Source organism: Gordionus sp. m RMFG-2023, chromosome 1 (assembly GCF_954871325.1).
Source record: "Gordionus sp. m RMFG-2023 chromosome 1, tfGorSpeb1-WG-v2, whole genome shotgun sequence".
NCBI lineage: Eukaryota > Metazoa > Nematomorpha > Gordioida > Chordodea > Parachordodidae > Gordionus > Gordionus sp. m RMFG-2023.
This window is the reverse complement of record NC_088775.1, coordinates 4,553,652-4,687,525: the sequence shown is the minus strand read 5'-3', so window position 1 is coordinate 4,687,525 and position 133,874 is coordinate 4,553,652. Positions and strand designations below refer to the sequence as shown.

General features: G+C 27.5%; 6 protein-coding genes and 1 long non-coding RNA gene across 9 annotated transcripts; 4 read left to right on the top strand and 3 right to left on the bottom strand.

Moving 5' to 3' along the window:
• The first annotated feature begins 19,075 nt into the window (after positions 1-19,075).
• Positions 19,076-20,340, top strand: LOC135930785 (trypsin 3A1-like). Its single transcript, XM_065467576.1, has 5 exons — positions 19,076-19,270; positions 19,347-19,438; positions 19,610-19,863; positions 19,998-20,140; positions 20,188-20,340. The coding sequence occupies exons 1-5, from the start codon at positions 19,076-19,078 to the stop codon at positions 20,338-20,340; spliced, it is 837 nt and encodes a 278-aa protein (XP_065323648.1).
• Positions 20,341-52,255: 31,915 nt separating this feature from the next.
• Positions 52,256-63,084, top strand: LOC135922879 (uncharacterized). Of its 2 annotated transcripts, none has more exons than XM_065457384.1 (4): positions 52,256-52,392; positions 58,864-59,305; positions 59,588-59,669; positions 60,213-63,084. In XM_065457384.1, exons 2-4 carry the CDS (start codon positions 59,063-59,065, stop codon positions 62,846-62,848), a joined length of 2,961 nt encoding a protein of 986 aa, XP_065313456.1. In that variant the 5' UTR covers positions 52,256-52,392; positions 58,864-59,062; the 3' UTR covers positions 62,849-63,084. The 2 variants fall into 2 exon arrangements, with proteins under 2 accessions (XP_065313456.1, XP_065313457.1); XM_065457385.1 differs by lacking the exon at positions 52,256-52,392 and adding an exon at positions 58,459-58,544.
• A 1,720-nt stretch (positions 63,085-64,804) lies between these two features.
• On the bottom strand, positions 64,805-74,556 carry LOC135922880 (B-cell receptor-associated protein 31-like). The gene is made up of 7 exons (XM_065457386.1): positions 74,416-74,556; positions 73,654-73,754; positions 72,612-72,759; positions 67,286-67,424; positions 66,577-66,670; positions 65,306-65,406; positions 64,805-65,041 (listed from the first exon to the last, which is right to left on the bottom strand). Exons 1-7 carry the CDS (start codon positions 74,505-74,507, stop codon positions 64,997-64,999), a joined length of 720 nt encoding a protein of 239 aa, XP_065313458.1. The 5' UTR covers positions 74,508-74,556; the 3' UTR covers positions 64,805-64,996.
• Positions 74,557-82,121: 7,565 nt separating this feature from the next.
• Positions 82,122-100,065, top strand: LOC135931199 (beta-alanine transporter-like). The gene is made up of 8 exons (XM_065468142.1): positions 82,122-82,219; positions 82,265-82,419; positions 82,602-82,770; positions 83,166-83,292; positions 86,095-86,375; positions 90,283-90,494; positions 92,550-92,731; positions 99,760-100,065. Exons 1-8 carry the CDS (start codon positions 82,122-82,124, stop codon positions 99,937-99,939), a joined length of 1,404 nt encoding a protein of 467 aa, XP_065324214.1. The 3' UTR covers positions 99,940-100,065.
• A 200-nt stretch (positions 100,066-100,265) lies between these two features.
• LOC135931993 (uncharacterized) lies at positions 100,266-121,629 on the bottom strand. The gene is made up of 10 exons (XM_065469319.1): positions 121,613-121,629; positions 121,514-121,569; positions 121,353-121,449; positions 116,094-116,198; positions 115,152-115,216; positions 104,716-104,818; positions 104,092-104,170; positions 103,741-103,914; positions 100,682-100,798; positions 100,266-100,589 (listed from the first exon to the last, which is right to left on the bottom strand). The coding sequence occupies exons 3-10, from the start codon at positions 121,383-121,385 to the stop codon at positions 100,384-100,386; spliced, it is 882 nt and encodes a 293-aa protein (XP_065325391.1). The 5' UTR covers positions 121,386-121,449; positions 121,514-121,569; positions 121,613-121,629; the 3' UTR covers positions 100,266-100,383.
• Positions 121,630-121,727: 98 nt separating this feature from the next.
• On the top strand, positions 121,728-122,520 carry LOC135922237 (uncharacterized). 2 transcript variants are annotated; one of them, XM_065456652.1, is made up of 5 exons: positions 121,728-121,863; positions 121,901-122,003; positions 122,046-122,129; positions 122,172-122,240; positions 122,289-122,520. In XM_065456652.1, the coding sequence occupies exons 1-5, from the start codon at positions 121,816-121,818 to the stop codon at positions 122,294-122,296; spliced, it is 312 nt and encodes a 103-aa protein (XP_065312724.1). In that variant the 5' UTR covers positions 121,728-121,815; the 3' UTR covers positions 122,297-122,520. The 2 variants fall into 2 exon arrangements, with proteins under 2 accessions (XP_065312724.1, XP_065312723.1); XM_065456651.1 differs by having other exon boundaries at positions 122,279-122,520.
• Positions 122,521-125,236: 2,716 nt separating this feature from the next.
• LOC135923381 (uncharacterized) lies at positions 125,237-125,767 on the bottom strand. Its single transcript, XR_010571203.1, has 3 exons — positions 125,652-125,767; positions 125,479-125,605; positions 125,237-125,348 (listed from the first exon to the last, which is right to left on the bottom strand). It is a non-coding gene; the product is annotated as an uncharacterized LOC135923381 (long non-coding RNA).
• Positions 125,768-133,874: the final 8,107 nt, after the last annotated feature.

The window sequence follows — 133,874 nt, the reverse complement described above, 5'->3', positions numbered from 1 at the left end:
TATTTTATAGCCTATCAATTATATTTTAAAAATATAAATAAAATGTTTTCATAATATCAAATTTATTCAAAATTAAAATTATCTAATTAAATGAAGTAGTATATGGCTGAAAATTTAGTCCCATAAATTAATAATATAAATAGAACAGATATATTATATAGAAAATATAACACCCGTATAATAAAATTTTTTAAAATCATAAATAAATTCCCGATAGATGGCGTGATAGATTTAAAATTTAGTTTTTGATTAAAAATAATGTGAATAATAGGAGCATAATTCTTTGCGCCGGATTACTTTATTTGGCACAAACTTATAACAAAATATATTATCATTTTGACTCCTTTCGTGTAAACTATAAACATAAAACTATCTCACTAGGAAATCTATAACGTTATTGAAACATTTTAATTAATATAGGGGTTAGTTGAACCATAGGACATGTCATACTTAAAATTAAGAATCTATTAAAAATTATCCTATTATAGATTTTAGTGGTGTAAATCCGCACAAATTATAATTTTTTATAAGACAAAAAGATTTGGTATCAATTTTGTAATTAATAGTTTATCTTTGATGGCTTATTTATGATTAAACTTGTATCTCACGAGAAAATCTATAAAGTTATCAAAACATTTTAATTAATATAGGGGCTAGTTGAACCATAGGATATGTTTTGCTTAAAATTAAGGATTTAGCGTATTACAACCTCATTCTATAATAGTTATATGTAGACTTTATAAAAATTATCAAAATAAATGTTTTAATTTATATTTTTTTTTATATCTATTTTATTGTATATTCATAATTTTATTAAGTTAACATTTTTGTCCATTATAAGGTGATAAATCTGATTAATATAGCGATTTTAAATGCCTTAATAAAATTAAATTATACAATTTAAATTTAATAAAATATTTATATTTAGAATTCTGCACAAATTTTTATTAGTTATACAGATGTCCGATTTATGTATTACATCATGTAGTCTAAATTTTGGGAATGATTGCTGAACCTGGGATTTTTTTGCGATTTTTGCCGGATATGGATTCACGCTAAATGCTTCCCTAGAAAATCTTCGAAAATGATGAAATATTGGGCAGGTTGTAAGAGATTTATATGCTTTTTATGTTATAAGATAAATCATGCTTTATACCAAAATTAATTAATATTAAGTAATATCAATTGCGCATTAAATGAGTTAAGATTATTGGAAGAAAAATATTTAAAAAAACAAAAGGTAAGGATGACACTATGTCATTTAAAATAATAGAAGCGTTTTAATCCCAAATTTTATGTTCAATACTCCCCGAGATTAGCTATCGGTGATGGTAACTGTTTCTATCGGTCTATTAGCTATTTATGGACAACGAAGATTAACATTATAAATAAATAAATTTATTATATAAATTCAAAATTTTATAATAATAATAAAGCCATAAATTGAAGAGCAAATTGTTTTCCTCCAATTATATAAAAATTTTACGTGATGTTTTAAATATAAATAGATTTCCCCAGCTCTTGTATCTTTATGCAACGAGCGCAGTTTTAAAACTACCATTCATGTCTTATTTCACCCCTACGTGTTGAAATGGGATATAGTCCATACACCAAAGTTATTGACGATTGATATTAATATTATGTAGACATGCATATACAGATAAATAATTTAGCTGCTCTTTTCCAAATCATTTTTTGGTATTTTCAAAAGAAGACATCATTATCCAAATTTGTATATATAGATTTAGAAAGTCCAGTAAAATCTCAATCTATAAAACTATCTCCTTCTAGAATACCTCATTCTTTAACACTTTCACATTCTCTACCTTCAGAACATATTATTTATAAACTGGAAAATGAAAACTACTCTCCATCTAGAGTATTTTTTATTTTCTAGAACACCTTCACCTTCTGGAGTATTTTGAAAATTTGAAACTAATATTATAAAATAATTTTGCATATTTTTTTTTTAGATATTTGATGTCTCACTTTCGTTTTTATTTCTGAATTACCTTATTTATTATATAAATATATGTAAGTCGGAGTTTATTCTAAAATAAATAACCGGAACTAGATTCATACAAAAACAATTGTCGGTCTGGCGAAAAAAATTATCCTAATTTAGCAATGATAAAAAAAAATAAAAAATAGGAAATTATAAGAAGTTTGGAATATGACATAGGTAACATTTGAACTGTAAACATTTTTTTAAAAATAATGAATTCGTTAGCTTTAATCGTTCATTAATAGGATTGCGAGGTAAAAATGATTAAATTGTGATAGGTTGTAATTGGGCAAACTAAATTGATTTTCCTATATTTTTAAAAAAATGATTAATATATTTTTAACTATTATCGATCCTCCTGGCTTTTAATTCATATTTTTTAAGATTAATTATGTGCAAGAAAGAGGCTTTCTTATACAAAAATTTATAATGAGTTTCTATTTATCTTAATTCTTTTTTATATTATATTTAATAAGATTTGTGGAAATATTGCTATTTCTAATTGTTTTAATGATTTTATGTATAATATTAATTGTCATAATGATGGTAACTTCAAATATTTTTCACTTTTATCTTTATATAAGTTAGTTTTAACTTCAAAAATAATGATGTAAACTTTAAATTTTTTATTTTATGAATATATATGTACCAAATAAATAAATCCAGAACAAAGAATTATGCTCCTATAATTCATATTATTTTTTATTTAAAAAACTAAAATTTAAATTTTTTACGCCATCTAACAGAAATTTATTTATAGATACTAATATTTTATTATGATGGTTGAATTTTTATTATTGAACTATTTTATATATATAAAAAAAGGTTAAATGTTTTATGGAAAAAGATTTTTTTTATATGATTGAATATTATTTTACAGTCAAATATATCATTGATAAATTAAATTGAATATATTATATATTATTAAATTGAAGCCTCTGCACAAAACAACATTTAAGTCATGTAGAGTCAAATATATATAAAATAAATTGAACATAATCTAATATGTTAAATTGACGCCTCATAACTTAGCATGTAACATGCATCAATTCTAAAAAAAAAAAATTTTTTTTTTTAAAAAAAGTTAAAATATAACACTATTTTGAATACAATATAATAGGAATTAGGGAAGTAAATCAATATAGTGGATATGGGAGTAGATTATAGAGGTGTAGGGAGATATATTGGGAAAGGGAATAAATGCATGATTACAATGTTGTTGTTTTCTTATTTTTGGAATACAATCAGATAAATACATTATAAAGGTGTAGGGATTATATATATTGGTAAATGAAATTATATATAATAGTAACATTAACAGGTACGAATGAATTATAAAATCTTGGTTAATACTTTTTTCTTTTTTTTAAAAACGGTAACACCGACAATTTATTTGTTAGTAATTTAGCATATAATGAGCAACTTTATCAAATATCTCTAATTTGATTTATGTCATCAATCCTTATAGTCTATATTGATCTCCCACATGACATTACTGATCCTTCAAATGACAGTCCCCACATGCCAATCTTGGTTTGTGCCCACTTTCACAAACACAGAGTTACCTATAATTAATTCTCTACGAATAATTCTTTTAAAATCAGGCCTAACATCACAGTCATTGTTCTCTAATAAACTCCATTTCCATCTCAATTCCCTACCGAATAATCTAGCTGCAGGTGACATTTTTGTTACCGAATGTGTCGTATTTTGATAATTTAATAACACATCTCATAACATAACCTAATCCCAACTCCCTAATTTATAAATCACATTATTTACTCTGAGTACAACTCTTTCAGCCATCCCATTAGAAGATGGGTAGTATGCAGGTGTAAATATATGTAATACCCTTTTTTTAAAGATTTTTTTTAAAAACATAAGATCTAAAAGCTGGTCCATTATCTGATACCAACTCCACTTTCCTTAGTCTTTAAGGGATATTAATTTCCTACATTTGTTGCAAGTTTTTCCGTATGCTGGACAATTAGTTATTTTAACCTTGCACTGGTTCTCTTTTTACGTATGTTTTATTGTCATTTAGATATTGCCTATTATCATTATTTGGTTTAATCGTTTATTATTATCATTAAACCATTTTAGTAGTATTGTTTATTTCTGTTCCATTGCTAAAGCCAATTCTATAACCTGCTTAAGCTTAACGGTTGGTCTTCATCTCTAGTATCTGGGTATCTTAAACGTAGTTTTTTATCTAGATGACATCTTTAGTCCAGCTATTGATTGCGAATTCTTTTTTCTATACTATCTTCGAATTCGCATCTTAGGGCTGGTTCCTTTATACTTTTTAAATAACTCAATACGGATTCTGTTGTCGCGCGACTTAATCTAATGAAATCAATTCTCGATGCCAAAACAGGTCCTTCATCTTTATAAAGTTGTTTTGCAATTTTGTATAGATCTGCCCATACCACATCATTAATTTTTTTGGGAAATACTAAATTTTTTTATATCGTTATTATATTTATTCCTCCATATGCTATGAATAATTTTTTCAAAGTGGCGTCAGTTCGTATATTTTTTAGGATAACGCATATTCCAAAATGAATAGAAATAATACTTTTATAAGTATTAACCTATAAAAAAAAATGTCATAATTCTATTATTTACTCCTTAAATGAAAAGGTAAAATATTATTACTTTATTAAAGATCAATAAAAATTTTATTTTTAATATTTAAGAAAAAAATTAGAAATCCCTATTAATACTCTAGAGGCTGAAGTCTTTGAAGGCTAAAAATTAGCCCTGTGAGCCTTATTTATTAGTTATTTTTTAAAATACCCCAGTGAAATAGGCTCTAAGTATAAATATTTATTTTTTTTTATGCAAAAAAATATTTTATTCAAGAAAGCATCTGTCAGCTATCTTATTACTCTTGAAAGTGGAAGCTTAGATAAATTGGTTAGAAATGTAAACCATGTAAGTCTTTATTAAAATGTTGATTTAAATTATTATTTAGTTTTATTCATTAACGATGAAAATTAAAATGAATTCTAACTAAATGAACCATTAACCTGAATACCTATTCAAAAAATATTAATAAGATATTCTAAGTAAATTACTTCTCCATATAAACATTTACTCCACCAAATTAAACTGTAAATAACAATGGAAATGCAAGATCTAGTGAATATCAAGTGATATATTTAAAAATTACTTAAAAAGAAGAGGACTAATAGCCTGCGATATTTTATCTGAAGATTATACAATATTAGATTTAAAATGACAGATAATTTTTTTTTGCTTTGGAATGAATTAATAAATTTTTTATTACTCAACAAGAATTTTACAAGATTTGTGTGATTGTTTATGATCGAAATTCATAAGCTCATTCATCTAGACAAACAAATCATTCAACTACTAACGTGGACTTAATAGAGAATTACTTGAAATTTTACCGGTTTTTCAATTTTTGGATATATTTTTGACTCAAATTAACGAACCATTTATGATTTTTAAAATAGCTCTATTTAATTTTACATATACCATTTTCAGGAAGTCCCATTGTGGATGTTAAATCCTGATTTTAAAAAGATAACTGCTTAGCTCAATTTTATTAATAATCAATTTAAAATATTAAATCTAAGTATGATTTTCATATAAAATCCTTAAGAATCCCAATGATAGCATTGGATACTTTAATATATTTTTCAGTTTCTTCCAAGTATATTAGAATTATTGTATATTTTTGCAACAACGCACAAATGAGAAGGCCTTTTCTTCCTTTCGAATACCCTATCTCAGAAGTGGAACGTCAGAAAATTATTCCATTATATCTAATTAGCTTACATTTAAATTTATTCCCCAATGCTGAGTTAATCATTAAATAATATTTAAAATAAATATTTTAATTAACTTAAATTATCATATAATGTTTTATCTTATATTTAATCTTGATTCCATACTGGCTTAGTATTTATTAACAATATTAGATGAATAATAGAATATTTTATTTAGGTTCAATCTATGCACAATGCACATTAAAAATTATAAATCACACATTAAATATTTAAAATCATAAATTAAATATTAAAAAATATTATTAAATAATAGAAACCATACATTTAATATACATTAAATATTAGAACCCATAAAAACATTACATTAAATATTAAAAAAATACATTAAATGTTAAAAACAATATATAAAATCTTAAAAAACATTTGATAAATTGTAAAATATAGCTGAATGCTAGGAAGTAAAGCCTGGAGGATGTTCCTAATGGTAGGATGACGGTATATCTATAATAAATATGCTTGCGAAAAACTCGATTAATTTTGTCACCCTGTCGGATAAAGGAGTGGCTAAGAAGACTGATATAATGTTAATTTTACAGGCGATCTCAACCCATTACAGATTTGCGGACATCAGAGGCATTGATGTTAGCCGCAATTAATATTTAAGCGAATTGTTGGAAGCTTGTGAAAATTCATTAATGACGCTGGTAGATCAATCTGCTTTGGGAAAGATGTGTAGCGGAGGAGATTTGACCTAGCTAGGCTTGCTCGATGACGTTGGCTTGTAACAGATGTGATTGACTAATTTGTTTGTCAGTCATATCTTGACTGCGGGTACTTGCAACTGTCTTTCTATACGTGGATTAGAGAGATCGTGTATTATTTTAACTCGATGGTGTCTATATCTAGTGAAGGGATCATCCAGATTTGACATATAATATCAATGCCGTCTCTATTTGGGCTTGGAGTCAGAGCCCTGCCGGACACACCATTTCTTTAACAAGACAAGACATTGAGAGGAGGATAGAGGAAATATTTATAGTTAGTGAATGCCTCGAAGATCTCATAATAGTCTTCTATACAACATTCTACCTCTTCTAAGAAAACTTTCTCTATAATTGAATGTAAGCTATCGTTGAGAGAATATTGTCCTGTTTAAGTTTTTGATATTCTTGTTGTCACATAACTCATATTTGGCTTGTCAATATCGTATTTGTTCCCATTTCCTTATTTGCTACGATTCCACTATGCAAGCTTCGAATACTAAATATGCCGTAGAAGGTTGACACAAGAGTTTTTCTTCTCAAGTTTAGATCATGCAACTATTTGGAAATCTATCAAGAGCATGAAATATATTGTTTTAAAAAAACATTATTTAATTTTTAGCTCGCAAAGATGAAGATAGTCTTAATTGATATAAATTGGAGCAATATTCTTTGGGACTATTGTCAGCTAGCCCAAAGAGTGCATTGTTGAAGATTAGTATTATGGCCTATGTTAGATTAGCTAAAGGCCAAATCTCAAAATATTAATTTAAAAAATTTATATTATATTAACATTCTTATATTATATTCAATGTTTATATATATTTATTGTGAATAAAAATTATATAAATTTGATTTATTTAATAATTTTGAATTAAATTTTATTTGGTTCCAAAAAAATTTGATGAAATTTGGCATATTATATAATCAAAAGTTTACACAATAGAATAGTTAAGCAAGTAAAATTATTATTTAACTCAGTAATAAGAAAGGTCGGTGTTAGTTATGCTTGATAGCCCTGATCCTGGATTTCCTTACTTTGATTATATTTATAAATTTATTGCATAGGAAAGATATTTTATACATTTGAATCACCAAATATTAATATTTACACTAATGATCTGCATCGGGCTTAATTTTTCAAGCCCGGCCCGGCCCAAATTTTTTTAAAAATGTTTTAGCCGACTCCGGCCCGAACCCGAAATTTTTTTAAAATATTTACCGGCCTGAATATATAAATATAGAAATTCATTTTTATAACTCAAAATAAAAGATATATGTTATGTGGCGTCTATTCTATAAACGAAATCAAATATTTTTTATTTTACACAAAAAATTCAATATATAATTGATAAATTTAGATATATTTAAAAAAATTTCCAAGCCCGGATTTTAAAAAATGTTAGACCAGCTCCAGTCAACCCAGCCCTTTGGGGCCAGGCGGGGTTCGAGCCGGGCCGGCCTACTTTAACAGATCTCTAATTTTCACTATACCATTTTTTGCTTTAAAAATCAAGTATTTCCAGATATTGTTGTTAATTTACCAGGGCCTATTTTCAATCTTAAAACTTTACTTTTGGGTTTTATCATTTTGATGAAAGTTTAAGACTAGAAAACATATTATTATTATTATTGCTAAATTTCTATTGATTTCCAGATACTTATGTTAATCTTCTACAGTCATTTTTGATTAAGACCTTGATTAAAATATTCTAAAATTTGGGTGAGTTTTGCTTTAACATTTTAGTGAAAGCTTCAAATTTTATTCAAATAAATATGATTACTATTTTTGACATTATTTTAAATAAATACTAAAATGACTGAATTAGTTGGGGGAAGCATCTATTTAAAGAATTAAGTTTAAAAATTTTAATAAATAATTTAGACGTTCTTATTGTTATAATTCTCATAATGTAAATAATTCCTCTTAAACAGATGTATTAACTTCGAAAAGAAAAAGAAAGAAAGAAAGAAAGAAAGAAAGAAAGAAAGAAAGAAAGAAAGAAAGAAAGAAAGAAAGAAAGAAAGAAAGAAAGAAAGAAAGAAAGAAAGAAAGAAAGAAAGAAAAGATTGAAAAACAAAATCCTTCATTTGATTATGGCAAATGTCTAATTTAATGTTAGGAGAATAAAAATTAGGGAAAAAAAATTAAGTAAAATTTTACAATAATTATATCTGAAGAATCCATATTACATTGGAACATATTTTTTTTTATTCGACTTATAAAACTTATCTAGTTATTCGTATTTTATTATAGAAATTAAATGGATATCGTAATTATGGTGTATTACAAGTAGAAAATTTCTTTTTCACTTAATAAGAGATTTTCATTTATTATTGATAAATTTTTATAAATAAAAAATACTTTAAATAAATTTGTTCTTATAAAAAACTTTGGTGTTAAAATGTATAAAAAATAAATTATATTAAAAAAACATAATTTTATAAATATTAATCAGTAAGGTGGCGCTTAATAATTGGATATGTTTTTTTAACATAATTATAATTTAGGTGGTGTCCAAAACTTATTTCCAAAATTTTTAAAACATTCAAAAGTTTAAAAATATATTTGGTTGGGCCATTATATTTATTTTACATTTTTATAAAATTCAAAAGGCTTGTATTATCACGTATAATTGGATAAAGTTATAAAAGTTTTTTTTTAAATAAATTATTTTTTGAATGCAAGGTTAAAAATAAGTACTAATGATTAATATTGCAAATAATCATTTTTACAAAATTGGATTTTCCATGTGAAAGGAGTTGGGTGGAAAAAATCTAATTTTATTTGACAAAACCTTGAACTAATCTGTTGAATAATGTAAATTAAACTATTAATTGTATTAACCTTTTAGTATTTTGTGTATTTGAATAAATGAGCTTTAACTTTACCTTTATTTTTATTATTTCTATATTCTCAGTAAAGATCTGCAAAAGTAAGTCAGGCACGCAAGCCGATCCTGATTCGGGCATATATATTTTTTAAGAAAATTCGGGCGGGGTCGGGTCGAGCCTTATAATATTTTTTAAATACATCTAAATTTATCAATTTTATGTTAAATTTTTAAATGTAAAATAAAAATATTTGATTTATTTATAGAAACTAGACGCCGTATAACATATATCGTTTATTTTGAGTAGGGGAGACTGGGGTTAGGTGAACCGATTTTTACAAAATTGTTTATAGCTCCTGGTTTTTTTTAGATAATATAAAAAACAATATATGATTGGATACCTAAAACTATACTCTATAAAGGTGCCTTATAAAAAAATTCTAGAAGATAATCATTTTTTTTAAATTTTATTTTTTGTAAAAGTCGTAAATTTGCCCAACAAGCCCCAATAGCGGGGTGAGGCAAACCACTTCAAGGGGCTTCCTAAACCAATGGTTTTTTAGGCTATAATAAATTGAAATGTATTTTTATTAATAATGATACATATACTATAATTTTATTCTTTTATTGTTAAAAATATCATAATACATATAAATTGAAGCTAATTATATATAAAAATTGAAACTTAATTTTGGTTAATTTAATACACATTTTGGACATATAAAAAATTTATCAAAATTAGCACATGTACCATGTGCCCATACGTGGCACATTCTGCACTGGTACCACTCTTCACCATTATGATGTTTGATATATTCCAGCTTACAACAAACACAAATATCTTTGTGAATAATTTTTTTCACTATTTTTCTCTTGTTAATATTTTCTTTTTCCATTATTTTCTTTTCTTTCTCAATTAATTTCTTTTTATAAGGAGATGATGTAAATATCTCTGCTCTCCTTTTAACTCTCTTGACTCTTTCCTTTTTGGGATGAGGCAAGGATATTGATAAATTGCACGATGGTCCAAGAATATTATCTAAATGAACATAAGACGTAGATGGAGTATCATTACATATATCTAAGTTTCTATTAGTATTTAAAATATCTTTTAATACCAAAGATACTGAGCTTGATTCTAATAATGGGCTTTTTGGAAGTTCACATATAGAATCTCCATAAACTGAGGCCACATAATCTTCTTTATTGAATATATCTGTATTCAGTGGATATATTCCACATGCTTTAAAACCATTTGATATATTGAGAGGTGATGCTGCTAAAGGCAAGACATCCTTAATAACTGATGGAATATCATAAAGATTTATTGACATAAATCCTAAATACCAGTCATGGCCAGCCATTGAATTGTCCTTCCAAGATTTAGGAAATTTTTTCTTCATATTTACTGCCATTTGGTAGGCTAATATTTTTATCTAAAAAACAATATAAAATAATGAAGAATAAACTATACCTTTTTAATTGAAAGGCCATAAAAAATTTGGCTAGATTGAATCAGATATTTAGTTATTCTCCCTCTTCTTCTTCTGTGAATATCCTCTTTTTATTATTTCGTCGTACACTAGTAAGTATGCCACTTTCTTGATATCTCTTATAATATCTCATAAAGTTTGATCTAGGAATAGCTAAAATAAAAATGTCAAGTAAAATATATAATTATTTAATTATAAGTTTAACATTTAAGAACATAAAATTTAAAAATGATAATCTCTTTACCATTACCATTTAGATTTTATTAGCATATTCTCTATTATTAAATATTGCTAAAATTTAATTTTAATGTTTAAGAATTACATAAATTTAATACAATAATACTATACTTCATCTAAATTGTAATCAATCTAAAATATAAGATCATTTATAAATTACATTTAATAAAAATATTTACATAATTTCTATTATTAAATATTGCTAAAAATTGATGTTATTGTTTAAGAATTACATAAAATTAATACAATAATACTATATTTCATCTAAATTGTAATCAATCTAAAATATAAGATCATTTATAAATATATATTAAAATGGATATATTAATAATTAAATATAAAAAAAATAAATATATAATATATATATAATCTATGAAGACATTAAAAAGGACTATAAAAAAAATATATATATTTAAAAAAAAGGGGGGTATATATCATCCAAGAGAAGAGTGAATACTTAAAAAATTAGACCGGCAAATTTCCAGGGAAATCTGCTGGCGAAGTTAAAATCCTTCATTGGGGTCCCCTGAGATCTGTCTCATTTTTTTTCCTATGATTTTGATGAAATTGAGGGCCTCGTTTCCAAACATGCCTGGGGTATTGGTAACGATAGGAATGAACAAAGTGTTGGCGAGGCCAGCGTATTTATTTTTTTTAAGGATTTCTGCCTTTTCGATAGCAGAAAATGAGAGGTTAGACTTGGCTGCAAAATCAAAGCAAGTGTAATCCCATGTTGGTGGAAGACCATTAGACCAGGGTATGAGAGAAATACCATCCGGGCGTATGGCGTATTCGTTTGAAAGACCCACTGGTTAGGGTAGATGGGATATTAACTTTTTGAGGGCGGCTAGTAAAATGTTATTGATAGATTTATGACGAGGTTGTCGTCCACGGGAGAACTTGCAGTGCAAGGGATGGTAAGCCTTCGATTTTACATAATTTCTATTATCAAATATTGCTAAAAATTGATTATATTGTTTAAAAATTACATAAAATTATTGTGATTATATCTTAAAAATAAGACAGATAATGTAGATAAATTTACCTGTAAGTTGGCTAGTCTTCCTTGTTGATTTACAATTTTCATATACCCTAATAGCCTAATTACAATTATAATATTAATTCATTAAATTTTTATATACTTCTAAATAATTATCAATATTAAATGATTCTCATATATTAATTTTTTTGGATTTATATTTTTGCACCATATCGAATAATGTAATAATTGCTAAAAAAAATTATTGAAATGGATTGACATGTATGGTTTAGCAAGCCCCGCTAGCTCTAAATTTACTAATCATGATTGAAATACTATATAGACATAATAAATATTCATAAAACTTTCCCAAATTATAGAAGAGTGTTTAAACTTTGCTATAAAATTTAATTTATATATAAATGAATATATATTTTAATAAAAATTAAAATTCTGTCATGTAAAAATCTTTACAAAATTTCATCAAAATTTTATTTCTTAAATAAAATTTTTAATAAATAAAATTTTTAATAATTAATCATTTCAAAAGTTTTTTTGTCTATAGATGTAAACTAATAAAATCTATATTAGGATAAAATTTTAACCTTCTAGTGTTTATAATTTTAAAATAATATTAAATGATTTGCCAAGCCCCACGGTTTACCTAACCCCAGTCTCCCCTAAATAGATCACTAATTCTTATTCTTATTTTTGTAAAACTTATTTTATATTTTATTTTGGAAAGAAGGCCTTTATGCTATATGTAGCTATTCAATTATATATATACCGATTATATTTTTTTTAGTAAGTAGAGATAATATTTTGGAAACAATATAATAAAAATTTTATTATATTTATCCCCCTACCATTTAGCACAATTAAATGATAACTAAATTATGGTGTAATATAAAATGGAAGAATTTCTTTTATTCAATAAAGATATTTTCATTATTATTAACTAGTGCTTCGTTACCTTCTTCTTGAAGTAACGAGTAACGGTAACAGTAACGCACAAAGTTACACGTTACTTTATATTTTTTCTTAAAAAATATCAACAAAAAGAAAATTATATTTTAAGTTTTATTTATTTTTTTATTTTTAATATTAATAATTTAAGCCGAGTTTTAATTCATATCAACCACTTTTTTATTTTAAATTCTCGTTGTTAAATTTTCTGTCGAAATTAATAATCAATCAAAATTCAAAGTAAATGTTAATAATAATATTATTATTCTTATAATTTATTTTAAGAATATTATGTCCACAGTACTTATTTCTTCGGATGAAGATGATTTAACTCTCCTTGGCCCCAATTTGATATATTTTAAACCAATAAAGATAAAAAAATTAATAGTACCAAGTCTACACTTTGTAAATGTAAATTATTTCCCAACGCAAATAACCTCAATATCCAGCAGTTCAAGCTTAATAAGCATAGGTAAAAAGATGAATTAATATATCATTATTTTAAACATTTACATTAATAATAGAATAATATTCTTTCATAATATTTTGAAAAGCCTAATCATGGAAATAAAATATAAGTAGGGCTGTGCCGATATTAAATATCGGATTGAATCGGCTCCGATATTTAACTTTTTGCGAAAATATCGGATAGGGCCGATACTCGTAAAGAACCCGATCCGGTTTCTTTTCTTTTTCTTTTTCTTTTTCTTGTTATTTTATATTATGTATATTTATTTTACATTATTATAATATTTTCTAAAAACAATGCAAATGCACAATACCCCATAGATTTTATTTATTTTTTTTAAATATACGTGATACGTGATATTAAGCGCACTACCCATAAAATGTCATATAATAGCAACGCTTGGTTCTCTCATAAGGGCCCATCTAACTGGGATAAAAGAATGGGAAATAATTAAATAAATAGGACCATCCACGTTTTTCGGGCAGGCCGCAGTTACCTGTGAGCGCAAGAGGCAAAGCCCCTTACTTAAACGCCCATGGGAAAATAAAAAGAGAGGTAAAAAGCCCATGCCCGATTAAATAAAAAATTTGATTATGGGAGGGATATATTGGCTATATTAATTTTACCATTAATTAGAATGTGAGCAAACCTAGAAATAAACATGATTAAATAAAATAGCTACCAGTACAAATACAAATACAGTACTATCACTTTCTTCTAAAAAATTTTGCACCGGATGTAATCCAATCTTTTTTTAAATATAGATTTATAGTATTTTAAAGTTTTTTTATAAAAATAGAAAGGAACACCCAAAGTTTTATATGGAAATATTTTACAAAAGACAAAGATAATTTTGCAAAATACGTTATCTGCAAAATCATATAGATAGTCCATATCGTAGAAGCTTATTGCCAGAAAATCTAGAGGCTCTCATATTTATTTTAAAAAATCTAAATATAATTTTATATATTAAATAGTACAATTTTATAATTCATACCATCATAAAATGGATATATTATCAAATATATGTTTTTTTAATTATAGTCTTAAGTAGAAATAAAGAAATTAAAATAATGTTGAAAATAATTATTTCTAACAAACAAGGATATCTTCTTTTCAGCCACCTCACCAATGGGGATGGGAATTTGCCTGTTCTCGCTATCATTTAAAGCTATTATAAAAATTTTCCCTACACACCCCTCTCCCCAAAAAATATGTAAAATACCGAGTTGTCAAAATAGCGCGATACTGTAGCACGCTATCTTTTTTGGTAGTGATAGCTAATAGAGTGTGATTTTCCCAATTATTAATTTATTTAGGGCGCTTCTTTATTTTATTTTAAAAATCAAATGAATATAACTATAAACATGAAAATTTAATTATAATTTTTCTGATTTATTTAATGACATATATAATAACTAAACTGACGATTCATTCATTAAATGTGTACATCAATGCAAATCGGCTGGAGACGCCATCTTAGTTACACTAATCATTGTTAAAATTTTAAACGAGAGCCTAATTTATTCCTATATCTGATGCAAACTTTATTAAAGAATTACCGGATCATCGATAAGGAAGCAAGTTATCAATTTAATAGTACTTTTTAACATGAGAATAAATACTATACGTGTTACCAAAATGGCGGGTCCAGCTGATTTGCTTTTAACGACACTTGAAAACGCATTTTAATGAATGAATCGTCAGTCTAGGTATTATATATGTCATTGGATCTATTATTAAATTTTGAAATTTATATTTTCAACCTAAATCAGCTGGTGTAAATTATTTAAAATGTCGTCGCAAATGGATTAGCCAAATTGATGTAAGTGAGTCAGACATTGATGCTATTAAGGAAATGGAAGGTATTCTGGAAGAAGAAAAAAATGATCTTGATGACAATAATACACATTTTCCATTTCCAAAATTTGAAAAATAAACAAAAGTTGGCTACAAATTTATTTGTTTAAAATGTAAAAAAAAAAATATATCCTCAAATAATTCTAGTATCCAACCTCAAAAATACCTAAGAGTTAATTTCTCATTTTTAAATTTTTAATCGTATTTATTGTATAAGAATGTTCATGCTAACAGTTTTAAAGAGGAAAAACATCGTAATAATTTTAGTATAGGGGAGACCACACCCAAAAAGACCAATTCAATTCAAGCTAAATTGATTAATAATATTGCACATGTCAATATATCTCAGATACTGGCTCATAAAGTCTTTGTCGATTTTATAATTGATACAGTTCAGTCCCTTGGTTGATAATCCATCATTTATCCTGATGATTTAAGCTCTATCCCCTGGTATAACAATTTTATGTCACCAGACACTAATGATTAAGATAGCAGACTTTGAAGATGCGATAATAGCAGAGTTATCAGAGATATCCTGTCTATTTATATTTATAAATTGATCTGATATTAATATTTTTCGAGCTTATTTGGGAATCACAGGCCATTGATCAGACCCTAAGGCTTCAAAAGAACACCTGTAGCATTCGCCCTCAGAAGGATAATGGAATGCCAGACATAATATGTACTTACAAATAAAATAAATGATTCATCCCAATTTTAAACTAAACTGGCCATATATCAATTCCGATGATGTTAAAGATCAACATGATAGTTTCATGGTAAAGCTGAATAGTCTTATGCCAAACAAAGATACCCCTGATAGTTTCATGGTAAAGCTGAATGGTCTTATGCCAAACAAAGATACCCCTAGACAACCACAAAAACGACTGTCATTGATAATTTTAAAAATACTCTAATGAGTAATTTTGATAATTTTTCTTATTTTTAGGATAGACAGAGCTCATCTATAATGGGTATTTATAAATTTTAAAAGGGGGTCTACTACTCCTTTCAAAATTTATAGACTTTAAAATACAAAAAAAGTATCAACTGTTGAAAATACAGGCAGGAAAATTAGAGCCAGAAAACATTTATTAAAATAGAAACTACTAGTGTCTATTAGTGAATGTTCTTTAGAAAAAAAATCACATAGAGAATAGAATAGCTATTAGAGATCAAGAAGAGAGAAAAATTTAGTTAGGCGAAACTTATATTTTCTGATCGTCGCTCTAGACTTGGGAATGATAGTATAGAAATGATTTTAATGCAACAAAATAAATAAAAAAATGAATATTACCAAAAATAGTTATTTTTATTACATAAATTATAGCTATTTTTACATATAAATTTTTTTTTATAATCAAAACTTATCATATTATAAATATTTATATATAACTGTTGATTTTTATGTATTATAATACTATTATAAGCAAAAAATAAGATAAATATATTTCACAAAAAGTAGCTAATAGCGGGCTACTTTTTTGACAAGTGATAGCGGTAGCGCGCTAACATATCATTTATAAGGAAAAATTTGAAAAAGTTTTTTTAATAAAAAAAAAGAGAAGTGAAAACCGAAAATTATTTTTATAAAAATCTAATATAGCCAAAGGCCTACAATAAGTTAACCTCATAGTATTCTTGTACTTTACATCCTTTCTTATTACCCCAACAATCATCCTCAGCATTCTCATCTCCATAGTTTGTAGACTTCTCTCGTCTGATTCTTTAATTGGCCATGTTTCCGAATTATATAGAATAGTTGGTTGTACTATGGAACTGCAAATTTTTCTCTTCAATTTGTGTGGGATTCTTTTGTCAAAGAGCACTCCAGATAAAGATCTCCACTTCAACCACCCTTGATTAATTTTACTCTTTATCTCTTTCTCTATCGTGCCGTTTGTTTGTATAGTGAAGCCCAAATATTTGCAGCTTTCAATTGCCCATATCTGCCATTCATTTATATCAATACTCTCTGTTTCTTCATCTCCTCCTATCACCATATACTCCGTCTTTATTTTTTTAAAAAATAAAAAAATGATCTGATTTAAAAAATAATTTGAAGAAAAAACTACCGATATAATTTTATGATTTTTGTTTTTCCATTTCGGGGTTTTCGACATTTATAATATTTTAACAATATTTAAAATTATTTCACTTTAAAGTCTATCATTACCAGAGACCTGCACGGCCCGGCCCGGATTTTTTTTCCATAAATTTTTTACGACCCGGCCGGCCCGGATATTTAAAAATAAAATTTTTTTAGGGCCTGGCTCGGAATTTCTTAAAATTATATTCGACCTGGTATATACAAAAAATTCACCCATTCGGTAGTATTATCATTTAAAAAAACGGCTCGTTTTGAGCCGATTTAAAAACGGCTAACTCAATATTTTCGCCAGAAAAATATTGAGTAAGCCTTGAAATTTTTAAACTATATATCTAGACCTTTGCTCCTTCTATGAACAAAATTTTGAGGTTTGAGTAATATTTTTCTGGATAAAATACTGTGTCGTTTAACAACACTATATTATATATTATATTTTTTTTTATTATTCTAAACAGATATTTAGTATATTACAAATTGATACTATAAAAAATTTGTGTAAATAATATTTTGAGAATATACTATATTAATTGTATTTATAAAAAAAAAACTGATTATATTTATAATAATGTATTTATTACCTATTATCCTTTGCGTATTTATTCCAAGGCAGGAAAACTATTAATTATATTATGTAATAGATACTATGAACGTTAGCTAGTGTTAACTTTCCACCCAACATTATATTAATCATAACTATATATAATCATTTTAACCATATCTAATTGACGAATATAATAATTCATGTTGTATGAATTTTTTTAAAAAAATTTTACGGCCCGGCCCGGGTATTTTTTAAAAAAAATTTTCAGGCCTGGCCCGGTTATCCGGTCCGGGCTTAGGGCCGGGCCTACAGGTCTCTGAAATATATTCTAAAAAAATTAAATCCCAAAGATATCCAAAATTATAAAATGTACAACACCCAATATGCCCTATTTTTCGATATTTAGAGGCCCATACAGCCTTTGTTTGGAGCTGGAGGGTTTAGATTTAATTTTATCTTAATTAAAATTTATACAACCAAAAATGTGTCTAATTGGGTCGTTAAAATTCGTATTTTTTTAATATGTGATCTAGTTTAAAATGAAAAATATATATTTAAAATCCATTAAAATTTTAATAATTCTAAATTATGGAGAAAGAACGATAATATACAACTATATTTAGATTTTACTATAAAATCGATCATTACCATTTAAATACCAACGAATAAAATTGGATACAATATTGCTAGTCTATTTCCAACTAATTTAAAAAAAAAATATTTATATGAAAGGTATATGTAATGATACACTATACGATGTTGGCATTATAACGATATCGATCTTTTAACAAGCCAATTTTATCAAGTCATGTTTGAACATATTGCTTTTACACATTTTTTGGGGCTAAATTTTTTGGCAAAAGTTATAATATCTAGAGTATATATATACACATTTGAACTTTAAAAAATTATTATAATATTTTAAATGTATCAAATTTACATCTTATTTTATTTGTCTATAAGAGTGACCCATTTCGCGAAATCTATAGATGAGAAATTTTCTGCAGGTATAAATGAATAATACTTTCAAATATTGGGGGAAACTTTTAATTTATAAAATATATGAAAGCTTCCCAAACCATAAGAATACCAAATCAATGTGATCCTATAAAGCCAACAACTCCAGCCAATGGACATTTCGAGCAAGAAGTCACGTGTGGCGTTACGAAACAAGTCCCCGCAGCTCCTGACTGTTCCAAAATAAGTCAATCTATATTTGGGGGACAGGAATCCAATCCTTTATCCTGGCCGTGGCAAGTTCGCTTAAGCTTATAGGAAGAAGAAAAAAACATTTAGAATTTATATATTTTTTTTTTTTAATTATTTAAAAAAGGTAGCTTTGACATATTATGGACAACCATTTTGTGGAGGGTCTCTAATTAATCGGGACACTGTATTGACCGCCGCACATTGCACTGTCAACATGTATTAAATTAAAAATCATAATCTTATAGATTCTATAAATTTATACCCAAATTATGAAGAGGGGGGAAAAAATGAGACTCAGATTGTATAACATTTAAATATTACTGTTTTTTTGTAATGAGAAATTCGTCGCAAATAATCAGTGGGCTAAAAATAAAATTTTTTAAAAAGATCTTCGGAAGACGTAGTTATATACCTCGGGAGTAATAATTTTAAAGATCCAAACATCGTAAAAATCCCTGCTAAATCTGTAATCAAGCATCCTAATTACTATGCTACGACTGTCAAAAACGATATTAGTATAATAAAATTAGAAAGGAAAGTGGATTACGGCGACGCGATCAAACCCATATGCTTACCCAGTGCCGAAGAGAGAGTCAAAGATGGATATGGCTGTTATGTAACTGGATGGGGAGATACGAAAAGTTTTCAAATTTTATTAGAATATGCTTCGATTAGTTACTAAATAGCCATATTTTTTTGGCTAAAATATTAATCGGGCCATTTGGAATTATATGTAAACATCATTCCTTCATTTAAATAAATAAATAAAATGTAGATTTATCTTTACCTATGTTTAATCGGCTGCGTGAGGTGTGTCTAAATGTAGTCAATAAAGCGAAGTGTCAAAATGTCATGGGGATCGTGGATGACAATATGATATGTGCTGGAGTATCTGACGGCAGAAAGGATTCGTGTCAAGTTAAAAAAAATTTCAATTATAAAATAACATTTTTGTTTATTTAAAGGGAGATTCGGGAGGTCCTATGGCTTGCAAAATTGGGACAAATTGGAAATTGACAGGAATTGTCAGCTGGGGAGTGGGTTGTGGGGAACCGGGATTTCCAGGCGTGTATACTGACGTTGGCAAGTTTTTGGAATGGATACAGTCTAACATTTGAATTTATCGTCTTATTATATTTAATTTTACTTTATGAATTATATTATATTTATTGATTAATAAATTGTATGATATTAGGAAACTTATAAAATTAAAATAATATATAGATTATGATACCCCTCATATTTGTGAAATATTTATTATTATTAGTAAAATGTATATCTTAGAAATTTGGAAATTTAAATATAGGAATAAATATCCCACATTCATTTTATTTTGCTGGATTAGCTCAGATTTTATTTTATTCATTTGTTGTATTATGTTACCTTGTCGGATAGGTGTATATATATATATTGGAAAATATTTTCGGCAAAATCAAATTTATTAAGATGCAAAAAACGATTTAAACAAAATGAGCGAGCATTTACATTTACCAAATTTAAATAGTTTATTTGAGAATTTTATTAAAATTTAAATAAACTAATTTTTACGGAAATTATCCTAAAAATTTTCGGGATTTTGTAAGATATTACGTCTTTGACTAAGGCGATATGCGTAATTAATTGTTGAGGCGATTTTATTATAACGTAATACATACTTCTTTCATTTCTAAGGAATTTTATAATCAACAACCTATAGAGCCTCCTTTGCCTTTATCACCATTTCATTTATTTATATTGACTTTTGACGTATCGTACTTTGAAAGGGTAGCAAAAAAGCAAAGGTCTTAATGATTGCAGACCCTCAGCAGTTTTAAGAATAAAATTGTTAAACCTTAATAAGGAAAGGATGGCGTAAGCTAAGATGGATATAATTATGATAATCACAGAAAGTTTTTAAAGAAATTGTTCGATCACATTGAATTAAAATCTTTGGATATGTTAGATATTCCTAATAGGTATAATTAATCAACCATTTTTTGGTGTTGTTAGTAAAAATATTAGTATTTATAATTTTTTAAAACCCGGCTCAAAAAATCGAAATTTTATTTGTCCCGAAAATCCCGACCCGATATAAAAATTATTTGTCCTTCCGGCCCCGAATTTTTTTTTTAAATATAAAAACATATTCTACAATTAAATATATAGCGCCTTTGTTTCTTTGCAAGAACAAAATATACCCATTTATTTACAAAATGTAATGATATCATATTTAAAAATTATAACCCCGGCCTATAAGAAATTTTTCGAAAAAATATTAGGCCCTATCCAATTCACCCAAAATTACTATTTTTTTAAAAAAAAATTTCAAAACTTTTGAATGTTTAAAAATTTTGAAACAAGTTTTGGACACGACATAAATTTAAAACGTATCAGGTCAATTCAGCGAAACTTTTATCGCGAATGTCGTTTATCGCGAAGGAATTTTATAGCGAAGGTAATATTGCGAAACCAATTCCGCGTAGGCTGGCGCGAAACATAGGGCCGGGCTTGATCTGGGTACAGGCCGAGCCGTGATTGCGGACCTTTAATTAGTATACTATTTACAGTTTCCAGGATGAAATTATAAACTTTTATTTTTTTATAATATTTCTATGCAGGATATGGGGTTTTGCATATGCAAACAATTTTATATACATAACACTAAAATTTGATCTCTAATTTTGTTGATTCAAAATTATCATTGTACTATAATCATGAAATGATAATATAAATTATCTGCTGATTTTGGATTTAGAGCTATTAAAGGTTGTCAATTATATGAAATATCTATTTTGACCTCCAATTTCGTTGTCTCAAAAATGTGCATATTAATGAATATGCACATTTTCAAGTTAGGTTAGAAGTTAAGGAGATATGATATCGAAATTAATTAATTTTACATTTATCCCACTAGTAACAAATGGTGATCTGCATCGGGCCTAATTTTTCAAGCCCGGTCCGGTCCGAAATTTGTTTTAAAAAGTTTTACCCGGCCCGAACCCGAAATTTATTTTGGAAAAATTTGCCGGCCAGGCCCGAATTTATTTAAATATAGAAATTAATTTTTAAAATTACTCAAAATAAACGCTATATGTTATATGGGGTCTAGTTTCTATAAATAAAATCAAATATTTTTATTTTAGATATTAAAAAAATTCAACATAAAATTGATAAATTTAGATATATATAAAAAAATATTAGGCCCGACCCAGTCCGAACCCAATATTTTTAAAAAATAGGGCCGGTCCGGGTTCAAGCCGGGTCCGGGTTTGGGCCGGGTACGGGTTTGGGCCGGGTACGAATTTGGGCCGGGTACGGGCTGGACCTAATTTTGCAGATCTCTAGTAGCAAACACCCTTTGGAGAACCAAACAAAACTATCTATCATGGTCAATTAGTTGCAATTGCTATATGTCAAAGATTGCATATCAAGCCATTCAGCGCCAAGATAATTAAAACTTTTATTATATTTTAGTTTAAGTTTGTTTTTTTTAGATTATAATGTTTTTTTTTAATCATGTTATTTTTTGAAATATATTAACATAACGGGCAGTTTAAAAGTAGAAAAAATACAAAAAAGTATAAAATGTTAAAAATTTAATTTTTTTTTATTATAAACCGCTTTGGGGGTAACATAGCAATATCGTCCTCTCTTCAGTCCACACTTGAAACACTTTATGAGTTGGCTGATTTATTTTCCCTACTCCCCTCCCATAAACCCTTTTTCTTCTTGAAAGATTTTTTCAATATTCCTCGTATCCTGTATGCGCTTCGTTCAACTCCCATCTTTAAATTCCCCATTCCTCTCGGAGTTTATGGAAATGGGAAAGTCCTAATCGAAAATTTTCTAAACCTTATATTCGATGAAAATGGATGGACAAGTCTATTTACCCACTAAGATAGTGGACTTGGTATCAGATCTCCATTCGATCTTGCCTTAACAGCTTTCATATCCAGTTGTCTTTTAACAAAAAACATTGAAAATAAATTCTCATTTGATAAAACCCGACTCTTCTTATAATGATGCTATAATCGAGTGGAAAGCACGAGTTATTGCTGATCACCCTCTTCCTGAAACGAATAAGCAGAAGGACTGGGATAGGCCTATTATTGCAAACTGCGATGAATCACTCCTTTCCAGAATGCAATTATCTGACCGTCCTTTATTCTCCTCACTGCTTAATGGTTTAGGCCATAAGTTTCTTGAAGCTATTCCCTCAGTCAATTTGCAATTACAACTGAACCAAAATGAGCTCACTCACGTGATTGGTATTCGTTTAAACTGCCTAATAACCCAACCCCACACATGCTCAGGATGCAGTTCAGCCGTTTTGGGTAATGGAAGACACAGCCTCCATTGCCGTTCGTGTAAAGGTCGTATCGTTAGACATAATATATGCAATTCGATCATCCTTAGAGCTTTACCCTCTATTCTTGAACCTTCCGGTCTTTTCAGATCTGATGAGAAACGGCCTGAGGGGATTTCTCATATTCCATGGAAGCGTGGTCAATTCTTGATCTGGGATTACTCGTGTATTGATCCACTTGCACCATCCAACCAAACCTTTAATATTCTTGAGAAAAAGGAGTCTCTTAAAATAACAAAATATTCTGAAATTTCTCAAGAATACATTATCATTCCCATCATTTCCACTACCCTTACAAATTTTGGGAAATGTTCTTTATCTCTTTTTTCAAGGAACTTGACTCTCACATACGACAACTCACGGGTGAACCTCGCGAAGGCTTCTTCTTAAGACAAAGACTCCCCATAGCGATACACAAGGCAAATTACATTTGCTTCATGAGCAGTTTCATCCCACAAGATGATTAGTTTTAACCTCAATACTTTTTGTGCCCCCCCCCTCTTTTTGTTATTTTTTCCCTTATTACTAATATATGTATTTGTTTATTATTATATATTATATTTATATATTAATTATTATAGTGTATAAATGTGAGTTAAAAAAAATTAGAATAAAATGTTCTATTCTATTTTAATATATTATCTAATGTAATTTTCTTTTTTATTATATTTATATAACTAAATAGTTTATTTCATTTTTTACTTTTATGAATTATAAATGACAAATTTTATAATCATTGTTTCATTAGAGTTAATTTTTTTTTTTTACAAAATCTCGTAATTTTTTAGTATATTTTATCACACAATATTTAAAATATTATAAAAGAAATTATTTCTGTTGTAATCAAATATTTAAAATAAAATACATAAAATGTATTAGTCCACGAGAGGGCGCAATATATTTTTAAAAAAATATATAAATCAAAATTAAAAAATATTTTTTTTTTTAACCTATTCATGTGCTGGGTTGCCAACGTAGCCTTCGGCCGGGAATGTAAATCGCTTAGTTTTCCCCTATTAATTCTTATAATTTGGAATCAATGACATGATAAAATCGATAAACTCATCTTGTACTCTATCTCTTCATGCTTGGTAATGATGGAATCTTAAGTGGTTCCCGCAGTGAAATTGACAATTGCAGTTAATGTAATTCACGAAAAGGGCACTGTCTTCGGACTCTCTCTTAACCCGAGTAAATCCGAATTCATCCAATTGAATTCGAAGGCTCCAAACACTCATAATTTCAAATTCACTGCTCTTGGTGAATTAACACATCTAGGTTCCCCTGTAGGAGGGCATGAGGCAATTGATATTTATTGAGAAGAAAAGAGAAGAGAAGAGATCTGTTCCAAGGTCATAATATTTATACATTTGTAAATCGAGTTATTTAAATCAAATTTTGATATTCTAAAATTGTCTTAATAAAAATATTTACTTCATTTAAAAATTCATTGGAGTAATATTTTAATATGATATTTTTAGCAATGGCGCCATAAAATTATTTGTCAATTTTAAACTGTTAAGATGAACAACGCTGCAGCATAATTTTGTAAATTTTTTTATTAAAAAAATTCTTCTTATTACAACTGCATATTAACAACATGTAGTAGATTTCCTACATGTGAAATCATTCCTAAATATACCTCCGACATTTTATTCTCAAAAAATTTTTCAAAATATTAGAACAGTTTTTATAATTTTTATTTAAGAAATATTTTTTTAAAGGTTTGTAAAATTTTAATTCTATCGATGGCGTCTCAACTGCTCAATTACCCCAACCACCCCAACCGCATCATAGCTCTGATTATAGTGCCCCGTATCGACTCGCCCCAAATCTCCAATATTCCTTGGGAAAAGGGGTCAATTCTTAATTTGGGACCATTTACTCGCAATCTTTATAGAAGAGAGCTTTTCTACACAATTCGTTTCCTAAATTAATTTTTTAGATCTTCGATCAATGCAAAAAACCTTTAAATATTACATTTTTCTTTAAATATTCCACATACATTTTTAATGTCCCACAATTCGTGCATCTTGCTACACCTACCCTTTGATTTTGGGATAGCTAATATAAGTTTGAGCTCACTGGTGATGAAGATAATAAACAATAATTTAAAAAAAAATTATTGCAATTTTCTTCCATTTTTTTTTGTTCTTTCTAGAATGTTCTAATTTATTTTATACATTATTTTGTTTATATGGTTATGATTTAAATCGAGCATTTTCGAGAAAAAGAAAAAGAAAAAAAAACATAAATTTTTGCATGGCCCGGCTCGGATTTTTTTTTCAAAAATTTTTTTCCGCCCGGCCCGGATTTTATATTTTCAGGCCCGGTCCCGGTTTTTAAAAAAATATATTATATTTATTTTCGATTTTTATAGCTAATAATGGCGATATCAAATATGACTGTCTTTGATTAATATATGTAAAATTGTTTTCGATTTGCAAGATACCATTTTGAAAATGCGTTGTTCGCGTTTTTGTTTATTACCAACTCGCCCAAGCATTTAGGTCACTTTTTTTTTTGGTTTTACGAATTCACAAAAAATAAAAAAATAATAATAATTAGTATTATTTATAACAATAATAATATTAATAATTTATCTAAATCTTTCTTCTTCCCCTTTACGCTATTTCAAATTTGGACTTTTTTTGGTATTTTATATAATAACACACACACACACACAAAAAAATAGATAATTTTTATAATATATTATTATATTTTTAAAATAAGTAAAATATAAAAATGTACAAAAGGCTAAATTTTTCTTTTGATGTTATGTGTCCTTTTTAGATTATTGGTTTTTTTTGGACTTTTTGCTTTTATTTTTCGTATAATAAAATATAAATATATTATATTTTTTTTAAAAAATATATAGAGATTTTAATTAAATTAAAAAATGTTTTAAAATAATCCAAATAATATTATTTATTGGTATTTTTTTTTCCTTTCTAACTTTTACTTACGGAAAGAGATTTGTATTTAAATGGAATTGTTACTTTGTAATTTAGGGATAGTCGTGTTATTTTTTTTTGCAAAATTAAAAATATTTACTTTTTTTTTGAAAAATGTAACGACAAAAGTAACTAGATATCTTTTTTGAATTACTTTTTAAAATTAAATATTTGAAACAGAAATTTGAATAACAAAATATTCGTTATCTTTACTTTAGGGCTCGTGACCAAAATACCGACAAATTAAATTCGCGAACTTTAAAAACTTTAAGGGAAATTTAAATAATAAGTTTTTTTTCTATTAGAAAACAAAAACATGTCCAAAATAAGTTTCCTGTAAATTTAGGGATAGTCATGTACCTTTTTTGAAGAATGTAACGACAAAAGTAACTATATTTTTGGGGGAATTGCTTCTTAAATATATATATGTGTTTAAAAAGTCAATTGTTTTTGAACTTTAAATATCCCTATGGCAATTAAACTGACAACCCACTGACTATAATATAATTTAAATATAAAATGTATTAAAAAAATCAATATTTAACCCAGACAAATATTACCTGAGTCTCACGATTTCACTAATATATGTCCCAACGTTTATGCCATCTATGCGAATAGCAGGCTTGCGTAAATATTTTCCTGGATAAAATGTTGAGTTGGCGGTTTTAAAAAAATCGACTCAAATCGATTCGCTTAACCTTTTCCCATCTCCCTGTTTGTGGGAAAAAATGTAAATGACGAGGGTTTTCTTTGTAATTATTTTTACGATAATCGAAATAATCGTAAGAGATTCTAGAGCCTAGTAGAGATTATAAAGAAAATAAAAATAAGTATACGTAATGTAAAAATGATTATGTATGATTTATAGCCCATCATAAATTATGTAACTTTAAGAAAATACAAAATACAACTCTATTTAATGTTCTCTAAAAAATTCGAAAAAATTTTTTTATTCGCTTCTTTTTTTTCCTAACTCTGTTCAAGGATATTTTCGATAATTTAGAAAAAAAAAGGATAGGCATGTAAAGTTAGTTCAATTTTTACTGCTTTTTTTTTTTAAAAAAAAAAGAAGTTGAATATCGATAGTCAAAAACTCCGGGGTAAGACTTGGCCAAATTTTTTAACGACACTTCCAAAGTGTAATTAAATTGTATCAATTTTAAACAGTTCATTCGCTTCTCATATTTTGTCCCTATTTCCCCCCTTAAAATTATTTTAATAAAGATAATAAACAACCCGAAATTATCGAATTTTGAAAACCGGGGTCTAAGAAGCTTTTTCGAACACCGAACCGGGTTCGAAAATGGGTGTACCGCTACAAGTCTCCGATAATATTTTTAAAAAAATGAACGGCCAAATGATAACATAAATATTGTCCAAAATTTAAGTCAGCGATACCGCCGAAGGAAAAAAAGTGACTATAAAACTTAACGTAATCTACCCTGTCAGAAACTTGAAAGTTATTATTTGAAATGCCTTTTTTTTGGAGGGGCAGTTAAAGTCCTACATTCCTAGAAATCTTGAATGAATGAAATCACCTTGTTAGGGTTTAATATTAGCCTTGTCATTATTATATCCAACTCTTTTAGTTAGAGTTTTAAGAGAGAGTTACAAGTATAACCACTCTTAGTTTTTTTTCTTAGAGTAGAATCACAATAATAATGATAAATATATTCCTCGAATATCATAAATTGGATCAGTAAAGGATTAATCCTCGGTGTGAAAAACGTTTAATTTTGGCGTTTACAAACGCCTTTTTCCTTCTTTTAAATCGTTCCTGTTGGGAGCGATTCTGAGTGTTGATCGTTATTCCATGAGTTCTTTTAAAAGCCGCTATATCGTGTAAACTTGAATTTTTTTTTTTAAATTTCACCAAATTTACCCAAGGGGGGTTGGAGAAAATAACACGTATGTGTATTGTATTATAAATATTATCAGTCACCTATGTTTTAAGTTAAGCTCATATCGGCAATCATTATTATTTAAGATGTGCAAAAAATAAATTTAGCAGGCATTTAAAATAGTGTCTTATCTTAGCTTATCCTTGTGTAGCTCAAAATCCCCCCCCCCCTCCTTTCCATTCTTATTAAGGGCCTGATTTTAATAAGCATAATTTATAACATAAAAAGATCTCAAAAAAAAATTTAAATAAGAAAATCATCTTCCATTTTCTGACAAAAATCAAAATATTATTATTCTAGCAAAAAAAAAAAATAGCTGTTCCAGTTTCTATGTCGCTATAAAAAAAAAATTTGCTAAAAATAACAACAAAAAAATTGAGAATTTCTTGAAACCGAATACTTATGGATCTTGATGTCGACGATTCCATGTGGGGCAGCCCAAGATGAAAAATATAAACAGGGAGTTTTACTAGAACGGCTAGGATGATAAGGGCCATTTTCCCTGAACTTCGACCTCTCTAATTATCAAAATATCTTTAATTCCGATCATGATGATAGCCTTGAAATTGAAGTTCAGGAGTTTTTTTTTAAAAAAATCGCTATCTTCTTAATTCTGAGAACAATGATTTTTATGACTTCAAGAAGGTACGATTATCATCTAGGGCATCACTCCAAGATTAATTTTTTCTTTTAAAATACCAAATTAGGCAACAACTATCGTAGCAGCATTTTGTCTTAATCTATTTTTTTGGGCGATAGGTTTCTAAATCGCAAAAATAACATAAACCACTAAAAAAAAATCGGAATATAGATTATACCTCCAATTTTCACGTGTTTGAGGCTACTTATTATCGTGCTCTATTATGGGTCGAATGACGTTTTGACATGGTGGGTGTTGATCTAGATGTACGACGTGGAGATCTAAGTTGAGAAGATATTGATATTCTTTCCATCTATTCATTATAAAAATAATATTTGAAATTACAATGGGGTAAGCGGAAAATAACTCCCCGGGGAAAAGAAACCCCCAATAATAATTCTTAGGAAATAAATTCTTAGAAAATAATTCTTTAAATATATTTATTTGAAGGGTTTTTATTATTCCATGGATATATAATATTTATATATGGATATATTTGTTTTTTCTTCCTATTTTATTAATATTGTAAAATTTTTAATATGGAATTATTTTCCTAGATATATCAATATTCTCAAAAGTCGTTCTTAATTTTTGAGAACAAAGATGATATTTCTTCCATATTTTTATAGCGATTTTTTTTAAAAAAAATATACAAGTAATATCATTTATTTTCTCGGCAATATGAGCGATATTCTCCAATATTTTTTAGCGTTATATGTTTTTTTAAGCGATTTAGAAAACCTAACCTTAAAATAAAAATTAGAGTAAGCCAAACAATTTGTTGCTTTGCTAGGAATAGTTGTTTAGAAGAAGAAAAAAAAAATCTTGGAGTGATACCCAGATTGAACAAGTTTTTTTTTACTCTTAGATGATATAATCGTACCCTTCTGAAAGTCATTATTTCAAAATCCCAGCCCAGGATTTAAGAAAGATTAAAAAAAAATTGGCCTTGCCTCCTGATTTTTGTTGGTAGAAATTACAAAAGTCACTTTCGAAATAATTATGGGGCTCGTAATTTTGCTAAATTGGTTCAAAAAAAGAAAATTTAGAAAAGGTGAGCCAGTAAAAAGTATATGATTTCCGAACATTTTTTATATTTATTATACCATTTTTTTTCTGACCATTTCGGTCCGTTCTGAACCGGACCTATATGCCCCTGATAATTATTAACGATTTATTAAAAGTTATATATATATATCAGAGACCTGCAGGCCCTTTTTTAAAAATATATCCGGGCCGGGCCTAAGATTGTTAAACCCGGGCCGGGCCTTAATATTTTTTATAAAAATTTTTACATTATGAGTTAATGGTTATAAGATTATATTATATTATAGTTATGATTAATATAATATTGGGTGATGGTTAACACACCTAACAAACCATAGATCGATCTAATTATTAATTTCCTGCAAATTTATTCAAAGTATTAATATATTTTTTTATAATTCATATCTAAATTTTTACAACATATTTTACCAAAACAATCAAATAAAGGAATATCTTAAATAAGCCCCAATATTCAAGTATTAATAATATATTTTTTATAATTCATATCTAAATTTTTAGAATATTTATTAAAACAATCAAATAAAGGAATATCATGGCACAAAATACGAATGATATAATTAATAAAATTTAAAATAATATTTATTCTTTTAGAAATACAAATAATAATTTAAAATCTGAAATATGGGCTAAATTTAACATCATCATAGATGAAAATAAAAAAAACATTGGCTACGTACAATGTAAGAATTGTTCAAGTATATTATCTTATAATTATAAACATGGTACATCACATCTAAAAAGACATAAATGTGATGGTTCCATGAAAATTAATAATTTTTTTTTACACCTGAACCAACCTATAAATGTAATATAAAATATTTAAAAATTACAAAATAAATTATATTAATATTGTGCAATTAGATTATATTTTCAAAATACTATTTATTATACATGCATTTTTTTAAATAGCGATTTATTTTTATTTTATAAATTAAATAGTAAATTAAATAGTAAATTAAATACAATATATTATATTCTCAAAATATTTTCCATTTTTATAAATTAAATATTAGTTTTATTTTTTTTAAATGCAATATAAAATATAATATATGCTCAAAATATTATTACCATTTTTATGAATATTAGTTTTATTTTTATAAATGCAATATAAAATATAGTATATGCTCAAAATATCCATTTTTATAAATAACAGTTTTATAATTTTTATAAATTCAATATAATATTCTCAAAATATTAGCTTTTTTCATGTATTTTTTAAATAATAAGCGATAATTCGCTGAAAAATATGGTAAAATACCTCATAGGTGAATTTTGTATATACCAGGTCGAATATAATTTTAAAAAATTTCGAGCCGGGCCTGAAATTTATAAATCCGGGCCGGGCCGGGCCGGGCCGGGCCGTAAAAATTTTTTTTTAATTTATCCGGGCCGGGCCTTAAATCTTTAAATCCGGGCCGGGCCGGGCCGGGCCCTGCAAATGGTGCCTCTGCAGGTCTCTGATATATATTATTATATTTTTTTATAAAGATAGAATTTTTTTTTTTTTACCATGGGAAATAAATCACTCAAAAATTAAAATTATATTTTTTTAAAAAAAAAATACCATTTCAAAAAATAATTGAAACGATTAAATTTTGATTATAAAAAGCATAAAATAATTGATGCAATAAATCTTTTTTTTTTCTAATAATCATTTTCATTTTTTTTATTTTTTTAAAAAAAAAAGTTAGTGATTTATTTTCATAAAATTTACCTTTCTTTGTAAGGTCATTGGTTGGGGGGTGAAATATGTATTTTGGATAAAAGTGATGGAGTTGAAATCTTTAAAGGGAGGTGAACCCAAATGACAGATGATAATACCTAGACTGACGATGCATTCATTTAAAAGTGTACATCAATGAAAAAAACAGCTGGGGACGCCATTTTGGTTACCCATACATGATCACTATTAAAAAATATCTAAACGAGTCCTATGTCTGACGCAGACTTTATTAAAGAATTGCCTGGTCATCGAGATAATATATCAATTTAATATTAGTTTTTAACATGAGAATAATTACTGCATGGGTTACCAAAATGGCGGATCCAGCTGATTAGCATTCAACGAGGCTTTCAAATGCATTATTATGTATGCATCCATCATCAGTCTAGGTATTATTATATGTTATTGAGTGAGTTATTGCCTAAAATTATTCAGGGCTTAAACCCCATGAATATCCCATGTCATTACAGGAATATACTTTATATACTGTAAAATTCAAAAAGACATGATTTTCTGGAATTGTGGCTGAGGAAAGCATCTACTCGATTTATAACTGATTCTTCATATGAACTAAAAGACTAATTCGAATCTTATTACTTTTAATTTGAAAAAATTATATTGATTGAATCATAACTATTAGTGAGAAGTATTTATTACAATGATTTCTTTTTTCTCCTAACTTTCTAAAGACTCACTGTAGACTAGTGTTGTTAAAATGGCTCATTTTGAGACGATACGACTAACTCAATACTTCATCCAGAAAAATATTAAGCACGCCAGAAGATTTTGCTCATAGAAGGAACAAAGGTTCTAGACATGTATTTATCGAAATCTCGAGGCTTAGAAAATATTTTTCTAAAAGAAAGAAAGAAAGAAATCTTATGGTTTAGACAATATTTTTCTGGCTAAAATATTAAGTTTGCCGTTTTTAAGAATAGGCTCAAAAAGAACCGTTTAACAACACTAAAGCGCAGACCTTGTTCGGGCTAAACTCGAAGCCGATAAATTTCATTGCGTAAGAATCATTACGACGTTCAAAAGTATCGAATACTATTGATTCATTGTCCGATTCATTTTTGCGTGGGCCTAGTTACCCTACCCTATTTTCCGCGACGGTAAATAAATAACCCTCAAATTTTGAATCAATTTTTTTTCCCCAAGTTAAGCGACGTGTACAAATTATACGCTAAGCGATGGCAATTTTATTAAAGCGGAGAGCTATGTGGTCGCGCGATTTTCGCGCTTACTATAAAGGAGGTGGCCTTATATTATATACCCGCCAAAATTTATTGTCGCAAACTTTTGCGAAGAGAGACTGATAAAAAAATTTAAGAGGCAATAAATAAAATATATATATGCACAAGATAAGTGAAAATATAAAAGAGAAATGATCCTATCTGGTAAGAGGAAAATAATTGCCCCGAAAAAAATAAATCCCCAATAATAATTCTTAGAAAATTTCTTAAAATTTTTAAACATTTTATTTGAGGATTATTTTTATTTCGTGGATATATTTATGAAAATTTTTTTTTATCCTATTGCATTAATTTTGTAATTTTTAATATCTTAATAAATGGGGATTTTTTTTCAGGGAATTATTATCTTTCGATCTATTTTATTTTTATATTTTAAAATTTTTACAAAAAATAATAAATAATTTTTCCCCAAAATTTTCTTTCTTTCTTTCTTTCTTTCTTTCTTTCTTTCTTTCTTTCTTTCTTCCTTCCTTCCTTCCTTCCTTCCTTCCTTCCTTCCTTCCTTCCTTCCTTCCTTCCTTCCTTCCTTCCTTCCTTCCTTCCTTCCTTCCTTCCTTCCTTCCTTCCTTCCTTCCTTCCTTCCTTCCTTCCTTCCTTCCTTCCTTCCTTCCTTTCTTTCTATTTGACATAATCTTGAAAGATTTCATGCATAAAAAAATCACATAAGGATTAAAACTAAAAAAATTTGGGAATTTCAGGTAAAAATGTTTGAGTACGAAAAAACCTCTAATAAATCAATAATTCAAAAGTTGACAAAAGTCAAACATGTCAACGCGAACCACGATAGAACATAGAATATTTGTAATTATTATATTTTTGCGAATGGCCATTATATTAATACATTATATTTTATTAATATTATATATTATTAAACCATCAATTGAATTAATTTCTTAATTTGTAACATAAATTATTTATGCAACTAATGTAAAATATAATATTATATATGTTAAAACTTCAAAAAATAAAAGACAACTCTTTTTTTTTGCCTTCATTCAAATATAATGTAATATATAACATAACTAACATTAAAAATGTAATTACAATTTTTGTTTAATTGTATTTTATACACTAATAAACTAATTATAGTTTGTGTGTTGTGAGTGTGCAATACGAAATAGAATCTAAAAAAATAAAAAAAATTGGTTGATTTAAAAAGATTAAGCAAGATTTTATTTTTATTACTTCTTCAAAGCTATGAATCGGGTTTCTCCAGGGTTAATAAAAGGAGTTGTCTCTTCGTTTCTCTTCTCAGGGATCACCGAATACAGTATGGCGACAGCAAGGCTGTCTAAACCTCACGTGATGATAGAAACTCTCTTTTTAAAATAAAATACATAAAATTAAGCTTAAAAATATTTCTTCAGATGCGCTAAATTGAAATTCCTGTGTCTTCCGTGAAAAAGTGGATCCTTTAAGTCACGAGACCTCATCTCATGTTTTAAAGATTCTATAATATGAATGCGTTTGTACAAACATAACCATATACATTAAAGATTCATATCAGCTTCTAACCTACAATAACTTAACATATATACAATTTAAATTAAATCAAAAATTGCTAGAAATATGTGACTCTACAGCATTATGAATTATACAATCCTCGCATTTTATTTCTTCGAATTCCTTTATGATTGTCCTATATGATAGAATTACATGATTTTATGTGTAGTATCCTTGATATCGTTAACGAATTTCATTAGGGAAACTAATAATTATTATACAAGTTACATGAATTAATAATATTTCTTTCTGGAGTAAGCCTTATATACTTATAGCTACGCCTTTAGAAAACATGAGAGACGCAAGCTTTAGTATCGGACATAAACCTTTAAATAGTGTCGTCAGATACTTTTCTGTGCTCCTTTTTCCAGTAACAAATTAAAAACATATGTACTATCGGTCTTTTGATCATACCATGTGGGCTAGTATGTTTCAAGCGCTATTCCAATTTGTTAGGATCCAAATTTTTGATTAAATGTTATTTTAAAGATAGTTTTATCCAGTTACACCGACATTTGTTTAAGATTTCTGAATAACTTATAAAACTAGATTTTTCCCCATAACACTTGCCTACTTAAAAGTTATCCTTTTGATCAAAATACACATTTTTTAAGTTACGACCCCGGATGTCTAAAAAAATCCTCTGCCTTCCATTTTTTCTTTACCAGCTCGGCACGGAATAGATTGTTTCATACAGCCTAACTCGGGGTGTTTTAATTTTCTAAATATTTTGGGCTGTATATTTTGTAGATAGGCTTTTAATTGAAAATTGGTGAAAAATATGAACTATTAAATGTGATCCATCATGTTTGGTTTTAAGTCCTTTAAGCGCTATTTTTTTTTAGATCATATGGGACCGGTCCGTTTTGGTCCTGACGGAATCTCTGTCCTTATAATACTCTACTACACTTGTACTATATTTTAGTAGTCTAGCATTATCCTTGAAGTTGTTTTGCTAACGGCACTCCGTTTTCTTCGATTATGTAATGTGTAAAAAGTCCCTTAATTATTTTTTAAACTTAATTTATACAAATATTTTCCCTCCCCCCTTTCCTCAATACGTTGCAGGTATTCTTCCCCTACAATCTTTATAGATTAAATTATTAACGGACAAATAAAACAATCTTCTTTGAGAATTGCTATCTTTCCACCAACTCCCAAATTCTAAACCCCCCCTTTCTTTCTTTCTTTGTTCAATTCCAAACCTATTCCCCTCCTTAATTTTTTTTTTAGCCAGAATTTATGCTAAACTTTTATATATTTACAAAAACAAAATTTAAATTCAGGCTTTAGACAAAAGAGAAGACGTGATCCCCCTATAAAAAAAAATTTTTTTTTTACTGAAATAAATTACAGACACACATAAAAAAAATACAAAATTTGTCAAAGGAAATTTTAAAGAAATTTAAACAAAAATTATATTATTATTTTATCCACAACATCGCACCAAAGAATTTCATTTTTATATTTTTATGCCTTTTTGCTTCATTTTTGTCACAAAAGAGACCAAAAATCTAATTTATTTAAATTTCAATTTTATTTTTTTTTAAAAAAATAAGACAAGAAAAGATATATATATATATTATATAATTAATTATTTTATATTTTTTTTGTCATTATATATTTTGTCAAACAAAATGAAACATCCCTATCTTTCTTTCATTTTATTTTTCTTTTCTCTACATCTTTTCATAATATATATATATTATGTAAAATGTCATTAAAAGAAATGTTTTTAAAATTTGTTATTTATTACGTTAATCGTGTTATACGCACATAAAATCGGTGTAGATAAATAGCTCCTAATAAAAAGGGTGCCAGGCCCTAAAGGGAGGGGATGCCAGCGTTGCCTGTACCTTTATGGCCTGGCATAATTCCCATCTATCGGGGGATGAAAGTATTTAAGGGAGTAGTCAATTCAGGGTTTCTATCTGCAATATTTGTCGAGGGATATAAATCTCTGGCGATTAAATAGCTCCTAATAAAAAGGGATAATAAATCACGTTTTGCGTTAAAGTCTTGTGGTCGTAAGCTAGTGGGAATGATATACTAACGCACTTTTTAGATATCAGCCCAAAAGCCGGATGTTGTCTGGTTTTGTTCCAAAAAAATATATTATAATGCCTAAATTTCACAATTATCCAAAAACACGTATAGGTAATTAAAAGGGGGGGGGGGTATATTTAAAAAAAATGCCGTTATATTAATAGGGCTGTGGCTGCATGGCCCTCAAATATTGGGTAAATAGAAAAATTCTACGTTGCAAATAGAATTAAATAGAAAAATATAAAACTTATAACTTCATCTACGGTGTAAACAGAATTTTCCTTAATGTAAAGAGGTTTAAGTAGATCAGACTTATAGATATGACAATATCGGTAAACTTCTGTTTTCGTAAGTTGATATAACTTTTATTTAAAATCAGCTATTGTGTAAAACTTAGCATTCATCTACAAATAAAGTATAAACAAAATGGATGAGAAATATTGGATTTATTATAAAATTTGTTTGTCTTCAATAAATTAACTGCCAAAAAATTTACCTTTGTAATTTCGAATTTCTGTAAAAAGAATCTATTGTACCTTACAGAATCTTAGAGAACAATATGCTTGCTGCTCGGTCAAAAATTTTAAAAATAATTGAATAACCGTAAATATAAATTGACATGGAAATTCATAAAAAAAATGAGGCATATAGCCTTTTAATTGCATTTGGTTATGATTCAATTTACTTCGTTGGTTGTATCAGAAGTTCTGCAGACCCGGGCCGGGTTTATATCCATATATTCGATCCGGTCTATCCGACTTTAATTAAAATTTGGACCGGGTTTAATGATATCAAAATAGTTAATAACCTCACAGGTTGTCTTACAAAACTCTGGTGAGGCTGTTTTAAATGATAAACTCTATTTTTTTAAAAATCCGGGCTCTGGTGTGCAGATATTTAGTATTCGCATTCGGTTTAACATTTCTGAATAACGAATACCAAATTATTCGACTTGTAATTTTCGAATACTGATATATAACTATTCGATCCGCTCTTCTTGGAAGGTATAGACGAAATTATGAGAGCAGTCTTTAAAAGTATATAATTATAAATATATATATATAAGTTTTTGATTGTTGAGGATATTTTGTTTTTTTTGTTTAAATTTCAAAAATAGAAAATTTCCATATTAAATTTTTATTTATTTTTTTTAATGAATTCTAAATTAGTTTTTGGATAATGTGAAATAAAGTCGATTTGTTTTTTTTAAGCCCCTTCAAATTTGCAAATCGAATGCGTAATGCTTATTATGATTGAACAAAATCTAGTCTTCTATTATGTTTAGTTGAACTAAACCACCACATGCAAGATAAAGTAAAATCTTCTTAAAATATATATATTTTTTTCAAATGTCTATCAAATAACTCAATTCGAGCTAGTTCGGTTATTGATAAGATGCGCGAGAATTTTATTATACATAATCTTACCCTTAACAACTTAAACCCAATTTTAATAAGTTAATGTGGGAGAAAGATGGTGGCGGCAAGGTATTCGAAATGGAATATCTGGGAGTGTTTTTTTTTACCAGGAATAGGATATGTTAGATCTTTGGGTAGCCCGATGCGCAAATCAGTGACACACAGAGAAATCATAAATATAAAATAATCGTTATTGATCCATGATATATCTAACAAATATGAATGATTACAAAATACATCTTATATCTAAATAGAGTTAGGTTTATACTCTTATATATTATATTCCCAATCAAATTATACAGTCATAGCTTTGGTGGGGGGGGGGGGGGGTTCAAAGCAATGACATCTAATATCTGCGCGATCTAAAGAAGATGCAATTTACAATGGAAATCACCGATCTTGAGCATGCTGGATCTAGAGTAGGTCGTGTCTTGATTAACTTAAGTTTCGAAAATCTAAATTTTAGAAAAGAATACTAGGAGAATTGATAGATTCGACAAGCCTATAAACGGGGGTGGATAAAACGTTAAAATTTGTATTAGGGATGTTTATGATGTATGTGGAGGAATTGGAATCAAGATTTTAAAATTGGTTCAATAAATTATACTTATTAAAGTAGCTTTGCATCGAATCTTGCTAGATTAGCTAAACATGCTATGTATCGGTAAATCAAACCTTTAGTTTTTTTGAGCTAAATTAGATGATCGGAAAAAGGCACGATTGCCCGCCTAGAAACTCTTTTCTCTAGTGTATTGCGAGAACATTTATTCAATTTACGGCGAGGGAGCTTCGAAATCATAGTATATTTAATATATAATGTGAATTAGTCGTGATTAATTATGGTATGATATACTAAAATCCCTGCGCCGAATGTCATTTACCTGCTTTCAAATATAATCGGAAATACAAAATTATGTTAGAATGAATGGATCAACTATATCTACTAAATGTTGCTGCCCCCCCCCATCTTAAATCAACAAAGACCTATTAAGATATTTTCATTTATACCTGCGACAGATTTATTTTATTTTGGAGTGCGCTCTTCCTAGTCAGGGCTGCCAGTCCTCTGATATGTATATGTCTTCAATTAAAATATACATTTTTTTTTTCTAAGTTAAAATAATATAAGTAACATTAATTATGTCATTTCAAACAATTCTCACCTTGGTAATATATATATATCTAAATATACCATCCATAATAATAGGTATTTATTATATTGGCTAATACACATTCTAATTGTCTATCTAACATTTATCCATAAATCCCTTTCATTTTTTTTTTAGAATTTTTTTTAAAACACAATTAAAATTTTATATGACATTAAACTAGTATTATTATATATATACTATTTGCAAAGGTGGTATTAGCTAAAGCGAACCTAGGGGGAGGGGTAAATATCAATTTCCGCTAACAAAAAAAAATATCTTACATTCCTTATAACCCCCCCCCCCCTTCTCTCTCTAAAAATATTTCCCAATACAATAAGTTACTTAAAAGATAAGCAATAATTTTACTTTTTTAACAATAAAAAAAAGGAGCATTTTAATATTTTTTAAAGAAAATGAAAATCCAAAATGGTCATTTTTTTTAAAATATGTAACTCTGTTAACGATTTGATATAAATGAGCCCGCAAGACCTTTAAGAAAAAAATTGGTGGGAAAAAAACGTGACCACTCTTTCACCCTAGTAAATCTATGGCTAAGCCAATGAATATTAGGGGGGGGGCATAACGCCCGCACAGTGGGTTTTGCGTAGGAATCCTCCGACCACTACCCTGAGCGCGAATTCACGACGAGGTATATAAAACACGCTTTATTTTTGTATTCTTCTCGCATAAATTCACGCTAACTATGAATTCAGGGTTCGGTAATATATTGGATTGTAAATCGTATGATTTTTAGTCTAAAATTTTCACGATAAAAGTCAGGCCATTGTACTCCACTAGATGTATTGTTTAAACAAATATATTGTAATTGATATTAGTGATCTGCATCGGGCCTAATTTATCAAGCCCGACCCGGCCCGAAATTTTTTTAAAAATATTAGGCCCGGCCCAGCCCTCAATTTTGCAGATTTCTAATTGATATATCTAGCTGAAAGTAGCGTCTGTCTTCCTAAAAAAAATATATTTTGGGGTAACACATTCTAAAAGCACCCCTACCCTCCTAAAATAATAATATTTTTTATTACATACCCCCCTATGTGAGTTTTAACTTCCCTGAAAATATAGAGGCTACTGGATAGACATGCTAAACAAATTGATATTATATTTTTTATAGATTCTTATAGAGTTTATATATAATTTTTTTTTCAAATAAATTTTTCCATAGAACACGCCTTAAATGGATCCCATATCGATAGGAGCAGCTGTAGCCGCTATAGCAGCCTCCATTGGATGGTTCAAATCCTGCAGAACAGTTACACAAGTTTATAAATTTACCTCGTAAATGTTTTAGCAACCTTTAATATACTCGTTAAATTTCAAACGATACTTTATGAGTTACATATAATATATGCCATGAATTATTTATTGTATTTTTATCCCAGGATTATCATTTTGGAGATAAATTTTGAAGACCAATACACCCCCCCCCCCTTCTCTTTCTTGTATCTTTAGGCCAAATAAGACAAATTACAGTCATTATTATATTTATTTTTTCATTGGGGAAATGTGAATGAGTAAAAATGGAAATAATTATAAGAAGAAATTATATTTCTTTCTGATATCCATTTTAAACCCCATAGAATTCTGCAGATTCTTACGCCGAATTCTATAGTAAACGCGTTATCTTCAAGCGTCGCTTTATTTAACGCTATAGAAATCACTTCCTCGTAACGTTAATAAACAAAGACAAACTGAACATTAATAATATTTTTTTATATAATATTCAGACACCAGCAGGCCCGGCCCTGAGTCGGGCCCGGACACACGGGCCGGGGCGTATATACCCGGGCCGAGCCTGAAATTTTTTTTAAAAAAATGCCGGGCAGGGCCAGCGGGCCTTGCAGGTATTTCTGCAGGTCTCTGGTAATATTTAAGAAAAATAATATATACCTTCGAATTGGCTATTATTTTTATCCGCAATCGCAACATATGTTTTTCAAAATTTCTCATAGCATCATTTTCATTTTTCATAACGAGCCGCATTTACAAATTAACTAATTATTATCTTGATTTTGTAATAACGCAACGCTAGAACATAACGCGTTTACTATAAATGCGGCGGCCCTACTCCCACGCCTATTTTCGTCTCACCAATAAGTATACTACAGACAGACTTTGTTAAAAAATATTTTTTTAAAAAAAAGAAGCTAATTATATCATACAATTATTCCAGCATCAAGAAAACAACAAAAAGCTAGCTGACTCCTTAGACACCAGGAAAAGAGTGGGCGAAGAGTTGAGGGGTAAAAGCGTGACCGTAGTAGCCGACATCGATAAAATTAAGAAAATCAATGAGGACTCGACGAAAGATCTGGAAAAACTTAAATCCGATTTTCAGAAGCTAAGCAAGGACAATGAGGAATACAAGAAAAGGGTGGAAGCCATTAAGGCGGCTCCAACCTAAGAAATGTTTAAAAAAAAACTTAATAATATGCATATAGTAAAAAAAAAAAAATTGTTAGAATTCTTATAATAAAACAATTACATTAGAAAAAGGATTTTTAAGGTTAAAATTATTTATAGTTTAAAACCTACTAGTTGCTTGTTTTACTATTGTTTTAGAAAAAATAATATGTATATTATAAATCACAGTTTAAAACCTAGAAATGTCCAATTTTTGAGAAACTATCTTAAAGCGATCAAAAAAGGATTCTAAATGAAAAGAAAAAAACTGAAAAAGTCAAAATTAACCCTCCAAAAAATAAACTAACTCATTACATAAACAATATTACGCCTTATTTTTTTTTGATCATACAAATGCCCTTCTTTTCAAAAACATGATGCCTGATTTGATTTAGATTAGTGAAAGCCTAAAGATTATACTCATAGCTGGCAGAAAATGCTTGGACACCTATTTTCCAAATCCTCTGATCTTGCATAATATTATTTTAAGCTAAAATCTCGGGCCGTTTTGATCGACCCAAATCGGGGTTTTAACAATACTATTTAGATAATTTGGAGGCCATTTGCTTTTTTTTTGAAGTGTCAATATGCGTTAAGAAAAGGGAGATCACGTGATTAATTCTATTCTGAAATCGGTTACCGGGTTCAGGTTCCCGAAAATTTTAAAAGTGGGTTCCAGGATATCTTTTCCGGTTTGTAGATTTTTTTCCTTGATTATTATTTTTAAAATAATAATTAAAAATAACCCCCACCCCACCCGTTTTCCTTGTGTATGAAAATGAATTATTTAATTTAAATTTATGCGGGTATGGATATTAGCGGGAAATTTTAAAAAAATTTCTGATTTGACCGGAAATGTGTTATAGCTGAGTAGAGTAAATACTCGCTAAATTTTTAGACACTTTTCGCCATTAAAATTTGCAAATATTACTAGAGTGACGATTCGTTAATTGAAAAGACCCGTACATAAAAGTCAGCTCTAGCGCCATTTTATGCTTTACACGTCATTACTGGACTCCATTTCCGGTCAAATCAAAATTTTCAAAATGACCCTCGTTTATTTTATTTAAAATTGAGAATTCCAAATTCCCGGCGGGATTTCACGTCCCATAAGAGACACATATAAATGATGTATATAAATTGGGTGTTTTCCAAAATTACAAAAATTTAAATTCGCAAACTTTAAAAACTTTAATGAAAGTAAGCTTTTTCTAACGTAAAATTTAAAACGTGTCCTAAATAAATTAATTTTTGAAATCTTCAAAACTTCTGCCATTTATAAACGGATTTTGGACGCAACCTAAATAAATAGCTTAAACATTTATTACTTTTCTTTTATCTATTTATATAATTAATTTGTTTTATATTTATAATTATTATGATTTTAAAAAAAAAGGGATAGGAAATTTAAATTTATGGTCGATTGGGAAAGTCGAAGCCCGCTAAATTTTGTAAACAAAAGCATATATATATTCGGAAAAAGTAAATGATATAACTTGGCTTGATGAATATCATGGATGGTTTTAAACAAATTCCAGGGTCCGACCTATCATATTATAAATGTAAATTCAAAATTTTGGTGTCAAAAACCGTCAAAACATTAAATAATTGTATATAAATCGCAGAGTGGAATGGTTTTTTTTTTGATTTTTTTTTAAAAAAGAAAGAATAAAATGTTATCAGATTAATGAATTATATTTTTTAAAAAAAATATTTTAACTCATTAAATTTATACATTAAATATTTTTGAATAAAGCACAAAAATTGATGTAATTTTTTTGTCAAGTGTTTTTTATTTGTCTGTGAGAAAGAAAGAAAGAAAGAAAGAAAGAAAGAAAGAAAGAAAGAAAGAAAGAAAGAAAGAAAGAAAGAAAGAAAGAAAGAAAGAAAGAAAGAAAGAAAGAAAGAAAGAAAGAAAGAAAGAAAGAAAGAAAGAAAGAAAGAAAGAAAGAAAGAAAGAAAGAAAGAAAGAAAGAAAGAAGAGAAGAAGAAGAAGAAGAAGAAGAAAGAAAGAAGAAAGAAAGAAAGAAAGAATATTTGGTACTGATTTTATTTTTATGGGAGTAAATATTCCGATTTTAAAGTAAAAATAACCAAAGTGAAGGTCAACGTAAAAGTTAACTTGTATATAAATTAACACAAAGCACCTCTTGTTAAAATAAAAAAAATCACAAATCATACAATTTACAAAAATGAACATTTTTAAACGATAATCCAATATTATCAACGTAACATTGTAAATTTTATAAACATCAATAAAGTCCGGAGTATTTTTATGTCGTAAATTATGTACGTCACATGGCTAGTTATAACGGGTAATTTTAATAATCACCCCCCTCTTCCAATGACATATATTTATATAATACCTAGACTGACGATTCATTCATTAAAATGCATCTATAAGCTTCGTTAAAAGCAAATCAGCTGGACCAGCCATTTTGGTAACACGCATAGTAATTATTCTCATGTTAAAAAGTACTATTTAAATTGATAACTTGCTTCCTTATTATCTCGATGATCCGGTAATTCTTTAATAAAGTTTGCATCCGATATAGGAAAATTATAATAATGATTAGTGTAACCAAGATGGCGTCTCCAGCTGATTTGCATTGATGTACACTTTTAATGAATGAATCGTCAGTCTAGGTATTTATATATGTCAATGCCCTCTTCTCTATCTAACATTTTTTTTGTTTGTTACTAATAAGCCACCTAAAAAACTCTCCGTTTTGGCTTTCCGTTTTTTTTTTAAAGTGGGGAATTTTTGGAAGTAAATAATTGCCGATTAATAGAAATTTACAAAATATTTAATGTTTTACTTAGAAAAAATAAATAATAAAAGTTTTCAATTAATTAGGGACAGAAATAATTTATTATTTTGATTAATGTTATAGCTGACCACTTAACTCTCTTACACTGTATAAATAAATATTCGTTACGTTTCCGTTACTTTTTTTTTAAATTTAAAGTATCGAAATCGTTGGGGGGGGAAGAAGTTATAGTATAATCATAATATAATAATAATAATAATGGCTGTTCAATGATTAATTTAAATTTTGGGGTTTATTTAAAATAATATGAAAAATACTGATATAAATTTAGGAAGCGCGAATTCTAATTATACTTCTTATCATCTCGGAGATTAAAGATATCTAAGATTAAAATTCTCGTTTTTTAGCGTTCTTTCGCATTCCATTTCTGAAACTACTTGGAAAGACTTGTTGAATAACGATTTGCAGAGTTGATCAGTACTTCGAATTCCTGCATCTAAGATACAAGATTTTTATTTTGTATCTCAAATTGTAACTCTAGCAACGTCACAAATCTGTAGGCCTTAAACTTGCTAGTTATCCGATATTCGATTCGTAATTTATGAATACGGATAGCACAATTATTCTACTTGAAAATTCGAATCGAAAACGAATAATGAGAAAAAAATATTCGTCGAATAGTAAATTTCTATTATTCGATTCGAATTATTCGAAATTGTTCGTATTATTCGAAATTAATCGAATTATTCGAAATCATTCGTAAATATTGGTTCATATTTTTAATTTTTAGAAAAATATTTTAGTAAATACAAGAAAAATATAGAGTATAATTATTAAATTTTCCGAATAAATTTATTTTATAATTTTATTTTTTATTTTAAAACATTTAATTGTTGTACATATGATAATTTAATTAAAAAAATTTTTAATATATTAACGGATAAGATTTATAATATTATCAAGCAATGATCTGTACAATGACATATAATAATACCTAGACTGACGATTCATTCATTAAAAGTGTACATCAATACAAATCAGCTAGAGACGCCATCTTGGTTACTGTAATAAATATTAAAATTTTAAACGAGAGCCTAATTTTATATTATATCTGATGCAAACTTTATTAAAGAATTGCCTGATCATCGAGATAATAAGAAAGTAAGTTATCAATTTAATATTAGTTTTTAACATGAAAATAATTATTATAAAGGTTACCAAAATGGCGGGTCCAGCTGATTTGCTTTTAACGACGCTTAAAAATGCATTTTAATGAATGAATCGTCAGTCTAGGTATTATTATATGTCATTGGATCTGTATTACTAAATATTGAACCATTGAAACTTGACTTATATGGGGCTTCGCATGAACAACTTTATTTTGACCAAATTAGGACAGGATGTTATTGTTAATAATTTTTTGTCAGGAATGAAGACCGGCGGGTAACCAAGGGGTAGGCGTGAGGATCGCGTGGGGGGTGAGAAGCGGTAGGGGCCACAATCGCAAGAAAGAAAAAAAAGTTGATAACTTTCTATAAAAGGGTATGGTTCAGTAAGGCCATTTTATGGTTTGCGAGGCCGACTAATTCTCTTTATTTATCGATATATTAATGCGCATTAAATAAATACTGAAGTACATTTCCGGTCAAATCAAAATTTCACACGTAAAATTTTTAGAAAAAAAAGCGTTTTTATAAAAATATAATATGGCCAAAGGTCTACAAATGAGTAGACCTAACAGACCTCCAATAAAATTTATGGCGAAAAAACCCTATCCAATAGTACTAAGAAAATCCCTGGATACGCCTATGGATGAAGTTAATTTTCTATTTTGAAGTTAGAAGTGCTCATTTATCTGTCAATCATGTCCTTGAAAACTGGAGGGGAGGGAGAGCAGTTCAGAGCTGTACCACTGGGGCGTCAAAATAAGACTCTTTTAAGAAGCCGTTTTAAGTTTCTTGTGGATTTAGATAAGTGAAATTAAAATTTTAGCAAATACATTCTAAGCTGCTTATCCACTAATCCCAATTTATAAATGACGAAATCTAGTTCGTTATTATATGATTTCTTTTATATTTCAATTTTAAAGCCACCGAATTCATTTTTGCACCTGGCCAATCGCATTTATCAATTTGGGGGCCATGTTTGCAGTCAGGGGGAAATTGGGGTGGGGGGGGGGATAGATTGTATTCCTAGTTTAGGAAATATCGACTAGACTCTGTTTGCGGGCCAAAAATTGGGGAAAGGAGGGAGGATGCCCCCTGCTCTTCCATAGCTATTGGGCTGTGTTATGAAATATAGATTTTGAAAGATAAATTACCAAAAAATAACGATTGTAGGAGGTATTACAGTTATGATGCATTTATTAAAAGTGTACATCAATGAAAAACAGCTGGGAACGCCATTTTGGTTACCCATATCGTTATTAAAAAATTTTAAGTGAGACACCAATTTATTCCTATGTCTGACGCAAACTTTATTAAAGAATTGCCTGAATCATCGAGATAATAAGGAAGCAAGTTATCAATTTAATAGTAATTTTTTAACATGAGAATAATTACTATAAGGGCTACAAAATGGCGGGTCCAGCTGCATCCAAAGACGCTTTCGAATGCACTATTATGAATGCATCGTCAGTCTATATGCCATTGAGTAAATCTTATCTTATCTAAACACCTGGTCACAGATATGACCAAAGTGAGCGAACGTGAGGGATAAGGAAGAAAAGGCAAGGCAGGAAAACTCCAAAATTTTTATATCTCTACTCCTCTAAATTCTTTGAGAGCAGATGTTTAAATGAATGAATGGGAAATCGCTAGCATAAATATTTATTTTTCATAAAAATTTGAGCTTTTAATAAACTATGATGATTTGATATATTTTTTTTTTATTTAACAAAAATTTATTTTCAGAATTGGTGTTTAAAATGCGTGCGTGCTTATATTTACCCAAAAATAGGATTTCTCTATAAAAAAATAACATAGGTGCGTTTGAAGTAAATGTGCTATTATATTTAATTAACAGTCGTTACTTTTGTCGTTACATTCACTCAAATGCTGTTAGTTACAGAGATTAGTTACAGTTACAATTTTTTTTTCTTTAAAAGTGATTAAGTTTAAATATAATTTATAAAAACTTTGTAAACCGGGTTCTCTCCCTTTGAAAATTTTCTTATAAAGATTCAGTTATGGCCAATGGCATATAGTAATACCTAGACTGACGATGCGATCATCATAATGCATTTGAAGTGGTCGAATGCAAATCAGCTGGACCCTCCTTGGTAACCCATATAGTAATAATTCTCATGTTAACAACTACTATTAAATTGATAACTTGCTTCCTTATTATCTCTTTTATCAGACAATTTTTTAAAATAAAGTTTGCGTCAGAGTTAGGAATATGTCCTCTCGTTTAAAATTTTTTAATAGTTATATGGGTAATCAAAATGGTGTCTCCAGCTGTTTTCATTGATCTACACTTTTAATTAATGCATCATCAGTCAACGTATTATTATATGTCATAGGTCATGGTACACCTCAGAAAATTTAAAGTTCATTTAAGTTTTCGCGGTTTGGTAAATATTCGATTTTTTTTTTGTAAACAAATGTTAAGCCATTTCCAGACAAAGACCATTTCCTCCCCCCACCCCTTTAAAAACGGGAATAATAAGCAGCTGATACATTTTCACGACAAAAGTTTGTCTATATTTTACAAAAGGAGTTTTCGTTGAATTGAACCACTCACGATACGATATTTAACTTTTATAATAATCATAATGATAATTTATGTACAAATCGATCATCATAATTATTATTCACTTCTCTCCTTTTTAAATAAAAATATTATTATAATTTTTCCAATTTTTTTTAAATATATTTCGCTTATATAAGAAAAGAAAGAAAAAAAATAAAGAAGGGAAGATCAAAGGGAATAATTCTCGGGTTCTTTATTAAAATATCATTTTTCATTTTTTTTTTATAATTTGGCGGGGAAAGAGATAATAATATAATAAATAGATATATATATAATTGTCTTAGTTTTTTTTTAGGGGGGTTGGAATTTTCTTTTTCCTTTTGATATAAATTTTTGATTTATTTCCATAATCGTTAAAAATAAAAAAATAACCATAAAAATATAGTGGGGTTTTTTGTAGTTTTAAAAAATAAAATGGCTTCATTTTTGGGTTTTTTGGTTTAGAAAAAAATTATTTATTTATTTCTCTCTCCTATTTTCTTTGAACAAAAAAAATAAAATAAAACGAAATACTAATTATAAATTAGTATTTTTTTAGGATGAAATCTGTTTTTTTTTTATCTTCGGGTAAAAAAATTATAAAGAAAATAGAAAATAATTTACAAAAAAAAAGAAAGAAAGAAAGTAAGGAAGGAAGAGAAAGAAAGAAAGAAAGAAAGAAAGAAAGAAAGAAAGAAAGAAAGAAAGAAAGAAAGAAAGAAAGAAAGAAAGAAAGAAAGAAAGAAAGAAGGGGTCCTAAATATACTAACGAATCTTTATTTCTGCTGGTAAATCTAAGAAATTAAATTTTCCTTATGTTTCCGCTCACCCACGTGATCTTGATCAAATAATCTGTTGAGCCCCTTAAAATTTAAATAGAATAAACTATTGGTTAAATTTTTCTTTATACATATATTTATATATGATCTTTATTGTTGAGAATTTTAGTTGGGCTGTTTTTTTTTTTACTTAATTTCTATCTGACCTCGACAAATATTTCAGAATAAACTTTAATAAATCTTGATTCATTCAATAACAATCAGGGAATAAGGATTTTTTTATGGAGAATAAAGGATCACCTTAAATCTAATCCCCCCCCCCCATTATTCATTTATAACTATATATTACCCCTCCCCCAATAGCGATTGTGTGGGGTGGGGAGAGGGGGGTTGGTGCACCTTTGAGGGGAGCGCTCTATATTATTTTTCCGAATAAAAAATATTCTAAAAGGCACTGTGGCATCTCTGATCCCAGCACTTCTACTACAAATTGGAAGAGGGAGGGTGGGGTCATGATCTAGGAGTGCCAGTTTAGGTTTAATTATATGTCATTGGATTTACTCATTCAAAGGGAACAGGTCGTTTTTCAAAAGCAACTTTAAGCAACACTATTTTAAAAAAAAAAAATTAGAATAATTAATGTTGTAAACGAACTCGTTCAAAATGAACGCTTTCGCGAAGAAGTTCGTTTTTTTTGTTCTTGACGAACGCGTTCGATTTTTACGTTCGTTCAATTTTAGAAAATATTTTTTGTTTTTTTATTCATATGAAAAATAAAATAAAATATTAATTTTAATAATTAATCCAAATCATATAATTTTTTAAAAAAAGGGATTATTTTCTAATCAGCTGTTTCCTTTATCGCCATTTGAATTTTTTTTTTTACTGTCATATAGTATAGGTTTATAAACTCGAATATTATTAATTTATAGATTAGCGTAAACATGGATGCTGAATTAACATTACCATGGCCTAAATATATTAAATACTGTACCAGACCAGTAACATGAAATATACAATTATAAACTAATTCTATCTTTAACCAAAATATCAGTTCCCAAAATCTTCAATTTCTAATTTAAAAAGATACTTGATTGTAATATTCATATAATATAACTAAATATAGTGTTGTTAAATGGCTCTTGAGCCGATTTTTAAATATGGCTAACTCAATATTTTATCTTCCTTCCTTCCTTCCTTGTGACCAAAATCTTCAGGCTTGCGTAATATTTTTCTGTAAGGAAGGAAGAAGGAAAAGGTTTGGGCATCTATTAACGAAATCTCAAGGTATAGGCAATATTTTCCTGGCTAAAATATTCGGTTAGCCGTATTTAAAAATCGGTTCAAATCGAGCCGTTTAACATTTTTTTGAAGGTGAACGTTGAACGCGAACGCGTTCGATGTTTGCAGCATTAGAAAATATTATCTTATTTTAATAAAAAAAATTGTATATAAATTTTCCACATTTTATATTTTTGGGAGTTTTCCAAATATTTCTAGCAAAAAAATAGGAACCTGTATAAATTTGTAAAACCCGAAAAAACTGGTATAAATTAGTTTCAATAATAATTGTGTAGCGAAACCGTTTTAAAATAAGCACCGGGGTGAAATAGCAATTAAACACCCTTATAAAATGAGTAAAAAAAAAAGAATTATCCTTATTCTGGGAAAACCTACGTGGACTCGTTAGAGGAAAATCGTCCAAGCATGAGTTGCCAGTGTTTTCTTCAAAATTGAGGTATTTTTCAAGAAAAAACGGGGGAGGATGTGGTGATAGTTCTTTGGCTGAGAACTGAGTTTTAGCGGACCTAAATAGAGTGATTTCTCAGTTATAGGTCTCAACTCTGAGACAAAAATGATTGTTCGCCTAAAATTAGCCTTACCCTGATATCATAGTTAGCGGTGAGCACTATCCTGCGTAGCGAAGTATCAGCTGATCTATCGCGGCGAATCTCATTCTCATAGTACAAATTTAACGATGGTAATTAAATTTTTCGAATTTTTGATCAAAGCGGTATCATCATAAACGCTCCATATTTATAAATGCTATCGGCTTGATTTTCGTAAAAAACGCACCGCGCAAACTTAACGCGTTTGCCGTATAATGGCGAAATATAAATAGGACACGTGATATGTAAAACTATAAATATGGGATGCTATTTATTTACTGTATTTTTTTTTGCCGCGAAATCGTTATCGCGTTAACTATGAATTCAGGTGTGTTTTTTTAAGCCATTAAAAAACCAATAATATTATAAATTAATCATTTTTCGATTTTTATAATTGTTTTTTTCACTTTTAAAATATTTCGGTAACTAATTTCATTTTTATTGATTTATTTTATAAATAATTTTTTTTTTTCCTTGTGTAGTTATTTATTACTAAAGTAGAGTATAAAAAGAAAAAAGATACTGGTAAAAAAAAATAATCTATTATTTTATTTTTAATTTAACAAAAAAAAACACAAAAAAAACAAAATACGTTTTTTATTCCTTCTTTTTTTCCTTTAATAAAAAAAGCGAAGGCAGGCAATAAAAAAAATATATATAAATTTTTCCATTAATTTTTTTTTTTATTGAAAAAAACCGAACACATAAAAAGCAACAAAAATTTTTTTAATACATTGTCGGTTTTACAGTCGGGATTTTCTTTTTGAAGTATTTAGGGGAGTATTAAAAAAGAATTTCTAAAATATTATTATTAAAAAATTTTTTTATGCCGCCGAAAAATTCAAATTTATTTTCTTCTTTTGAATCATTATTACTTTCTTTCTTTCTTTTATTTTTCATTTCTTTCTTTCATTCTTTTTTATTCTTTATTTTTTAGCGAAAATGAAGGGACATTATAAAAAGATTAAAATGCCGCCGAATGGTTAATGTATAATTTAAAAAATATAATTGGTTTCATAAAGATAAAAATAATGCTAATATTATTTTTATTATAGTTTTATAGACCAGGCAATATTGTAAAATGCTTTCCTTCTAAAAAAACTTGCTTAAAATTCAACCAACATTCGTATTACTTACAATTCTTCTGATCAAATTCTTCAATTTCTTTAATTTCTTTTGATCTGTCCTAAATGCAGAAAAGAAAGGGAGGAAGGAGGTGGCGGTCTTGAGTGGCCAACTTGAGCGACTAATAAATTAATTACTAACTACAGATTATTTATTACTTCTTTTTTTTTTTAAATATTTATTTTATTTTTTTGGAATAATTTTTTTTTTATTATTTTTTCGGCATTTTTCATTTTTTATTTCTTAAAAAAAAATTTCCCGACTTTTTTTAAATTAGAAAATTATAAAAATATTAAATTTTAAAAAAAACTTTGAAATAAAAATTCAATTTAGACAACAAAAAAAATAAAAAGAGTATTGTATAAATTATGATTGCATCGAAACAAGAAAATATATTTTCGCCGGGAAATTCATTTTCATCCCAAACGAGACGGAAAAGCAAAAATAGGTAAAAAAAATAAATAAATATTGATTTGTAGAAGAGAAGTATACTATATATTATAATTATTTGAAATTTCTCGATATTTAGCATCATTCAAATGTAGAGATCTGCAACAGTAGGCCCCAGGCCGGCCCTATAATTTAAAAAAATTTGGGTCGGTTCGGGTCTTGAAATTTTTTTTAAAAAATATCTTTAATTTATCAATTTTAATGGTTGAATTTTTTTTTTTTTGTTAAATAAAAATATTTTATTTTATAATTTATACAAACTTTTATTTTGAGTGATTTTATAAAAATGAATTTCTATATTTAAAATAAATTCTATTTCTGCCAGCGCCGGGCTTGAAAAATTAGGCCCTATGCAGGTCAACTAATTCAATGAATTTTAACTAATATTTTTGAAAATATCTACCTTGACAAGAGTTTAAACTAGTTTATAGGGTTGGTCTTGGGGGATGGGGGGTGGGAGGGGGTGGCACAAAGGGGTTTGGGCCTCCCTCAAAATTTTGAAACCGATTTTTGTATCATAAGAAAAAGATCGTTGATTGTGAAGACTAGTGCTTCCCTGGAGTGTTAATGACAGATGTATGACACTAATGGTATTATTTATGTTTTTAAAAGGGTTTATCTTAAAAATGAGATATTTTTGTCCAGTGTCTTTATGTCCGTCCGTGGATATTTTTGTTCGACGTCTTTTTTGGTCCGGGGTACTTTTGTTCCCGTCTTTTTATCTTGACCGCGATTCGGTCAACTGAAGGTTTAAGGTATGATAAGACCCACTCGGAACTCACGAAAACTAATAAACCTTTTTTTCCTCTCAAAACCTAGGAAACCCGGAACCGCCTTTTAAGAATTATTTGGAAACGAAAGCCGTTTTAGCCCAGACTTCCATATTTTCGATTATTATTTTGGTCATTTAAGTGCACTAATGTATAATTTTTTTTACCTCTCGATAATCCGTTTCCAACTTCAAACGATTCTAATTTGGTTGTTTGGACAGTGGCTAAAAAAATCGGCTAATTTAGCTCAAATCTACAGGCTTAGTTGTCAGATCTCTTCTATATTTCCAACCAATTATATTTAATCCCTTGGGACTCTAGTTGGACAATTGTTCTATTTTTGACCCATTTAGACCTAATTTAGCCGGCGCTTATAAAAAAATGGCGAAAGTAAATTTCTTTTTTTTTAGACCGAAGACTTTATCACCTCAGTGTCTTGGGTGGTTTTTTTTAAAAAAAAAAATATATATATATAAATCAACTTTCAAGCAAACTTTAAATAAATTAACTCGCGCCACAATGTTTAGCGGACTCCAGCGGGCTTCGGGTCGGTCCTTTTGTTAAAATTAATTTCGGGCAAAGCCGGAGTCGAGACCGGAGTGTCAATGTGTTATTTTTTTCAAACTTTATATCATTTTTTTTGAGCGCGTTTAAAAAATTTAAAAATCGGATTTTACCGGAAATGTACTTCAGCATGTTTGGAATACCTATCCTATTTTATAAATTTTTGTCATTAACATTTTGAGTCAAAAAATGATTTAAAGTTGAAAAAATTTCTTTCTTTCCTTCCTTCTTTGTTTGTTTGTTTCTTTCTTTCACAAAGAGTTATCGTTCTCTCCACGGCTGAGAAAGGTATCTACGAGACTGAGGTGATCGGGATCGTTTATGGAATCATAAACAACCTAAAAGCCATCCGCAAAATCGGTTGGCCAGGATCCGACTTCATTTTTTTAAAATGGCGGGGTTAGAAATGATGTGGGACACTGGGGGCTTTGGCATCCCGAGAATGTTTTATCCTGATTTTTTCTTCTTCTTCTATAGAACTATTAGACTTAAATAGAGTTCGATTCAATTTTTTAGATGAAATTATTATTTCCAAATGCTTCTTAAAATTTCTCAATCCGGAGCACTATTATAGGGCGGACTCGGCAGATCTCCAAGATATGATCAAATTATTCAAGTTCTATTGTATCGTCATTTCTTTTATTTACCTTTTTGGGATGGGGGGGGGGGGAGAAAAAGGAACTGCACATGCGCACACCATTATAAAACCCTGCGAAAAGTGAGCACTTTCTGTTTGGGCCCTTTCTTTTATATTAAAAATTGAATAGCGAGACCGTGTTAAGACATTTGACATGACCCGGGGCTTAAAATAAATTTGGGAGCCAAAAAAGGCCAATCGAGCCTTAGAAAGTCCCGATCGATATCGAGATATTCCGCTAGAGTTTCTGTAGAAGTGATCAAGATCCAGGGCAAAAGGTGGGGGGGGGAATATTTATCAATGATCAATCATACTAAAAGACTTACTATGTTATATTCAAAAAAAAATAACCATATCTCTTTATATTGAACCAAAACATAACTGAAACAGTCCTTCTGGGGGTCACCTTATAGAGGTTTTTTTTTTATTAAGGTAATAAAAAATATATTTATATAGCTATTAAAAAAATATATATATAAAATCTCAACAAATAGAAAGATGAAAGAAAAATAATTTAGAAATTCCTTTTTATTTTTATAGTTCTCCTAGCGTGATTTATTTTTTTTGGATTTGGGATAGATGAGGTTAAGAAAGTCGTAAAAAAAAATATAAAGTTCTAATTTTTATTTTTATTTCATTTTTAAACATTTGCTAAAAGCAAAAAAAAAACGAAAATGGAAATTAATAAAATTTTCACAATTTAGACATTTTCGTTTTTTTTTCCGTGAGCGTTATTGGATATAAAAGAAAGAAAGAAAGAAAGAAAAAAGAAAGAAAGAAAGAAAGAAAGAAAGAAAAGAAAAGAAAGAATGATATAATAAATAGTCCAATGTGTTTTTTTTCTGTCAATATTATATATTTTTTTAAATTTAACGATTTTACTGGGAGTGGGATTCGGGTATGTTTAGAACCCCTTCCCTGAATATCAGACCATTTAGCTGTTGTATATATAGAAAAAAACTATTATTTATCAATTTATGGTCGTGCCGTTTCCTTGGTGTAGGTTCATTGTTGTTGCTTTAAAAAAAAAATTTTGTTTTAGCTTTATTAATCTTAAAAATTATTAACCTATTTTTACCCAATAAAATATTTATTTTTTTCTTCGTTTTCTAGAAAATTATATGGTTCCCTTTATGGGAACACCGGGAGCTTAAACTGTTATAAAGGTTTAATTTTTTTTTTTAATTTAAAATAAATTTCGAAAAATGTAAATTTTTTAAACTATTAACTTCTTAATAGGATATATTTTAAAACAAGTTTCATATAGATTTACTCCATATTTTTTTTGCGTACGCATGTTTTTTTTAAAACATGATGCAAATGCACAACAATCTGGCTTTCAGATACAATACTCCAATGATCCAATTTTTGAAGATTTTAGCAACCCCCCCCTTCTTTCTGAAGGCTTCTTTCCATTTTCAAGAAATAAAAACTAACTACAAGGTTTTAAACAAAAAAAAATTTTTTCCTATAAATATTCTACTCCTGTAAATGTTTCTAAAAGTAAAATTAAATAATTTGTAATACAGTTTATACGTATAAATTTTTTTTAAAATGTTTTGGACGATATCTATTTCAAATGAATATAAACTTTTTATAAATGTTATCCGAATTAAAGGTCTACAATGGGCAGTTTTTTAGCCAACCCGCCCACACGTGTATTTTAACATTGAGAGGATGACGGGCGCGGACGGTCGGGCCGGTTAAAAAATTCAAAACAAAGAGACCTCTAATCCAAATTTCACGCAGTTCGGAGAATATAACTGCTCTACACCAATATTACCTATTATACAGGCTTCACCATCTTCCATGATTTCTAAAAAAAAAAAAACCAGATGGCTCAATGCGAATCGATTTTGTTTGATAATATTTTCTATTCTCCAATATATTATTATACTTAACAAATCTTCAATGCCTTACGGAATAAATTAATGTGTTATTATTATATAAAAATAACTATATAACTTATAATATATTCTTTAATCATTCGCCGTGATTTTTACTTTATAAAAATCATAAAAAAAAAAATTTCTTTTTGAAGGTTCCTGATTTCAATATAGGAAACATGAATAATAAAATTAATTATATTTAAAATAAATGGATAATATTGATCTACAAATGGCCAAATGTTTTTCAAGGTCCGGGGTAAATTTGGTTAATTCCTTGCTCAGGCCCCCATTTTTATATTTCTACCAGAATTTTCATATTTCACCCGTAAAATACCGAATTTCGCCCGCAATATGAAAATTTTGACCTGGCAACCCAGCTCATGAATAGGTTAAAAAAAAATTTAAAAAAAATTTTTAATTTTGATTTTTATATTTTTTTGAAATATATTGCGCCCTCTCGTGGACTCGTGGACTAATACATTTTATGTATTTTATTTTAAATATTTGATTACAACAGAAATAATTTCTTTTATAATATTTTAAATATTGTATGATAAATATTACTAAATAATTACGAAATTTTGTAAAAAAAAAAAAAATTAACTATAATAAAACTAATAATTAAATTTGTCATTTATAAGTCATAAAAGTAAAAATGTAATAAACTATTTAGTTATATATAAATATAATTATGAAAAAAAAAAGAAATTTATAGATATTATTATATAAAAATAGAATGGAACATTTTATTCTAATTTTTTTTTTAAGTCACGCTTATACACCATAATAAGATCAAATATATCAATATAATATATAATAACACACAAATACATATATCAGTAATAGGGCGGAGAGGGAAGGGCACAGTATTGAGGTTAAAACTAATCATCTTGTGGGATGAGGCTGCCCATGAAGCTAATGTAGTTTGCCTTGTGTATCGCTATGGGGAGTCTTTGTCTTAAGAAGAAGCCTTCGCGAGGTTCACCCGTGAGTTGGCGTATGTGAGAGCCAAGTTCCTTGAAAAAAAAAGATAAAGCACATTTCTCAAAAGTTGTAAGGGTAGTGGAAATGATGGGAATGAAAATAAAATTCTTGAAAAATTTCAGAATAGTTAGCTATTTTAAGTGACTCCTTTTTCTCAAGAATATTAAAGGTTTGGTTGGATGGTGCAAGTGGATCAATACACGAGTAATCCCAGACCAAGAATTGACCATGCTTCCATGGAATTTGAGAAATACCGTCAGGCCATTTCCCAACAGATCTGAAAAGACCGGAAGGTTCAAGAATAGAGGGGATTTCTCCCCCCCCCCACCCTTTGCATCCATAGTTTAAACAAAAGTTAACTTTTGACATGAATTTTATCTTTGTGGCGCATACAGAAACAAGGTATTTCCATAATAGAATACGTTTTTTTTAATTTAAAAAAATGGAAGTAAAATTTTACTGATTTAGGCCCAAAGAAAAAGGAAACGAGAATCGAAAATGGCGGAAATCACGTGTAACTTCCTGGCGCCTAATTGGGGATATCTGAACAATTATGAGTAATATGCGTTGTATAATATATTAATATTATTTTTGCCAATATCGATTTTCATTAAAAAAAAATTTTAAACATAAAATAAAAATATACTGCTTTAAAAAACTATATTCAAAAAAAAAACTTTTTCTTTTTTGTTCGCGATAATTTTTTTTTCTTCCTTTTTTCTTTCGGGAAATGTCGTTAATTTGGTGCTGACAACAAAAGAGGGACTAATAAATTATTCTGTCACAAAACTACGAAAGACAAAAAAGGAGAAGAAATTGGAACCACAAAAAATTTTTTTATAGATAATTATAACTTATTGTAAAGATTTTTTACTTATTCTGCATATAAAAAAGAGAGAGGAAAAAAAATGGTTTGATATTGCTGATTTTAAACCTTTTAAACGGGATTGAAAAGTGTTGCGTTTTGCGTTTATTTTAATTACTCATTTTTTTTTTTTAAAAACATTATTTTTTATGTGTTTTTTTTGTTTGCTCCTAATAACCCTGTGAAGGACAACAGTCGGGTTAAGACCGTACTGCCACGGACCGAAAGACCGATCGAAATTGATCGGTGCAATTAATTCTCAATCAGGAGAGAAACTTTTTTTTCTTGATAACGCACCACCTTTCCCCTTGTTTTTAGTGAACTCACGTGATTAAAATTAGGCTATTTATTTAACCAAATTTCAAAGAAGACCGAAGAGTCATGATTCCCATTCCCGCATAGTTCTCTGCGGCGGCGCAGAGGAGGGTGCCATGCATTCAGGTCAGTAAATATGTAAGCCTGAAGATTATGTTCATAGATGGCAGGTAGGAAGCTTTATATGATATTATTTTGGATAAATGTCGGGCCGTTTTCAAAAATCGACCCGAATCGGGCTTTTTAGCAACACTAGGGGGCACCCTCTTGGTCAACACGCCACGGCAAGTTTCCATTTTGTAATTGAATTCCTTTTATATTATAAGCATCAGGAGAGCGGCCACAGCCAGCGGCATTGGCTAAGATAGGGTTTCGAGGGTTCTGCATTCCTATAATGTTAACGGAATATATCAGATATTTTTAATTGATTATTTATATAATTTAGAATTCCCGCGTTTTAAAGATGAAATGAAATTGGCGCCATCTTACCTTTGTCAATCATATATCCAATTACAATAACGAATACTCAACTATCAAAACCAAATCAAAACAAACAAAAAATCTCAGAAAATGTATATTTAAATGTATTAGGATTATACTCTTATCAACAAATACGGCGGCCATTTAAATTATATTTGTTATAAATGATTTTCGCAATCATTCGAATGATGTTGATGTGGAATTTAGTTTCGATCGACAGCTTAGTCGTTAACAAGCAGCCAGGAAATACTTCGAATATGAGCGTTTTTATCAAAAATTCTCAAGACAACTACAGTGTCTCTCGTAAACCTTTCGTTATATCCAAACAGGCAATCTTGGATCTGTTCAAGGTTAATGTTAGAAATGCCAGGTTGAAGAGAATCCGTTCGTCAAGTTATCTAGCAAAAGTATATAAACATGCTTTTATTGTAAATGGTATACTCCTAATTATTCTCTTTTTTTTTTCAAACTAATATGAATTTGAAAAATTAATTTTAAACAAGAAGTAAAAATGTAAAAGTGGATAGAGAGTTTTATCTTGAGAGAAAACGCAGGGCGGGAAAGGAATTCGGAAGCTATAGGATTTATTACGACTTTAGCCTTAATGATAAATCGTTTCATTTAAGAAATTCGAATAATTTATATTAATATATAAAAAAATTATATTTATATTTGTGCTTGTTTATTAGAATACTACAAGTGCTATCAAGGCAGAAAGTTGGCATCCAAGAAACTATAGTAGTCAGCATATTCCTAGCAATCAAAATGATAGTAATCACTATATATAATTAGCATTTATATTCAATGATCCACTTCTTGGCCTTTATTTTAAAATGTTATAAATTAATCAAATTTAGCGATCTACAATGTGGCCTAATTTTTCAAAACCGGCCCGAAATTTTTTTTTTTTAAATTTATCCGACCCGGCTGGATTAGCGAACAATTTTTTTTTCTCATTTGTCCCGAAAAACCCGACCTAAATATATCGAATATCATATTTAAAAATTTAAGACATACCTGGTCCGAACCGAAATTATTTTTAAAGGATAGCTTTCATCCTTGCATACATAGTTAGCTTGAATTAGCGGCGAAATGTATAAAAATACAGCATATGGTTGTATACTTCGCCGCAAATTCGCGCTAACTGTAAAACGCAAAGTCAAGCGTGCTCGGACGGGGATCTGCACGGGGGGCGGGACGGGCAACGCTGGCATCCCCTTCCTTTAATTGTCTATTGTGGCAGATATTAATAAATACAATAATATCATTTTTAATTTTATTTTCATATAATTTTTTTAATAAAAAAATTAAAAGGTTCTAATCAAACTGTAAATGAATCCACCATATCGTTAATCAAAGTAAGGGTAATCCTCTTGCATTTCAAAAGTGACGATCGCAAAAATGAGCGTTTGCTATACGAAATATGGATGACTTTGCTAGCGATTTTATGCTTTTTCGTGACCATTCTACTCATATTCACTTATTGCTTGGACACCTCCCGATTCAAGTACCCAGAGAAGCCTATAATCTACTACTCCGGTTGTTACTGGGTTTATTCGATCGCGTATTTGATCCGAAAATTTATGTTCATGTCATCCCCGATAAACTCATCGTGGTCAGTTATGGGTCAGGTAGACAGCGCGATCTTTAGCTCTTCCGATAGAGCAACGTGGCTCGCTTCCCAGGGTTCGTTCTCGACCAATCTACATGCCACCCTCAGCAACAAAAACGGTTCAAACGTATCCTGTCTCCAAATAAATTCCAGCACCACTCTATTGGTGTTGCTGTATTACTTCGAAGGCGCAGCCTCGCTCTGGTGGGTCGTATTAACGATATCTTGGTTTCTAGCCGCGGTCAAAAAATGGGGCCACGAGGCTATTCGTAACCTCAATCTATTGTTTCATTTGGTGTGTTGGATAACTCCCGCGATATTTACCATCGCGTTGTTGTTGCTCACACCAGATAGGAATGGCGAAGACGTAACCGGTATTACGAAAATATTGAACCAGAATAAAAATAAAATACCGGAACTTGATAATTATACGCCGAAACTAGAATTAAATTTATTAAACGCCAATCTCTCAGTTATCGATGTATGCGAACATTTCTTTGTTTTAAAACCAGGGCTAGGAAATTTCGAAGAGAATATAAACGTTCTGCGAGATGGATCACAATTACCGTGTTTATTTTATTGTACTCTTAGAGACGATTTTCCAGTTGTTCTTTTAAGAACGCTAAACATTAGGGTTGACAGCGATCGCGATGACAGGACATTTTATAATATGCTGTATCTGATGCCCACTCTGGTCAGCTTGGTCATAGGATCCGTATTCATATTCATGGGAATCGTGTCGATACAAAGACTCAAAAAAGTTATCAAAATATCGCATTCTAATGCTCTCAAACTTGAGCGGTTAAGCTTCAAGACTTCCCTATTCGCCGTTCTCTACCTTTTGTTCAAGATAGTATTGGTCATCAACGTAATATTTCACGATTATTTTTGGGCAGCTCGAATCGACAAAAATATGCCGGAAAATTTTAACGTAACCTTGTTACCTACGAATGCTGCCCTTGACTTCGAGAAACTCGAAAATAATATTACGAAATGTGACATTGACCTTGAGTGCGCAGACTCCATCATTACTCCGTTTAATAAAAAATTTGCTAGTAAAAATGATGATTTACGGTTTATTATCTCGAATAATGGCACGTGCAATCATACGACTGGTAGAAACGATAGAAAGGTAGGCGATTCTCCTCCAAGCGCAACGTGGCGAGATAAATTCAATAACAGCTGTTTTATCATTAAAGCAACGACAAATATTCACGATAATATGACCATCATTAAAACGATCAAACAAATATTGAATAAAACCGAGGACCACCAGCGTGACGCTAAAATTCTGAAATATGACTATATTATCATAGTAACTTTCCCGACCGAAAAATTATACTACAAAACATTAGATATATCATCAACTAGCAATCAAGATATCGGGAAATTAAATCTAAAACTCGTGACGTATATAAATAACTCCGGTGGATTTCACCATCTCAGTTTAATCCTCTTTTTCTCCCTCTTCTCCGGAATTTTTGCTGGAATATGGGTGTTCAATACCAAAACTTTGAGGAGTTGGTCCAAGTTTTTCAAATTCATTTTTAGCTCTTTGTACTCTCTAAACGCGAATCTCTATCAAAAAACGTGCAAAAGCATCCAAAAGCATCCTCAACTTCAATCAGCTATGCTATTTTGTATAAAAAATTTCAACAAGTCGCTGAGTCAAAGTTCTAAACTAAATCATGATAAAATGTCTGGTTACAACAACGGTGATAGTTGCCGAATAAGCTTGATAAACGATAACGATGGCGAATATTTACAAAATCATCATAAAAAAGATAATAAATGTATGTGCGCGTACAATGTTCGCGAATTATCGTATGATGCTTATAATCGAAATGGATTCTCTAACCAAGATGAAGAGTTTAAATGTCGGCACGAAGATGATGCGCAGCGAATAAATCAAATCAAAATGAGGGTCAGGCATACCTTAAATTCCGTGTACAGTAACCACGTACCCAATTTCTATTGGTCAAATTCGAAAACGTCCATCAAAGAGATTAGAGCTACAATTCCAAAAAAATATGCAGAATCTTTAAAAGGCTACCCAATCTGCCCCAAATACTCGACTATACGAAAATCGATTTCCAATTTTTCTTTGCGAGCCCACATTAATTGCGGCGAAATGATAGATTACATTAAAATAGATGGCAGAATGGGCAAATATCGAAAATACAAAAGATTCGCGTATAATGATATTAACGACGTCCGCGATACGTATTATAAACGTCTGAACGCGACCAAATGGTTGGCGTTACAAAATAGATTCACCCAATATTCCAGGGTCAAGATGTGTTCTAAAAGGGCGGATTATTTTTTGACTCTTATATAACGGAATTTAGGCCGGAAATGTAAAATACCCGCGAATTTTGGACTCTGGGAAATATTCTCGAGAACTGCATTTGGCGTATAAAATTTTGTCGATAGTTAAAATAAAAAAAATACATAATACCTCACATCATTTATCCGTATAATATTTATGAAAATTATTATATTATTTTTTTATTAAAAAAGAAATATATATTTTATATTTGCGATTACTTTCATTAATATAACCTTATACAATTATTGATTCAAATTATATTTTTTTGTAATAGAATATTTATAATATCTTAAATTAAAAATATATAATATAATAATTTAAAAAATTAATCGTTAAAAAGACATCGTTAATTGTTTTGAACACGTTTTTTTATAATTAATTCTATAAAGTATTCATTTGTGAAAATATACAGTAAATTAAAATTCTAAATCCCTCCGCGACTTCTTTTCTAACATTGACAAATAATAGAGTGATTACTCTATTGCAATAAGGCTCCCACAGATGTGTAAAAAAAAATGAAGCCGTCCATAAAATTAAAGAAAAATATTGGTTAAAGTGAATCGACTAATAATCCCAAATGGAAGAAATGCAGTTATTATATTGTAGCCTCAGGAAAAAGGGGGTGGGGTATGTCAAACCAGGATAGGTTAGCACAAATATACATAAATGGGTGTAATTTCAGAATTGGGAGCTAATTTTTTTTTTAATGTATAGACACCTTGGAATATCGACGATAATTTAAATGTGCGTTAAAATCGGATACTTTACTACGATTTGTAAATATTTATTTTTGTTTTTTGATAACATATTTTTTTAAGTGCTGATAACGTTCCTAGCTGGTCGTGTCGGTGCACCAAAAAAACATCTGTTAATCTTGTGCCAACTTTGAAATGTAACGCATTTTATAAACCAGTTTAATATTCCTCTCTTGAAATAAGGAAAGAGAGAAAGAAAGGAAAGAAAGATATCGGCGAAAGGGTGACGTTGTTTTGAAACTGAGATATTCCAAATCCCAGTGAATTCTATATCCCAAAACGACACACTTATATAGCAGCTTAATCTTGAGAAAAAACAAAAAAATATATATATATAACTTTTATAAGGAATTTAATAAAGTGATAAACTTAAATTTTTGATTTACTTCTCAAAATGAGACGAAATTTTTCTAAACGTGATCAGGTGTTCTGATTCAACAACAAAGTAATTAATAAAACGCGACAACGTTTAGGACCCTTCGTCCAGATTATGGGTCACGTGTCATCAATCACACTACCTCACCCCAAGTCTACAAAGGTCTCTCTCGAATAATTGTCTTATTAACCCCGTCTAATTGTGGTATAAATTTATTCACTGATAACAGTATTTTTTGAGGGCGTTTTTAATTATTTTAACTAGTAAATAATTTTATTCAAATGCCAATCTATATATCGTTTCAAATCTAAGGCTTTCCTAACAAAGCAATTAAAATTGGGCCATTTTATTCGCAAGCGTCTGTTGCTTCCTATGATGTAGCCTAACATTCATTAAAATATTTATTATAAGAGTGGATTTATATATTGCACTTTGCGCCATAACAACTAAATTATCAGAAGCGACTATTTCTGATCTAGGTCCAATGAAATTGCCTTTAAGACCGTTGATTTATTTAAATTTCTATTAGATTATTAGTCTATTTATAATAACGTAACCTGCAGATTTAACAGGTTATTTTTTAAAATATGATGAAATTTTATTAAATGCTCCCTAACCTATATCTCGCTAACCTGTAATTCTAACTCACTATTTCATCCAATTAAAAAAAAATTCTTTCAGGTGGTTTGAGCTATTCTTCACATTAATTTTTGTACATTTTATTTAATAAGATTTATTTCGTTTTACAATTATATTAATTGGTTTAATATTTAAAAATATAATATATAATACAACTAATAATCTTTTAAAATAATTATGGACAGCAAAATTATATGATACCCATTAAAAATACAAAATCACAATATTTTAAGCTAATTTCAAAAAAATAATAAATAATTATCTGACACGTAATATATATATTTTTTTTAAATATTATAATAATGAAGAAAATTAATGCTATTAATGTAAAATATTCAATTGCGAAATGAATATAAGAATGATAAGAGTTTTTGTTATGCGAAAACTTTAATTACTCTTCTTGTTGCCAGAATCCTTTCTTTCAATTTTTTTCTAAATTTATTTATTTTTTTAAAATAAATATCACGCATAAAATACAAATTAATCCCGATGTACAAACCGATACAACTTTCTAGAGACCAATCCGAGTTGATGTCAATTAAACAGAACCGACATCGACTGATATCCGTTCGAATATCAAATACCCACCGAACCCGGATAGGGTCTTGGCCGCTCACCCCTCTAATTATAAAATTATAAATCTCAAAAAAACTTAGAAAAAAAGGTACACGTAGTATAAATACTATGTAAATTAACTTGTAATTGAGCGTGTTCCGTCAGTAATCTATCGTATTCGGTGTTGACCGATTGGGCTTGCTTTTTCATGACTTCCAAGTCGCCAGATGTTATCTCGAGTTCTGCAAGAAATAATATATACGATGGTGATAAAACGATCTTTAATAAACTATTATGTAATGGCGCGTGGTAAATTAACTTCAGTGTATAGTCTTTCCTTAATATAATTTCAGCAAATTTTTCTAGATCGTAGTGCCAACCTTAAGAAGGCGGCCAAATGGAACTCCATCGGGGGGGGGGGTTATTGGGAAGATATTCGGCCAACTTAAACCGGATGTTTCGAGGTTTCTAACGATTAAAAAAAAGGAGAAACTGAAAAATTAGCGATTTGGGCATAAAACCGAAATAGGAATTCGGATAAATCAGGTGATTTTATTTGAATGGTTTCTCCCAACAACCAATTAGAATGCTAAAATCTAGCAATTCCCCTTTAGAAATATGTATTTTTTTTATAAGGATCCTCTGACTATCTTTCTTCCTCCCTCAACCTTTCCCAATTTACCATCGTATTCCTCCATTCAGGGTTGTGAACCCGAATTCGGGTTCAGAAATTCTAAACCCTATTAGCGGTTATTTTGATAACGGGGACTTAATCGAAACCGATTTTCTAAAAGATGACCGAACCAGCCCCGGGTTCATAATGCCATAGGTTCGATGGGTTGCCCACAAATCGATCTGTGTTTCACCCGTGGTCTCAAAATGTCCAACCAAACAATTTTAAATTCCTGAACTTGAATTCGAGCTCGACAACTCTGCCTCCATTTCCTCCTACACCCGCCATCCCATACACCCTCTCTCTATCATGTTAACTAACTTCATTATTTTTTCCTGCATTTTATGACAAAAATAGAGTGGGTTTATTTACTAATTTTATAAATATTGTAAAATTTTTTGCAAAAAATATATTATATAACATCTTTACCTTTTAAACATTTAAAAAATATCATTCGCTTTCCACGAAGTTAAGTTGTTTTTATTTTTAAAAATGATAAGTTGACAAATTTGTAATCAAGTTTAAAGCAAAATTTTTTTGTAAAAAAAAAAGAAGTTTTTGCCAAAGGATATTGAGTAACTTTTAAAAATCAAATCCTGAAAAATTTCGTATTCTCAAAAATATTTTGAAAAACCTCGAGGAGTTAAGGAAACTGGTTTTTTAAAAATGATTTCTTTTACAGGTTGAAAAATGGTTAAATTGATATATTTTGAATTTATTTTATTTTTTTAAAAAAAACCTCTTTTAGTATTATCTAGCTCATCCTTGATTCTCATCATTTCGGCTTCCGCGTCGTCCAATTCCTCCTCTCCGCTATCGTCGTCACCTCCCATCTAATTTTTTTTTAAATTATACCATACGAAAAATTTAGAGAATAAAAAGATAATGATCAATCAAGATAGGGTAAAAAAGGATTTTAGAAATCCTGGACCATGATTGGCGGAGGATAGAAGGGGGAGGAGTTAAAGGAAATTAGAATTTCAATTTAGATATGGCATCCTTGAAAATTGGAGAATTTGTGATATATATAATAATCATCGTAAAAAAAGTATAGAGTAGAGTTTCTAATCTGACCTTGATCGAAATCAAGTTGAGAATTTATCCTGAACGATAAAGATATAAGAATTCAAATAATTTTTTTTGATAAATAAAAAAAAAGGTACATGTTTTAAAAAAACAAATAATATTTTTGTTAAATAATGGCGAGAAATGCAAAAAATGGAGACTAATCATTTGACCGAATGATACTTCAAAAAACATCTGATTGCGAATTATTTCTATTCGATTTTTATTGGCTTGTATGTATTGACTGAATGATGTAAAAACAAAACAAAAAAATTTAAAAGGATTCCGACATAACATCGAGGACCCTTTTGAAATTATAATTTTTTATAAAAAAAATGGTATATCTACAAAATAAAATAAATTCTTTTAATTAAAAAAAAAACCATTTTCCTTCTATTAGGTCTCTCGGATATGAGCTTGTTAGCCGCTTGCGTGGCACTTAGAGCCTGCTTCATCGAAGATTCTGTAGTGGCTTCCAGGTATGCTTGATAAGTGATGAGTGTTATCAGGCGCCTCAAAACCCTGTGCACGACATTATAAATTATATCATATATATATTGTCAAAAAATAATTGCTATATAACAGAATTCCACCCCTTGAAAGGGCAATCGTTTTAAACTTATCGCATAGCCATTTAGAACTTAAAAAAAAATATAAGGCATAATTAAATTAATATATACATGAGTTTACAACGAATCGAATAATTCTATTATTCGTATTTGATTCGAATAATTCTATTATTCATAACTAATTGGCCAAAAAGACCCGATTTTTAGAATTAGAAATTGCTTAATATTGATACCTAAATTATTTCTTCAATCTAATATTCAAATTTTATTCAAATTTTCTAAAAAGGTACAATGATCTCATTTTAAAAACATCATTAATATAATACATTAAAAAAATATATAATTATGGTAGAATCGAATTTGACGATAACCAGTTTTTCAAGCATAAAGTCTTTCTAATGGTTTCTTCCTTCTAAGATAATTCTATTCTTCATTATCATATTTGTCCCTATTGAGAATAACCGCTCACATAAAGCCGAAGATCCCTGAATGGACAATATATCAGCTGCCATTCTCGGCGACCCGGGAAAACGATCCCCATGCAATCCCCACCATTCTAGCTGACTCTTATTAGAAGTGATTCTTAATTCATTAAGATATGTTTCAATCTCATATATTTATGAGATGAGGTGATATTTTGTTTAAAAATTCTATAAAATTATACTATCGGTTTAATTGTTGTTGTATCGATAATATATATTTTACTTTTGAAGCAGGTAACTGATCATAAAATAACTCTTAGTCTAGGATCTAAATATGGTTGATATTATGGTTTCAATATTTGTTAGGTTATAATAATTCCCTATTTTTGTCATTAGCACTGCCGATAATACTGTTTATGAAATCGCGGTCATGTGAATTTAAATGTTTCATTAAAGAAACATAAAAAGGGGATGGCAAGATTTAGAGTAGGATACGTGTCACCACAAATATGTTCGGTTTAATAAAAAATAATTTATTAAAGCCGTTCAATCATACTGGGTAATCACTCAGTAGTCCTTCTTCTAATATCAGATATATCATCATATATCCGAGTCACAACTTCGTCAATGGCTCTAGCACTTTCGAGCATTATATAAGAGCTATTCCATATTATGGAGGTGTCTAATTTTAATTTTTAGATATTTCATCGGGGAACGTAATGTATACCATACATTCTTCATAATATTTGTCTTTACAGAAGAATTATGAAATAGCCATAACGATTTTTCTTAATTTTGACAATGTCTACTTTCCTATAGTATTTCTTGTACCACTTAAATTGAGTAGGTGTGCGCAAAACATCGCGCATGTAAAATTTTACAAGTTGGGTGTTTTATAACAAAGAATTTTTTTTTTTTGAAAGTTGAATTTAAACTTACATCATCACAAGTAATTTCTATGTTACTAATATAGATATTATAATTTTAGTAGAAAACTCCCAAATATACATTTTCACCAGAATGTGAATCAGTAAATTGGTACAATGTAAAGTGGCAGGTCAACCCCTAAAAATGATTCATCGGTAGGGCGCTGTAAAGTTGATTATGCACTTTAGATTAGTAGTATACAAGAAATACTCAAGAAAGCAGATGCTTGTTAACATTAAGAACAATCATTTAAGGGCTAATCGCAATTCTTTTATAAAGACAAATATTATGAGATGTGTGTGCGTGCTCTCTCTCTTACTATCCCCAAGTTAGACACATCCATAAGATGGAATAGCCCTTATATAATGGTCGAAGGGAATTGACGAAGTTGTGATTCGGATGTATGATGGTATCTGAAAGACAACTGAGTAGTCTTGTTAAATGGCTCGATTTTTAGCCGATTTTTAAAAACAGCTAACTCAATATTTTATCCAGAAAAATATTACTCAAGCCTGGAGATTTTTATCATAGATGGCACAAAGATCTAGACATCTATTAGCGAAATCTGGAACCTTCGGCAATATTTCTTTGGCTAAAATATCGAGTTAATGAGCCGTTTAACAACACTTTATTTATTTTTTTTTACCAGGATAATTTGACGACTTTAATAAATATTATACAAGACCCTTTTTCGATTTTACCGAACATATCTGTGGTGACACCTATCCTACCTACTTTAACACTTTAAGTTCCCTCATAAAATTAATATGATGCAACACGATATTTAGTAAAATGGCGGCGCTCAATGGTGGTTACAAATTCATAACATTGACAACCTATCGAAACAGTTTCTATTTTTTATTTAAACATAGTGGAACGTTGCATGATTTGCACGACCACCGGGAGGTTCCTGTCAGAGGTTGATAGCTGAGTTTTTTTTAGCCTTATTTCTAGAAGGATATAAGGATTATTATTTATTTTTTTGCATTGATATATAGTTATTATCATTCTGAATATTATCATCCCTATCGATATTTTTGTGTGCCAATTGGCTAGCAATTATTTGTCTTCGGAATTTCTTTCGATGAGGAGAGTTCATTGTCTGTAAGAATATCGTAGATTATGAATGAATTGATAATAGCCTCATCTAACAGCCAAAGAAATATTGGCAAGCCACTATTTTCGCCACCTTAGCGAAATTTCATATAAAGACTTTAAATGGTCTATTTTTTCTCTTTCTGTGGGAGTAGTTGGTTGATATCTATTTTTTTTGTTGGGCATACAAATTTGTATTGAATGTAATTGTATTTATTAGAGAATCATTAATAAATTATATATATATATATCTGATGGACACAATGGGTTCGTTTTAAAGGATGATATTGGACCTGATATTTTATCAAATTCTAATGCTGGTTGTTAAGTATTTCTTGGACCAGAAGGGATTATTATGGTTTGCAGTAGATTGAGCATACACATCTTGTTCTGACTAGTCATTGTCATCAATTTCAATTTGATAACGCGTAACCGATTCATAATCAGGGTTGCCATGTCTCCCCCCATCAACGGGAGACTCCCGAAATTTTTTAGTTTACACGCAAACATCTCACTCCAGCAAAACTACCGCAATTGGAAATCTCCCGCAAAAATCTACCGCAATTTTTTAATTTCTCCGGCACAATTACTTTTTAGCATTTTAACGTTTTTATTATATAAATAATAATTTTGAAAGACAGTAATTGATTATTTTTTATATTTTTAAAAATAAATTTTAAATATTTATTCGAAAAACATGTCTAGTTTGTAAATTTCTTTCCATCCTGTTTTATTTTTATCCAATACTAAAATCAACATCATTCATATTTTATCATTTTCAGTGTGTTCGTATATAACATTATGGGGCTTGGTGCTTAATTATCACGTTCAGGTTAAATTAAATACATAATAAAATAATATTATACTTATTCCAATGATACTGATAATTATTTTATTAATTACAGTTCAATCACATTATTAATAATACAGATGCAAATACATTTGTAATTTTTTCTTGCAAAAAAATAATTTATTTTTTTTATAAGCTTCAGAAAAATTTTCGAATCGAATCGAATCGAATAATGATTATATTATTTATATGAATACGAATAGCGCAATTATTCGATCCGAAAATCCGAATATGATTAATATACGATACGATTCGTTTTTTTGTAGAGTGAATCATGATACACAATCAGAATTAGATGATGAAGAAAATATTATTTCGGTATCATAGTATATTTCTCTTTAAAATTAGCTTAAAAAAAGGGTTAGCTAAATGGGAAAAAGGATTTCCCTAATCAAAGAAAAAGAACTCGTCAACAAAATTTTAGTTATTCATCCGCCAGGAGTAAAAGAATATGAGAAGCACTCCAGAAAATGCTAAAATGGTTGAAGAGATTATTTATCATACCAAACAAAAACTATACTGACCTATATGAAAGTTCTACTGAAGAAGTTGATGTAACAGAATTCAAGGCATTATTGGGAATTCTTTATTTAGCTGGAATTTTTTAAATCTGATCATCAAAATTAAAAATAATTATATTTTTTTTAATTTACTTTGTTGGGGCGTTTCCCTTTATATATATATATAAAAAATAGGAAATAAAATAAAGTAAAACGAAATGATATCCACTAGGAAAATTTAATTACTTCTTCTTTTTTTTAATTATTTACTTACGATTTACGAATATTAACGCAAAAAATAAAATATGAAAAATTATGAAATATTTATATAAACAAATAATTTCGAATAATTTTGAATAATACAAATAATTCGAATCGAATAAAAAAGGTTTACTATTCGACGAATATTTTCCCTCATTATTCATATTCGATTCGAAATTTCGAACCGAATAATTGTGTTATCCGTATTCGTAAAATATGAATCGAATTTCGAATAACAAATATTTCGTTTCAGGGTTATATATATACTATACTTTTAAGTTTAGCATGATACTGTACAATGTTAAAATGTTGTACATTATTACTAAATTGAAGCATATAAAAGGTTTGACCAACTAATTTTACTAAAATATAATAAGATCAATCAAATTGGCATTCTATAGTGTGGAACTTGGAGCAGAAAGCAAGGGTTCTGAACCAAATTTTGATTCGGAAATTATTTTCTTGAACTTGCGAGAATTTGGTCAGCTCGAACATTAGGAGCGAGATTTTTAAACACCCAAAATACCCCGGGTTTGAGTGGTTAAACCCGATTTTGGTCCCTCAAATTTCCAAACCGGATACTAGAAAATTTCAAACCCGGTTTTGGTTCAGGTTCCCATGTATTTTACGGGAAGGGCTCTTGGTTATTCATCAATATTGAGTCATTAGAAGTTCTAATGTAAATATTTTTTTGAATAATCTATGGTAAACCATCCGTTGCCTACGTTTTAGGTTCAGGGGAGATTTTTTTATCCCATTACGGAACACTAAATATAGTGTCTAAAATTATTAATTTTATGTATGTAACAAATTGGTAAGAAGAATTTTATTTTGGAAGAATATCCTCTGTTAAAAAAACTAGTCAAAGTTTGAAACCGGAAACAGAACCTCCGGCACTAGATCAAATAATCGAAGAGGCTGAGCTTCCTCTTACAAATTTCGAGGAATCAACATACCCCAGGCCCTTTTAAACTAAAATATCTGTCAAAATCTTAAAAAAAATTACTAGCACGTCGTGATTTATACTATAAAATTTTGTGATATTAATAGATAATTTATAAAATAATTGTCTAAAAAAAACTTACAGCCAAAGAAAAAGGGCGAACCCGGAGATGTAGAAATTTCGTTGAGCTCGAAATAGCTTCATTCTCAGCTGATTTTCCGACCCCACGCCAGCGATAGTTGGATCGATGCCCACAGTGGTTTGGTATTTATAGGATTCTCTAACAGCGTCTTTATATAAAAGAAAATTTGGTCGATTTTATTTATTATGAGCAGGGGAGGGGCGTGGAAAAAAACGCCTTGGAAGGGTATCGAAAAGTGATACTATTTATATGGGCTAGAAAGGGAACGGAACACGGAAACGCCTTTGTTCCGATCCCTAATTATAGTATAACATCTGAGTTGAGCTAAAATGAGCATGATTAAGCCCTTTATAAAAATAATTTTGTTGTTGAAAGGCGTCAACAATTTATTTTGTTTGACATATGTTGGCAGAATATTTGTTTAGTAGTTAAATATTGACGTTTATTTTTAAAATAAGCTTTACATTGCGAGATTAATATTTAAAGTATTCCCCACATACAGAGAGCTTACAAATTAAAAAAAAAAGAAGATTGATACAAATGTATATTTTTATAAAAAGAAGAAAAAAAACATTTTTTTAAAAAAAATATATATTATATTCTCTATATTATAAAGTTAATTTTTAAATAATAATATTTTATCATATTTGTATATGAATTTTAATAAAAAATTGAATTTTAAAATAGGTTTCACTTAAAATTAAAAGTGAAGCAATTAAATGCATATGTAATGATTATTGATAGCTTTGAAAATAAATATATGAATATTTTTTTCTAAAAAAATATGTGAAATATTAATATTATTATTAAATATATTAAAATTTACAAAGGAAACTGAGCTATAAAGTGTATATTTATGAACAAAAAGTAATAAAGGAAATTAAAATTAGCTAATTATTTTTAGCGAGCCCTTTTAATATTCGGCAGAACAGTGCTGGATATCATAATTTAATATTAAAAAATCATTTACCTAGCAAAAATTAACTGATAATTAAGCATGTGTAGAGGAACACAATGTATTATTAATATTGATTAAGTGAACCTGAAAAAAGGAGGATTAAGATGATAATAAATCCACTAAAATATAATTGGGAATGTAAGTTCAAAGCTTTCAACAATCGCGATTTGAATATCTTTTGCCATCTAAAAATAATTATATAAAAATAAAATATTAAGTAATAATCTGAAGAAATTTGGGAGCAGGTACAAATAATAATTAATTAAATTAAAAAGTATAGTATAATAGACTGATAAAGATATTACCCACTAGTAATTATGATTTTAAAAATTTTAATCTACTTTGGAAAAAAAATTATACAGAGAAGCAAAATTTATATTATTTTTTGGCAAACAAATGTGAATTCAAACGTAATTTTTAAGATAAATATAATATTTTATAGAAAAAAATGAGCTCGCGTTGTTTGACTCTAAAAATTGGCTATTACACTTATAGTTTATGATATGCCTAAGTAAAGACTAAACATAATTGAAAAATTTTGTATAGTATATGTTAGATTTCTATCAAAGGTAGAGTATACTGCTAAGGATATAAATTCCTTATTAGTAAATAATGGTAATCTATGGCTGAGGGCTGGATAAAAAAAATTAAATTTGCTTCACTTCACTAAGTTAAAAATTAATCACAAAAGATATAATTTCAAAATGAGGAATATAATCATAAAAATGATATGCTAAATATAGTATTTTTTTTAGGTAACATGTTTCTAATAAAAAATTATACACACCTTTGCATCTATAAATTGAATTATTTAACAGATATATAATTTAGAATAAGGAATGTTACCTTCTAGGTTTTATCCATGGCATCAAAAAAAGAGTCACGAGAGCAATCTCAATATATAAAAACCCGGCGACCAATGTCCATTGAAAACTCATTATATTTCAAATATTTTCAATACTATTCCAATTTTATGGATAAATGATTGTAAACACCTGTTAGTTAACCAAATTTTTTATAAATAAAAAGTAATATTATAATATTTAAGGAAATTTTTTATTTTATTATTTTACATGATCTCGGCATAAAAAATACAATGACTAATGTATCTTGATAAAAATAAAAAATAAGTGTAACACGCTTGAATCAGAAATACAAGGCCAATAGATACATATTTCCTATTCATCATTCTTAAAAAAATGTGTACATTAAATTGGCAAGTTTTTATTGAAAAAGATTATTGATAGGTATAGCATGGATTGAAAATATATTTATATTTAATAGTTGCATATATTAATAACAGTCTTATAGGTGACAATTGGCACATTATTTATTAAGATCTTGGAAAATAATCTAAGCTTAAATTCGTTTAATACAACCTTCGAACTAAAAGTATTTTTTCGTTTTTGTTATATCAGTTCATTTTGTAAATAATTTTATATATAAAAAACAATGACATATACATTGAAGCGAGAGAATTTAAAATATTAATATTAAATTAAAACATGGCCTCCAATAAATTTCAATCGGTAATTACAAATGAGGCAGGTTTGATAATTTATATAATTAATATTAAATTAATTGATATAACAAATTATTAGAAATTTAAATATATAATTGATAATATATATAATTTAATAAAGTAAATAATATAATTTAAATATTTAATAAATGTATTTAATATTAAATTAATTTATATATAAAAATTATATTTGGTAAGGGTAGGATATATGACCCTTCTGATTGATAATAGAATGTGCATCTTTATATACTCTCTAAATCAATGACATATAATATACCTAGACTGACGATTCATTCATTAATGCATTTTTAAGCGCCTTTAAAAGTAAATCAGCTGGAGCCGACATTTTGGTAATAGAAATCATTATTAAAATTTTAAACGAGAGCCTAATTTATTACTATATCTGAAATTTTTCCTATGATACTTAACAAAGAATTTAAATCTACATCCATCTGCATTAATGGTACCATCAAGGATCCTATCCCACAAATATTCCAAGGCTATTCTCCCAAGAAGATATATATTTAGCAGACCAAATTCAAATAATTTAGAATTATATGACTAAATTATTAAAATTTATATTTTAAACATTTTTTTATACATAGAATATAAAGTATCTAATAAAGTTCCCTTACTTATCATTTGTTTTTCTTAAGACACAATATAATTGTTTTTCGTTTCTATTCTATTCTTAAAATATCTAATAAGGTAGATATATATAAATCATTGCTTAAATTTATGTTTATCTTAATATGAGACTTTACTTGCCCTTTTAATATTTCGAATCATACAAGGTGATAAACTGAATCATCAGGATTTTTATTATAAATATTCATATTGTTTGGCTTAAACATCTAAACATAAGTTAATTTTTTAAAGAATAGCTAAAAATTTACATTATGATATTAATAAAAAAGTAAAATATAACTTAGAAATCCAGAATATTAGGCATCCTCTCCAATATTTTTCTTAAATAATAAATGTAAAGTTCTCTCAATTTTAAAGTTGTGATCCTGAATCTTAAAAATACAGGTATTTCCTTTTTTTATTATAAAGTAAATGTTTAATCTTCAGATTCTCAATAATATATATATTATAAAAAATATGTTACATTATTAAAGAAATACAATATGAATTTAATATTTTAATCAGTTGTGCTAATTGGATCATATTGATTTAATAGATATATCTTAGGATAAATTATGGCAAATAAAAAATTATTTTTCCTTATATTATATTATCCAGTTTATTTTATCAATAAAAAAAATATAGATTAAATAAATTAAAACATTTCTAAGACTTCAGATAAATTTAGCTTAATCTTACCTTTTTATTTTTTGAAGAATTTTATAACTTAAAATTATGAGATTATTAATCTTATGATGAAAATCAATAATTGTTTATTATAAATTAATAAATAGAAATAATATTCATGAATTACAAATAGGATTTATAGATATTATTTATATTTAAATATATATAGATATTATTTATATTTAAATATATATAGTTACAATATATATCTAATATCATTTAAATTAAAAAAGATTATATAGATATATTTATTGTCCTTTAAATAGAATGGTTTTGGTCAGCTTCTGACGAATGTTGGTATTTTTATTTTGTTTATCTGCAAAATGATAAAATCTTATGTTTATGTAACGTTCAACTATTAATCTAATTAATTTTTGATAATGGCTAGATGTTTCTTCTTGATCTAGCATGTGATCAACCAGATTATCAAAAATATTTGTTTCTATCAGTTTTGAAATCACAAAAGATACTATTCGTTTAAATATACAAGGCCTTTTAATTTGATTATTATGTTCAAATGTACGGAAACCACTTTCAGCATATTGGCATAATCTAGATACATCTCTGGAAGGAATTATTAATCCCTGTTTGTTTTTAACTTTAATTAAATTATAGCTCTCTTGATCTTTACAATTTTTAACAATCATTGCAGAAATACATATATAACACTTTACCTTATTTTTGGATATAAGATTACGTTTGCGATGTTATCAACAAATGGCGATAATTTTTGGATATCTGGAACATCTATAAAAGAAAAATCTATAGCTTGTATATTGTCATCATTATCATTATCTTGATAATCTCCACAAAAAAGATTTGTATTATCGAGTGGAATACAATTACCTGTGCATAAGGCTCCCATCTTTGCTATCATAACGCCTCTTATAGCTGATCGTAATTGATAGGCAGAAGGGTTATTATTAAAACCTCCTCTGCTTTGTAAACAGCTAAAGAAGAGCTCTAGATGATCTTGAGATGTTTTGTAGGTTTAAAAATATCTAAAATATGAAAAGCAATAAATATACAAAATATATATAATGCTAAATAAAATACTTGAGTTTGGGGTTAGGTCCTAATAATAATTCCCTCCCAATTCCCAAAATGCTTTTCATTGACAAGATTAAGCCTATAATGTAGACTTTTTTTTTGATCTATAAATGTATTTTCCACTTTCAAACCTTAAGGATTTTAAAGTTGTAATGCTCATCTCAAAAAAATTTTCATAATAAGAAAGTGAATTTGTAGTTAGTGGTTTTTTAAACCCTTTAGCAACTATGTTCCGTGTATTTAAAAAGTCAAACATTCTATAAAAATATTAATATATTTTAATACTGATCAATCATTTTAATAAAGTCAACTGTGCTCTCACAATTTTCAAACCCATCAATCTTTAGCTCTTGTTCCAAAAGAATACCTTTTGCCACTGAGCTACTAAAAACTTGTACAGCAATTTAACCTTATAAAAAAATATAAGTATTGTAGTATTTTTAATTGTATTTTCAATTTTTGTTTGTGATAGTCAATATGAGATTTATTAATTTTATTAGCAGCACGAAGTCCTTCTATATCTTGTAAATTGTGAAGATTAGCTATATATTTCCAATTTATTATCTATTAATTTATAAAAATATATATTTTAATAGTAATTTAATTACTGATCCATTATTATAAATTAAAATTTTTTTATCACTGAGAAGATTTCTCAACAACTTAAAAGGAATACGTCCAACATAATGTAGACTTTTTCATCAAAATTTAATGCATGAGTAAAATAGGGTATGCATAGATCAGGATCTATAGATGCACCAAGTAGTTGGTACATTTTTATATTAGCCGCCAAACCATCACATACTATAACTTTACAGGAAGTGCCTGTATCATGTAATAAATGAAGAGCATTAGTGACTATATTAGCAAGCAAATCTCCAGTAGTATTTGATACTAAGAAGTATTCTATGGGAATTTTCCATGTTCCATTAAGACATGTTGCCATAAGAAAAAGAGCCTGTTTGGCTTTAGGAAGAGAATCAGATGGTTTGATTTCATTGCCCAAATCAACATGTCCATGGTACTCCTTTTTGTCCCATTGTACAATATGACGAATGGACATTTCATCAAGGCTTAATGTGGTGAATAATTTTACTTTCGAATCAGATTGAAATCTTTTAATTCTATCAAAAGAAGCATCGAGAAAACCGATACAGGCACTTCCTGTAAAGTTATAGTATGTGATGGTTTGGCGGCTAATATAAAAATGTACCAACTACTTGGTGCATCTATAGATCCTGATCTATGCATGCCCTATTTTACTCATGCATTAAATTTTGATGAAAAAGTTTACATTATGTTGGACGTATTCTTTTTAAGTTGTTGAGAAATCTTCTCAGTGATAAAAAAATTTTAATTTATAATAATGGATCAGTAATTAAATTACTATTAAAATATATATTTTTATAAATTAATAGATAATAAATTGGAAATATATAGCTAATCTTCACAATTTACAAGATAAAGAAGGACTTCGTGCTGCTAATAAAATTAATAAATCTCATATTGACTATCACAAACAAAAAATGAAAGTACAATTAAAAATACTACAATACTTATATATTTTTTTAAAGGTTAAACTTGCTGTACAAATTTTTAGTAGCTCAGTGGCAAAAGGTATTCTTTTGGCAAAGAGCTAAAGATTGATGGGTTTGAAAATTGTGAGAGCACAGTTGACTTTATTAAGAATCAATATTAAAATATATTAATATTTTAAATAATATTTTTATAGAATGTTTGACTTATTAAATACACGGAACATAGTTGCTAAAGGGTTTAAAAAACCACTAACTACAAATTCACTTTCTTATTATGAAATTTTTTTTGAGATGAGCATTACAACTTTAAAATCCTTAAGGTTTGAAAGTGGAAAATACGTTTATAGATCAAAAAAAAAGTCTACATTATAGGCTTAATCTTGTCAATGAAAAGCATTTTGGGAATTGGGAGGGAATTATTATTAGGACCTAACTCCAAACTCAAGTATTTTATTTAGCATTATATATATTTTGTATATTTATTGCTTTTCATATTTTAGATATCTTTTAACCTACAAAACATCTCAAGATCATCTAGAGCTCTTTAGCTGTTTACGAAGCAGAGGAAGTTTTAATAATAACCCTTCTGCCTATCAATTACGATCAGCTATAAGAGGCGTTATGATAGCAAAGATGGGAGCCTTATGCACAGGTAATTGTATTCCACTCGATAATACAAATCTTTTTTGTAGAGATTATCAAGATAATGATAATGATGATGACAATATACAAGCTATAGATTTTTCTTTTATAGATGTTCCAGATATCCAAAAATTATCGCCATTCGTTGATAACATCGCAAACATAAACTTATATCCAAAAATAAGGTAAAGTGTTATATATGTATTTCTGCAATGATTGTTAAAAATTGTAAAGATCAAGAGAGCTATAATTTAATTAAAGTTAAAAACAATCAGGGATTAATAATTCCTTCCAGAGATGTATCTAGATTATGCCAATATGCTGAAAGTGGTTTCCGTACATTTGAACATAATAATCAAATTAAAAGGCCTTGTATATTTAAACGAATAGTATCTTTTGTGATTTCAAAACTGATAGAAACAAATATTTTTGATAATCTGGTTGATCACATGCTAGATCAAGAAGAAACATCTAGCCATTATCAAAAATTAATTAGATTAATAGTTGAACGTTACATAAACATAAGATTTTATCATTTTGCAGATAAACAAAATAAAAATGAAAATACCAACATTCGTCAGAAGCTGACCAAAAGATATATATTGTAACTATATATATTTAAATATAAATAATATCTATAAATCCTTTTTGTAATTCATGAATATTATTTCTATTTATTAATTTATAATAAACAATTATTGATTTTCATCATAAGATTAATAATCTCATAATTTTAAGTTATAAAATTCTTCAAAAAATAAAAAGGTAAGATTAAGCTAAATTTATCTGAAGTCTTAGAAATGTTTTAATTTATTTAATCTATATTTTTTTTATTGATAAAATAAACTGGATAATATAATATAAGGAAAAATAATTTTTTATTTGCAATACATAATTTATCCTAAGATATATCTATTAAATCAATATGATCCAATTAGCACAACTGATTAAAATATTAAATTCATATTGTATTTCTTTAATAATATAACATATTTTTTATAATATATATATTATTGAGAATCTGAAGATTAAACATTTACTTTATATTAAAAAAAAAGAAATACCTCTATTTTTAAGATTCAGGATCACAACTTTAAAATTGAGAGAACTTTACATTTATTATTTAAGAAAAATATTGGAGAGGATGCCTAATATTCTGGATTTCTAAGTTATATTTTACTTTTTTATTTAATATCATAATGTAAATTTTTAGCTATTCTTTAAAAAATTAACTTATGTTTAGATGTTTAAGCCAAACAATATGAATATTTATAATAAAAATCCTGATGATTCAGTTTATCACCTTGTATGATTCGAAATATTAAAAGGGCAAGTAAAGTCTCATATTAAGATAAACATAAATTTAAGCAATGATTTATATATATCTACCTTATTAGATATTTTAAGAATAGAATAGAAACGAAAAACAATTATATTGTGTCTTAAGAAAAACAAATGATAAGTAAGGGAACTTTATTAGATACTTTATATTCTATGTATAAAAAAATGTTTAAAATATAAATTTTAATAATTTAGTCATATAATTCTAAATTATTTGAATTTGGTCTGCTAAATATATATCTTCTTGGGAGAATAGCCTTGGAATATTTGTGGGATAGGATCCTTGATGGTACCATTAATGCAGATGGATGTAGATTTAAATTCTTTGTTAAGTATCATAGGAAAAATTTCAGATATAGTAATAAATTAGGCTCTCGTTTAAAATTTTGTTACCAAAATGGCGGGTCCAGCTGATTTGCTTTTAACGACGCTTAAAAATGCATTTTAATGAATGAATCGACAGTCTAGGTATATTATATGTCATTGCTCTAAATATAATGTATATGTAATTAGAATAGCATAAAATATCTGCATGTCATATTTAATTAATAGTTTTAAAAAAATTGGTTACTTTTATACTTCCTATTTATATAAACTCAAAGTATTATGCTGGGTTGATTATTGAAAAATGGTATTTATCTAATAAATCCAATTTCACCTTTTTTCACCTTTTCGTAAAGCGACAAAACGTATAAAGTTAATCATAATTCGAGACTACGGGAGATCGACCTTGAGATAGTGCGGATTTTTTAAATAAAAATCGGAAATGTTAGATTTTGATGATATTTTACCAGAATTAGGAAGCTTTGGTCGTTACCAAAAGTTATTAATAACATTTATCTGTTTACCAGCTACGTTACCATGCTCGTTTTTTGGATTTTTATACATTTTTCAGATAGCTATTCCAGAACATAAATGTATAAAATTTTCAAGCTATGACAAATTAGACTTTAATAATTCTAACTTGTCTCTCATTTCTATTAATAATTGCAGCGCCACTTATCAAAACCAGTTTAATGAGCGAATTAATCTCAAATGCATTGAATGGGAATTTGAAACAAATGTTTTTAAATCTACAGCTGCATCTAAAGTAAAAACTAATAAAAAAGGATTACATTATTTATAAGCCTCGTATATAGTTTCACATGGTTTGTGATAGAACATGGATTACTCAGTTTACTATATCAATGTTTTATTTTGGAAGTTTATGTGGTCATTTATTGTTTGGTCACATTATTGATATGTAATTAATTATTAAATAATAATCATTTATATTAAATATGGTTAGTTGGGGTCGTAGGGCAGGTTTTTTTTCCTGCTTAACAATAGAACTATTATTTGGGATCCTCATAATTTACTCATCAAATATCTACATGTTTATAATATGTCAATTTGCAATAGGATTAACAATTGCATCAATATTTGATATTCCATTTGTGTCATGTAAGTAAATTATATAAATTGACATCACGTAAACCTAGTTATATACTTTTTTGAGAAATTATATTGGGTTTTTAAAAAATTAGTTATAAAACAAATTATAGTATATTTAAGCTTTATTTATTAATAATTTTTTCATGCTTCGATATTCCATTTCCTCATATTAATTATAACTATATTTTAAGCAATTGAATTAGTGGGACCAACTAAGAGAGCCTTTATCACCATTCTAATGTGCTTTACTTATGCCTGTGGTGTGGTTATATTTGCCACAATAGCTTACTTTGTTAGGGATTGGAAAATATTGACACTTATTGTGGACATACCATTTATTGCTTTCTATATTTATTGGTGGTAAGAATAAATATTTATATATAATTTTTAATTTTTTCCTAGATTTTTTTTTATATCTTATAATTTTAGCATTTAATCATTAATTTTATTACTGAGAAACAAAATTGTTGTAAATGGCATTTGTTTTATCCACATTTTGCACTTTAGAACTGTAATAGAGTGCAAAAAATTAGATCTGATCATATTTATACTTATGTCTATCATCGCCACACTTAATTTAATTTGTTTGATAGTTTCCATGTTTTTATAACTGCTTTTTTTTATATAAATGAGTTGTGTATTTTTTTTAAAGTCCAAGAGAGGTGATATCTTTTGGTTAAAAACTAGGTTTATTCAATTTTAGGCCAGCTAAAAACTGAAATTACTATACTACAATTACTGTTTAATATAATCAGGTTTTTACCAGAATCAATTCGATGGTTGATAGTCAAGAAAAAATATCAGAGAGCCGAAAAGATTATTCAAATAACTGCCAAGGTTAACAAAGTATCCATCCCTCACAATTTCCTCATTTCAAAATTGGTAAAGAGATCCTTCTTAAAAAAAAAAATTATATAAAACACTTTTTTATATGTCATTCCATGTCATATCTATTAGGATATTCCTAATCCCTTTGGATTTGGGGTAAATTTTGTATACAAACTAAGGTACCAGTTAGTTCAAATTTTAAGATCCTTATATTTTTTTTTGAGATATCAAGGAAATAATGAAGGTGTTAATGCTTATATATGTTGTTGATTATTTGCTATTTTATTAAAAACAATATTAGAACACCTAATTACGTATGCTATCTTATTAAATTAAAAAAATATTCATTTTTATTAGAATTTTGAAATGTGTTTCAAACTAAAATATTTTTTGATCAAATTTTACCTAAAATTCCCAAATATTATTTGAATTTTTATCAGCAAAAAATCTTTCATGGATTTTTTCGGGAATGACTAAAATACGCGTCCCCAGTCAAAACGACTATTTTCTATTATTTTTAATAGGAAATCTTATTAAGCTTTATAAGATAAGTTAGAAAATGTTTTTTTTAATTTAAAAAAAATACGGTAATTATATAAAATTTACAAAAATTTATTTTTTTAAAAAATAAACTACGCGTCCCCGGTCAAAATACAGTTTTTTTAAAAAAATCAAAACAGATTCATATTTAGCTCATTAAAAGAGTACAGAATATGTAAATATTATATTTTAAACTATTTTATAACTTAGTGATTTTTTCAAAAAACACTTTTTTTCGAAAACACTACGCGTCCCCGGTCAAAAAACTGTTTTTTTAAAAAAATAAAAGCAGATTCATGTTTAGCTTTTCAAGGAGATTCAGAAAATGGTATTAATAAAAAAAAATTTTTTTTTTGGCTAAACTACGCGTCCCCGGTCAAAATACAGTTTTTTTAAAAAAATCAAAACAGATTCATATTTAGCTCATTAAAAGAATACAGATTATGTAAATATTATATTTTAAACTATTTTATAACTTAGTGATTTTTTCAAAAAACACTTTTTTCGAAAACACTACGCGTCCCCGGTCAAAAAACCGTTTTTTTTAAAAATAAAAGCAGATTCATGTTTAGCTTTTCAAGGAGATTCAGAAAATGGTATTAATTTTGACCGGGGACGCGTAGGGACGCGTAGTTTAGCCAAAAAAAAATTTTTTTTTTAAATTTTTTTTATTAATACCATTTTCTGAATCTCCTTGAAAAGCTAAACATGAATCTGCTTTTATTTTTTTAAAAAAATAGTTTTTTGACCGGGGACGCGTATTGTTTTCGAAAAAAGTGTTTTTTGAAAAAATCACTAAGTTATAAAATAGTTAAAAATATAATATTTACATATTCTGTATTCTTTTAATGAGCTAAATATGAATCTGTTTTGATTTTTTTAAAAAAACTGTATTTTGACCGGGGACGCGTAGGGACGCGTAGTTTAGCCAAAAAAAAATATTTAAAAAAAATTTTTTTTTTAATTTTTTTTTATTAATACCATTTTCTGAATCTCCTTAAAAAAGCTAAACATGAATCTGCTTTTATTTTTTAAAAAAACGGTTTTTTGACCGGGGACGCGTAGTGTTTTTTGAAAAAATCACTAAGTTATAAAATAGTTTAAAATATAATATTTACATATTCTGTATTCTTTTAATGAGCTAAATTTGAATCTGTTTTGATTTTTTAAAAAAAACTGTATTTTGACCGGGGACGCGTAGGGAGGCGTAGTTTAGCCAAAAAAAAATATTTTTAAAAAATTTTTTTTTTAATTTTTTTTTATTAATACCATTTTCTGAATCTCCTTAAAAAGCTAAACATGAATCTGCTTTTATTTTTTAAAAATGACCGGGGACGCGTAGTGTTTTTGAAAAAAAAAGTGTTTTTTGAAAAAATCACTAAGTTATAAAATAGTTTAAAATATAATATTTACATATTCTGTATTCTTTTAATAAGCTAAATATGAATCCGTTTTGATTTTTTAAAAAAAACTGTATTTTGACCGGGGACGCGTAGTTTATTTTTTAAAAAAATAAATTTTTGTAAATTTTATATAGTTACCGTATTTTTTTTAAATTAAAAAAAACATTTTCTAACTTATCTTATAAAGCTTAATAAGATTTCCTATTAAAAATAATAGAAAATAGTCGTTTTGACTGGGGACGCGTAGTTTTCGGGGACGCGTATTTTAGTCATTCCCATTTTTTCAAATGGGCATTTTTTCAGACTCTTGGTTTTTGTCGATTTTTATTGTAAATATTAAGGTATCTTAATTTCTGAATTTTAATTCATAATTCACTGGCTATAAAATAATATCCTATCATGATATTTGGTTATCGTTTATAATTTTACACCCTTTAAAAAAAATCAGATTTAAATATTCAAAAAAATCGATTATTTAAATACACCCTGGGTTAAGGTCAATTTTATTTTAGAAATAGGTGCTAACTCAAAAGATATATTGGACTTCAGGAAAAGAAGTATGGTATTTTTTTATATGGAAAACGAAATAAAAAAAAATGGTCCAGTCCAGCCAGCCCCAATCTATCTTAGCTCAATTCAATAACCTATGAAAATACTTAGGCGATATTCGTTCATTTAAACAATACAAATCATAGGGTTCCACGCCATTTTGGTTTTCCCCTATGAAACAATTTACATTAAATGGCGTGTCATCAGCTGATTTGTAATGATCGACACACAAAATTGCATTTTATTTGATTGAATCGTCAGGTCATAGGTCCTAACGGACTTGGAGAATTTCTTGCATGACTTCTAATCTAATAAATTTATTGTTAATATACAATAACACACATACATAAACAATCGCATTTAGAAAGATGACGAACCTAACACTGATCATCGAAAGGCAGATATCCCCGAACAATTCAAACGCGATTTATTGCCGAGTAACGATTCATCGGTTTCCTTGACCAATTTCGCGTTTTCCCTAACAGATATTTCGAATAAACCGAGCGTAGAAAATGGTAGCCAAGAAATCAAACATCATGATGATTTTGTAGGAGAAACGGAGCTCAAAGTTAAACAGCTGAGTATAAGGGATTTGCTTTCCCATCCTAATATGAGGAACAAGACGTTTATCATCACCTTTGCTTGGTAAACTTTCCTCTAAATTTTGATTGAGAAATGTTTGAAAAAATTTTTTATCTATATTTTTAGGGGGGTGGTGGATAAAAGAAAATTATTGCGCAGGCGCAAATGATAAACTCTTTACCAGATAGCCGAATTATTGACCGTTATTATTTCTTATATCTTAAATCAAACTTCTAAATGTTTGAACCAGATTTCAAAGGTTCGAATATTATTCTGAAACTGAACCATGACCGGTATAGTGTTTTTATCTAAACACTAGCCGATACTCTTTTATGGTTTAGATTACTGTTTTTTTTTATAACTAAGTTAAATTATAAACTAGTAAATTTTCTTGTGTTAGATTCGATCATATGGAAGGAGAAGAGCAGGATGTGGCAGTGCTAGGGGATTTTTTGGGACTGTTTTGATCAATATTATTTGTAGACATTATAATAAGTGTCATCGACAGTATTGGGGGAGGGGGGGTTCTATTGGATTTTATAGAAAATTTCTTTTTTAAGGGTTTAAGTTGAGTTGGTGATTCAGTTTGATTTTATAGAAAAGTTTTTTTATAGGATTTTATATTGAATTAATATCATTCAAATGTTAAACCTTGTGCCTCCATTGGCAAAGGGGGGAAGAATTTAGTTTGATTAATAGAAAAGTTCTTTTATAGGATTTTAAGTATATTAATGACATTTTAATGTTAAACCTTGTTCCTATAGGTCCAAGCTAGGCCTATTCAAAAACGAATTCGAATCGAATAGTGCAACGAATCGAATAATTTACTATTTGAGTTCGTACGAATAATAAAATCTACTATTTGTATTCGATTCGAATAATTCGAATTAATTTTTTTAATAAAATAAATCATACTCAAATATATTGACAAATTTTTTTATTACAAATTTGATTTTAAACAGAAAAAATTATAATTATATGTAATTAATAGGGGTGTACCGATACCACTTTTTGGAGGCCGATCCGATCCGATATTCCAGATATTTTATTGATATCGGCCGATAACCGATCCGATATCATATCTAATTTTGTATTCTGTAAAGATACCGGTTTTAATTTTTAATATTCTTTTTATTAGTACAACATCTATAATTTTACTATACCATAACATATGTCATTTAAATATATTATAATTATCAGTTATAGTTTATATTCAATTCAATTGCAATTATTTATATAATAAGTAATAACATTAATCTATTTACATAATTAGTAATAAACAAATATATTGAAATTTGAAATTAATATATAAAATTAATTTATCGAAGATTTCTTTTTAGAAATACCAAAATTTCCAATTTATCAGAGATCGGTCTGCGGTGATGGGGACTGTTAATATCACTAGTATCACTAAAAACAGATTCTGAAGAGATTAATGAAAACTTTTTTAAACAGAATGCGAAAAAAAATAACTATATTGCAGAATGTTTATTAACTAATTATTACTATTAAAATAATTAAGCATAAAAATATATTCCGATTTTATTTATAAAAATAAATGGATTTTTAGATATAACTTTTTTTAAATTTTGTTAAAAGCGCCATTTTATATCGGATCGGAAAATTTTATAATATTTGCCGATAACCGATATTTTAAAATGGGCGAAATATCGGCCCGATCCGATATAAAATATCGGTACATCCCTAGTAATCAATAATCTGATAATAAATAAATAATCAAGTTATAAACAAAATTAAAATATATATTATTAATTTAATTTATAATTTAAGCCAATTTTTAAGGCAAAGAGTTTTTCTTATATTTTCTTCCTTATATGACATGCGGTTTTTTGATAATAAATTAGTTCCAACTGAGAAAATCCTTTCACAAGCAGTTGATGTTCCTTGTATAGATAGATAATCCCTTGCCATTTTCGAGAGTATGGGGATCCGATATGCATTTGCCTTCCACCACATTAACGGGTCAGTATCACTCTTTGCTCTTGGTTCACTCAGATAAAAATCTATTTCACACAGTTGAATATTATTTTGTTTAAAAACAATGTATAGCCTGTTTTGTTGAATTTTATCCTTATTTGTTTGACAGTTATAACTATGAGCTTATAAAATAAAATCATATTTAAATGGGGGTAAATTAAATACCTGTATATCTATTGTAAATCTCTTTAAATTTTTAACTTGGATATATCAATATCATAATCAACAGATATTGATTTAAAATATTCTACTTTAAGCCTGGGATCTATTGTGGTTATTATTGCATCATCGGCAGTTAAATTATAATAGCCCAACAATTTATCACTGCTACATTGAAACTATTGTTATCGCCGGGGTGGTGCAGTGGCGTGTGATGAAGGCTTGTAAACCGAAAGTCCCGGGTTCAATCCTGGGAAGGAGCAAAAATTTTCGGGTTTTTCTTCGATGGTGTATGACTTTAGACATATGATATGATGCTAGGATGATGGTGACCTCGGGGGCCGTTCAAGCTCAAGTCTGTCTACCAAGTTACAAATGGACTTGATAACGATACTCCGGTGGGATATCCATCGATATTGATACCAGTGGGAGAGATCAGGATTGGGTTATCTGTCGATTTGATCTGGTCGATATTGATTTGATGCCCGGTGGGGGAGATCAAGATACTTTGGCCTCGTGATACACCGGTGATCGATACAAATGAAATCGATCAGAAATACAAATATTGGGAGATCAGGATTGGGATATCTGTCGATTTGATAACTCCGTGTTGGGAATACTCAGGTAGGATATCTGGTCGATACTGATTTCATACACCGGTGGGAGTTCAAGATACTTTGGCCTCAAAAATGATACACTGGTGATCGATACAAATGAAATCGATCAGAAATACAAAGATAAAAATAGATAGCAATATTAATATTATAATAGATAAGTGAAGGGATAAGTGAAGGAGCTTACCACCAGAAAAGGTGAAAGCTTAAAAGAAAAAAAACATTGAAACTATTTTAAAGGATTTATGGAAACCAGGTTTTTCATTTTTTAGATGTTCAAGAATTAAAATATAATAAGGTATAACCAAATTATAAGTAGGATCCCACATACCTTATTTGTAGATTCATATAAAGGCAATAGTATAGCTTTAATTTTTATAAGATCCTCCCATTCATCCTATGACAAATGTTAGATTTATTAAACAATTTATTAAATATTACGAATAATTCGTTTTATTCGAATATTCGTTTATTCGAATCGAATAAATGATTATTCGTATTCAGATAAAACAAATAATTTATTATTCGTATTCGTAATTATTCGATTAGATTCGAATTATTCGAATCGAATATTCGAATTATTTTTGAATAGGCCTAGTCCAAGCATTGGCAAAAGGAAAAAGTTCTCAAATTTGATCTTATAAAAAGGTTTTACTGGTTTTTGGTTTAGTTTTATTATCATTCAGTTGAACTTTGTTCCTATTGTTCCAAGCATTGGTAAAGGCAAAGCGCAAGCAGTTAATACACACTGCAGATTTTAACATTTATTTTTAGTAACCTGCCTTTTTCCCCGTTTGTTTTCTTTTAGTTACTTTTGAATATTTATATTAATGACCGATTTAATATAAACTAAAACTGGATTGTGATGATTAATATCAAGTCCAATCACATTCCTATCATCCTCGCTAAGAACCCTGATATCTGATCAATCTGCACCTTCAATCTACACACACCACGTCTATCTTTCCCATCCTCTAGTCTCACCGCCAATGCGTCGCCCACCACTGTCCATGGCTCCCATTATAATAATTGCAACTTTTGATCAGAACTAGGAGTTTCAAACTAACTCCACCTCAGTATCATACTCTCTTTCAGTGCCATAGAATTTTACAAATTTTATATTTTAAAAATAATGGAAAAGTTAATACTCAAATAATAAAGCCAAAACATAAAGTTTTTAATTATGATAAAAAAATTAGGATAGCGAACGTCGTGTCCTACGTTGGTATCCAAAATTACGTATCCTTCCTCGACAATATTCACCTTAATTTCTTGCTGGCATCCTTAGCCGAGCTGCCCGGTTACATATTCCTTTGGTTTACGTTGGATAAAATAGGTAGACGCTTTCCTTTTGCCGCGTGTATGTTGGTGTCTGGAATCAGCGTTTTGGCTACCAATTTAGTCTTTTCCAGTATAATTATTAGATAAAATATTTTAAAAAAACGATTTGCCTTATATATATTTTCCGATAGAACTTACTGTTAGACACGTGTGACATCTGACTATTAATATGCCTAAAAATCAAGCACGTGTGCCCTTGTGATGCTGCGGCCTTTGGAGAGATCTTTTTCAACGCTCATATTTATGGAGGGGGAGGGGTCCTTTCTCGCTCCCTTTCCGTTTATACTTTATTTACCTCATTTTTATTTCAGACTTTACATAGGATCAGTATGTAGTCTTACCTCTCGCCTACAAAATGGAAAAAAGTCTAGCTCTCTACCTATAATACTTTAGGAACGATTAGTTATATCGAACCTTAAATTTGGCAAAGCCGTGTACCCCAGTTCGGAATTTTAAAAATTGTTTGTGTGGACATTTTAAAACCATATACCACACAATGACCAATTTATGGACATACATCAAGCCCGGGGTAATATGGACCATCGGCAGATTTGAACCCTCACAGAAAATCAGTTCCAATTAAATTCTTGTTTATATAGTTTTAAATTTCGGACCCTAATTAGGGCACACAGCCTTGAAATTAGAAATGAAAATGTATTTTTATACATAATTTTAATTTCTTACCTATGTTCATCTTTTAGAATATGTTCTTGGTAAGACATATAACCGTGTTTTATCCAAAAAATTATAAGAATCACTAGTATATTTTGCTTTTAGCAAAGTATATTTATATCCCCTGATTAAACATTCCGCACACATGTTTCTTAAAGTATTAGCTATCAAATAAAATTTGTCCGACGTTTATAGCTTAAATAGAAGTCACGCAATAACGATTTTTATGTTTATATATATATAACCTTGCAGTGGCGCTGTTATAGTTATAACGGTTATTGTATTAAGGAATTATGAGATACTATAAAAGGAAAAACAATACTTAGAGATGTGAGTTCTAATTTGAAGCAGCCTTTAAACACAAAAAACCTTACGAAACTTGAAGAAGATATATAATATTTATTTTGAATGGTAGTTGCACTTTGGATTCCAATGTCGGATATCTTCTGTGGATTCTGTATTGCCATTGGCATGGTTCACCCTATGTTACGCTTCTGATTGTATACTTCACCTCATCACTACTTTATTGGTAGAAAAATAGAGGAAAACGCTTAAATGAAGATTTGTTGTAGGAGGGAACAGTGCTAATTGTAGACAATTTTGCTTATTAAAAAAACGCCGAATTCAGTTTGGTATGTTGACGTGGCACTAACTGACATTAAGACACAACAGACGAAATTTTAATCACAAATATTGGAAATATATGTCATTAAGAATAAATTTAGTTTTACAAATTTATGTTATGTAAACATTATTTTTTATTTATCTCTTATTCATGTTTTATTCATATAAAATTCTTTTTCCTTGATTTTTTATTATTTTTTTATATTAACTTTATTATATTTGAAAAACATATTATGATTAATTTTTTTTATAAATGTCAACCTTAAAACACAAAAAGTCTCAAAATCTTCTAAACTGAAACAGGAAACTGAAAATATGGAACGAAACAAAATCTTTATAAAGAACCAGAGTAGAACTGAACCTTTTTATACTCGAGGTCGAACCGAACCCAGGCTTTTCGACCTGGACGTTAGGGGTCTGCAAATGGCAAAACAAATGGCAAAATTTTTAGGCCTAGCCCCTTTTGAATTTGGCTTTAGCCCGACTGGGCCAAATTTTAGTCCAAGGTTGTTGGGTTCAGTTTTCTAAAACACAAGACCTAACCCGAAACTTGTTATATAGTTGAACACCAAAAATAAACACATTATTTTTGATATTGGGGAGTGGAATTAAAAACGCTACACTTTATGGAATATCAATATCTGTCAAATATTAATTCATCAATAATTTTGCTCAGTCTGTTATTTTATTTGCACCGGCCTAGACCCAAACAAAAAATCATCAGACGTTACCCAGTCTATGGGCCAAGTACAGGGCTGGGCATCGCTTACCTCTACCTACCAGTAAAAATATTTATAACAATATATATATCTTTTTTTTTATCTTCAAGCCTCCAAATTACTCGTTCTGGTGCTAGCGCTAATAGGTAAAATAGGTATAACAACGTCTTTTGCCATAATATACCTGTACGCTTCCGAGATATACCCTACCGAACTCAGGGGAACTGGGATGGCCTTGACGTTAACCGTTTCCAGAATATTTACCGTCGCGGTTCCTTTTATTACATATACCGTGAGAGCTTAATTAATAAGTTACACTTGCTAGACATAATTTTCGATAGCGACATATTAACTGTAACCCCATTTCTGGTGTGCCTTTTAATCACTATCCTAGCATCATCCAAAAATAATTAGATCATTCGCAAAATAAAATGATTTAACCGGTATTTAGAGATAAAATCTGACATACGAATACGAAAGTTTAAAATAGGAAATTAAAAAAATACCTCTTTGTTTTAAAAAAGTGGGAAGGAGGGGATAGTTGATGAGGCTAACTACCAAAGGCAGTACCGAGCGAATCGGGATTTTACAATTTTTATTTTGATAGGTACTACCAAAATGTATATTTTTAAATAATTAATTTTTAACGAAATGAAGAAACGAAACTAGCTTAGATTTATTGTAGTTACGTAATTTATAAATCGAAAGCCATTTTGATAAAGTATTAGATGATATTTATGGTCAGGCAATTATGATATTTAAGAATACAAATTATTAATAATATGCTATTTCTGTTGTATATCGTATCTTATATTTGATTATAATTTTATATGGTTAGGTGATGAATCAAATAATATATCTAGACCAGTCAATACAAATGTGGAGATACAATTTTCATGAAATTATTTCTTGATAGATTATGCATATTTAATTTTTTGCAATATATTATACTTATAATCGGGCAATAGATATTCTATATTTAATAAGAATTCTAGATGGTAGGTGATAAATCCAATATGTCTGGGTCAGTTGATATAAATATTGGGGTAATTCATACTATTGTTAATAATAAGCTTTTTTGCAATATAGTTTATATTCATTCAATTTTTTTGCAATATAGATTATAGTTATAATGGGTAAATTCATATTTATTTAATATTAATTCTAGATTTTGGAGTAGTGTTGTTAAAGGGCTCGTTTCGAGCCCATTTAAAACGGCTAACTCAATATTTCATCCACAAAAATGTTACGCAAGCTGAAAGATTTTACTCATAAAAGGAATAAAGGTCTATACATATTATTATTGAAATCTCTAGACTTGGCCAATATTTTTCAGGCTAAAATATTTAGTTAGCCGTTTTAAATAATCTGCTCAAAATGTGCCGTTTAACAACACTATTTTGGGGCAGGTTTTGATCAATCGAGAAATTAGAGAGTGCTATCTATAACTATGTAAGAAAGGTGAGTGGTAATTATTATATACATCGGTCAGATGCTCTAAAAAATTGTACAGAGCAAATGAAAAACCAATATGTTTATAAAGGAATATGTTTTATCTGTAAACAAGGTGGTATTTTTAAGAGTAACGGAAAGGGCAGAAATACAAATGGTTTATGACAAAATTGCACCAGTAATTTTATTGTCAAATTGAAGGTCAAAATCAATTGATGATTGATTATTTTTATGGAACACATAACCATGAATTAGGTAATTATTTTGTTATTTGAACTCTATATAAATATATTTTATGAGATCAAAAATAAATAAGCTAATATTAAATATTCCATAAATCACATATGATTGTCTTTGAGACTCATTGGACACCTCTATATATTATAATCATAAGTATAGCTGAGAATAGGCAAATCCCACTACAACCCCCCCCCCTCCCAATTATTTTTCAAGTGATCATAAATTTTACATTAGAAATACACGATTTGAAAATGTATGTAATATTATAGAGAAAATGGAAAATTTATTGGCTTTGGTGGAAATTAGAAATATTTGACAATTTAATATCTACATATTATATAAGCCCTTTCTCATCAGCATAAATTTAGTTATTTTAGATAGCAACCTATTTAAAAGGATATTCAAACAACGTAAATTGAACGCTAAAGAAAAGGAGTATATAATAGTCTGACTAAAATATGATGGCAATATTTCAAAAATTCAATCGGATATGCAAAAATTAGTTAAATTAACAACAAAAAGAGACCTGTATGTGATTTAAAAAAATACATGATTCAACCCTTATTACAACAATAAAAAAGAAAATCCAAGTAATATTATAGAAGTATTGTGGTGGAAAATGGCAATTTTAAAGCTTTTTATTTCCAAACTCCTAAAATGAGGGAATATTTTGACTTCTACCCAGAAATTTTATTAATTGATGCCATTTATTCTTTAAATAAATATCTATTGCATGTGTTTACCTTGTTTGTTATAGATGGGGATATGCAAACAAGATTAGTTTGCATATGGGTTTGTTAAATCGGAAAGTTATTCAATAGTAAAAATGATGTGTGCTATTTTTAAAAATTACGATACAAAACATGATAAAATTCGATGCAATATATCCGATAAGGACTTTGCAGACAGGCATGCCTACAAAGATTCCGTTCTGGGGGCATCATCAGAGATCTGCTTATTCCATATTTTTCGGGCATTTAACTGAGAAATTACAGTGAACAAAAGAAATATATCAAAAAATCAAGTAAAACTTGTTAAAAAGCTCTTAAGGTCTATGGTTTATGCCAAGTCTCCTGCAAAATATTTTATACAATATGAAAACTTATTGCAATTAAATCTTGAATCAATTAGCAATTATTATAATAATAAATGGCACTCAATAAAAGAAGAATTTTGTATGGCCTGGACAGGTCAAACAACGAATTTTTTTTTTATTTATATAAATAATCGCACCGGAAGGTATGAACAGAATTCTTAAAAGTGTTATCAAAAAATATTATTCTCTTTTAAATTACTATAACAATTTAATGATTTGCATTGATATGAATGATCAGGAAAATGATCTTCGCACTATAATGGGTTTAAATAGACCATCAAATTTTAAATTGGATTAGAATGAAAGGAAATATGAATCCTTACTAACTAGTTACGCTCTTAAAATTGTATATAACTAGCTAAATTGCTTTGGAAAGGATGCCATATTTTGAACGTGATTGGTTAAATTTGCAAGAAACAGGTTGCAACTTAACCAACTGACTTACTGCGACTCTATTATTCTTTGGTAATGAATCTATAACAAAAAATATTCGTGAAAAAAATCATAATATTTATTATATTGATTTATTGGCAATTTGGATGCAAATGTTGATATTTAGGGGGCCAGTTCATGAAAATATTTGAACTTTTGAGTTTTGGTTGTTATGATTTTGTTAGGTAATTCGTGTATTTTTGTGTTTCTTTGTGAATCAATATCACTAATTGCACATAATATTATTTATTCTCACAATTTTCTATGATACTAATTTCCCCAATTAAGGGGAGTGAAATAATTTCTACGCCATCATTCATTACGAGGATCTGTGGTAAATAAAAAGATATGCCTACAGGGAAAGCAATAACGATTTTGTGTGTTCCACAGTTACATTGATTTAAGGTCTATGCAACTATTTGTCGCCCCTACATATGAAACAAATTGGTAGAATCTTCATCTGTATGATTCCTAATTAATATATTTGATAATTTTAGCTCATTATATACAACTATAAGTGCGTAACTAGTTAGTAAGGATTCGTATTTCCTTTCATTCAAATCCAATTTAAAATTTGATGGTCTATTTAAACCCATTATATTGCGAAGATCATTTTCCTGATCATTCATATTAATGTAAATCATTAAATTGTTATAGAAATTTAGAAGCGAGGAATATTTTTTAATAACACTTTTTAAGAATTCTATTCATACCTTCAGTACGATTATTTGTAAAAATTAAAAAATTAGTTGTTTGGCCTGTCCAGGCCATACAAAATTCTTCTTTTATTGTGTGCCAGTTATTATTATAATACTTGGTAATTGATTCAATATTTAATTGCAATAAATTTTGATATTGTATAAAATATTTTTCAGGAGACTTGGCATAAACCAAAGACCTTAAGAGGTTTTTAACTATTTTTACTTGTTCTTTTGAAATATTTCTTTTGTTAACTGTTATTTCTCGGTTAAATGCCCGAAAAACATGGAATAAGCAGATCTCTGATGATGCCCCCAGAACGGAATCTTTGTAGGCATGCCTGTCTGCAAAGTCCTTATCAGATATAATGCATCGAATTTTATCATGTTTTGAATTGTAATTTTTAAAAATATCGCACATCATTTTTACTATTGAATTACTTTCTGATTTAACAACCCATATGCAAGGTAAACACTGGCAATAGATATTTATTTAAGAATAAATGGCATCAATTAATAAAATTTCTGGGTAGAAGTCAAAAGTATTCCCTCATTCTAGGAGTTTGGAAATAAAAAGCTTTAAAATTGCCATTTTTCACTAATACTTCTATAATATTACTTGGATTATCTTTTTTTATTGTTGTAATAAGGGTTGAAAATTCATTGGAATCATGTATTTTTTTTAAATCATACAGGTCTCTTTTTGTTGTTAATTTACCTAATTTTTGAATATCTTTCTTTCTTTCTTGAATTTTTGAAATATTGCCATCATATTTTAGTCCGACTATTATATGCTCTTTTTCTTTAGCGTTTAATTTACGTTGTTTGAATATCCTTTTAAATAGGTTGCTATCTAAAATAACTAAATTTATGCTGTTGAGAAAGGGCTTATATAATATGTAGATATTAAATTTTCAAATATTTCTAATTTCCACTAAAGCTAATAAATTTTCTCTATAATATTACATACATTTTCAGGTCGTGTATTTCTAATGTAAAATTTATGATCACTTGAAAAATAATTGGGGGGGGGGGGGGGGTTGTAGTGGGATTTGCCTATTTTCAGCTATACTTATGATTATAATATATAGAGAGGTGTCCAATGAGTCTATGTGATTTATGGAATATTTAATATTAGCTTATTAATTTTTCATCTTATGAAATTATTTATATATAGTTTCAAATAACAAAATATATAATTACCTAATTCATGGTTATGTGTTCCATGAAAAAGAGTAACCATCAATTGATTTTGATCTCTTTTAATCAATTTGACAGCAAAATTACTGGTGCAAATTTGTCTTAAACTTTTTATATTTCTATGGGCCTTTTCACACTTACTTTTAAAAATACCACCTTGTTTACAGATAAAACATATTCTTTTGTAAACATATTGAATTTTCATTTGCTAAGTGAAATTTTTTAGAGCATCTAACCGATGTATATATATAATAATTAGCACTCACCTTACTTTCATAGTTATAGATAACAGTCTTTAATTTCTCGAATGAATTAAAACCTGTCCAAAATCTAGAATTATTATTAAAATATAAAATATCTTATTACCTCATTATAAATATAATCTATATTGCAAAAAATAAATGAAATATCTACATTGCAAGAAAATATAATCTATAATCAAAAAAAATTATAAGAAAAATGGCCTATTCTTAAGAAATTATTGTATGAACCCAGACATATTGGATTTATCACCTAGAATTATTATTAAATATAAATATCATATTTTCTGATTTTAAGTATAACTATATTGCAAAAAAATTAAATAATCATAATCTATTAAGAAATAATTGTATGAAAATATGTATCTCTACATTTGTATTGACTGATCTAGATATATTGTTGGATTCATCACCTACCATAAGAAATTATTATCAAATATAAGATATAATATACAACAAAAATAGCATATTATTAATAATTTGTTTCTTTGAATATCATTATTGCCCTACCATAAATAAATATAATCTAATATCAAATCAAAATGGCTTTCCATTTAAAAATTATGTTATTAAAAAAAATTTAAGCTAGTTTCGTTTCTGATATATACCAGTATCTTTAAAAAAAAATTATTTTAAAATATAAAATCACTATTCGCTCGGTACTGCCGGTTCATTAACCGGAGGGATTTGGGTTAAAGGAAAAATCACATCATACCAATATATTGAATAAAAAAGCAATAAATTAATATTACCCTTTTTTTTATTATTTGATTTATGAAATTCAAATGATTACTTGTTTTTTTTTGCATAAAAAGACTCAAAACAAGGATCTTCTATTTGGATTTCTACCGAATTATTAAATTACCACTATGAAAAAGGTTTTAACATAGCCTGCTTAAAATTCTATCTAAACTTTTTCGTTATGTTACTACGATAGGCACAAGTCTTAGCTTAGCCAATACTTTAAATTACGCCCATGAATAATAAAACAAATTTGCTGTTAATTTAATCACATTAATATAAAATAAATATAATAATGGAAATTATTTTCACAAATTAAATTATATTTTTCAGGTTTATAATTCTATTGGCTTTTTTTAAGAAATTAAATACAAAGATAAAAAATTTTTTTATTTAGTAGCCAATGTGGAACCAGTTTTTAAAATTAGGAAAAGTTATTCATCTCATACAGTGACGTCACTAGGTGGGTTAGTAAGGGTGTAATAAGTATTGGCTCGATATTTGCAATAGAAAGAAAGATTCTGAGATATTCACGAAGACAAAAAAAAATAGGAATATCCAATTCAAATAATGATTTTTTTTTTTACTCAACTCATTTAATTTAGATCAAATCAGAGTAAAAATGTTATAAATTATGTTTTTTTATTTTATAATTATCAGAGTTGTTAAAGGATCTAGATCCTGTATCTAGATATAAAAATGTGGTATCTGTATCTAGATAGATTTTTGATTAAAATATCGGTATCTAGATATTATTTTAGACGATGTATCTGTATCTAGCAAAAAGTATCTTTTAACAACTCTGATCGGCAATGTGTTATTTTTTTTCCAATTTTAAATAAGTATCTGATTTTACCGGAAACGTATTCCATCATGCTTGGGATGCCTACCCTATCAATCTTAGAAAATTTCACAATGAATTGTTGAACTTAATATAATTTATATTCGTTTTTCTATGGATTTTTTAACATGATTAACGACAAAATTGCTTACAATTCATAAGATAGGTATTCGAAACATGCTGGAATATATTTCCTGAAATTGGTAGGGGGGGGGGGGGGTAGTTACAATTTTTATCAACAACTATTCAGTGTTTAATCGGCTTGTAAAATTTGAGACAGTCCTATCATTAACCTCAAAACCATTCCCATGATCATCACTAATCTAATTATCGATTTACTTTTTTAAAAAAAATCTATAGAAATGGGTGTTATTGCCGACCATAATAATGGGTGCTATCACTACTTTAGCCGGATTTCTAGCCTTATTGCTTCCAGAGACCCTTAATACGAATCTACCCGAAACATTGCTCGAAGCTGAAATGATTGGATTGGATTATTCGATCTTTAAAAAACTCAAATATTTTACCTCTCTGTTTTAAAATAAAATATACTTATTGAATGCTTGACTAAATCATTTTTTTTATACCTTAATATCTTTTTAGTATAAATACTTAGTTTCAGGGATCCGTCTAGAATACTTTACCTAACCATGTGATATAATCTCAATCATTTATAAGACAATAAATAATTCCGGTGTTTTTTTACAAATTTTTAAATTATATATATTTATATTTTTTTTAAAAAAAATTATATTTTATATGTAATATTTTTTTTATACATTTTATATTGATGTTACACACTTTACAAAATGGCAAAATACACAATTCTCATTTTTTTTTTAGATAAAACTAAATGTCACGTAATGAATTTATTCGGATGTGTCGCATATTCTCAAATATATATTTATTATAAATAAATTTAGAAAAATATATATTAAAATTTAATCTAATCACGAAATTTTTATATAATTTTCGCAGTTGCGATTATTTCTTTCTTGAAAAAAAATCGGTCATAGAGGCTTGTTTTTTGGCACTCGGTTTGGACGAGCTCGTAGCGATTTTCTTTTTATCGCTAATCACGTGCTTGGTCGAATTCTTATTTTCGATTGGTGGTAAAATATTTTCATCTTTTTTGCTTATATCGGGACTTTCTTTTGTTCCTACATGAGATTCCCAAACCTTTTCCGTTACTGATTTTTTTTTTAAAAAAATTTATTTTATTAATTTTATAACTTTAAAATTAACGCTATATACCGAAATGATAAAAAAAAATATATATTACCCAAATATCCTTTATCATTAACGTATGTTTTTGATATTAATTCTCGTTTGCGTTCTTTGATTGGTGACGTTTTTGCCGGAACTTGATCCATATTCGGCGAATCATCGATCTCTTTATCTTTCGAGGGAACGAAAATATATAAATTTATAATTATGACTAACGTTTACGTGCATTAACTCATAGGTAATCTATCCGTATATTTTTTTAGGTAATTTTATTTTTGTTTAGTTATTTAATTTGAATTATTTCATAAGTATTTTTTTTTATGAAAATATCGGTTAAAAAAATGATAGATATGTGTCGGAAGTAAGATGTTATAATATATCTTATATCGATTTTTATTTTGATTAATGAGATTGTTTTTGAAGTGAAATAATTTATTGTTTGCTAACATAAATTTAACTAATTTGGTTTTTATATATATTATATAAAAAAATTATGGGGTTGTCTCAAGGCTAGTGATGCCCCTGATGGCTTTGCTAGAATTGGCCTCTAGCCATTTTAGCCAGATTCCTCCATAAGCAATGAACGAAGGTTTGTAAGCTGCTCTGTGTCGTTGCTTTAGTAGCTTCATGTTCTTTCAGGCCTAATCTCTTTTCAAACTTATAAGTCAAAGAAGCCCTAAATCCACAATTTTGAGATCATTTAAAATTACAAAAAAAAATAAGCTTTGAGGCAGGGATTTAAAACGAAATGAATATCGTTTCAGGTTCGTATAAAAATAAAATATCGGTTCCGCTCGAACCTCTAAAAACCGGTTTGAACACTTTTGTATTCAAACCTACATTCGAATTATGTATAGGAAAAATATTTTTTTATTTTATCATTAATTTAAAAAACACATGTATAAAACCAGGGGTTCGAACCGAACCCAAACGCGGAGATGAAAACCCAGGTTTTTAGGAAAATAATCTGAACATGAACCCCGTTTATAAAATTTTCAAAACCCTGAACCGAACCGGGAATTTTATTTGAACCCAGGTCCAACTGGGTTTAGTGTATTGTTATTAATATATGATATTTGTATAATTGTAAATACAAATATTAATAATTTACTTGACATTTTATAATATTTTCAAATTTCCAATTAAGTGAAGTGTTAATAAATTTTAAACAATTAAATTCATTTACGCCATTTTTTTTTTAATTTTTAACTTATTTTCAAATATTATTAATTAGAGGGAAATGAAAGTGAACAAGTCAAAGTAAAAAATTATTATATTGGATATTGTTAATTTAAAGAAATACAACTAAATAAAATTTTTTAATAAATATATACATGACTATGCTTTGTATTTTTAACTATATTTTGCCTATAAAAAAAATTTTTATACCAAATTTATTCTAGATTAATTATGATTTAAATATAGAATATTTTTTTTTATTAATTCAAAATTTTTTAAACCCGAAACCAACCCCGGGTTCAAAAATATTTCCCTGAACAGTACCCACCTATTTTTTTTAGCCTTAAACCGAACCGGTACAAAAATTTTGCCTAGTTCGCATCCCTGTATAAAACCTTCATTTATTAATTGCACATCATAAAATAATATTTAATTTATAAATATAAAAATAAATATCAATGATTAATTTTAATATGAACAATATTTAACTTTTTATACTTAAATTTATTTTTATTAAGCCGCACAATTAATATATTTTCAAAATTCGTCTCACTCAAATTACATCTATAAGGAGATAGTTTAAATTTGAATAACTTGCCGGCTTGTCAATACGATATCAGATTTGATATGTGATTTATAACAATATTTTGGGTTTAATTTTTCTCTAAGCATTATAATTTATAAGCTTAAAATATTTAAAAAATGTAAAATGACAATATACTTAAGTTTATAAAATTAGGACCGACACTTATCAATCAAATGTGATTGATGATAATCTTTAAAATAAATCAAATATAATTGAAATTTTTCAATATGCTAATAATAACTTACATATTATTTTATATGTATAAAATCATGAGGCTCGAACCGGTTCAGAGGCATTTTAGCGGTTCGATTCAGCTAAAAAAATTTTAGCGGTTTAAGTTCGATAAAAAATACAGGTTTTAACGGTTCGGTTTGGATCCCTGCTTTGAGGTAATCCGGTTAAATTTCAAAGATTCATGGCTACTTCCTTATGATGGCTAAACTTATCATTAAAACTTCTTATTTTTCAAGCATTTTGATCATTTATGTTTTTTTTAAAGAATTTAATAAAATTTTTATATTTGTCCTTATTTTTAAAATATATATATTTTTAATAAAATAAAATACATATATAACCTCAAATTATATTTTTCAATGTTATGTTTCTCATGCCTCACTAAGTGTTGATAAATGGCTCGATTTAAAACGGTTAAGCCAATATTTTAGCCACGAATATTACGCAAGCATGGAGATTTTACTCATAGGTGGAAGAACATTAACGAAGTCCCGAGGACTCGCATAACTTTTTTTGTCTAAAATATTGAGTTAGCCATTTTTAAAAAATTGAGCCATATGATAACACTATGGCTAACAGATAGCCGATAATCCAACTCGGGGAATTCACAACTGGATTTTTTTTTTAAATTTAGGTTTATCATATATTTAAGGTTAAACTAGTATGTAGGATTAGGTGTTCGGGATAGAGAGATATGGGTTAGGGTAAAGTATTTAAAATGGCTTTTAATCATTTTATTCAATATAATTTGCCAACACTGACAGGTAGTGTTGTTAAACGGCTCGTTTTGCGATTTTTTAAAACGGCTAACTATATATTAGCCAGAAAAATTATGCCTAAGCCTCGAGATTTCGTTTATATATGTCTAGACCTTTGTTGCTTCAATGAGCAAAATCTTCAGGTTTGCATAATATTTTTCAAGATGGAATAATGAGTTAGCCGTGGCTCAAAACGAGCCGTTTAACAACACTACTGACAGGTGTCGTATGATTAAAAAATAATTTTCTTTGAGTTGGGCCCATAATTCAAACAGATTTCAACAAGTCCAAAAATACAACAATTTATAAAAAAATAATGTAAAAAATCGGATTTGTAATGTTCCTTATATATATTACTTGGAAGTATTTCTTCGCCGTCGGAAGAACTGAAAGTTGGGTGAGCGACAATCGCTTTTTGAGATTTATTTGAGCCTTTTGTTGATTTATTCTTTGGCGCGCTTTTCTTTTTCGTCTTGTCCTTGTTGGGAATAGTTTGCCGCGAGTGCTTGAAATTGTTTTCGGGTTCTTTATCTTGTCAAAAAAAAATGGAAATATGAAGGAAAACAAGATTAAAAATTTATTTGGAATTATTAAACATTATAGTAATTTAATAATAATAAAAAAAAACATTTTATTTTAGGGTTGGGGCTAACGTGAAACAAAAAAAAAAATAAGCCTCCGATTTAAGAAAATATATATTTAAAAAACCAAATATAGGTGATTCGTTAGCTTGGGACATCGTATCATTGTCGTTTTTTGCTGAATCTGTGGCAAGATGATTTGGTTTCTTTTATAAAAATAAATTAAAGGTTAGCCATTGTTTTTATAATAAACACAATTATCAACAAAATATTTGCTGTTTTTAGTGATTTTCACTGAGGCCCAAGCTAGATGTGCCTGCAACGGGTGGGTCTTTAGACCGACCGCTCATTATACGGGCTGAGATGTAGGGTTCGGTTACAAATTTTAAACGATGGGCGAATGAGCGGGCGGTTTAAAACTTATTTTTTTTAAATTGGTGGAAGAGCGAGTGAATTTAAATATTTTCCTGGTGGATTAATCCGACAGCAAACTTACATTATATTAAAAAGATTATTTTTTTTTATTTCATAATACTTTCCAATAAAATAATTCTTTAAAAATTGGGAGGAGGGGGGAAGGAATGCTCGTTAAACAAAATCTTTAAATAAAATGGCGATTGTGGGTTAATTTTTTTTTAAACAATGGGCTGACTTCGGTTTAAAATAAAAGGATAGAGTCTCGTTCCCCACTAACAAAATAAGTTTTAAAAAAAAAATCGTACGAAATATGATATTTAATAAAGTTCCAAACCTCCTTGTTGACATTATGCGTCAAGTTTGTTTCTGCGGGCGAGGAAGGTATCATTTGCGATTCGTTGGTATAAATAATCTTCTCATCTCTAATAAAGGATTTGCTAAAAGAAAAATAAGGAGTTATATAAAGGAGATAATTTTTAATACTAATTTTATTATTAAAATGTTTTTTTTAAAAAATAAAAAAAAATTAAACGAATGTTTCTCTATTCCATCTTCGGGCAATATTTTCAAAAAAAACTGATATACAATGCGTAGTATATTCCTGTAGCAATTTTAAATGTTAGTGTAATTAATTATAGAAAATCATTGTGATAGATTTAATTGTTAATTATTTAATTATTTTTAAAATTTGTTTATCATAACGATGTGATTATTAAATTATTTATTTGTAAAAATTTGTTTATTTTAATTTTGTTATTGCGATTATCATTATTATTTTGTGACTATTATAAAATATTGAAGATTTTGGAAAATAAAAGCGAGTTTTTTTTTTGTTTGGAAAAAGTTTGTTTTGTTGTCGTAATATTTTTCAAGAAAACCCAAAAAGAGGAATATCAAGTAAAAAAAACATATTTATTTCGTAAAAAAAAGAGTGAACCCCAAAATAAAAGGAAGTAACCGATTTCCATTTTTCCTCATTACCATACCTGGTATAAACATTATACAGAGCAATGATTTTTAACATTTAAACCGAACCCGTCTGAACATGCACCAAAAAATAATATAATTTCCATCGTATCTCTACACTTAGAATCAAATTTTTTGCTAATAAGGCCTCATCAATGGTAAACGCGTTATGTTCAAGCGGCGCGTTATCTATAAAATCAAGCCAATAAAATAGATATAATTTATAAATACGAAGCGAAGCGTTATGATGATTGACGCTGATAAAATTTGAAAGAAAAAAAAACGTAAAAGAATCAGCTGCGATTTCGATAAGCGTTAAATAAGCGCAACGCTTTGAATTTATTAATTATGGTTAACCCGCTAATTAAAGAAAAAATAAATATAGATTAATTCATCTACAAATTTAAAAATATCACTATAAAAAAAATTATTGGTCAAAATCATTTTTTAGACGTATTAAATAAAAAAATAAGCCCCATCTATATGATATAAAAATATTTTTTTCATTTATATTGAATAGTTTTATTTGTATAATTATGTACAAATAAAAGTAATTCAATTTTTTTTATATGAGAATTTTACCATTTTCAAAAGAAAGGGGTAATCTTTTCTTGTTTTTAATTTCTAGTATTTTGTAAAGAAGTATATTACCTATGAGCAGTGGCGTAGCTACGGGGGGGGGGGTGGACCCCCCCTCTTCCCAGAGCAAAAATTTAGAGATACCTAGATACTCTATTAAAAAATATTATAAAAATCAGCTAAATACAGTTGATCACTTCAAATCTCTTATTACAAGTAATATTATCTATTACCTTCAAATATTTACATCATAATTTTAGGTATATCAAGTATCACATTGAAGAAGAATGATAGTAGTCAAAAAAATATTATAGGCTGTATCAATTTAGAATTTAAAGGTTATCTAATGCTTTATTTTAATATTTATTGTGTTATTTTTATAGGAATATCTCGATTAATATTTACACCAAGGGCTAAAAAAAAATGGTGATAACAAACAAAGAAATACATTAAGTCACAACAAATTACTATCTAATAAATGTAATCAATTACTTTATAAATATTTATATTAAAATTTTAGATATATCTAAAAAAATCTACAGAGAATAAATGGAAATGTTAATACCCTAGACTACAATTTACTACTCATGTCAGGTATTAGTCTTATTTAAAATATATTTATTTAAAATCTTATCTATACCCACATATTCCAGAAAAGTAAAGGATAATAGACAACAACAATACTAGATCATCTAGAATCATCACCCACTACAAGTGATATAGTTAATTACTTTATGAGAGACATTATAATTCTAGATATATCTGAATTACTTGGAGAGGACATAAATATGAATGAACTTGATACTTTAGGTTCTAATATTAGTCTTATTTAAATTATATTTATTTAAAATCTTAGCAATACCCATATATTCCAGAAAAGTAAAGGATAATAGACAACCAACTATACTAGATCATCTAGAATCATCACCTACTAAAAGTGATATAGTTTATTACTTTATAAGTTACATTATAATTTTAGATATATCTGAATTACTTGGAGAGGACATTAATATAAATGAACTTGATACTTTAGGTTTCAATTTACCTTCCACATCAGGTATATATAATTTTGTTTTAATATTTAGTCTTATAATTATAGAGATTTGCTATGCCAATTCAGATTTCCCTTATGATATATCAAATTTTGTTACCCAACATATTAAAGAGAAATTATACACATATTCTAAAATATGGAATCCTCCTTCAAAATAAATTCTAAAAAGAAGAGGTTGTCATTCCAACATAAATGGCTAAATCAGTATACATGGCTTAGTTACTCTCAACTTACACATTCAGCATATTGTAAAGTATGTGTAATCTTTGGTCCTAGATATGGTGGGATCAATCGTCAAAAGTTGGGAGAGTTGGTTTTGCGTGGGTTTGTCAAATATAAACATGCAAAAGAGAAATTTTCATCGCACGAAAAATGCAGTTATCATCAGAACTCAATAAAAATGTTAACCAATTTAACGCAAAATGCTAAAGGTATGATTCCAGCTATTGACACGCAACTCTCAAATTTGAAAGCAAAAGGGGCCAAAAATATTCGTAAGTATTAGCAAATTATTATTCAAGCTATCATTTACCTGGGAAGACAGGGAATGCCATTAAGAGGCCACCGAGAAAAGAGTGTTAAATTGGATTATAATGATACATCAGTTAATGAGGTAACTTCAAAGAGTTGCTCAAATCATATTGTCATCTAGGTGGTGATGAAACCTAGTTGATATATATCCTTGGCCTATAATTTTAGTTATATCAATATTATTGTTTTTTAAAAAAGATATTATTTGTTTGGCTATATTTTCTCCTGTACCATTAATAAGTGGAATAAATTGCAAAAAAAATTCACTAATTTTTATGGTGTCCAAGTTTAATATTCCGATAACCAATGACATTTGTTGCTGATTTGAGATATTATTTGTTTCATCTGCAAGTACAGAGAAAAAGGTAGTTTATTAACAATTTTAATTAATTTTTCAACAATAAGATTAGTACATATGTTTATAATTTCATTTTGTATATCGGGAGATATATATATGGCATTATTAGCCACATTATCAAATATCAAGATCAACTTGGTTTCATCACCACCTAGATGACAATATGATTTGAGCAACTCTTTGAAGTTAGCCTCATTAACTGATGTATCATAATAATCCAATTTACCACTCTTTTCTCGGTGGCCTCTTAATGGCATTCCCTGTTTTCCCAGGTAAATGATAGCTTGAATAATAATTTGCAAATACTTACGATTAGTGGTAAATTGTAGTCTAGGGTATTAACATTTCCATTTAAATTCTCTGTAGATTTTTTAGATATATCTAAAATTTTAATATAAATATTTATAAAATAATTGATTACATTTATTAGATAGTAATTTGTTGTGACTTAATGTATTTCTTTGTTTGTTATCACCATTTTTTTTAGCCCTTGGTGTAAATATTAATTGAGATATTCCTATAAAAATAACACAATAAATATTAAAATAAAGCATGAGATAACCTTTAAATTCTAAATTGATATAGCCATATTTTTTTGACTACTATCATTCTTCTTCAATGTGATACTTGATACACCTAAAATTATGATATAAATATTTGAAGGTAATAGATAATATTACTTGTAATAGGTAGAGATTTGAAGTGATCAACTGTATTTAGCTGATTTTTATCATAAATTGTGTTCATCAATTTATGAAACCCCTTTTATTATATCAAATGTTTGTATGAATTATATTTTTTTAAAAACTGTAAATTTACGTCGATATCTTCAAAGGGAAAATATCAACATTGTGTCAGCAATGAATGAAGCCAAGAGGATTCTTAAAATATATGAAGATGCTAAGGTAAATGCCAACAATATTTTTTTACCAATATATGAAAGATGTTTAAGTTTGAGTGAGAAACTTAAAATTAATATTGAGAAACCTAGGCTAATCATAGATGACATGTTAGCTTTGGAATCAACTTTTGATTATTATAATTTTTTTACCATTATTAAAAACAATTATTAACTTTAAATTAAAATTTGCTAAGCATAGCAAAATATTAAAATATTTTAATTTTCTTTTGCCATCATCCTCAGAACAATTAATTATTAACAATAATATAATGCTTAGCATTAAAAAAATTAGTATTTTTTATGAATCCGACATTATCGGTGGATACTAACAGCTAAAATCAGATACTGAAGCTTGGTATTCTGATCTAAGTACCATCATCCCTACAGATCGTCCCAGTAACCCTGTTGAGGCATTACAATTATTTAAGGAAACTTAAACTTAAGAACAAATATCAAAACACTTTTAATAATATTAGCAACACTTCCCATAACTACTTGCACCAATGAGCGGTCATTTTCGACACTGACTCGAAAAAGTTATTTAAGGGCAACCTCTGGCCAGGCGAGGACCAATGGATTGGCTTTTCTAAATAAATATTGAGATCTTAATCTTAGTCCAAATGAGGTCAAAGAGGAAATGGCGAAAGGGCCACTAAGAATTAAGTTAAATATATAAAATATAAAGTTTTTTAACATAGTATTTATAGTTTTTTTTTTAATCAAAAGCAATAAAAATATTTTTTTTAAATAAGCACTTGACATAAAATTATATTTTGTAATTTATAAATTGTTTTACAATAGTTTATATAAAATTTATGTTTTGTTATATATATAAATTTTATTATATATAACATTTATTTTAATCTATAATTTTAATGTGTTATATAATTTGTGTTGCTAAAATTATTAAAAGTGTTTTGATATTTGTTTTTAAGTTTAAAGTTTCCTTAAATAATTAATTGTAATGTCTCAACAGGGTTGCTGGGACGATCTGTAGGGATGATGGTGCTTAGATCAGAATGCCAAGCTTCAGTATCTGATTTTAGCATGTCTAATTCATAAAAAATACTAATTTTTTTAATGCTAAACATTATATTATTGTTAATAATTAATTGTTCTGAGAATGATGGCAAAAGAAATTAAAATATTTTGCTATGCCCAGCAAATTTTAATTTAAAGTGAGTAATAATCGTAAAAAAAAATAACCTATAATAATCAAAAGTTGGTTCCAAAGCTAACATGTCATCTACGAAGGCTGGGCAAAAGGGCCGAAGGCCCCTCGCTCCCAGGCTTTTATATGTGGACCCCCTTTAAGGAAAATTCCTAGCTAAGCCACTGCCTATGAGTCTATTTTTGTTAAAATTTGAATAATTCGTTTTAGGTATATTGGACTATGTAAATCAACCTTAAGGCAGCGTCTAAGTTCGACTTAAATTTTGTTGTTCCTAATTATGAATTATATTCAGAATTAGCAGCATCGACAACCATTTATTTTTTGGAGTTTTTGTAAATGGTTAAATTTGATATAAAATCTAAAAAATCACTATTTTAGGGAAAAGATAATAGAGAATTCTAAAAAAGCTAAGACGAATCGGGACATGCCTAAGGCCGTGTCAATCAAAAAACTTCGTAAAACCAGATCTATCCTTTTGTTTTTTTTTGTGTACCTACTCAAAAAAAATAATATTTAGCACAAAACTTAAGACAGCCCAGCAGAAAAGGGTGCCATAGCTAAAAGGTAAAATCGCCTCGGAGTAATGGAAGCGTTGGACAAGGTCTAAACGCAAAATAAAGTAATAGACGCGTTGGACACGACTTAAACCGTATCGTCCCGTAGTCTCGAATTATGATTAACTTTATACGTTTTGTCGCTTTACGAAAAGGTGAAAAAAGGTGAAATTGGATTTACAAGCTAAATACCATTTTTCAATAATCAAACCAGCATAATACTTTGAGTTTATATAGATAGGAAGTATAAAGGTAACCAATTTTTTTTAAACTATTAATTTAATATAACATGGAGATATTTTAAGCTATTCTAATTACAAAATAATATATTTATAGTATATAAAGGTGCATATTCTAATATCAATCAAAAGGGTCATATTCTACCCAGACCAAATCTGATATGTATTATTATGAGATTTTATTTTCTATTATAATATTAAATTTTAGTTGATCAACTTGCCCATAAATATAGACCGCTCAATACTTCATTCAGTCTTTAGAAAATATTGTACATATTCTCCAATACTAATATTTCAAATATTATCTTAAATAAATTTAAGGTATATCATACATTCAATAAAGTATTATTACTTTAAAAGTATTTTGTAATAATTATTTGAAATTAAGATATAATCTTAGTTAAGGAAAATTATTACTATTTTTTTTAACAAAATATAATTAATCCACTAATACCTGTTTCAGATGGCTATGCCTAACGTAAAAAAGCATAAAGACTATAATAGCTTTACTGCTTACTTTACATGCACAAATAAACCATGCCTTGGACGCTGGATTGTTAATATCATTTATTTACTATGTAGAAGGCACGAGTATATTAATTATTGATAAATTTTATATTAATTATTGATAAATTTTATATTAATATATTATAGATGCAATCTGCCTTCAAGAAAATTATTTTTCTGTAGGATGCAAAAGTAAAACCTCAAATATTCTTTTAATTTATCTTGGAAAAAATTTACAAATCATTTTGATTTATCTTTACAAAATTCATATCATCCTTTAACATTATTTACCTTTTTATTAAAGCTTCCATTTCATATGCAAGTATTGGGTGTCAAAGTAATACATTAATTATATCTTATTTACAAAATATTACAAATTATTCACCATGTAAAAAACAATATATTTACTATATCAATTATAAAGCTATTCATTGATATTCCTATTCTCACCCAAGAAGCTGTTGTCGTGAAAATAATTATGCATCAATTCGATGTAAATATAATATGATTAATACATTTACTATATCAATTATAAAGCTATTCAAGATGATATTCCTATTCTAACCCAAGAAGCTGTTTCAGTGAAAACAATTATGCATCAATTTCATGTAAATATAATATGATTAATACATTTACTATATCAATTATAAAGCTATTCAAGAAGATATTCTTATTCTCACCCAAGGGGCTGTTGTCAGTGAAAACAATTATGCATCAATTCCATGTAAAATTCAATATAAATAATATTCATTATATTAATTTAATTGCAATGATATTCAAAATTAATTTTCTTTTTAATAAGATCAATCATTATTCAATTTTCAAGATTTATTTTTTTTCAAAAAAAGCAATTTATAAAATAATAAATCAAAATATAATAATGACCTTTTATAATCTAATAAGTATTTGTACATTAATGAAAAATTAATATATTATAAATGCCATATAAAAGATTGTAAAGGGAGGGGAATTTTAAATACTCATTTTATAATGACACAAAAGCATATTGATCATAATGATGAAGAAATATATAACACACTCATCACGATCAATATGCTTAAAACAGAACTTATGATAAATAAAAATATCAGTATTAGAAAGACATACATTTTGTGATTTTTTATTTATTTATTAACGTTTTGAATTGCATTTATGCGCATTTTTTATCCAATTATTTTTTTTTCGTTATTCGTATATTTATACTAAATGATACCCTTATAAATAATGTATTGTGAAATAAATATTATTTAATAAAATAAAAATTCTCCTTCAATGCTAATAAATGTGTATCATTGTAATAAGTATAAATCCTAGGATAAAAAATTTATTCAGGGATTTCCTACTAAGTTAGGTAACTTATATATACTAATAGAATCTCAAAAAAATTAATAGATATGAGGAAATCTGATGATTATATAAATAAGAATCCAACGATAAAAAATTTATTCAGGGATTTCCTACTAAGTTAGGCAACTTATATATACTAATAGAATCTCAAAAAAATAAAAGATGTGAGGAAATCTGATGATTATATAAATAAGTATAAATCCAAAGATAAAAAATTTATTCAGGGATTTCCTACTAAGTTAGGTAACTTATATATTCTAATAGAATCTCAAAAAAATTAATAGATATGAGGAAATCTGATGATTATATAAATAAGAATCCAACGATAAAAAATTTATTCAGGGATTTCCTACTAAGTTAGACAACTTATATATACTAATAGAATCTCAAAAAAATAAAAGATGTGAGGAAATCTGATGATTATATAAATAAGTATAAATCCAAAGATAAAAAATTTATTCAGGGATTTCCTACTAAGTTAGGTAACTTATATATACTAATAGAATCTCAAAAAAATTAAAAGATACGAGGAAATCTGATGATTATATAAATAAGAATCCAACGATAAAAAATTTATTCAGGGATTTCCTACTAAGTTAGACAACTTATATATACTAATAGAATCTCAAAAAAATTAAAAGATATGAGGAAATCTGATGATTATATAAATAAGTATAAATCCAACGATAAAAAATTTATTCAGGGATTTCCTACTAAGTTAGACAACTTATATATACTAATAGAATCTCAAAAAAATAAAAGATGTGAGGAAATCTGATGATTATATAATATATAAATCCAAAGATAAAAAATTTATTCAGGGATTTCCTACTAAGTTAGGTAACTTATATATACTAATAGAATCTCAAAAAAATTAATAGATATGAGGAAATCTGATGATTATATAAATAAGAATCCAACGATAAAAAATTTATTCAGGGATTTCCTACTAAGTTAGACAACTTATATATACTAATAGAATCTCAAAAAAATAAAAGATACGAGGAAATCTGATGATTATATAAATAAGTATAAATCCAAAGATAAAAAATTTATTCAGGGATTTCCTACTAAGTTAGACAACTTATATATACTAATAGAATCTCAAAAAATAAAAGATGAGGAAATCTGATGATTATATAAATCCAAAAATAAAAAATTATTCAGCTACTAAGTTAGGCAACTTATATATACTAATAGAATCTCAAAAAAATTAATAGATATGAGGAAATCTGATGATTATATAAATAAGAATCCAACGATAAAAAATTTATTCAGGGATTTCCTACTAAGTTAGGCAACTTATATATACTAATAGAATCTCAAAAAAATAAAAGATGTGAGGAAATCTGATGATTATATAAATAAGTATAAATCCAAAGATAAAAAATTTATTCAGGGATTTCCTACTAAGTTAGGTAACTTATATATACTAATAGAATCTCAAAAAAATTAATAGATATGAGGAAATCTGATGATTATATAAATAAGAATCCAACGATAAAAAATTTATTCAGGGATTTCCTACTAAGTTAGACAACTTATATATACTAATAGAATCTCAAAAAAATAAAAGATGTGAGGAAATCTGATGATTATATAAATAAGTATAAATCCAAAGATAAAAAATTTATTCAGGGATTTCCTACTAAGTTAGGCAATTATATATCTAATAGAATCTCAAAAAATTAATAGATATGAGGAAATCTGATGATTATATAAATAAGAATAACGATAAAAAATTTATTCAGGGATTTCTACAAGTTAGACAACTTATATATACAATAGAATCTCAAGATGTGAGGAAATCGATGATTATATAAATAAGATAAATCAAAGAAAAAATTTATTCAGGGATTTCCTACTAAGTTAGGCAACTTATATATACTAATAGAATCTCAAAAAAATTAAAAGATACGAGGAAATCTGATGATTATATAAATAAGAATCCAACGATAAAAAATTTATTTAGGGATTTCTTAGTAAGTTAAGTAATTAACATATACCAATTAATCATAAAGCAATATATTATATAAACCAATATATATTTATATATCTAAATATATTATAAATAATTATAATTAAATTTTATATATGATGTAAATAAATTATATTAAATTATATTCAATATATAAGTAAATTAATATATAAAATATATTATACTAACTATATTAATAACATTAACTATTATATTAAATTTAAATATATTGATTACATTATTAAATACTACAAACAGAAACAATCATATTTAATTTTTTTATATATCAATTAATTTATAAATATTTAAATTATATTATTTACTTTATTAAATTTAAAATTTCTAATAATTCGTTATTAAATTAATAATAATTATATAAATTATAAAATCTGTCTCATTTGTAATAACCGATAGAAATTTATTGACGGCCATGTTTTAATTTTATATTTTAAAATCTCTCTATTCAACCTTTAGGGGCCATATTGGTCGCCATTTTAGCTTATTTGTCTTTTTGATATTTTTTAATATTCGAGATAGTGGACCCAAATCGACTTAAACGCTTAATAAAAACCAAAATTTTACTTTATAATATCTTCTTCCTTAGCTTTCGATGGCTGATAATCAACGATGTATAGGGTGTCGAAATCCTTTTTATTTTTGTAAACAAAAAAAAACGTATAATTTCCAATGATGGAAGAAGTATGTGGGTAGATCGCCGTTTCTTAAATTCAAAATTTTATGAACTTGTCTAATTTGAACCTACAGAAAACTAAACAATACATATTACGTAATGGGGAAAGGTCTGGTGTGGGTTAAAGTTAGTCTATCGAGACAAATATGTTAAATAGTAATCACAAAGCTGATAATTCAGAGCAGTAACAACTTAGGATTTAATTCCAAATATTAATTTTTCTTATTTTTTTAAATGGTGGCCCCCGATTTTAAGGAAAATTGAAAGCTCTCCGCCATTATTTTCTTCTTTCTTTTTTTAGCCCTTGACTCGATTTTTGTGACATTAATTACTAACCCAGATTGACGATTCATTTATTAAAAAGTGTATACATACATTGAAAGTCAACGCCATTTAAAACGCATTTCGTTATAAATCCCTTCAATGGCGAATTTCATAAGTATGACTTTTAAATGTATTTTAATGAATGAATGAATTTTCAATCTATTGTAAAAATATTAAGGTCGCTTATTCATTGCCTCATTAATATAAAACGCTTCGTTAAAAGATTTTTCATCTGATTAATTGGCTTGGAACTCATATTAATAATTAGTTAGCCGATTTTTTATAAAAGCTAGTAGAAGTTTAATATATAAAAAAATTAGCTTCCGCTAAAGAACGATTTAAAAACCACACAATATATTGGCAAATTCATACTTTCGTAAGTAATCATGTAATTAATAAGCTATAACTGGTGTTGTCCATCCATGAATAGAAGTGAAAAATTATTACTCCGGGAGGAATTAGGAAGTAACTTTTTAACCAAGTATCATTATATATAAGATTAGATTAACCGTTATTTCGTGGTCGGATAAGGCGTAAATGTCTTTCGATATCAATTCATAATTATCGGGTAAGTGGTTTAAGCGATCGGCATCCAATAATGACACTTGATATTCCTGTATGTTATTTTAAAAAAAATATAACAAAAAATATGGGATATATTGCTTCATCTATCCATATTGCGTATTTGCGAATGTCGAATCGGGATATGGACTATATGTGAGATGGGAATATTTCAATTTAAGCTCATTAACCGAATACGACTTAACGGGAAAAAATTTAAATCGTAATTTGGCCGAAAATGTATTCCAGCACGTGATCTGCCTTATGAATTAGAAACAAATTTTCTTTCACGTCTTTGTTTTTTTTTTCTTTCTCTAAATTTATAAGGCAAAGATTAAAAAAAAATATCTATACTAATTTTAGTAGTAGTTTCAAAAGTTTTAATTAGTATAAAATATTCTGAAATTCATAACGTGGTGCGTGGGGTAAGGGCTAGTTTATGGTAAACGCGTATGGTTCAAATTCGAGCGTAATTCGTCGGTAAACAAGAGCGTAGCTGTATAATTTAGCATTTATTTTATTTCGTAAATTACGCTTCGCCCGAAATGTAGGATCTAACTCTATTACACGCTGGTATATATTTCCGGTCAAATGTGATTTTTCATTTTTTTTAAAAAACTCAAAATAATAAAAAAAACAGGGATGAATAAAAAAAAAAAGATCCAAAAAATAAAAATTCAAACCAAGGCTAAAATAAATACTCAAATAAATCCCCGGCCAGTATAAAAATTTAAACCCGGTCCCATGCAGAGAATTTCCAAGAATTGGGGTGCGTTTAACACTTTTTTTAATCAAATTTAATCACTTATCCTAATAATTTTAAAAAAGAAACACAAGTTTTATTATATTTACAAGCTTCTGATGGCTAAATGAAGAAAGGATAGCACAATTTTGTGTGGGGCAGGGTGAGCACTTTTAGGGTACGGCATTCCCTCTCATAAAATTTTATTAAAGATCTTTATATCCAATTCATTGTAGTCCTTTGACATTATTCGAATTTTCTAATAAAAAATATATTTGTGTTTTAACACCCTTTTTTTAAAAAATTCAAAAAATTTTGAATTATCGTTATTTAAAAAAAAAATTATTATCCATATGCCTAATTTTTCTTTCAAATTTTTTAAATCTTTTGGGTAGAGGGGGGATCTCCCTTCTCCCTTGAATAAGGGATGAGGATAGTGTACGATATATATATATATACAAGTTGATATTTATTACTTGCAAGTATAAATAAATTAGAATTTAAAAGGTGATCTTATATTTGTGTAAAATAATATTTCAGTAAATTTAAATGAAGAAAAAAATAACAAAAGAAATTAAAATTACTAGAAATAATTATTAGAGATTGTATAGGAAAAAAATGTTATTATCCTTAAAAAAAAAGTTTTATTTTGCTTTAATTCTAACATAACTTAAATAAAAAAATGAGATAAAATTAAGTAAATAAATTTAATTGAAAATTTTTATTTTTAATTTATAACTGTAAAGCGAATAAAAACCTAATTACAATCATTTTATAATTTAAATATAAAATGTGAATAAAATATATTTAACAATTATCACAAAACCAATGAATTTTGTAAGGTTTTTTTTAAAAAATTTTTGGCATTTGAAGTGGAATCTTGCCTTGTGTTCTTTTGACAATGTTGTATAAGGTTTAAATAACTTTTCCGAGAAAAATAAATGTATTATAATATTTTTATTTTTTTAAGTTTCTATGATATCTGACTGATGATTGTTCAAATTTTTGAGTTTTGCATCACCTAATTTTAAATATTAAAACATTGATATTTTTAAATATTAAGTGTAACCTGCATTTATTTTCTCATTGATTATGAAATTTATAAATTCCATTTGAGAATTGGTTATAATTGGTGTTCTTAGTTAAAATAATAATATAAATTAGTCATCAGCAAATTTAAGTATACCTTTAATACCAATATTACATCTGTCATCTTTAATTGTCTTTTCTATATTAACATTATCAGTGTCAAAATATTTCTTTTTTCTTATATTCCCTTTTTTAGATAATTCTATTATAGATATTAGAGATCTGCAAAGTTGGGCCCGTATTTAAAATAATCGGGTTTGGGCCGGGCCTAATATTTTTAAAAAAAATTCTGCGCCAGGTCGGACCTTGGAAATTTTATTAAATATATCTAAATTTATCAATTTTATATTGAATTTTTTATATAAAATAAAATTTTTGATTTATGTCTTTTATTTTAAGTAATTATAAAAATCAATTTCTATATTTAAATAAATTTGGGCTTGGCTGGGCCGGTAAATTTTTTAAAAATAAATTTCGTGGTTAGGGCTGGGCCGGCAAAACTTTTTTAAAATAAATTTCGGGCCAGGCTAGGTTTGAAAAATTAGGCTGATGCAGATCACTAATAGATATATCAGACTTCCTTAGCTTACCTTGCCTTTTCATTCGTGCTGGTAATTTTAGATTACGAATTTTATAAAAATACGAATTTTATAAAAAAGTATATTTCCTTTGACTGAGAAGAAATTGGCAATTTTTTACATAAGAAAATAACCATTAATACTGTCATGTTTTCTTTGTTCCTCTCTGTCTATAATCATGTCTAGATCTAATTGAAATATAAATATTGCTTCAAATATTTGAATATTTGGTGATTGATCTTGATCTATTATTGAATATTTTTTATAAAGCATATAATTCTTTAAAAAGAACATTTATCTATTTTTTTATGAATTTCTTTGACGCCTTGTTTAGATCTGGCTCAATTTGGATAATTTGTGCATAGATAAAAGTGTGTAAAGGGTGTGCAACCTTTTTTTTCCCGACAATAAAAAACTTATTATAATTCAGACAGATCTAAGCGTAGTTTCAAGAAATTCATCAAAAAATAGGTAAATGTTATTTTTGACTATAATTTTATGCTCTATAAAATAGAATATTTATTATATATGATCAAATTATCCAAATTCATTCATATCTAAACAAAGTTTCAAAGAAATTCATCAAATAAATATATGCACAAATTATCCTAATTGAGCCAGATCTATGCAAGGTTTCAAAAAAATTAATCAAAAAATAGGCATATGTTCTTTTTAAAGAAGAATTTTATGTTCTATAAAAAATATTCAATTTAGATAAAAATCAATCACAAGATATTCAAATTTCGGAAGCTCTGGAAAGTAATATAATACATTTTGATTTCTATTTCTATTTCCATTAGATCTAGATATGATTATAGAAAGAGCGGAACAAAATAAACAGGACATTATTAATGGTAATTTTCTTATGTAAATAAAAATTAATAATTTCTTCTCAGACATATAAAATATAAATTATGAAAAAAATTCTTAATCTAAAATTACCAGCACAAATGAAAAGAGAAGGTAAGTCAAGGAATTTTGATTTATCTATAATAGGATTATTTTAAAAAAGTAAATATAAGTAAAAAGAAATATTTTGATATTTATAATGTTAATATAGAAAAGGCAATTAAAGATGACATATATAATATTGATATTATAAGTATACCTAAATTTGATGACATAGGAAAAGGTATATACCATAATATAATTTATGTAATTATGTTAACTAGGAACACCAATTATAAGTAATTCTCAAATGGAGTTCATAAATTTCATAATCAATGAGAAAATAAATGCAGGTTACATTAAATATTTAAAAATAGAAATGTTTTAATATTTAAAATTAGATGATACTCAACTCAAAAATATGGGCAATCGTCAGATAACTCATATTAACTATAAAAAAAAAATATTTACATTTATTTTTCTCATAAAAGTTATTTAAACCTTATACAAAATTGTCAAAAGAACACAAGGCAACATTCACTTCAAATGTCAAAAAATTTCTAAAAAACCTTCCAAAATTCATTGGCTTTGTGATAATTGCTAAAATATATTTTTATTATCATTGAAATTACTTATTTTTTTTTTCGCGTTACAGTTGTAAATGAAATGAATATTTTTATTCAATAACATTATTTTAAATTTATTTACTTGATTTTATCTCATTTTTTATTTAAGTTATGTTAGAATTAAAGCAAAATAAAGCTTTTTTTGAGGGATAATAACATTTTTTCATATACAATCCCTAATAATTATCTAGTAATAATCATTTCTTTTGTTATTTTATCTTCATTAAATTTACTGAAATATAATTTTACACAAAAATAAGATCACTTTTTATAATTCTAATTTATTTATAAAAAAATTTTGCCTAAAAAATTAGAAACAATTAGATTAAAGTATTAAAATAAAATTATAAGTGAAGGATCATATTATATTAGAATAATATCAGCTGTCTATTTTAAAAACCATGACACAATTTTAGATATGTATCTATTATTTAAAGATAAAATAATAAGCTATTGAAGATTTGATATCATAAGGAATTCATAGAAGAATTTCAGTTGGATCTCAATTTACCAAAGCAATTAAATATTAACAATTTTCATTTTAAAAGTAGGTATGTACTTATAATTTTTTAGATTTACTCACATTGAAAGTTAGCATTTTTTTTAATATTTTCATACTTTTAAAGTTGGTATATATTAGTTTTTAAATTAGGTATCAAAAATATGTCAATAATTTATATTACTAGGATGCATCAATCTGTGATTATATTTGATTTAAAAGATTGTCACTAGCATCAATTATATTTGCAACTGGGTTGTACCTATCCTTGGCTGTTATTATTGCACAATTTTGATTTTTGATGTTTTATATTTAAAATTTAATTGAATGGAATATAATCATAAATGTACTATAAATTGTTTTCTTTCCGTATCCACTTTTATTAAACCCTCTATATATTTTATAGTGCTTATATTTTTTGACAACAATTTAAGTTAATTTGATTTGAATGTGAGCATTAATTAATATTCTATAAATGCTGTGGACCAAACAGGGATAAATATATATACCATACCAGCAAATGAGGATGGGTTTAAATATATTTTAGAGATATGTTTAGCAGATATACTGTACATTAAAGAATAAAATAGCCAGATAAATAACATGATTGTTAATTATTATGATGCATAGTATTTTACAATGTATTTATATTGTATTCAAAAATAAATAATTAAGGCATTACTGAATTTTTATTTTGTAAAAAAAATTATCTATTAATATTTTATTGATTAATAATCTATTTTTACTAAATTTAAATAGTTTAGGCAAATAAATAAAATAATTACCTGATTCTTATCATTATAATGACCATATATCATATATGTTATAAAAATCTCTGAACCAATCAATTTTACATATTTTTGACAAAATACCTTCAAAAATCTAAATTATATTTTTTTAAAGGAATACAATGCAATTAAAGAATGATAAATATTAAATTTATTACTCATTTAAAAACTTGTGATTTGTATCATAATTCTTTAAAAGCCATTTAAAGGTAACCTTATAAAATATTAAATAAAAATTATGATAAATACTTATTTACAATTTGATGTTCCTTTATTATTAAATCATACACAAGTTCATTGTCTAATTTTTTAATTTTTGAATCTAGCATTATAAAATAGCAAATGATATTTCACGTCACTGGACGCTTGATTTTGTAATGCTTCGTTAAATACAGATTTTGGTGAATATAGCTCAAAATTTAAGATTTAGCGCTACTTGCTAATTTTTTATTATTTGTTAATGAATTCAATGAATACCTTTTTTGATGATTTAAAACCAAAGAATTTAGTTAAAAATTTATGTTTTAAATTTAATTTTTTTTTAGAAAATAGAAACCATAACATCTAAGTCACAGAAGTCCTCTTTAGATAAAGAGGAATGTACTAGAGATGTTATATTAAATGAAATAACAGGGGAGATACATGAATGTAAAATATAGCATTTTAATTGATAATATATTTATTATTTAGGTGATCTCATTGATAGTGAGAATATATCAGAAGATATATTTATTCCCAAAGATTCTGCAGCACTTAAGCTTAGTAATGATTCTGGTAATTAATAATATCTAAAAATTTATACTATTTATATTGAAGACTCTATGTCCTCTGTTGGATCATCTAGTTCATATTATAAATGTCCTAAGAGAAAGAATAATGATATAGGTAATTTATATTATTTGATTTATTAAAAATTTAAATAGATAACTTTAGGAAACTAATAAAATTAAAAGAAGATATAACATTAATAACCATGGAAATGCTTAAAAATAAATCAACTAAATATGGAATATGTCTAATGTTGAAAGAAAAATTAGATGATTGTACCAAACAGGACAAAAAAGAATTAACAACTAGAATATTTGATATTATAAAAGATTATTGATTAAAATTAATTTGTATATATTTTTGTTATTTGAAATAGATATTTTGTATGTATTAATATTATTTGAAATAAACATTCTGAAATACATTGAATGATATAATTATTCCCAAAATTCCTGCATTAATTAAACAATAAGAATGATCTTTATCTTAGAGAAAGTTTAATGACATTGGTAATTTATGTTTACTTGCTTTAGAAAAATATTTTCAATAGATGAATTTAGATGTAGCTTTTTTGTGACATATTCCTACATATATATTTTATAAGTTTAGACTATATTAATAATAACTTTATTTTTATTATAATATATATAAAAACAAAACAAGATATTTATATAAAATACAAAATAAGATATTTATATAAAATACAAAATAAGATATGATTAAATTTATAAATATCTATAATATAGGATTTTTTATAAATGTAAGCATAATAAATTTCTATTATGCTTTGCAATATTAGTTGCTGATTTAATGGATTCTTGCTTAAATAAATTTTCAGTGGGTGTTTTTATTTTTTGATTAAAAGAAATAAATCTTTCCTTATCAATAATTATCAGAGACCGACAGGCCCGGCCCTAAGCCCTTATTTTAAATTTTTTAAATATACCCAGGCTGGGCCTAAAAAAAATTTTTTTAAACATATGTGGGCCGGGCTGGGCCTAAAAATTTTTTTTTTAAATATATCCGGGCCGGGCATAAGATTGTTAAACCCGGGCCGGACCTTAATATTTTTTATAAAATTTTTACATTATGAGTTAATGGTTATAATATATTATATTATAGTTATGATTAATATAATATTGGGTGATGGTTAACACTACCTAACACCCACAGATCGATCTAATTATTAATTTCCTGCAAATTTAATTAAAGTATTAATATATTTTTTTATAATTCATATCTAAATTTTTACAACATATTTTACCAAAACAATCAAATAAAGGAATATCTTAAATAAGCCCCAATATTCAAGTATTATTAATATATTTTTTTATAATTCATATCTAAATTTTTAGAATATATTTTACCAAAACAATCAAATAAAGGAATATCACTTCTTGAAGTTTGTAATACCTTTCAAAGCGAAAAAGAAGAAATAAAATTGATTTTACTTAATATAAAGCATTTTTTAATTGAAAAATTTGTTTTACACAAGTATCATTTTATTTCTCTTTTTCTCTGTTCCAAATTTAAGCAATTACGTATGTTGTCAGGGACAGATCTCAAGATGACGGAAAATATATAAAAGATTATATTAAATTACAAGAGGCTCAGGAAGTAAATGAAATACCATCGACCAAAATTACGACTTGTTAAACAAACTGAATCGTTTTATGACAAATGGGGCGATGGTAATTCTGGTAATATGTCAATACCCGATGATGAATATTATAATTACATAAATAAAAAAATAGATGAAACATTTAAGGTGGATAATTTGTTAGAGTAATGGGCGGCTCATCAAAGCGAATTTTCAATTTTAGCAAAATTGGCAATTCCTGCTTCAAGTGCAAGCTGTGAGCGGAATTTTTCCACTATTGGGAGAATTCTTGAAGAAAGGAAGTAATCTTCAACCTGAAAAGGTAGATATGCTTCTCTTTCTTCATGATAATTTGTGAATTTTTAATATCTTTCTTGAGTATAGGGTTTCGTCAATCATGCTGGTTTTTTACTTTGCAAACTGTCAAATATTTATTGCATTTATTATATTTACCTTGAGTCATGAAAGTTTTTAATCCAACATTTTTCATTATTTTTTTTTACAATATTATATAATACAATTATCTTCGTTTGTTAAAAATTTATATTATAAAATAAATTATATTAATATTGTGCAAATTAGATTATATTTTCAAAATACTATTTATTATATATACATGCATTTTTCTAAATAGCGATTTATTTTTATTTTATAAATTAAATAGTAAATTAAATTCAATATATTATATTCTCAAAATATTTTCCATTTTTATAAATTAAATATTAGTTTTATTTTTTAAATGCAATATAAAATATAGTATATGCTCAAAATATTATTACCATTTTTATGAATATTAGTTTTATTTTTATAAATGCAATATAAAATATAGTATATGCTCAAAATATCCATTTTTATAAATTCAATATAATATTCTCAAAATATTAACTTTTTACACGTATTTTTTAAATAATAAGCGATAATACTCGCTGAAAAATATGGTAAAATACCTCATAGGTGAATTTTTGTATATACCAGGTCGAATATAATTTTAAAAAATTCCGAGCCGGGCCTGAAATTTTTTTTTGGGCCGGGCCGTAAAAATTTTTTTAAAAAAATATACGGGCCGGGCCTAAAAAATTTAGCAAATAGTGCTTCTGCAGGTCTCTGATATTCAGTAAGTGATAGTTTTGTTTCATTGGGACGATCAAAAATCAACCATTTATGCCTATTCGACTTCCTAGCACGGGATATCCTATAATTATAGGCCTCTTGTTGTTGGATAAGGATACCTTAAAATAATAATGTAAACAAATTTAATATATAAATAAAAAAAAATACTAATAAAATTTTAAATTCCTGACCTTTAAAATACTGGCCATTTATTAAGTTATGCCCAAAATAATAGCTTTAATATATTATATAAATATGATATAATTAAGTCAATATATACTATACCCTTATAAGGCCTTAAAATTTAGGACTTCAAAGGGTAACCGCCACCTGCCACAAAAAAAAATGTGGGAAAAGGAGACTGGAAATCGGCAATCTTTTAGAAGGAGGTAATTGTATGTCTCCCTTTTCTATCATTTTGTATATTTTTGAATTGGCAAAAACACCTTCATCAGATTCACTCCCATAACTTCCAACATCGACAGTTATGAATTTCCCATTAGCATCCACAATTCCTTGTTTTTACAATATTTAAATAATATATTTTTTCAAAAATTATATTTTTGTAATTATCAAGTTTTCATTACAATGTTTAATTAATATGGAAATATTTAATTAGCATAAATAAAAAACAAATTCACAAACCTTTAAAACCACAGGGAAAAAGTTTATAATTGTAAAATCCACTGCCAGAATGAGGTGGTTTCCTAATTCTGCAGTGTTTGCCATCATTACCTATACAGTTTGGTAGATTCCATTTTATCTCAAACTACTTTTAAATAATAATTTACATAAATATAATATAAACTATATTATACCTTTGCTATTCTCTCAAAACCAGAGAGAGTGGCGGTGGCATATGTAGGCTTACCAACAATTGCCATATAGCTTGGCATGTTGTCCTAACAATTTTCTGGACTGTAGCTATGGAAAGAATAGGCCAAGGTAGGATACCTACAGCCTGTTGCTAAATACTTAAATAAAAAATATTATTAAATAATAAATTGCTTTATTTTTACCTTAAACAAACCATAAGCTTTTCTTCAACACTTATAGGATGTTTTAAAAAATTTGTACATTTGATGTGTAATAAAGGTTTTACATGTTTGAGTGTATAATAAAAGGTTTCCTAAATTAAAATGAATTATAGATAAAATAGAATAAAATTACTTTGGTCATTCTCCTATAGTTCAAAAATTTAGGCTCATTTTTTAATAATTTATGAAAGAGGACATAAAATTCGACCTCTTTTGTTTTATTAATATTAAGAGGGTTTAATCTTCTCCTCTTCAAGATCATTCTGTAAAAAAATTATAATTTGAGGATGATTTTGAATGCTTTGCACTCTGAATGAAAATAGCTGCGATCGATCCAGCTGATAGGTCGCTGCGATATCGCGGCGAAATCACAATCGCTCTTCACTATGAATCATTCGCAGATCTCAAATGCTTATGTTGACTAATTTAAAAAAGTATAATATATTAAATATACATTATTTTTAAAAAAAAATGAATACAGAATCATATATAACATTTCAAGGAGATTCAGAAAATGGTATTATTTATTTACCGGGGGCTTGTAGTTTAGTCAAAATAAGAAGAAATTAAGTGTTTTTCCCAAATCTCAATAAGTTATAAATAATTTATAAACTTAATATTAACATTTTTTGATTCCTTTTAATGAGCTTATTATGATTATGCTTTATTTTTTTATGAATTAAGCTTCTTTGATAGGGGGAGCGTAGTTTAGTCAAAAAAAAATGTTTTGTTAATTAAATTTTTTTTAAAATAAATAAATAAATAATACCATTTTCTGAACATGTTTTAAAAATAATGTATATTTACAGGGGGCGCATAGTAGTTTAGTCAAAAAAAGAAAAAATTAAGTAATTTTTCCAAATCTCAATAAGTTATATAAATAATTTATTATTGTGTTTAAATATATTAAAACAATCTATAATTGTCGTAATTTTTTACTTTGCCAGAAATTTAATTGTGAAAATATGAATTTCTTTAATATTTATCCAATATTTAAATAAATGAAACCAATTATATGAGGCAATGGCAAAAAAAATTTATAAAAAAAAAATATATATATAAATTAATCAAACCACTTAAATTCTAATGTTTGTTCAGCTTATAATAATAAATTAAGGGTCATTTTTATTAATCAATAAATGATATAAACATTATAATATAGATGTAAAATATTCTTAGACAAATTATTTAGTACAGCTGACTTCTTGTACATTTTAATATCCTGAAAGAGAATCAAGATATTTGTTGAATTCATAATAAAATCTTATTATATTTTTAAAAAAAATTACTTCAACTTTTTGTCTATGAGTCTTTTTTGCTTTAATGACCAATCAGTTAGCTAAGCAAAATTATATTATAAATAACATAACTTTAATTATTTTTGCTAACTTTCTCTTGTCAAATAAATACCTCCTCAGCTTTCGTTTTGTTGTGAGTGGTGATAACTTTTGCAAAGATTTTCAGGCTTAGAAAATATTTATAGGTTTCAAAATATCTTCATTTTTCCTATAACATCAAATTTATTAAGAATATATTTTATTTTATATTACTTCTTTTTAGAAGATTTTGTTTTGAATTTAATTGGGCCTTTTTGATAAAATTGATCTTGATCACCTGTTGATTGTGACTCCATATCGCCCTGAATTCATAGTGCGCGATTGCGATTTAGACGCGATAAATACAAAATACAGTAAAATATATCGCATTCATAATTACCGTTTTTGAAAACGCAAATCAATTTGTATTTATCGCGTGATTTTGAAATATCGTTTCGTTAAATACAGATTTTGGGCGAATTTAGCTCAAAATATATCATGTCAACTTATATTTCTTCAAAATTTTCTAAAATAATTTTTTATATTTCTATTTAAATTTTATTTATTCAAATCTTCCACTATATTCTTAATTTTTATTAAATTATATTTCTTAAATTCTTTAACTTAATTTGCTTATGAATATTGTTACTGATATTTTCAATTATATCTATAATAATTTAAATTTTCTAACCTTCTAAAATATTCTTCTATTAATCTAAGTTCTTGGTTTGATGTATATGATATGACACCATTAATATATTTGTAATATTGTTATTTTTATTATTATTTCCTATATCCCTAAAAACAATATACATATCAATTTATATTAATAAATAAGTATATATAATTATTTTATTATCAGATCCTAGTGTACAATTTTCTATTCCATATTTCCAAAAACAAAATAATATTCAAATTAAAAACAAAAATTAATAATTAGTTAATGAATGTGTATTTTTTTTTCTACTTTCATTTTCCATTGTCCTTTGTTTTTTCTTTTTTTCTAATCGTCACCTCACATATTTTCATATATGATAAAGGGAACCCTTCAAATTTTTTAGGGACTCAAGCCTATTCCCCTCCTTCCTACTATTGAGGATACTGATATTTATCCAATAGTATTATTTATAGGAATATTAAATAATATTGATTTCATCTAGTGTTGTTAAAAACTGCTCGATTAAGATTATAGCCACAACAATATTATGTAAGCCTTAAGATTTTTCATTTTGCCACACTAATTTATCAAATTTGTCACATTTTGTGAAAAATTGCTATAATACCCAGAGTTGGAATCAAGCTCGCGGCTAAATGAGATAATTATATATTTGTCGCAGCAGTTTAGCGCTATTACCTCACTTGTTCATATTATGTGTGTATTTGAATTACATTTTATTATTTACCAGCATTTTCAAAAAATACATATGTAATAAAGATTTAAAGAAATAAAAATTTGATATATCATTTGATTGTAAAATTATAATTATCCCTCTAAGTGGGAGGGTCTAGGTCATTGAAGGTCAGTAATATTATCAGCACAATATATTGATATTGATGTCAAATAATATTACTGCATTTGGAATTAATCCAATACTATATGCCACAATATAATATACTCAGGCGCGTACGCGAAATTGGTCTGGGGAGGGATAATAAAATTTTTTAAAAAATATTATTGTTTTTTAAAAATATCAAGCATAAATTTATTAGAACTATTCCTAATACACAATTTTAAATTAATGTGAATTATAAAAAAATTATATGTAAAGAATCACTTAAATGACCCAAAATAGAAATTTGAATTTTTTGAGCCTTTACACAAAATTTTCTTAGGAATAATTGTATTTTGAATGTTATATATTTACAATGTAAAATCCAATCTTTGTTGGGATTGAGCTAACTTTTCAATTATCTCATCCTTGCTTGTCGTCAAATGCCTATGAATATTCAAAAGATCCAAACCTTTCAATCTACTTACAGATGTTGTATTTCTTGGTATGTTTTTCAGAGACCTGCAGGCCCGACCCCTGGGCAGGACAGTATTTAATTTTTTTAAATATACCCGGGCCGGGCCCATTTTTTTTTAAAAAAACACCCAAGCCGGGCCTGAATTATTTTTAAAAAACACCCAGGCCGGACTTTATTTTTTAAAACAGCTATATTTTATATCGTCATTATTAGCTATAAAAATCAAAAATAAATATAATTTATTTTTAAAAAATCCGAGCCGGGCCTGAAAATTTTATTCTAAAAAAAGCCGGGCCGGGTTTAAAAATATTTTTAAAAAAAGCCGAGCTAGGCCTAAAAAATTTTTTTTATAAGGCCGGGCCTGAAAATTTTTAAAAAAAACCTAGGCCTGGCCGTAAAAAATCTTTAAAAAAATCCAAGCCGTGCCCTGCAAATGGTACTTCTGCAGACCTCTGTTATTCTTCTTAAAAAAGAGAATGTTTTTATTAGTTTACTAATGGGATGAGTTTGTTAACCCTTTTAATACATTGGGAATTTTATCTAAAATGTGTTTGAAATAATGCAGAGCATCCATAGCTTTTTTGGGACTATATCAACCATAGTTAATCTTATAAGCATAGTTATTCATCTAGTAAGGCATCATAAGATACTTTAACATCTTAATCATAAATCTAACAAATATTTTTTTTTCTATCACCATCTGAAAAAGGTTGGGAAGGCTTTTGTGGAAGTAATATTTGCAGATTAGTAAGTGCTGCATGATGAATTAATAATTCATTTATTTGGGTTATAAATGTATCTGTATCTAAGATATACTTCTACTGATCTATATTAATGTTTTAACGATGAGCTGCTACAAGTCGAGGGAGACAAATATTAAACACGTATAGCTCTGCTTTTGACTCAACAATAAAATAAGAAATTCTTCATCAACATTAGCCCTAATTCCTTGAGTTCTGATAAAATGCTCTCAGCTATTCTCATCTTCTTAATCAAGTCAATGTCATGTTCTTGAAAAGTAATACTTAAAATAGTTGTATAATTAAATAATACATTCTAATGAGAAATAAAGCATTGAATCCAATAATTTTCTTGCTTCTGAGTATATATTTCTTTCACCATTGTGATATTTCAGTAATAGCAAATAATCGGCTCTTCTAACTGTTGGACAAGGTTGCAATTTCTTATTCCCTGTTGGACCAGAAGTTTCAGAAATAATTATTATTTGACTAGAAATATGAAAATGGTAGATAAATATTACGTCACTAAAAATTTGAAAATAATAAGTAAATATTACACCGGAAAACTTGAAATCGAAATTAATTGATAAAATAACTTATGAATGTGATAATAAATGTTAATTAAATATATATTTAATATGAGATACGAATGAATATAAAAAAATATAAATTAATATAAACAATAATATTTTTGAAAATATATCCGGCATCTGCATTTTTGGCTTTGGGGGGGGGGGGGGGGAATTTGTCCCTCTGCTCTCCCCCCACGCTGCATACGCCAATGAATATACTAGCAGATAACCCGTTAAGAATAACAGGGAAAGAGAATTTTCTCCTTAATTTGATGATGAATGAATCAGAGATATCATTTATTTGATGATGGATAGATCCGAAATCAGCCATCAGAAATTTACCTATATTTGAATGTGGGAATTGATTGCATATATTTGTGAACAAATAATTGGAAATTATGTGTGGATATACTTTTTTCATTGTATCAATTTCATAGTATCTTAAAAAATAGTAATTATATACTCAATATAAAATATTCTGAATGCATTTTTATACATTTGTATTTGTAATTCAAAGCTTGTAAGATTGAGAGAATTATAAATTTTGTAAGTTTTGATGACCTCACTTTTAACGGCAAATTTTTATTATGTTATAAAAGGAAATAAGGTCTAATATGTCATATAAAAAATACATCTGGTTTCTTTCCATCAGTTAAAAAAATATGATCGTTTTCGATAAGGCCTATCAAAAGGTTTATACTATTTTATTTAGATTAAATTAATTATCACATAAACATGCCATAATTTTAAATATTATCTTATATATTTTGATAAACAAAGCGCCTGGTCTTGTTTCGACCAGTTCCCAAAACCATTAGTTGCTCCGTATGTTAGTCTATCGGTAAAGTACTTTATTTTTTGGGGGAAGAGGCAAGATTGATTTTTTAGATACAGTTGAAAAGACTCTAAATTTTGTTGTTTATAATTTTCCCTATCGTATTTCTGATGTACACCATTATAACCTAATAAAACAAAATCGTCATTTACATTATATGTTAATAATGATAAGATATCGTCGTTTTAACTAAAAATCATCGGGATGCATCTTTTAATAATAAATGAAAAATTTTAAATTCTAATGTTTACGTGAAAAAAATGTCCTAAGACTTTATTAATTTGTCTCATTCTTGTATGATGACAAAATAAATATTACTTCATTTAAAACAGAATTCTATATTGCACACTTTGATTTTTAATTATAATATACAGTTAGGCCTATTCAAAAACAAATATATGAGCCGATTTTAACGGCTAACCCAATATTTTAGCCTGAAAAATATTGCCTAAGTCTTGAGATTTCGCTAACAGATGTCCAAACTTTTATTCCTTCTACAAAGAAAATCTTCAGGCTTGCGTAATATTGCTCTGGATGAAATTGTGTGTTAGCCGTTTTTAAAAATCAGCTCAAAACGAGCCGTTTAACAACACTAATATGATTAGTGCATTATTCGAAATCGATTTTTTATAACGAATCAAATAATTTACTATTTGAATTTAATCTGTTCGAACAATATGTATTTTTTTAAAATATTATTAAATATAATTCGTACGAAAATACTATATTGATAGATTAAACTTTTTTTATAAATTCACATCAATAAATTGGGCTGTTATGCCTCAAAAAGAGAGAGAAACTGAGTGAACTTATACAAAAATAGGAAAAATTTTTCTTTTATCTAACTATTTAATTTAGGGTTATTTTTTTTTTTACAACTGTTCTTTTTCTGCAAATGTATATTAGAATATTCAATATATTATTACTGGTATAAATTAAGATTCTTTATAAAATTTTATAGGTTATATTATTATATTTATAAAGAATTAGCTTTTATAGTTAAAATCGATCTTACTGCAACCCACTTTATCCTGGAGTGAAAGTACATAAAATGTTCAAAAAACTCAGGAATCATGCAAATGACAAAGGTATTTAAAACCTAATGGAATTTTTTAAAATTAGATTCCTAAGTAATAATTTATCACATTTATTTAAAATATATTTTTATTAGAATGAAACTACCGCAAAACACCATCTAACAAAAAAAGTAACACGCTATATCGTAATTTTTTGAAAAAGGAGCATACCTTTTAAAAGAGTCTCTACTTTGTAAAATAATATAATACATATTTTATTTGTAATACTATATAATTTATTTCCATAAAATTAACAGTTTAAATTGAAACATGTAAAAAAATGTTGATACAAAAAAATATGATTAAAAAATGTAAAATATAATGATACATTTATTAATCGTTCAACAATAGCACTTGGTGGCAATGAAGTATTTTTTTTAAAAAAACTTTAGATATAAAAGAAATTATCAAAAATATTTATTTGAGTATTCTTATATTTAAATAATGAGTCAAAGAGGCTTTATTAACTAATGCATCTTTGTTGGGTAATAAAGTCAACATTACCAACTACCCTATTTAGAAGCTATTTGGAAGATCGGAACATAAATACTTTACTTTACCTTCTACAAGGAGTCACTAAAATTGTGCAAAATATAGGAATCTGATAGATCTAATATATCTCTTTGATTTCTCAGAAATTATCCAAAAATACTTGCCATCAGTTTCTGCCGGTAGGATGTATTAGCGCCAGGGAGATAATGTAATCAGATTTATAAATGAGGAATTATCGACCAAGAAAATTTCCCGAAGACTTTATGAGTTAAATTTTTGAGAAAATGGTTCTGAAGGGTTAATCAATTTTTTGGATATAATCTCTTCTAGTGCGCCATTAAAATTTCAGGTAAGAACACTTTAAATTTAAAACTGTGGAATAAGTTATATTAAAATTTAGAATAATACTTTTATATGTTTTTTTAGGAAGCTGTTTATTTTATTGGAAGATATTATCATTCGATATTTTTTTTTCTCTTTAGCTTTCACCTTTTCTAGTGGTAAGCTCCTTCAACATCTCTCTCCACTTTATGTTATTCATACAATCTCTTTTATCTTATTATATTTCTTTATATTGGCTCTAACTTTAAGGCCCCATTGAAATTTTGGCCTTCCTCTTTTACGTTTGCCCATCACTTCCAAACTCTCAACCTTATTTCCTATTTAGTTCATAGGCCTTCTCATTGTGTGCCCATACAACCTAAGTCTGTTTACCATTAAATATGCATCTAAATTTAAATCTTGTAATCATTTTTTTTTATTAAGTTCGAAATATTTTGTAAATTTGTAAAAAAAGGAAATTTCCAGAATATTATTTTCTAGTGAAAAATTATCGCTATCCCCTGTCTCCTAAATTCTCTCTCTATTGTCAGTTTTAAATATTACTCTAAATTAGAGATTTAAAAATGGAAATACAAATCAAAAATTAAAAAATATAATGATTATAATTTTAAAATAAATAAAATTATAAATAATTCGTATCTTTTATGGTATATATATACTTAT

Bases quoted from the DNA above. Each gene is read 5' to 3' on its own strand.
- LOC135930785 (XM_065467576.1), top strand. From the start codon at position 19,076: ATGAAAGCTTCCCAAACCATAAGAATACCAAATCAATGTGATCCTATA. The intron at 19,271-19,346 runs GTTCGCTTAAGC...TATTTAAAAAAG, and splicing joins CTTTATCCTGGCCGTGGCAA to GTAGCTTTGACATATTATGG. The intron at 19,439-19,609 runs GTATTAAATTAA...TTTTTTAAAAAG, and splicing joins GCACATTGCACTGTCAACAT to ATCTTCGGAAGACGTAGTTA.
- LOC135922879 (XM_065457384.1), top strand. From the start codon at position 59,063: ATGATTTTCGCAATCATTCGAATGATGTTGATGTGGAATTTAGTTTCG. The intron at 59,306-59,587 runs GTATATAAACAT...CTTGTTTATTAG, and splicing joins CGTCAAGTTATCTAGCAAAA to AATACTACAAGTGCTATCAA. The intron at 59,670-60,212 runs GTAATCACTATA...AAAAATTAAAAG, and splicing joins TCCTAGCAATCAAAATGATA to GTTCTAATCAAACTGTAAAT.
- LOC135922880 (XM_065457386.1), bottom strand. From the start codon at position 74,507: ATGAGTTTTCAATGGACATTGGTCGCCGGGTTTTTATATATTGAGATT. The intron at 67,425-72,611 runs GTAAGTTTTTTT...TGTCGTGCACAG, and splicing joins TTCGCCCTTTTTCTTTGGCT to GGTTTTGAGGCGCCTGATAA. The intron at 65,042-65,305 runs GTTAATTTACAT...AAATAAATTTAG, and splicing joins CGGAACACGCTCAATTACAA to AAAAAAATTGAAAGAAAGGA.
- LOC135931199 (XM_065468142.1), top strand. From the start codon at position 82,122: ATGGTTTGTGATAGAACATGGATTACTCAGTTTACTATATCAATGTTT. The intron at 82,420-82,601 runs GTAAGTAAATTA...CTATATTTTAAG, and splicing joins TGATATTCCATTTGTGTCAT to CAATTGAATTAGTGGGACCA. The intron at 92,732-99,759 runs GTGAGAGCTTAA...AAAAATCTATAG, and splicing joins TTCCTTTTATTACATATACC to AAATGGGTGTTATTGCCGAC.
- LOC135931993 (XM_065469319.1), bottom strand. From the start codon at position 121,385: ATGATATATGGTCATTATAATGATAAGAATCAG. The intron at 104,171-104,715 runs GTTTGGAACTTT...TTTTTATAAAAG, and splicing joins CGCATAATGTCAACAAGGAG to AAACCAAATCATCTTGCCAC. The intron at 103,915-104,091 runs GTTTTTTAAATA...TTTTTTGACAAG, and splicing joins TAACGAATCACCTATATTTG to ATAAAGAACCCGAAAACAAT.
- LOC135922237 (XM_065456651.1), top strand. From the start codon at position 121,816: ATGAATTCAATGAATACCTTTTTTGATGATTTAAAACCAAAGAATTTA. The intron at 121,864-121,900 runs GTTAAAAATTTA...ATTTTTTTTTAG, and splicing joins ATTTAAAACCAAAGAATTTA to AAAATAGAAACCATAACATC. The intron at 122,130-122,171 runs GTAATTAATAAT...TTTATATTGAAG, and splicing joins TAAGCTTAGTAATGATTCTG to ACTCTATGTCCTCTGTTGGA.